This window comes from Vitis vinifera, chromosome 14 (genome assembly GCF_030704535.1).
Source record: "Vitis vinifera cultivar Pinot Noir 40024 chromosome 14, ASM3070453v1".
Classification (NCBI taxonomy): domain Eukaryota; kingdom Viridiplantae; phylum Streptophyta; class Magnoliopsida; order Vitales; family Vitaceae; genus Vitis; species Vitis vinifera.
The window spans coordinates 24,366,230-24,498,340 of NC_081818.1; the positions used below are offsets into that span (position 1 = coordinate 24,366,230).

The 132,111-nt window shown below is 36.0% G+C and overlaps 14 protein-coding genes across 30 annotated transcripts; 5 read left to right on the forward strand and 9 right to left on the reverse strand.

Moving 5' to 3' along the window:
• Positions 1-310: 310 nt before the first annotated feature.
• Positions 311-6,289, reverse strand: LOC104881637 (uncharacterized). The gene is made up of 2 exons (XM_010662336.3): positions 5,452-6,289; positions 311-1,740 (listed from the first exon to the last, which is right to left on the reverse strand). The coding sequence occupies exon 2, from the start codon at positions 1,716-1,718 to the stop codon at positions 528-530; it is 1,191 nt and encodes a 396-aa protein (XP_010660638.1). The 5' UTR covers positions 1,719-1,740; positions 5,452-6,289; the 3' UTR covers positions 311-527.
• A 6,148-nt stretch (positions 6,290-12,437) lies between these two features.
• On the forward strand, positions 12,438-17,044 carry WDR2 (WD repeat 2). 6 transcript variants are annotated; one of them, XR_787590.3, is made up of 3 exons: positions 12,438-13,651; positions 16,647-16,757; positions 16,867-17,044. XR_787590.3 is itself a non-coding variant. In XM_010662288.3 (2 exons), exon 1 carries the CDS (start codon positions 12,595-12,597, stop codon positions 13,627-13,629), a length of 1,035 nt encoding a protein of 344 aa, XP_010660590.1. In that variant the 5' UTR covers positions 12,438-12,594; the 3' UTR covers positions 13,630-13,651; positions 16,647-17,044.
• Positions 17,045-17,489: 445 nt separating this feature from the next.
• Positions 17,490-18,728, reverse strand: LOC100259969 (heavy metal-associated isoprenylated plant protein 32). Its single transcript, XM_010662338.3, has 3 exons — positions 18,634-18,728; positions 18,431-18,509; positions 17,490-18,335 (listed from the first exon to the last, which is right to left on the reverse strand). Exons 1-3 carry the CDS (start codon positions 18,655-18,657, stop codon positions 17,671-17,673), a joined length of 768 nt encoding a protein of 255 aa, XP_010660640.1. The 5' UTR covers positions 18,658-18,728; the 3' UTR covers positions 17,490-17,670.
• Positions 18,729-21,077: 2,349 nt separating this feature from the next.
• LOC100246378 (glyceraldehyde-3-phosphate dehydrogenase A, chloroplastic) lies at positions 21,078-23,680 on the forward strand. The gene is made up of 5 exons (XM_002278316.5): positions 21,078-21,498; positions 21,597-21,713; positions 22,282-22,589; positions 22,685-22,929; positions 23,017-23,680. Exons 1-5 carry the CDS (start codon positions 21,457-21,459, stop codon positions 23,517-23,519), a joined length of 1,215 nt encoding a protein of 404 aa, XP_002278352.1. The 5' UTR covers positions 21,078-21,456; the 3' UTR covers positions 23,520-23,680.
• Positions 23,681-23,972: 292 nt separating this feature from the next.
• LOC100251519 (OVARIAN TUMOR DOMAIN-containing deubiquitinating enzyme 12) lies at positions 23,973-30,787 on the reverse strand. 3 transcript variants are annotated; one of them, XM_002278285.4, is made up of 10 exons: positions 30,726-30,787; positions 29,981-30,155; positions 28,808-28,881; positions 27,824-27,878; positions 27,675-27,749; positions 26,084-26,157; positions 25,886-25,934; positions 24,899-24,983; positions 24,313-24,369; positions 23,973-24,213 (listed from the first exon to the last, which is right to left on the reverse strand). In XM_002278285.4, the coding sequence occupies exons 2-10, from the start codon at positions 30,143-30,145 to the stop codon at positions 24,167-24,169; spliced, it is 681 nt and encodes a 226-aa protein (XP_002278321.1). In that variant the 5' UTR covers positions 30,146-30,155; positions 30,726-30,787; the 3' UTR covers positions 23,973-24,166. The 3 variants fall into 3 exon arrangements, with proteins under 3 accessions (XP_002278321.1, XP_019080548.1, XP_010660641.1); XM_019225003.2 differs by having other exon boundaries at positions 30,652-30,738; XM_010662339.3 differs by lacking the exon at positions 30,726-30,787 and adding an exon at positions 30,319-30,704.
• Positions 30,788-31,313: 526 nt separating this feature from the next.
• LOC100265170 (uncharacterized) lies at positions 31,314-36,999 on the reverse strand. 4 transcript variants are annotated; one of them, XM_002276459.4, is made up of 7 exons: positions 36,789-36,999; positions 36,258-36,706; positions 35,789-35,974; positions 35,288-35,395; positions 34,515-34,718; positions 32,521-34,430; positions 31,314-32,039 (listed from the first exon to the last, which is right to left on the reverse strand). In XM_002276459.4, the coding sequence occupies exons 1-7, from the start codon at positions 36,862-36,864 to the stop codon at positions 31,472-31,474; spliced, it is 3,501 nt and encodes a 1,166-aa protein (XP_002276495.1). In that variant the 5' UTR covers positions 36,865-36,999; the 3' UTR covers positions 31,314-31,471. The 4 variants fall into 4 exon arrangements, with proteins under 4 accessions (XP_002276495.1, XP_010660643.1, XP_019080745.1 ...); XM_010662341.3 differs by lacking the exon at positions 36,789-36,999 and having other exon boundaries at positions 36,258-36,312; positions 36,432-36,591; XM_019225200.2 differs by lacking the exon at positions 36,789-36,999 and having other exon boundaries at positions 36,258-36,316; positions 36,432-36,538.
• Positions 37,000-37,681: 682 nt separating this feature from the next.
• LOC100242882 (DEAD-box ATP-dependent RNA helicase 41) lies at positions 37,682-45,320 on the reverse strand. Of its 6 annotated transcripts, none has more exons than XM_010662342.3 (3): positions 45,197-45,320; positions 40,083-40,185; positions 37,682-39,480 (listed from the first exon to the last, which is right to left on the reverse strand). In XM_010662342.3, exons 2-3 carry the CDS (start codon positions 40,150-40,152, stop codon positions 37,931-37,933), a joined length of 1,620 nt encoding a protein of 539 aa, XP_010660644.1. In that variant the 5' UTR covers positions 40,153-40,185; positions 45,197-45,320; the 3' UTR covers positions 37,682-37,930. The 6 variants fall into 6 exon arrangements, with proteins under 6 accessions (XP_010660644.1, XP_002276467.1, XP_059598420.1 ...); XM_002276431.5 differs by having other exon boundaries at positions 37,682-39,483; XM_059742437.1 differs by having other exon boundaries at positions 40,083-40,436; positions 45,197-45,288.
• Positions 45,321-50,023: 4,703 nt separating this feature from the next.
• Positions 50,024-65,432, forward strand: LOC100256648 (ribonuclease TUDOR 1). Its single transcript, XM_002278181.4, has 17 exons — positions 50,024-50,157; positions 50,712-50,881; positions 58,052-58,126; positions 58,229-58,342; positions 58,475-58,579; positions 59,150-59,356; positions 59,480-59,695; positions 59,794-59,901; positions 61,342-61,512; positions 61,608-61,805; positions 61,907-62,269; positions 62,364-62,594; positions 62,704-62,892; positions 62,982-63,062; positions 63,145-63,339; positions 63,975-64,352; positions 64,983-65,432. Exons 2-17 carry the CDS (start codon positions 50,726-50,728, stop codon positions 65,169-65,171), a joined length of 2,976 nt encoding a protein of 991 aa, XP_002278217.1. The 5' UTR covers positions 50,024-50,157; positions 50,712-50,725; the 3' UTR covers positions 65,172-65,432.
• A 520-nt stretch (positions 65,433-65,952) lies between these two features.
• LOC100253147 (uncharacterized) lies at positions 65,953-67,124 on the reverse strand. Its single transcript, XM_002276390.5, has one exon. It carries the CDS (start codon positions 66,909-66,911, stop codon positions 66,348-66,350), a length of 564 nt encoding a protein of 187 aa, XP_002276426.1. The 5' UTR covers positions 66,912-67,124; the 3' UTR covers positions 65,953-66,347.
• Positions 67,125-73,010: 5,886 nt separating this feature from the next.
• LOC100261750 (uncharacterized) lies at positions 73,011-74,179 on the forward strand. Its single transcript, XM_002278138.5, has one exon. It carries the CDS (start codon positions 73,265-73,267, stop codon positions 73,889-73,891), a length of 627 nt encoding a protein of 208 aa, XP_002278174.1. The 5' UTR covers positions 73,011-73,264; the 3' UTR covers positions 73,892-74,179.
• Positions 74,180-75,803: 1,624 nt separating this feature from the next.
• On the reverse strand, positions 75,804-96,155 carry LOC100244618 (uncharacterized). The gene is made up of 16 exons (XM_059742728.1): positions 95,872-96,155; positions 95,297-95,522; positions 94,666-94,753; positions 94,505-94,566; positions 94,207-94,292; positions 94,028-94,101; positions 92,302-92,404; positions 91,774-91,902; positions 91,582-91,681; positions 88,947-89,066; positions 87,549-87,639; positions 87,412-87,481; positions 86,775-86,871; positions 86,495-86,703; positions 78,083-79,344; positions 75,804-76,871 (listed from the first exon to the last, which is right to left on the reverse strand). The coding sequence occupies exons 2-16, from the start codon at positions 95,387-95,389 to the stop codon at positions 76,030-76,032; spliced, it is 3,426 nt and encodes a 1,141-aa protein (XP_059598711.1). The 5' UTR covers positions 95,390-95,522; positions 95,872-96,155; the 3' UTR covers positions 75,804-76,029.
• Positions 80,130-86,003, forward strand: LOC104881638 (protein FAR-RED ELONGATED HYPOCOTYL 3). Of its 2 annotated transcripts, XM_010662346.3 has the most exons (5): positions 80,130-80,366; positions 80,743-80,905; positions 83,872-84,979; positions 85,077-85,229; positions 85,432-86,003. In XM_010662346.3, exons 3-5 carry the CDS (start codon positions 84,011-84,013, stop codon positions 85,468-85,470), a joined length of 1,161 nt encoding a protein of 386 aa, XP_010660648.1. In that variant the 5' UTR covers positions 80,130-80,366; positions 80,743-80,905; positions 83,872-84,010; the 3' UTR covers positions 85,471-86,003. The 2 variants fall into 2 exon arrangements, with proteins under 2 accessions (XP_010660648.1, XP_010660647.1); XM_010662345.3 differs by lacking the exon at positions 80,743-80,905.
• Positions 96,156-110,543: 14,388 nt separating the features above from the next.
• Positions 110,544-111,879, reverse strand: LOC100249764 (uncharacterized). The gene has a single exon (XM_002277960.4). The coding sequence runs from the start codon at positions 111,593-111,595 to the stop codon at positions 110,675-110,677; it is 921 nt and encodes a 306-aa protein (XP_002277996.1). The 5' UTR covers positions 111,596-111,879; the 3' UTR covers positions 110,544-110,674.
• Positions 111,880-115,318: 3,439 nt separating this feature from the next.
• Positions 115,319-131,466, reverse strand: LOC100254896 (syntaxin-22). The gene is made up of 7 exons (XM_002277838.5): positions 131,006-131,466; positions 130,811-130,904; positions 125,224-125,360; positions 125,049-125,120; positions 121,453-121,610; positions 121,248-121,348; positions 115,319-115,719 (listed from the first exon to the last, which is right to left on the reverse strand). The coding sequence occupies exons 1-7, from the start codon at positions 131,182-131,184 to the stop codon at positions 115,654-115,656; spliced, it is 807 nt and encodes a 268-aa protein (XP_002277874.1). The 5' UTR covers positions 131,185-131,466; the 3' UTR covers positions 115,319-115,653.
• Between the last annotated feature and the right edge of the window lie 645 nt (positions 131,467-132,111).

Below are 132,111 nucleotides of genomic sequence, written 5' to 3' on the forward strand. Positions count from 1 at the left end.
TAAGGAGTCTCTAGAGGGTGAACCTTAGTTTTTAGAAAAAAAAGTCTACTCTTTTCTCATGCATAGAGCCTTGTGAGGAAAGACAAGGTGGAAGACTAGTAGGTAGATGAAATCCTCAACAACTTCAGACTTATTCTTCACCGTATAGATTTGATCTAGGAACATCTAGATCTAGGTATGAAATGTTTTTCTCTATATTATTATTCTATTTGGTTTTCATTACCATTGTTTATGCTATAATAGTTTATAGACAAACCTAGGATAGATTACATTCTCCTTCTTCGATTCAGGATAAGAGAATGGAGAAATCCGAAGTTTTCAACATCTTTCTCTTTTGCAATTTTATGACAAAATAATGATTACATAAACCTTTCAATACTCTCAAACCGAATTTGTAAATCACTCAAAGTCATTCCTCTAAACCACACATCCCATGAACTAATTTTTAATACTACAACTTATTTTAAAAATTCTTGAAGTTTTGTGAAAAGTAGTGTGTGGACTTAAAACTCTGCCCAATTCAAACATCAGGAATCACTGCTGCTACAACCCTTTGCTTTTGAGTTTTGGCACAATAATAGAACATCTGCTACTGGCAAATTAATCACAGCTCCTCTTTCTCCGTCTGATCTTATGTTTCCCATTTCTGCATTTCCTTTTTGGCAATAAACAACAGGGAAGAAGGAGCAGCAATAGAAGTTAGTATTTGGAAATGAGTAATTGCACACCTCTTTCAATGTGCCGGTCCTCAGATTGTAGGCAGCAAAAATCCCAGGCAGTCTCAAGTACATGATCTGTGAATCTTCCAAGGAGGCGTAAGGTGATATGTAGTATGGCTTCCACTCTGAAAAATCATGGTGGGTCTGACCCAGGCGGAGGAAAATGTCTGGGTTCTGTGACAGTAAGATCTGGTGCGGGACGGTGTGAGCCAGTTTCCACTTGAATTTCTGGCGGTCGTGATTGTAGTTGTTGGAGTAGTAGTCATGATCCTGCCGATTCATGAGAACCCACGTTTGTATTCCTTGGTAATCAGTGTAGCAGTAGTGAACACGCCCATCTGATTCCCACAGGCACTGTCCGAAAGTCATCGACCGCCATGACCAGTTCTGTGAATGGTTTGGGAGTTGAAGGAGCTCAGAGTGAGCGCTTTGGATGTTGTAGACCAGCAAGTAACCCCCCAGTTCCCAGTGAATGGACCCGTTTGAGAAGAGAGGAGGAGTGCTGAGCTTAGGGAGATACGGTGGGAGAGGAATCATGGTTGTGTGGTGTCTCCATTTGCCGGTTTCCGATGAGAAGATCTCCATCTCTATAACCCCACCACCGCCATGTCCACCAGCACTACCGCTACTAGTACTTGCTTCTTCTCCTTGAGGGCTGCTGAAAACCAGTACAACCTGGTAGTGGAGGCCATCAAAAGCCAGGCCATGGGTGATGATCCGTGGGGTGATGTAAGGCAGCTGGGGAAGCGACACATACTGATGGGCACTGATATTGAAGACATGGAAGGAGAGCAGGTTGTCTCCACTGCAGTTATAGGAGAACAGAAGCATGCCATTGCAGGAAGCGCAGACGTGGGCGCTTTTTTCAACGGAGAAGCTGAGGGGTCTGTTCAGAGACACAGAACCATCATTTCCCACATCAAGGAAGACATACTGGGCAGACCCATTGCCAAACAAATAGTGGCAGAGAAAACCAACATTCTGCATCTCATTGATCATACCAATCTTCCAATCACAAACTCTGCAAATTTAATTTCAATCAGAGGCGGATAAAATGAAGAAGGAAGGAGAAGCAGTGGAGAAGAAAATCTGAACATGAGGCTAAACCGGCCTGATACCGGTCTCTTTCTAGACATTGAGGTTGTTTCCAGGACAAGATATTAAAATCTAGAATTTTGATTTACTTGTTCAGCAATTATTCGAAAATTAGTAAACTAATCCAAGAGGAAGACAACCATTTTGATAATCCCAAACATGGCCTTGTTGGCATCTCCACCATATACAATGCTTTGTGGCTAGTTGTTGGTTGTTCCTACTCTATATTTGTCTTTCCATCTTTGTTATGATCGCATTTTATTTGTAATAAAATTGTCCAAAGATTTTTATATTTTAAAGATTTCGAATAAGCTCAAAGATTTCAAGTTCATTTAAAAAGTATTTTTTGAAAATTAATATTTGAAACCACAAAAGTTTGTTTAGGAATTTGAAATATTTTTAATATGTTTTTTATATTCTTTAAAATAATTTTTATTTATAGTGTTTTTTCAATCATTTTTAATATTTGTATAATTATTTTTTTAAACATTCTATAAAAAAATAAAAGTAATTAAAATATGTCCTAAAAAACACTCCATTTTCTAAATATCATATATGGTTTCTTGTTTTTTTTCTTAAAAACAAAAAAAAAAAAAAATTTTTTAAAACAGCTTCTTCACACACCTTTAAACATTGAACTTAAAGATTTGAAATTTCAAGAATAAGCCTTTAAGCTCTTCAAAATCAAGTTTGAGATGTCTTTACTACAAGATCAAACATTTATGTGGTGGATCAATATTAATCAAATTGAGCTAAGGCTTAAATAAAATCAAGGTTGAAAGCAAACCAAAACTCGATCATATCACAACCATGTATGTGGCATTTGTAAATAGAGTTGGAGGTTTGCAAATGAAAGAGGGGCCTTTTGGAATCAAGTGATAAGGGGGAAACTATGGGAAGAAGTAAGGGGGTTGGTGTCCAAGGAAGTGAGGGATGGGTATGATATGGGGTTGTGGAAAGTACTTAGGAGGAAGTGGCATGTTATAAGTAGTAGACTCTCCTTTGTGGTAGGCAATAGTTAGAGGGTGAAATTTTGGAATGATAGATGGTGTGGGGTTATACCTTTTTTGTGTTGCTTTTCCTACTTTACTTGTTTTAGCTGCTTCCAAGGACGTCTGGGTAAAAAATGTTTGAAGTTTCACTAAGGGAGGGAGGAGTTGAAGCCCACATTTCTCTAGACCCTAATAATTGGGAGAGGGATGAGGTGCACAGGTTTTTATTAGACCTCAATGGGAAGAGTGTTCAATGGGATGTGGAAGATAGGGTGCTTTGGATAAAGACTAAATGTGGGAAGTTTTCTATTAAGTCTCTCTACAAAACCCTAGAAACGGACCCTTTAGCCTCTTCCTCATCTAATGTCATTTGGAAATCCTATGTGTAGCCCAAAGTGAGTATTTTTTGGGTGGGAAGCAACTTCCGATAAGGCTCTTACTTTGGACCAACTTAAAAAAATAGGATGGCATTTAGCGAATAGATGCTAATTTTCCAAATGCATGAGGAATCGATATATTACATCCTCCTCTATTGTGTCAAGACAAGGACTCTTCGGGCATTGTTTTTCACTCTCATTAGGGTGCAGTGGGTGTTGTCAGCCTCAGTTAAGGTGACACTCTTGGGTTCAGATGGGTCATTTGTGGGGGAAAAAAAAAAGAAAAAAAACAAAGGAAGTTTGGGGAGCAAACCCCTTATGTATTTTTTTGGAAAATTATGTGTTGTCCATCGCTAAAGACTTAAGAGGTGTTTTGTTTATTTTCTTTGGTCGGAAACAAAACTGTTCATAAAAGATGGCCATCAACTTTAATTGGTTTCATTGATTGGGTGGGATCTTGATGAGGGTGGTTTTTTTGTTGGAAAATTTTGTATATAGGCTAACATTAATTGAATAATTTGTATTTGCAAAAAACGGGTTAATGGATAGTCTATTATATAATGAACCCAATTAACTAGTGATCATATTTGGATTGAGTTTTGCATCTTTTGAGTAGAAGCTCAGTTGAGTGGCAAGTGTAGGCTATGGGTCTCATTGAAGCCCATTATGGGAGGGCCCAATGAAAACCCAATATTGAGTTATGTTAAGTCCCCTCTCTAATCTAGATAAAGGGTCTTTCTGTTTTCCCATAGAACCACCATAACTGTTAGCAAGATCATAGAGAGGAAGACTTGGTTGCAACAATCAATCAATTTTTTCTTTTTTTGTGATGACTCAAACAGGTATGTTTTTTATAGTGATTTTCTATTATTAGTATCTTTTAATCATGTATGATTAATTTATGTGATTATGTAGATACTCTACATTTTTTGCTTTTTTGCTTTTGACGGCTGTTTTTTGTCCCAACAAAGGAGGGAGGGCATATTTTGTATATTTTAAGTCGTTATTTTAGCGTCTTTTTTCAATACAGTTTCTTCTTTTTTACTCATCAAAAAAAAAAAAAAAAAAAAACATATATGTTCCTTTTCCTTTACAACAATGAACTTTTTTTTTTTTTTTTAGTTTGGCTAAATACATCTAGGATTTAAAATTTTATCATATACTTTCTTTATTTTGAATAAGAAAGGAGATGAGTGAAAATTAGAAATTAAAATGATAAGAGTAGGACGACTATGTTTGAAATTTCATCATATACCTTCCTTATTTCAAGTAAAATGTAAGATAAAGTGTAAATTAGAAATAAGAATGATAAAAGAAATGACGAAAATATTGGGATAAATCGGTAAAATATCACCGATAAATCTAGTATCTCTACTAGTGAAAGGTATTACATACCCATAACTTGAGAATGCATGAATCTCTAATAGTGATTTGAAACAATTTTAATATTAATATATATATATATAGAGAGAGAAAGAGAGAGAGGAAATAAATGAATGGGATTCCAATTGAAATAAATTATTATTATTATTATTATTATTATAAAGAGAGAGAGAGAGATGAGTAAGGACTACCATGTTTGTAATTTCATCATATATCTTCCTTATTTCGAGTAAAATGTAAGATAAAGTGAAAATTAGAAATAAAAATGATAAAAGTAAGGACGAAAATATTGGGATAAATGGGCAAAATATCATCGATAAATCTAGTATCTCTACTAGTGACAGGGTATTACATACCCATAACTTGAGAATGCATGAATCTCTAATAGTGATTTGAGACAATTTAAATATTAACATATAGAGAGATAGAGATAGAGATAGAGAGAGACGAAATAAATGAATGAGAATTTTAATAATAATAATAATATTATTATTATTATAAAAAAAGGAGAGAGAGATGCATGAATCTCTAATAGTGATTTGAGACAATTTTAATATTAACATAGAGAGAGAGAGAGAGAATGAATGAGAATTTTAATAATAATAATAATATTATTATTATTATAAAGAGAGAGAGATGCATGAATCTCTAATAGGAGACAATTTTATTAATATATATATAGAGAGATAGAGAGAGACGAAATGAATAAATGGGAATTTTAAAAGAGAGAGATTTACATTATTATTATTAGTATTATTATCGTCATGATCATTATTATTATTATTATTATTTTTTACGGTTCAAATAATGGAATGAATCAAGAATTGTACAGGGAAAAGTATGTAATTAAGAAACTAAAATAAGGAGGTGAAAAGAGAGCTGTACCAAGGGTTTTGCAGCAGTGACTGATGCACTAAGGCAGCTGGCGGCTGCTCCTTCCTTTTTTCAGTCAAGCATTTTTGCAGAAGAACTTCTCCGTGTAGCCTTTCTACTTTACCACTTTCTTTCAGCCTTCAAACACCAAGAGCTGCTTTTCCTTTTCTAATACAGCTCCTCACCTTCCCACCAATCTCACAAACCCAACCCAACCCCTCCCTCTCCCTCTCCCTCTCTGTGCACCACCCCCACCCAAAAAAGAAAAAGAGAAAAGAAAAGAAAGCTCTCAATCCTTTAGTTTTTTCTTGCTTTTCCCCCAAACACTTTACAGCTGCTTTTCTTCCTCCTTTCTTCTCCCTCAGGGTCCTCCGAATTTTCTGCTGGAAAAGCCTTACCGACTTCAGCTCCCTTTCTATAGGACCTAGCTTCAACTATAAGCAGAACCCTCCTTGCCCCACGTGTCCATGCCGGCATGCCGCCCTTTCATCCATTGATCACCAGAAGCTCCCATTACATGACCTTCCCTCACTATCAAGAATCTTGATCTGCTCCTCAAGTCATTGCATCCATGTCCTCAGTAGTGAAGCTCTGATCCAATTCAAACTGTCGTCCTTGCAAACATCTTTAATCATTCAGAAGAATCAGAACACAGGGCCCTCGGGTATCAGTAGTGCTTGAGCCATCAGTTCATAAAGATGAAAAGCCTCCTTTTATCTCTTACCTTTTCTGCTGAGTTAATCTATGGCGTCCTCTGTGTTTATCAGCACAAACTTCTTTAGTTGAAGTCAACCATTAGAACCTTGTTCGCCTCCTCATTCCCACCTATCTTTACTTTTGAACTAATTAATTTCCGGGCCTAATATATTTAAACAAGGATGGGTACTTCTATATAGACATTATCTTATGAATAACTTGGAAAGAAAATTTGGCCCACAAGATATGGACGTTTCCATTAATTTTTTTATAAACATGCGCATCTACAAGAGTTGTATCTTGAAACGGTCATTGATAATTGTTATTTACAACAGGGTGATAATAAATTTAAAATATAATTAATTAATTAATTAAAAGAAATAAAATAATTAACTCATTCCAAGTTTTTTGTTGGAAGAGTAACTCATTTTCTACATAAATATCTTTGACTATTTCAAGTATTTACATCTATATATATTTTTTAAATTGTTATTTAAAAAAATAAGGACATTTTTGTTAAAATGAGACAAAAAATGGTGAAGAGTCAGATTTCCAAAATTGGATTTTCAATGACCATTTTAATCAAATAACCTTTTGAAAAAACATCTCTCTCTCTATTTATTTTGTTTATTTTAGTCTTAATTTATCTTTCTAATCATTGGAATTAAAATTAAAATTTTCTATATTTTCTATCAAAATAGAAAAAAAAATTATAACAATTTAAAACAACTATACTTTCTCATTAGGGATATTAATTTATTGATACGTTTATAGGTAGTATTGATTCTATCTAAATATGATAAAAGTTAAGATTGGAGAAACTTTTGCAAAATTGGAAAAAAATATCTTATGTATACCATGGAGATTCTAGCCATATTGAAAGAAGTTACCTTAATTACCATAAGATAGTTTTGACAACTATTTTTTTAAACAACAAATAAGAAATAATACCTAGATTCTTTTTTGTCTTATTATATTAAATAAAAATAAAACCTTATTCTTTTACCTATAAATTAAGGAAAACATAATAATAAAAGACATGTTTGTTAACTTGGAAAATATTTTTTAAATGGATAATTTTGAGAAAATATATTTGGTACTAAAAACAGTAAATATAATCTTATTTGCAATTATATGAAATGCAATCGAGATTCTCGTTTTAAGGTACGTTATTCCTACAAAATTTGTACGTGAATTGAAATAAAAAGATAAGACATGCATATCCATAATGCCTACATGTTTATAGAAATTGGAGTATACTAGATACCTTGTAACAATTTCAATGTGTGAGGTCATACTAATGTTGTTCTTGAATGTTTAGAAAATTAAAGTACTATAATAATGTTGGAAAAGTGGAAAATATCCTTATATATTGATAAATTGGCATAATTATATACAAACAAATAAAATAATCATTATGTTTGTGAGTGATTGCCTTAGAACTAACAAGTAAACAAGATTCATATTCATCAAATGGAATGAGTTAAGCTCATAAGGGAGTTACCTTTGGAGATAACCCAAGATTAGGGATCCTATGAAGAAGGTTGAGTGAGTAGAAATAATATGTCCGACATAATTTGTAAGTAATACTGGTTTTGAGGAAAAAGTCTCTTTTTCATTTATATGATGACAGCACTATCAATACGATGTTATGACTGATTTTATTTTGAATAAGCTCAAGGTAGAAAATGTTGTGAGGTATAGGTCATATGTACCCATGGAAGATTCACTTAATTATGTGAGAGTTATCATGAGGTCACAACTAAGAGATTAGTTTATTCCCTTGTAACTTTGATCATGAGAATCAAAATACTAATGCATGGTTATTAATAATACTAACCCACTTAAAACTAAGTTTCATTACAATATTATATGTTTGACATGTTGAAGTTTAGTTCTAGTACCTAATTTAAGACATGGTTCACTATAGATCCTTAAATAGTAGTAACAATGAGCGTATATTTAAGTTCAAAAGACACATATATTTGTTACATAGTTTAAAGTTACTTTTTTTTTTATTTTCTCATTATTATTTATGAAGTTTTAAACTTTATGGGAGATTGTTGGAATTCAAATGTATTATTGAGAATGTTAAAAAGTTTGAAACTTGGATATTTGGAAAAAAAAAAAAAAAAAGGTCATTATGTATATAAATAAAGATAAATATATTTATTTATCTTTACTTAGTATTTTTACTAACATTTGCATAACTCTTCACATGCTTTCCAATGCCTTTAGACTTTGATTCAAATAGGTCATTTTAGTGGTTAAAATGGGCATTCTAGTCCTTTTCTTAAAGTGTGTTTGACTTGAAAAAGGGAAAATCATAATATAATACATCAAAAAAAAAAAAAAAAAAACTAATTGCCCTCAAAAGGACAAGTACACTTATCACATTAAAAGTTGTTGTCAAGTACACTTACCATTTTTTTTCCTCACATCGAGTCCCTCACACATCTCATGTCACGTTCCTATTTTTTTTTTCTTCACTTTTACCACCATATCCTATTTTTTCATCTTTCCTTTGACATTTTTTTTAATATAATAATATACTATCTTATAAAATTTCTTTAATTTAAATTTTTTTTCACTTTCTAATCTTCTCATATTTATTGATTTTAATTATTTTTTGAACATATTAACTTTAAAATAATAATATATAATAAATGGTTAATATAACAAATTAAATAAAAACATAAATATATAATGGACAAAAATGAAAATATTATTTCACAAATAATATACTTCATGATTTTAAATATTAATTAAAATATTACATTTGATAAATCAAGGTTTAAATTTAAAAATTATATTTTATTATTTAGAGGTTTATGATATAAGATATTTTATATTAATGCCAATTAAAATATTTATTTATTTTTTAAATCCTATCCCATGTAAAAGTAAAAATATATTTGTAATACTTTTTTATTATTTTTATTATTTATTATTTTAAATTTATCATATCAAAATCACAATAAGTGATGATGTTTTTATCTCTTTTTCTTATGATTTTAACTTGATCGGGGATCTAATTTTTTGTTTGGTTAAAATTTTAAATTTTTTTAATTAAAATAAAAAATATATTTTTTCATAAAAAAAAATTGTGATTAACCTTTTATAGTAATTTCATAAAATAAAAAAAATAGGTACATCTTTAAGAAAAATAAGTGCATCCATTCCTATGAGAATATGGTCCTTATCTCTTATAGCATAGTTTATATATTCCTTTGAGGACCCTTGATAAGTGATTGGAAATCGTTCCCCATCCCAAAACAAAAATTGAAACCCTAAGTACATCCTTAACAAAAATAGGTACATTCATTCTTATGGGAATCATGACCTTTATCTTTCTTCTTATGGTCCATATATTCCTTTTGGAAACCTTTGGAAAGGGATTGGAGGTCATTCTCCATCCCAAAACGGACTTTAGTGTAATGACTCGCACCTAACTATGTAAATATTGTCCGCCCTAAACCCAAAAGGGTTCTCACAGTTTATAAACACGTTTACATGGTTAAGAGGAGTTCATATTTATATAACGTCAAGAATTTTCCCCTTTATCTGATATGGGATGTTACAAACACTCCCTCATGCAAACACAATGTATGTTCTTTTTGTGTCCCATGGAATTGCGAGGCCAAACAAACAAACACCTCCTATGGGGCCAAACAAACTCACACACTGGAGTTAGAGATTGACTCTAATACCATTTTTGTAATGACTCGCACCTAACTATGTAGATATTATTCGCTTTTGACCTAAAAAGGTCCTCACAACTTTAAAACACATTTACAGGGTTAAAATGAGTCTTTACATATATAGTGTTAGGAACTTTCTCCTCTATCTTATGTGGGACATCACAAATGGTATCAAAGCTGATCCCCGACCTTGGTGTGAGGGTTTGTTTGGCCCCACAATGGGTATATGTCTATTTGGCCTCGCAATTCCATGTGATATAATGAGGACGTTGTGTCTACATAGAGAGTGGGAGATGAGGGGAGGGAATGTGTTTGTAATGTCCCACATGGAATAAGGGAGGAAGTTCCTACCGCTATATATGTAGAGGCTCCTTTTAACCCTATAAAAGCGTTTTAAAGTCGTGAGGACCTCTTTAGGTCCAAACAATATCTACATGATTGGATGCGGGTCATTACATTTGAAATCCTAGATATATCTTTAAGAAAATTCAGTACATCACCCCGGGATGCTAAGATCCCTATATCCTTTGTGGAACTTTAAGTATATCCTTAAATAAATTTGTTACATCTTTAAGAATAAAAATATCAATTTAATAACTTAAAATAAATTTTAAATTAATCTTACCAAACAACCTTAATACTTAGAGTAAAAAGATAAGTAATAAGTTTTCAATTAATAATTTAACTTAAAATCACATAAATCATTAAGTAATAAGTATTAAGTTTCACTAAACACCCACTTTTCATCTTTCCATTCTTGTTTGACTGATAATAGAAATATTCTTAAAAGATTGTTCTTATTCAAGGAATAACTCATTTAGTGAAGTAGATATTATTTATTTAAAAAAATTTAAACTAATATGACATTTTCAACCAGACAAGCAAAAGAAATTTCTTGACTTGCGTTACCTTGCCCAACTCCACCCTAATAGGGCTCTCAGGCAAGGATGAGAATGTATCTAAATAATTGAGGTGGGAATGACATACTTGAGGTTATTTTTTTCTTTCAAATTATGTTATTTTTTACCATTTATAATTAAGAAATAAAACTTAATATAAAAATAAATATAATTGAAAATGAAGATGATATATTACTAATTTAAGAAGATGTCAAGTTTTTATTTTTATTTATCTTGAATTTATCTTGAAATTTAATTTATATTAATTACTTTTAAAAATAAAAAATTATTTTATTTTTATTTTTTTACTGAGAAATGATTTTGAAATTATATAATTTTAAACAAGATTGCTAGGTTAAACAACGAAAAGAGTGATTAAGGTCTCCTCATTTTTTTTTTTTTTTAAAAAAAATAGTTATTAAAAATTGTTTTTTAATATTTTGTAAAATAAATGTCTGTGAATCTAAAAAATTTTAACATGTTTTTTATACTTTTAAATATATTTAAAAAATAAATTTTATATATAGTATTTTATTTTTAATCATTATTTAAATTTGTATAATTATTTTTTTAAAACATCGTCAATTCTAAAAGTATCATATTTTCATTTTCTTAAGAACAAAAAATAAGGATATGTTTAGTAACTTTTTTCAAAAACAATTTTTATTTTTCTATAACAAAAAAATATATTTGACAATTAGAAAATAGAAAATTGTTTTTTGTTCTCAAAAAATAGAAAATAAGATGTTTTCAATAATATATTTTAGTTTTTTTTACTTATTTTCTAAGGTTATTTTTAAAAATAATCATACAAACATGAATAATTATTTAAAATAAAGCACTATATGTAAAAATTATTTTAACACATTTTAAAATATAAAAATAAATGTTAAAAACATTTCAAATTCTCAAACAAACACTTATTCTATAAAACATTATAGGACAATTTTCAAAAACTATTTTTGAAAACAATTAACAAACATGACCTAATTTTTTATTTTTAAGAACACAAAATGATTTTTTATTTTCTAGTTATTAAACATGTTTCCATGTTTTACTAATCTAAAGAATAGAAAAACTATTTTAAAAAACAATTATTAAATAGACTCTATAAAACTTTTTTTAAGAATGATTTTTAAAAAAAATAGTTTTCTAAAAAATTATTTTTCAAACTCAAAAATATTTTGTATAATTTTTTAACAAAAGGCATTTAAAAAAAACTTATTTATATTATGAATATTTTTAATAAAATATTTAAATTATTTTATTATTATTTTCATTTGTTCTACTAAAAATAAATCATAAAATATATTAGTTATTTTAAAAACATTTAATATATATATATATATATATAAAATAAGTAATAACATTTCAAGTTTTTGAAAGAAAAAAAATTATAGAAAACATCTTAGAATTATTTTAAAAAATTGTGGTCAAAACTATTTTTCAAATCATTACCAAAAAAAATGCCCTAAATTATTTGGGGTTAAAGTACCATGAAAACATAATTCATAAAGTAATGAATAATGTGAGAATCCTGAAAAATACTAAGAAAAAAATGATTTTCTTGGATCTCTACATGAAAAATAAGAAAAATTATCTAAAAAATAAAAAATGAGTAAAATTACATATAAAATAATTTATTAATTTTAAATATATTTTTAAATTTTCTTTTTACTTTTCCTCTTTATTGTTTTTTCACATGGCGAAAGGATTCCTAAGTTGGAAATTTGGAAGCAAAATAGAAAAGAGGGTTTATCCGCATGGTTGGTCAGAAACCCACAAAATCCCCGTATGAATGCAAAGAAGTACGAACCCCGTATCATATTAGTGTTTCTGAATTGTGACCTGTGAGAGAGATGGGAGCGAGCAGCGATCCGACTCAGGATGCCTCCGATGAGCAGCAGAAGCGATCGGAAATCTACACCTACGAGGCTCCCTGGCACATCTACGCCATGAATTGGAGCGTTCGCCGCGACAAGAAGTACCGTCTCGCCATTGCTAGCCTTCTCGAGCAGTACCCTAATCGTGTCGAGATCGTCCAACTTGACGACTCCACCGGAGAGATCCGCTCCGATCCTAATCTTTCCTTTGAGCACCACTATCCTCCCACTAAGACCATCTTCATTCCCGACAAGGACTGCCAGAAGCCCGACCTGCTCGCCACCTCTAGCGATTTTCTCAGGGTTTGGAACATCTCCGATGATCGCGTTGAGCTCAAATGTCTACTTAATGGGAATCGGAATAGTGAGTTTTGTGGACCGCTCACCTCCTTCGACTGGAACGAGGCGGAGCCCAAGCGGATCGGGACTTCCAGTATTGATACCACTTGTACCATCTGGGATATTGAGAGGGAGACGGTGGATACCCAGCTTATCGCTCATGATAAGGAGGTTTTTGATATTGCTTGGGGTGGCGTCGGAGTTTTCGCCTCTGTTTCTGCTGATGGCTCGGTTAGGGTTTTTGATTTGCGCGATAAGGAGCACTCGACGATTATCTATGAGAGCTCCGAGCCCGACACTCCTCTTGTTCGGCTCGGTTGGAACAAACAGGATCCTAGGTACATGGCTACTATCATCATGGACAGCGCCAAGGTTGTGGTGCTCGACATCCGCTTCCCTACTCTCCCAGTGGTGGAATTGCAGAGGCATCAGGCCAGTGTCAATGCTATTGCGTGGGCGCCCCATAGTTCTTGCCATATTTGCACTGCTGGCGATGATTCACAGGCCCTAATCTGGGATTTGTCATCCATGGGGCAGCCTGTGGAAGGGGGATTGGATCCGATTCTGGCATACACTGCGGGGGCAGAAATCGAGCAGCTGCAGTGGTCCTCCTCCCAGCCCGATTGGGTCGCAATTGCCTTCTCGACTAAGCTTCAGATACTGAGGGTTTGAGCTCCTGGAAATGCAATTGATGGTGGGTTTCCGTTTCACATGTCTTTCTATGCTTTGTTTCTAGTGCTAAATGTACGGTTGTTTATGTTCAAGTTTGGTAAGTGGTGATGATAAAATTGCCTACCCTGTTCTACAAGATTTTTTCCTTTCCTTTATTTTTGATAAGCTTCCTTTCCTTTATGAATTGGTGAACTTTTTCTAGAGTTTAAAATTTCGAGCCTAGATTTAAAATGATCTTAGATTTCATTTCTGTGGTATATTGGAAAATGTTGATACCCAAGCGTAGATGGACGGGGCTCCCATGTGGTGTGCTATTTGTTGAAGTATTAGGTGTGACTGATGATATTGAGTAGTATTTATGCTAAAAAGATTTGTAATACAGTCAATTTAGTATAACTGATGGATAGCAGAAATTTTAAGTTGAGGATAAAAATGAAGAACTAGATAAGATTGATACCCAAAGTGATTAGACAATGAGACAAGACTTCAACTGGATTTTTTGGAAGATTGAGGGGGATTAGAAATACTGATTCTTTATCTCTGATGTACTTTGTAATTGTATTGGAGGTTTTTAGCATGATGATGACTAGATCAGTGGCTGGCCAACCGAGACAAGCAATGCTTGTCAAAGAAGGGTGGTGCCACTTTCATCCAAAGGTCTTGAGCAAGCTCCTTGTCTGCATTTTTTTATCCTGGGATTGGTAAAAACAAGACTTGAATATTTCAAAGGGACCTTTTCTGTGATGCACTTGGAAAGGAGAAGAAGATTGATTGACAAACCAGAAGGTGGTTTTTTGTTCAAAAGCAGGGGCAGGGTGAGCTAGGTATTATGAATCTGGAGGAAGTGCATAGGTGACTGGTTGTGGAGATGTGAGATTGAAAGGGATAGTAACTGGCAAAAAGTTTTAGCTTGAGAATATGGGAAGGAGCTGGGAGTTGGTGTTGTGAGGATGCAAGTGATTCTTATGAGTAAGGATGGGTTAAGGAGTGGAACTAGTGGTAGATGGAGGAAAATTCTATGATCATGCGACTTTAATGTGGGAAATGGATAGTATACATCTTACCGACATGATTTATGGTCTGGTGAGAGCCTGGAATTTGATATTAACTAATTTTTATAGGATTGTAGTCAACTAGGTGGCTATGGTGGTTGATTATTGGATTTTGGAGATGGTAGAGGGGCATGGGACCTAGGTTTTTTTTAAGACTTCAAAATTGGCAGATCAAGGAAGTCTTCCTTTATGGATCATATCCATGAGGCAAAGATAAGTGCTTCAAGAGAGGATGCTTTGAAATGGATTTTGACTCGAGAAATTCCGTGCTAAGAAGGGGATTATTTTTATAGCCAAAGCAATTCTGGTTTCAAATACTCCTATCAAGGTGGCATTTTTTGCTGTGTAACGGTTTTGAAGAAAATCTAACCATTGACTAGTTGGGAGAGAATCATTCCAAGCTGGGACCGCATATGTAAAATGGATAGGGAGAATGTGAGTCATTGTTTTTTCAATGATTTGTGATCAATGTTTTTCAGTTTCTTTGGAGTTTCTTGGGTACCCCTGAAACAATGAAGTGGAAGGTGTCTAGTTGGCAGGGATATTTTGCTAGGAGGACAAAAGGAGAGAGTGGAGAGTAGTTTGCTTGGGTCTTGCATGGGAGTTGTGGAAATAGCATCATAGAATGTTTGAAGGCATGGAATGATCAGGATTGAAGCTCAAGGAAGTTTTTCTGTTCTCCCTATATGTCTGTTCTTTTTTTTTTTCCCTACCTTATGTGTATATCTTCTATACTTCCCATACACTCAGGTTGGCACACTTCTAACACAAACAAAGAGTACTCTGAAACAACTCATTGGAACTGAGAAAGTGAACATGGTGCCAGTTGATTTTTTTTGGGGGGAATGGATTATGTCAAGAGTTGATTTATCATATTGGAAGGGCAAGTTTCAGTTCATTATAGGACTAGCTATATTTGTGATAAAAATCGCCACACATATTGAGTTTATCTGAAATGAGATGGACGGGTGGCAAAATAGGAAAGAATAAGGTCAGAATAAAAAAGTCTTCCTGATTGACTAGCTATATTTGTGATAAAAATTGTTACACATATTGAGTTTATCTGAAATGAGATGAACTAGTTGCAAAAGAGGAAAGAATAAAGTCAGGATAAAAAAATCTTCCTGATTGCCTAGAGCTAACATTAATGAGTGAGAAAGTTAGAGTCAACTGGAATAGAATTCTTCTGTTGTAATCACAAATAGTCACACATAGTGAGTTTATCTGAAAGGATATGGGTGAGTGGCAAAAGAGGACAGAATATAGTCAGGATAAAAAAGTCTTCCTGATTGCCTAGAGCTAACATTAATGAGTGAGAAAGTAAGAGTCAGTTGGAATAGAATTCTTTTGTTATCTATTATTATCTCTTTGTTTTGCCATCTAATTGTTTTTACCATAGAATGAAAAACCTAGCAAGATAAAAAAGGAGGTAGGCAATTTTCCATGAGGTATTCTATTAGCCAAATGGAATATGTAGGATAAAAATACATTGCTCGGTCTCAGTACTTTGTTATTAAAATCGCCTATTAAAAAAGGAAAAAAAAAACATTGTTATAAAAACCTGATCTTGATAAAACTGCCATGGTGAAAGGCAGTTACTGGCTTACAGCTTATTTATACTGATCTTCTCAATCTGACTTTAGCCCCATACAGCCCCCTGTGCCCTTCTTTGATTTAGAAGAAAAACAATTTCATTTCTACAAAATGACTGAAAAAGTAGAATCAATTATTCATTAAAGGTTCAATCTCTTTGTCAAAATTTTTGCTATGATATTAGAACTAATGTTGCAGAAGCTAACAGGCTGAGAATGACTGGATGATTGTTGGTTGCCAGGATCTTCACCCCTTTGGCAGTGGACAAGTGCAGAGGGGCAGAAAACTAGATTAATGTCCTATTTATGATTAAATCAATTTGCTTCTCTACCCTCTAGATAGAGGTGCTCTAACAAATTTTGAAATATTCAGAAGATTCCATCAAGTGAAGAAGCTCAGGAGGTAAAGATTGTTGTCCGTGCACCACCACCACCACCGCCAATAACTGCTGCTTGCTGGCAACTGCTGATCTAATCTCACAAGGTGTTTCCCAGAACATGTTAATCAAAACTCTTCTTTTTATAGGCATATGTGCCATGGGGATCAAAACATTTAGCTGTTATAATCTTGACTAACTTTTCTTTTATCTTAGGGTGGAAGACCGTCAAACCTCTTTACATGTACCATGCTCACCCATTAACTTTATGTTAATCCTGTGTTAGATATGCTTTTGTAAAGTGCCCATTATGTTAAGATGGAATATGATTGCAGGCATAACTCTTTCTTTCCCTCTTCTTTAATATGAATTAGATGCATTAGTCTTTGTATAACATTTGAGATGCCAATCGCTGTCCATGATAATAATCATTGTTTTTGGTGGAAGAAGATGCCCACCACCATTGACCATCCTCTTAAAGATCAGTCATGGCAACTCCTGGGCCACTACATCAAAAGACGAAAATTGTGCTGAAAGTGACAGCAAGTACTCGTCAAACCTAAACAAGCAGATAGTAAACTAGTCTTGTCATTGTAAGCCTGCCTTGTTACTATGGCAAAAGCCATCTCAAAAGTTGAACACAGAAGCTTGTGAGGATCGTGTATCTACCAACAAAATGTATTCCATGTAGGGATGGCTGAAATCTTGCTAGTGATGATCATGTATCTACCAACAAAATGTATGCCACGTAGAGATGGCTGAAATCTTGCTTCCTCTCTCTCTCTCTCTCTCTCTCTCCAAGGTTGTCTCTATTGCCATTGAAAAGTGCAAGTCTAGTAGGTTCCACAACCATATCATTCTGAAGAAATAATGGAAAAACAAGCCAATGACCATTGAGAAAGAGGAAGTCATTTATAGACTACAAAAATTACCCTAAAACTGACTCTGGAATCATACTAGAAAAACCCATTAGGTGGAACAGCTCCTTCCCAAGTGACACTGGGTGGCCATTTGGGGCTCTCACATCACACAACACCCCACAGTATTCTCAACACTGAAGTAATCCCCGACGTGTGCTACTGGAGTCTGGAGTGGCGGCTGAGATACCGACCTTTCCAAGTTGTACAGTCCCTGGCTGCAACAGGTTGGAACAAGAGTAGGAGCTGGAGCTGTGTATGAGTGTATTGCATAATAGGGCAAGGTGATAGCGCATGGCTCCACCATACAACAGTGCTGTGTGCAAGACCTGATATTACCTGTCTCATGCAACATACTTGGATGCATGGTGAAATTTACTTGGGGAGGCAGAGGAGAGTTCTCACTCTTAGTCAGTTTGAGACTAGTACTATTAGTATTGTCACAGCTGTTGGACTCCTTCTGTTCCTTCTTTGAATCCTTGTTCTCACCTCCATCCCCACCCTTTGAGCTTTCTTTACTTTTTTCATTGGCAGTGGCGGATGAGTCGGAGCATTTTGCCTCCTCACACCCGGATTTTGATTTTTCTTTCTCTTTTGCCAAGGCCGTGTCCGTTTCCTTGTTTTGTTTTCCGGCGTTTTGATTACCACTGCTCCATATTTCTGCTTGCTTTCCACACCTTTGTAGCTTCTTTATTAGAATTTTAGGATCCACATTCCCCACAACTGTAACTTTAGGCTGCAAAGGGTCGATTTCGGTCTTCAGAACACCTGATGCGTAGAGTCATCAGAATCAGCAGCAGAAAAAAGAGCTCTAGTTACATGAAATGAAGAGTTGACAAGGCAGTGGGCGCTTCTTTCATTACCTTCAATACTCTGTAACACCTTCTTAACCTTCCTCTTGCAACCATCACAACAGTTGACAGTAACCTTCAATTCGACCTTCTGGAATAAAGGCAATGCAACTTGGGTTTAGACCAACCATAGGTGAAAACACAAGCAGAAGAAAAACAAAGGAAAAGCAGTGAGACATTTGAGAAACGAAGGCATGTCAGTGGCTTCAGCACACCTTTAAATCAACTTCCTTTGCCATGTCCCCTCACTCCTCAGTTTTGTCTGATGGAGGTGAGAAGGTGGGAAGTAGGAAAAAAGCCTAAGAGGAAAGCTCTGACTGCAACTACCAGTGGGGTGCCTGGCCTTCATTTATATACACCCCAAGAAAAGTGTACGAGGTGGGGACATTAATAGTATAGTGAAGCTTGCTTAATGGCCTTTCCTTTTCGACATTATACTATATTATATATTGGTTTTGATATTGTTCCAACTCAAAAGCACTAGCTCCAGCTTTCTCCTCAAGCAAAAATATGCAGCTTCATCCTTGTATGAATGTTCTCAAATGTGATCCCCTCCCCTTTTTCTGCAACACCCCATGTAACAATTTCTCAAGTGGCATGGTTATACCTTAAGCTGCATCCAACATTACCATGCTCCTTGTCTGCTTCTTTTCCGGCAAATCAAGATAGCCGAAAAGGATTCTCTCCCAGCTACCATCAAGTGGAGGGTAAGCTACCGATTAACTTAAAAACTTGAGTTGTTAGAGATAACGGGTGAATTCCCAAGTACCATCAAGTGGATGTCAAGCTACCAATTAACTTAAAAACTTAAGTCGTTAGATAACGGGTGAACAGTATATATTAAATAATTTCATCATTATCAAGGAAACTTGGCTCATGGGAAATAAAAGACATTTGTTGGGAGATGGTAGCTTGCTTACATTGTACCGTACAAGTATTGCAATAAATTTGAATGAATAGTTGTTAACTTTATTTGAAAAATAAAAAATATAAAAGAAAAACAATCAACTCATTCTGTGTAGTGGTCCTTTCTTTAGCTCCCTTTTGCTTATTTTGTTTGATGGAGGACTGTGCAAAGACAACAGGGATCCCAATATTCGGTCTATTTACAACTATACTTGTGACTATAATTAAAGGACTTAAGACTTGAGTGGTTTCTTTTGATTATAAAAAGTGGTTTTACCATCAAACAAACACCTCTTGTTTGGGAGGTAAGAAAAAAACTTGCACTGCCCATATTAGTAACCAGGAAGAGAGAATGAGAGCCATCCACGTGGGGTTGATTGGCATATCCTTTCTAGTACAAAGACAAAAGCAGAGACGCAGTCTTAAGTTCATTCTTCCAAATGGTGAATAAATTAATATGATTTGAGCCCTCAATTGATTCCATATTGTTAAGCACCGGACGTGGTATGCCCTCTAAAACTTGAGTGGTGGCTTTGAATCATATCAATGTATGAAATTGTATGTATGGCCCTGTAGGAGTAACAAAGTGTCTTGGGAAACATAGATTGCTGATTAGCCTCCAGTGAACTGATATTGTTCGATTTGTCCTTCTGGGTTGCACGTATCTGTCCTACACACCTCTTCTTTTAAAGATACTTAGCTTCCTAACTCACTTTTCTTATTGTTTATCTGGGACTACCTAGGTTTCAACTAACTTAACCCTCCGAATATTCCCCTTTGTCCCGGACGCCAATTTACCAACTGGGTGTGTGTGTTTTGGCTTAGGGGTGATATCCGTCAATCATACTCAAGTAACCAATCTCTTCTTCTTCTTCTTCTTCTTCTTTCTTTCTTTCTTTTTCCATTTTTTTCTTTTCTTTTTGTGAGTGGACCAGCTAATGAAGAGAGGCCCCGAGAGAACGATGGTTGAAAAATTGAAACCTTAGGATGAGTGAACCTTGAAATAAGTGCGTTCTCCGATATGGGTCAAATTTCATTGTGTGCCTTCGGATGATCAAGTCCCGAAATGAATACAAATAAATATGACGTCATATGACATAAAGAGGATAATCAATTGTTTTTCAGATGAGATGACTAAGTCCATCCTAACAAAGTATGACTAATAAGTGATACGGATGTATTGCATGGAGACATTATTCTTGTGATCTAAGAAAGGTGTGGGCTTGCTTCTGGCCTTTCCTTAACCTTATTGATAGTATGGGGATTGGGAGCTTGTTAGTCACTTAGTACTGTAGTCATCTCTCTTTCCTATCCCTTTCTGTTGTTGATGAGTTTTGGTATATTTGTGGGTACATGGATTGCCACCCTTTTTCTCTTGCTTATTACCCAAATTTACCTATCAAAAAATTCTAGTCAAGTGAAATGGTCTTTAAGCTCAGTGAAGACCATATGGTAGACAGTCTAAGATAGTGGAGGGGGCGGAAAAGTAGATGGGCTGGCAGGCTATGACTGTCGAAAGAAGATTAGTTACAAACTCCAATTTTTTTCCTACTGTAAGCGAATCCCTTTTCCCAAAATTCGAATAAGGGAGATAAAGGATCCAACAAAGATGTTGAAAATCGTCGCCGCCGATAATATGGCCTTGTGAATGTGGGGGGTGGGGGCAAGTGACCCAAAAGCCCCATGTGAGGTCAAATAAAGGCAGACCACAATTGATTCCATCAGTTCCATCAGATTCATCCACACCCCTTTTAAATCTCATCTCTTGAGAGCATAACCATACATTCTCATTTTTATTTCATGTAAATTTGTAGGGAAGTTGTTGGCATTCACACATTGAAGAAGGCCCACTTGGAAAATCAGGCTGAGGCCCAAGGGCCATAAACTGGCCGTTGGGTGGTAAGAGGAGAGGCAGACAATGGAACTTGGAAGGGTGGGGGGGTGACACAACCACAGCCATTCATTGGATGTGAGGCTATCCATAATCTCATCATCTCTTTCTTTTAGCCATCCCAATTAACCACCACCACTACCACTACCACCTCCTCTACTATTTCAAATTTAGAAGCTTTGTGAAGGGGATTTCCCAACTGCTTTGCCACTCCTTTTGCTACTATACTGCTTCTTTCCAAATGGCCTCGGCTACTCTCTCTGTAGCCAAACCATCTCTTCAGGTTCCTGCATGCTTACTACTCTTCTTACTACTCTTTTTTTATCTTTTTGTTCTCTTTGTAGTAGTACTTGTGACATAATGATACTCTACTTTGTTCAGGCGAATGGGAAGGGATTTGCAGAATTCTCAGGACTCCGCAACTCCTCAGCTTGCCTTTCCTTCAACAGGAAAACCTCTGATGATTTTCTTTCAGTCGTCGCCTTCCAGACTTCTGCTGTGAGTTCTTTCCTTTGCTTTCTTTGGCTCTGATGCTTCTTAGGAGAAGAGAGATGCATGCTATCTGTGTTGTTATTGTTATTGTTATATGAACTTATGTTGGATGATTGAAAAGCAATTCCCTCTATTTATTGAGACTATTTAAAGACAAAAATGATAGAGCCCAAAATGAACCCGATTTCTCAAATTGGAATATAAAGGACTTTGGCCATGAATGTAGCAATCACTGAACCAGACTTAATGGAAGATGGGGCCTTCACTGAATTGTAATTGTCCTGCTCATGTTCTTTTTCAGAAACTTATCCATACATTTAGTGTTTAGTGGTGTCCATTTTATCAGGGTGTGAATGATAATGTGTGTACCTGCATTGAGTAATACTACTGAACAGACACACATGGTATTGATGATTCTAATTTTGTGAAATCAAAGATGGAACCCATGAAGCATTTCTCATATGATTTCAGTGAACATTGGTATACTATGTTATGTTGGGCACTTGGAAATATGTATAATGTTGCTTCTTGTGTTGGGGGTGGCACTTGTGAGTTATGAATTATGATTGTGAAGGTGGGAAGCAACAGCGGGGGATACAGAAAAGGAGTAACAGAAGCAAAGCTAAAGGTTGCCATAAATGGATTTGGGAGGATTGGGAGGAACTTCTTGAGGTGCTGGCATGGCAGGAAGGACTCCCCCTTGGATGTCATTGTCGTCAATGACACAGGAGGTGTCAAGCAGGCTTCCCATCTCCTCAAGTATGACTCCATCCTTGGCACCTTTGAGGCGGATGTCAAGGCAGTCGGCGATGATGCCATCTCTGTGGATGGCAAGGTCATCAAGATCGTCTCCAGCCGCAACCCTCTTGACCTCCCATGGGGGTAACTAATACTAATCACCCATCAAGTTTTTTGGATCGAATGGACTAATTAGCATTCACATTCATAATGGTGATGGCTTTTGTTACATGGTCCAGGGACTTGGACATTGATCTAGTGATAGAAGGGACAGGGGTGTTTGTGGACAGAGATGGTGCAGGCAAGCACATCCAGGCAGGGGCCAAGAAGGTGCTCATCACTGCCCCAGGAAAGGGTGACATCCCAACCTATGTCGTCGGCGTCAATGCAGACGAATACAATCATGATGAGTCCATCATCAGCAATGCTTCCTGCACAACCAACTGCCTTGCCCCCTTCGTCAAGGTCCTCGACCAGAAGTTCGGTAATTTTACATACCCCTTTCGTCTGTTTGTCACCATGGTCTTCCCTCCATCGCTTTGAATGATGGGAGCTTAAAAATTCATGGCAGGAATCATCAAGGGCACCATGACAACAACTCATTCCTACACTGGGGACCAGAGGCTCCTTGACGCCAGCCACCGTGACCTTAGACGTGCGAGAGCTGCAGCTCTCAACATTGTGCCAACATCCACGGGAGCAGCAAAGGCAGTGGCCCTTGTCCTCCCAACTCTCAAAGGCAAGCTCAATGGCATTGCCCTGCGTGTGCCCACCCCAAATGTGTCGGTTGTGGACCTTGTTGTTCAGGTGTCCAAGAAGACCTTTGCAGAGGAGGTGAATGCTGGTTTCAGGGACAGTGCTGAGAAGGAGCTCCAAGGGATTCTCTCTGTGTGTGATGAGCCCCTGGTTTCAGTTGACTTCAGGTGCTCTGATGTGTCCTCGACCGTGGACTCATCACTGACCATGGTTATGGGAGATGACATGGTTAAGGTGATAGCTTGGTATGACAATGAATGGGGTTACTCTCAAAGGGTTGTGGATTTGGCTGATATTGTGGCTAACAAATGGAAATGATGAGCGGATTTGGGAGTAGTGGCTTCATCAGCATTGGGGTTTTTCCTTTTTTCTCATTCCTGTTCTAATTTTCGCGTTTCTATTTTTGCCAAGAAGTTCTGATGAGAATGTGAAACATCTTCTCTTGTATGTTATTATGCAATAAGAATTCAGTTCTATCATTGAGAGGTGCGTGTGCCTCTACACTTTCCTCCTTTCAATTCAGTAGTGTTGAATTTGTGGAAAAAATTCGGATTGCCATCCCAAATCAAATTCAATTAGGGTTAGCTTTCTTTTTTTCTTTTTCTCAAAATCAACCCAAATTGCAAAGAGGGTTGCCAAGCCCACCCAAGATATGAGTTTGGTTTGGGTTGAATGTGCCCAAGTTATACCCTAGTTTATACCAACTATTTTCCTTCAGATGGCTGGGGGACAGATCAAGTTAGCTTCACTTAATCAAAGACATCAATCATGTTAAAGAATAAAATGTAATATTTAATAGATTTCAACATCAGTACTTTTCATTTTGTTCTGTCATCCAATCTGAATATCTATAATACATGAACTTTATCAGGAAAATAACAAAATGAAACCATCTAAGGAAAATATGCACATTATAAAAATTTTCAAAGGCTCCTTAATGCTGTCCAAAAATCATTAATCTGCCTCTAGAACAACCAGTGTTTCTTCCTTGGCTTCTGCCGAATTGGAGCATCTGCACAAAGAAAACATAGACACGTTTTAAAATCATTGACACCACATAGACCTTTTGAGGCTCGCACCCACATTAATTAGAGTTCAGTATGATACGAACCTTTGATTTCATATAGTGAATTGTAATGTACCTCAGACCAGAAACTCAACCACAGCTCTATATCAAGAAAACAGGAAGGTGTAAGAATACAAGTTCATAGGGACTACAGAAGTATGCTTCTCAGATAAGTTAAACTATCTTGAAGATGGAGACTAGTCCCACAACCCCCAGCGCTTATAGATTATAAGATTGTGCCTGATCTGAGTGACTAAAATCCAAGTACATAAAAATCCTAACTAGAGGTGCATGTTGATAAGACAGACGGGCTTAGGAACATGATGGGGTGCAAATTTGGCAGGTTTTTTCTTCCATGTAAGTTAAATGGATGCCAAGAGTTGAATACATCTTGCACAAGGAGCTTACTGGGAAGAAAGAGGATTACTACGATATAAAAATTCAACATTATCTTGTGACTGACCCAACTTCAGAGAGAAAAAATGCAGGAAGGAGAAAACAAGCTAGATTTATTTGGCAAAATTGGGGCCTATTTTGTGTGTGTGTGTGAGAGAGAGAGAGAGAGAGAGAGAGATTCTATTTTGTAAACTTTAACATGGGGGGAGGGGAAAATAATTTTTTACTGTCTTACCTCGTTTGGGTGCCTGGTATTGAGGGATTATTTCAATAAAACAGGTGTCTCTGAATGAAGTCAAGAGACATATCTTTGCTGCAAACTGCATATAAATGGATCCAAATTATTAGCCCACGAAGTATCAGAAATGACATAATAAACTAGAATGATGATAGATAAATGAAGCTAAAGAGGTACCAGCAAAATAATTTAAGAAAAAAATAAAGAAATTCAACAAAATGTATATTTCCTCCATGCAAAAAAGCACATATCTAACACTAGCTGCATTGACATCAGCATCATCTTCCACTTGCAAGAGGAAACTATTTTTAAATCATGTATAGCTTTTTTCATCTCTTTCTTCATAGGAAAAAATGGAATATCTAGGTTGGTTGACAAAAATGTTTTAAAATTTTATTTCATGGTACCATAGATTGTAAAAAATCTGGCAAAACCCATATGGTGCTGTGATGCAAATGTAATAATATAACATTTCACGCATTCCACAGATAGCATTCTATCACTGAAGCAATTGAATTATATACTTCCTAGCAATATGCTGCTCAAAAGAACTTTGCAGCAAGGAAAATCCTAATTATCTTAAAACCAATACAAATTTCAAAGTCAAGCATGGAGTTAAGAAAATCCAGAAGCAATATAGATATTGAATCAACTAGAACATGAAGTCCTCTATAAAATGAAAATCAGTTTAAAGTTCATTCAACAAGGCCTACAACTATCTCAGTTGTTCATGCCGGAGCAAGCATGAAGTTAGGAAATCAACTATAATAAGAAGCCATGTATAAAAAGAAAAGCATTTTAAAGTTCATTCAAGAATACCTACAGCTACCTAGGTTGACCAAAATGAATTCATGCCAGAGTAATTTTGCTAAAGCAATGAACACAACATTCTCCCAAATATCACAGTGATCAATAAACAGAGAGAGAGAGAGAGAGAGAGAGAGAGAGAGAAAGAGGGAGGGAGGGAGGTAGGGAGTACCATACCCTATCAGCTGCAGCTTGTAAGGTAATATGGTCACCCCATTCACCAGACCTGCATCAGGCAGAAAGTTAGAGGCACAAACAGAAATCTCCTGTACCAGCACATAGATGAAACACTTCTAAACCTTGATGTAAATGCATCAACTGTTGTATGGTGCATTAAAATGATGAAAGCAAAAACCCCAAGAAACGTTATCCTACTTTGCCATCTTCTTGTAATAGCGCTTGTACTTCATTGGGACATAGCCTTCATACAGAGATCGGTAGTCCTTTAGCTGCCACAGGAAAATTTAATACAACATAAACAGTTGAGTTAGCATTTTTCACCTGTATTTAATAAATAACAAACAAAAGAAAATTTTTGTAGGACTGGTTATAACAATAGTGACTATCATCTTAAGGACTAATGAAGTAGGTCAATTCAACTCATCAGTCTTTCAACTATTAGCAGTCATGTCCATGAATCTTCATTGATCATTCTAACCCAACGGACATGCATCAGATTCCCGTTGCAATAAGATTACACTTGGTTCGGGGATGAAGGCATTTCAATTTCAATTTCATTTTAGGACACCAACATCAATATATTCCTTTTAAGAATGCATGTGCCCATGCATCCATCCACATATATACATTAAGTGAAGTAAAAATTTTAAGGTATTTGAATAAAAGTTAAAAATTTTAGATACTATGTATAACTTCATGATCTGAGTTCTCGACTACTCAGCGGATGTTCCATAGCAATTTATAACTTCAATCATGTACTTCCTGACTCAAACATAATCTCAGTCCTTTGACTTACAAACACATGTTTATCCACACTATTTTTTTCTAAGCCAAAATATATATTTTGGTATGGCTTTAGTATTTCTTCACCAAATACCAAAATAAAGTCACCATTTCATTTAAACTAGGACAAAAAAGGGAGGCAGAATAATGAACTGTTTAATTTAGTCAAACTAACTACCCTTTCGCCCTCTTTCTCCAAACACTACACTAAATGATGAACTGTTGAAACAGGAAGGTGATGACAGAAGTTGTGATAGTGAAAAAGTTTGTTCAAGATGGCTTGATTGTAGCAATAGCAATGATGTTGGATTCATGAATGTGGTGATGCTAGTTTTTATGGCTTTTTAAGGACAGTTATGGGTCATCCTAGGTGTTGGTGGTGATGGTGAAGGCCACAAGATGGAGGCAACACCAGGTTGTTAATATATATATGGGATGAAAAATCAACAGAAGGAAGGATAAGCTATCCTTAAAGAAAGATACATGAAGAATATTGTTGGGCTTTATCTGGACAGAATTTTTTGATAGGCAAACAAAATTGTATTAACAGTGCCAAATCACAAAAAAAGGCAAAAGTACATGGGACAGACTTCATTTGGACAATAAAATCCTTGCTAATATATAGAGGGGATGAAATGATTCATTAATAAATTAATCAAGAAAAAAGAAGGATGCACTATTCTTCAAAAAAGGATAAAAAGAAGAGACATGAAGAACACTGGTGGGCTTATTTCGACAGCTTGTTAACATTGTTCTCTCCTGTCCTTACTAATATATATACAAGGATTTGAAGTCAACATCTGCAACCTTGAGAGTTATAAATTTCTTTCTCCTAGCTAAAATCCAGTGCTTGAATTTAGAGTGAAATTTCATCAGGACTCTCCACCCATGACAGAAGATTTAGAACTAGGGGCCCCAAATCTAATCTCCAACCCCAACATTAAGAACCAAATGTACCTCAGTCTCCAAGACAAATTTCTGATCATTTCAAAGGCGCTCTTACCTGTTTCACAATTTCTTTGCGAACATGCTTGTGATATTCAGGTGACTTGTACATCTGGTCTGAGAGTGCACGAAACTGCAGATAAAGGGGAAAAAATCAATATACCTCTTGAAGGTAGTATTTCCAAATTGCTTCAGAACCACACAAACCTGACAATTTCCATCTCCAGAGACCTTCACTTCATATAACCTGTAAACATTTAGCCTGGGAGAAAACGATGAGATAAATTTATTCAGCCCAGTTGGAGCAACAAACACACATATCCATATTAAAAAATTTTGGCATGGTTTTAATGAAACAACCCAATTGAGTAACACTGTTTTAAAGGAAAAAACATGAGGCAAAGTTTGAAGACCTTGAAAAGTTTGAGGCAGATGCCTTCATATTAGGTTCAGGCTGACTCAAAGAGATAGATTAATTCCTTAACTTATCCAAAATTGAATAGCAAATAGAAAACATAAGCAGAACATTTCCAAGGTCTCTATATGAACAAATTGTAGCAAGGGAATGATGAACTTCAAATTTGTATGGAAAAAGCTTAAGTCAAAGTTTCAGCATCTCCAGTTTGAAAAGTAAATTGAGAGGTTACATAGAAGCTGACTATCTATTCGCTTTTGAAATGAGATCCTCCATGTTTAGAGCCATTCCTGATATGATAACTCTCTCCTTAAGGCAGTTCAAACATGGGCATGGTGATCAACAAAAACACCAATAAAGAGAAGCGGCTTGATTGAAGTCAAAGGTGCTTCAAAGCAAGAGATGAGAACCAAAAGAGCTTGGGCAGAGGAAGTGAAGAAATGCATTTTCATTGTTGTGATTACAATTATAATTGATATTATTTTTCTAGCCATTCCAAAAAAGTAAATAAATAAATACAAACACACTGAGCAGTCATATCAGTATATTTTGGAAGAAAAGCTAAATTTTCAGATTGCCTCAATACTTCAAATATTGTTTCAAAACTTAATAATTAGTCTTCTACATTTCTTATTTTTCAATTTTCCTAATTTCAATCTTTTACTCACGTTTCCCAGAAAAGAAAATTGTAAAAAAAAAATTATTTGATACTTCTTAGGAAATTCACCCACGAAGAAATTTCTAGGGAGCACTACGACTATCAAATATAGACATACCTTTGCTGCAATCGTTGGTGATCCAAACTTGCATCACTCAAGTTAGGGATATAGAAATTTATCCGCGGGACATGCTGAAATTTCAAGAAGTCAATTCTAGAAGAAATCACAAGAGTTTCTTTCAGTGACAAACAGGAAATTCAGATAAATAAAACCATATAAAAATCAACAAACTAAAATATTTAGTATGCAATGATCATAAAAGTCAATCACAAGATAATGGATGACATAATATCATTAAAACTCTCTTGAAATAAGCATACACTTATTGTCCCAACATTGAAGTAATGCAGAAGAATAAGAAGACAAATGTGCAAACAAGGCCAAGAAGTCTTATGCACCAAGGATACAAGCTTTCTTCATTTAAAAGAGAATAATAATAAAAAAATTTAGACATTGCACAAATTTTGAGATTACTTGGACAAGTCTTAAAAGACATTATATCATCCTCTTCATTCACAAACATATGTTATATGTGTGAAAGCAGAAACCCACCACCTAAGGGCCCCCAAACAACAACCCCACCCCACACACGCACACACACCTTTTGAGCAGAAACTTTTTTTCAGTATATAACACAAAAGGTGACATTGTCACTCCCCTGAACCTACTCCAACAATGGGATCCTTAACCAGAGAGGTGCAGCTGCCATAACAATTCAACCGATGATAGTATATATATATATACAAGTGTGCAATATAATAAAAACAATCAAATCGTTGTTGAATGCCATGCAAAAGTGGAAATCGGCACCGATGCAAGAGTCAAATATTGACATGAGTTCCACATGCAAAGTTCATACATGAAGATAGAGTGGGATGAATACTTGCAAGACATGTTTGTATATCATGGTTATCGTATTAACGTAGCATTGCATAAGGATATGGTCATCTTGTATTCTCCTATAATTCAATAAATGAACCAGTGCCTGTATATTCTGGGGGCATCCACCAACTTCAGAAAAAAATTTCCTAAACAGATGGCGAATTGGTGGAACCCATCCATCCATCCATCCATCAAAACATGACAGTTCAACCAAATGTCTAGCAGTGGAGACATGTTCAAGTTTAGTGCTCAAACAAATCATACTTAAATATCCCCAGAGGCATTGAATAAAAAAGGTTGATCTAACTCCATGAATTAAAGAAGATCAAGAATGACCAAGAATCTTACACGAACAGGTTCCAGACTGGCAAGGCGTCTACCAACTGCACCATCTAACTTAGCAAACTCTTCCGACAGTACAACAGCAATCATTCGGTCATCTTCCAAATCCTGCTGACTGCTTAAGGAAGTTGAGCTTGAACATTCACCCACGCTCTGCATTCCGTTGGTCATGACTCGTAACCTGAGTAACAACAGACAACATGTTCACACAATAACCACAAAAGGTCAACAACAACCACCATCTTTGGATGACACCGACATTAAAAAACTCTACCATCCCACAAACAAGAACCCATAAATAATCAACAGGATAGCCTCTTTCCTAGTTCATATGATCAAAATACCATATTTCAGCCCAATCAACCATAAGCAACGAAGCCAATGATGTATTCCAGAACCACATCAACCCCTCAATCCCCCAATCAAATGGGGGCCTATATCTTGATACCAAAAGCTCAGAAACATAGAGGAAGCCGAGATCTTCTCAAGGATCTCACACATCCATCTGAGATTTAAGACACAACCAAAGCACAACTCCACAAAGAGGTGGCTCAGCTTGGCGTATCATACGAAATCGAATAAATTCAATTAATTGGTAGAAATAGAAAGTAGAAATCCTCCTATACACAATGGCCTAACAATCCAGAAAACGAAACCGATCCCACATCTGTATTTACCACTGAATGAATTCAAATCAGACGAATCAAACAAAAATGTACATCAAAAAAATGAGATGAGAGAGTCCGGTTACCTCCGATCACCGATCTCTACAAAGGGTGTAGAAGGAGAGAAAAGAAAAGGTGTTTTTTTTCTTTAATTATTTTTCTGCGTTGCGTATGGACTAATGGGTGATGGGTGGTTGAGACAATGGGCCCGTTTCTGCGAAGGAGAGAGACACAGAGTCCTGTGCTAAATATCCGGTTGGTTGTGCTGCTCTTCCCGCACCTCAAGACGCGTGTGTGTGCGCTTTTTCCCAAAAAATTCTTATTCAATCTTTCCAAATATTATCACTTTTAATTAAATTAATGAATACTCGAATGGTCATTACTTTTGTTTTTGTTTTCGTCATCAAAACCGCACCAAACCCTCTCTTATATGACTAAAAACGTGTTTAACGGTGATTTTAAAAAATATTTTTTAATTTTTTAATATTCAAAGAATAAAAATTTTATAATATTAAAAAAATTAAAAATGCTTTTTATATTATCTACCAAACGGACTCTTAGTCCTAATGATATTTGGCTAAATGACCCATGAATTAGCGTGGGTCTGACTTATTCGAAATTGTTGTAATTTTGGGACTTTTTCTTTTTCCTTTTTGGACAAAAATAAAAGACCATGTCAGAAATAGCTTCTATTTAAATGGACCACATAATCAGCAAGGTCACAACTTTTATTCCCACCCACATGGGCCACCAGCTGATCTGCAAAGATTTTGTACAACATGCTAATAATAGTAGTTGTTATGATAAATGTCCTTTCCTATTTTACATGGGCTTATTTTGTGGTGACAGGAGCATGCAGTGGATCAAGTAGGGTAAAGACAGGAGGAGCATTCAAGGGGAGAAGACTCCAGTAAGAACCCTGATCATCCACACAGCAGCTGTGCCATTTGATTTTGTAGGACCCCACTGGAAACCCAGATACATCAAGCAAGCAAGTTGAGAACCCTTGTCCTCTCTCGTTTGGTTCAAAACACACAAATGCTTTCACTACACCACCATCGCCATTGTCGACACTTCTAAGCTTTGCATTGGTAGTCTTTCCGTCCTCTGTCACATGCTGGAATAGACTTTCGTTCAAATCAATCATGTCGTCGATTTCCCAGGAATGGTATCCCGACTGCATCCGTTGTTTGTTTTCTTCGATTGGTTTGGGTGTGCCGAAGGATGCTTTACAATATAGAATGCAGTACAACTTGGTCAGTTGAATTGGGCGATCTGGTGGCACATTCTTCAGTTGAAGGCAAAGATTTAGTGATAGGTGGAAGCCTGGTAAGATAGATATTCCATCTGGACTCCTGGTGTCTGTACTGGAAGCAAAGAGCTCTGAACCAACACACTGCCTGAAATTTGATGAAGTCGAACATTAGACATAGTACTTAAAATGAAAAACAGAATTACAGCAGTGGAAAGGGAAGAAATCTAAAATAACAACCAAGACCTTGAATCTATGGTCCAGATTCTTTGATGTTGAAGAATTTTCAAGGGAAAAGATTACATTATTCCCTAAGTAGTGAAAAAGGTGGCTGATTGTACAAATTGAATAAAAGTAGATCATATTAGAGAGTTAGTTACAGCCATATTGATAGTGGAATTGGGCAACCTGCCCAGTCAACTTAAGCCAAAAGATTTAAAATGTGACAAACAGTTTTATCAATCACTGCCCAAGAGAGATGGATGCAGATAGTGGGCAATATGTTATAAGACAAGATAGCATTTAGCATTAGTTTCTTATCTAGTCCTACATAAGAATCGCAAACTAAAAACTACCTTGGTAATATGTAGGGAAACAAGGAGCCAATATTGGAGCATTCTTTAGCATACCTTATTTGAAAGAAGTATTTGGGAGTTTGGAAAGGGATGTGCATCCATTTTGTAACTACATCCAACAGACATTGCCAACCATCATTAGTAAGTTGGGATAGATCCTCCTCGTTATGCCCTTTATTTGCCTCATTTTGCAAGTGAACAACCCTGGTGACAGCATATCTACAAACTGTAAGAACATCTTTCACTCCACAACCAGAGCTCCATATTTGATTTCCAGACTGCAAGTGGCAACAGCTCTTGGGCTGTCCACTCGCCTTCAAAAGCAGGCACAGATTTGCAATCATCTCATGGTCCATATGCCACAGTCGCCCAATTAAATCTTGTATGAGCACCGAATGTGAAAATCTTCCCAAGCCTTCCAAACTGCAAGTTGTAACATTTTTATTTACGGGTATTTCTGGAAAATAAAGAGTGAATCCAGTAATAAAGGCCAGTATTGAACAACTTAGGGCGAGTGCTGAGATGATTTTTGAACTTTTGCTGTCCATCCCAATGAAGGATGTGGCCATTAAATCAAATTCTTGTGCTAACCTCTTCAACTGAAAAGAAACTTGACTGATTTGTTGGGAAAGTTGTGGATATTCAACCAGAATACTTCTCTTAACCTGTTCATTGGTAATTTTATCCTGGTTAAATGGAACAGTACCTAAAAGTTTAACTATATCCACCACTGCTGCTAAAACCTTCACTCTTAAAGCTAAGAACCATCTCTGAAAGCAAAAGGCTTGACCTGGTTTGACAATGGATTCTAGAGCTTCCAATGAAGAGCAAAGACTAGAATAAGCCTCAACAAGTTTCTCATAGCAGTTAGGTAAGTTGATGTTCCCAGCAGCATCTAGGGCAATTTCAACTGGATTGTCCTTGAAATGTATGGTAGAAACTTTCTTTGTCTGTAACCAATTGACTAAACTGGAGCCTTGTTTTGGTAAAAGTATCAGTTGTATTTTCTTTTCAGAATGAGAAAATTGAGCCAAGGATTTCAACCAGCAATGACAGGAATCAGACTGAACCTTCGTCATTAGCCGCTCAAATATAAAACTAGCAGTGAACCATGCTCCTTGGTGTGCTGCATATTTTCCAGCCTTGTAAGCATCCCAATAATCCATCCCTGCGAAGATCTTCTCTGCACACTCCAAGGCAAGGGTTTCATGCTCAATCAAGTGATCATCAAGAGTTACAAGCAAGTTTTCATTGTGATTATTAGTTTCCTTATTTTCATTCACCACAAAATCCCCAGCAATACAAGAATACAACAGAAGAGAGTAGATCATGTGTATATAGCAATCAAATAAGCTGCATCGATGCACGTGTTCAACCAGAAGCTTCACTTTATGAACTACTTCAGTAGTGATGGACCCAGTTTCCTTGAGATGCTCGAGGCAAGACACCACAAATCTGTAAACATAAATTGCAAGCTTAGACATGATGAACATGCTTGTTTTTCCTTTGGAGTCCACAATCTCATTAACTGACAAACTTGCTTTACTTGCAGACATGACTCCATCATGCATATTCACCAGATACTCTATAAATAAATGAATTTTATCTAGAGCTAGAACACCTAGGTCAGGATGCTCTTCAACCAGAAGAAGGAGAAGGCTGAACAAGCATTGACATTCTTTTTCCACTTCAGAATTAGTGCAACAAAGATCCAACATAGGCTTCACCAAGGAGGTAACCTGATCTATGACAAATGCAATGATCTGTGAGAGAAGAGGGGTTGAATCAGCTCCATCAGATCCAATTCTAATTCTTTCCCTAAGCTTGCCTGATATATCTACCAAAACACGGATGACTAATAATTGCTTCAATGTGATTGGAGACTTGGATGCATTATCAACGATTGTTAACAGCTTATCAAGTTCAAGTATGTCCCTGCCATTAGCTAAGGAATACAATGCAATCTGCAATTGACCAACATTAGTCAATAACTTCATCAGCATAACAAAACAATATTATAAATTTAACAATATGAGCTCAGGAAGGACCTTATGGAAAATACGTAGAGCTTGGCATTGCAAGTCTGATGGAAGTTCAGGATCATCTAACATGCTGAACAATATTTTGACTATATATGCACTAACAGGAAAATGACACATACTTCTTATGAAGATAAAATGCAAACATCTTATCGCCATAGCTTTCACATGCAAGGTTTTTTCTTGGGTAAGAAATGAGCAAAGTAAGTCTACCTGCATACAGAAGACAAAATAATAATATATTAATTAAAAGTAAAAATAAAAAAATAAACACTGATCCAGGACAAACAGGTATAATGGCTAATAAACTTTTTCTGAACTTATCCATACTGAAACCTTGAAATTCTTGAGAAGTACTGAAACAAAGATGTAATAGAAGTCTCTTTTTTTTTCTTTTCTTTTTTAGGCATTATGTTCAACCTGTCTGCAACCTGCACAGAGGCTTTGTTGATAGCTTTTTTGATCTGTGAAGGGCTGTGACACACAATCTAGACTATCAAGTCAACCAAGGCCCCTTTAATAATCCAGTTATGAACCATCATAATATCATAATATCATAATATTTTGTGACATAATAAACATTATACAAATGGCAGCCACTAACCTTTTTCTTTATTTATTTCAAATGAAAAACAGCAAGAATATTGGATACATTTTTACTACTTCAACAAGACTATTAGATGGAAACTTTCCACATTAAAAGGTGGCAGGTAGACAGTTCCCTCAGTCCATCAACTGAACTAGAGTATGCACACAAGTTCAACATAAAAGATTGGGAATACCTGTTCAGAAATCAGAAAGCTAAATATAGAAGCAAGTTTTGAGAGTGAAATCAGCATTGCAACCAAGAAATGCTCTTCTGAAGAGTCCATGAGCAGTTTTAAACCCACCTGCAATAAACTAATGGTGAGTATCACAATAGAACCCTATATATAAACAACAAATCTGTTATGTTTTAGAAATGCTATTGTGTATAAATATGCTTGAGAGACAGTGCATTTCTCTATGCTTAATGTATATTTCAGCAAACCAAAAGTTAGGATAGAGCTATTTTGAGCAATTCTTAAGAGCATGTCTCAAGAGTATCAACGCATTCATTAGAAAGTGATTTAATACAAAATAATATGCACGATCTTGTCCAAGCCCAAACTCTATCATGCTGTGTATGTAATACCATCATATCACATGACACTTGGATTAAAGCCCACAAATGTACTCCAGTTGCTAGAACAGTACCCTTCTCATGCAGAATTGAGTATGTATGTTCAGATGAGATGCAAAACCTTGTAAGCTCTATGTGCAAGTGAAGATGAACACCCCATTTTAGCAAAAACCCGCACTCCTGCTAACCTTACAGCTGACATCATTTGAGATGAAGACAACATGTTAACCAATATCTCCAAGATGACAGAAGCAAAGTCATCAGACAGCTCACAGAAACATGCTGCAGCATAAAAGGAGGCTCTCACCTACAGAAAACAAATCAAAATATCACAGGGTATTTCCACTTAATCAGAGTTCCACCCAGTTCTATCCACACAATGGTCTCAGTACATGGAGGAAAGCAACAAAACATTGGTTTACAAAAATGGAGAGGCGCAAAGATCACATGAAGATAAATTCATGAGGAGATTCTTATACATAATTAGAGTCTTGAGTACATCACTCATGGATGTAATGAAAAAGATAACCAAAGATAAGTTATGGGACGCAGGATGTTCACAAAATTTACCCATATTACACTGCCCTTACCTCCACAACATGACTGGAGACTAAACTCGAGAGAATGATGTATCGAATTTCAGCACTGTCTTTAGCGAAATCAGCCCAACAACCAAAAAGAACTAAAGTCAGTGCTCTGGATTGAACATCCCCGCTATCAAAAACAATCTTTACTCTACTCAGCAGTTGTGATTGGTTGTGTACCCTGTGTTTTGACAAAATCCCATAATTTTTTCCACCATTGTACTTGTTCTTGTTACGGCTCCTCAATGATAAGAAAACCCTGACAACAGAGTGCCTGACACTGTGGTCACCCACACGAAAAGCCTCAGCTAGTCGAAGAAGTATTGCGTTAGCAAACAGCCTATCCTCCCCTGGAACCAAGCCAAACATCTTATACACAGGCAAGGTTGGTTCCGGTTCTCTATTCCACTGCTCAAGTCTCTGTCCAATCTGTAATATGGCTTCAACAGGCCCACCTGAAACCCTTATTATTGTTAGTAGTCAAGAATACACATACAGAACAGAGCAGACTAGTGAAAGAAATTTAAGAAATCTAACCAGCAACTTTGGAGCGAAGTCCCTTTTCAAGATCAATGCTCCATTCCATGGCGCAGGCTGCTGAAATCCTCTCCATACTGCTGCTTCTTCTGCCTCCTACTCCCAATGGAATAAACCCTAGCTATCAAAATGCCATATTTTAGCTTTTCGGCTGCTGAATTTCACTGAATTCGCTTTCCTCCCTAGCATGAGGGAAACTTGAGTTCAATTCTTACACTATATACATATGAATGGTCTAAAAAAAATTATTATGAAAAACCCTAACAATAAAAATTAATATAGCTAATTAAAATATTTTAAAATCTTGGGCAAATCAAAATTATTGAATTTTTAATTTCTTTAAAATGCTGTATTCGATTTTTACTAATTTCTAAAATTAATAAATAATTTTTTTTTATTAAAGTTCTTAAATCATTTTAAACAAAATTTCTATTCAAAAGTTTCCGAATGACATCACACTCTTTGACTTCAAATGAATTGTAAGGAATGTTGTTAAAAAAAATTGTAATGACTACACGTTATATAGTGCTAAGAACTTTTCCCCATATTCGATATGGAAGCTTCCAATCGAGAGAACTCCCAATTGTATAGATATTATCCATTTTGGACCCAATGGACCCTCACGGCTTTAAAACGAGTCTATCTAGTTAAGAGAAATTCATACTTAACGTCATAATCTTTCCCCCTATCCGATATGAGATGTCACAATATATACCGGATGCTCCAACCATTTGTATAAGTCATAAAATATTTTTTAATCATGGTATTTAAAAAAATATTTTTTCAAATTTATGATTTAAAAAAAAACAAATTAAGGATTTTGGAATTAATTTGAAAAGACAACTTTTATATATTCAACCGATATTATAAAAACTTCCGTAAATTTAGAATGGTTTCAAAATTGGTATATTTTAATAATTTTTTTGAAAAATTCTCATTGTTCTCATGGTAATCACAATGTGTACCTTAATCCATGGGTGAGTATCACAAGACAAAAGGATTTGCCATTTTACAACTTGGGATTGGGAGACAAAGAGAATGGGAGAAGATTGGAGATTGTTTTAGGACTCCCTGAGACCAATTTTGGGCTTGAACTCTCAAAGTGATGGTTCAAATGTTGCAGGTGCTGAGTCCATGAAACTTTAGTGACCATGCTTCCTTTTCTTCTGCCGAATCTGCCCCCTTCCAACATTTACTGAACCCAACCTGTACCGTGAATTGGCAAGCTCCCGGGGAATGGCAGCTCCAGAAGATTTCAAAATTTCAACCAACTCAGGAAACAGATTCCTGTTCTCCTCATTCAGAAACAGAATTGCAGTACCCTCCTCCCCCAGCCTGGATGCCCTCCCGATTTGATGGACATACTCCTTGATGGAATTTGGCATGTCAAATACTATCACCTGTCTCACGCTGAGAAGATCAACTCCCCGGCTCAAAACACCAGTGGCCACCATCACAGGGACTTCTCCCACCAAAAATGAGCTCATGATTTCTCTCCTCTCCTTCATGGACTTCTCCCCATGGATTGATAGAGCTTTCAACCCAGTTGTGATTGTTATTGCTTCAGTTAGGAGATCTGCCCCAAGTCTTGAACCCACAAATACAACCACCGGTGGCGTAAAATGCTGCTTGCTTGTTAGTATGTCGAAAAGCTTTTGCTTCTTCTGCTTTGACTCCACCCAGATGGCCAGCTGCTTCACAGCTATATTTGGCCTGTTTGACTTCCCCACAGAGATAACAATTATATCCTTTGCCATCGAGCTTGCCACCTTCTCAACCTCTTGTGAGATTGTTGCAGAATACATCAAAACCTGTGGCTGTGATAGAGCCCTGTAAATCTGCATTACCTGATCACGGAAGCCCCTCTCTAGCATGCAGTCCACCTCATCCAGAACAAGCATAAAAACATCATCTAGCTCTATTTCATGCTTGGATAAAAGATCAATAAGCCTGCCTGGAGTTCCTACAATTAGTTCGACTCCTTGCTGAATGCGGTGGAGTTGCCTAGGCATGGCATCACCACCAACCACAAGTGCAGTTTTAAAGGGTAAACCCTTCCCAAGTAACTTAGCTTGCTCCTCCACCTGCATGCAGAGCTCTCTAGTTGGTGTTAGAACCATTGCTAATGGATTTTTCTGATTTGGTGAGTGGTCAGGGCGAATACTTGTGCAACGAGAAACAATAGGAACCAAAAAGGAAGCGGTTTTCCCTGAACCTGTGTCAGCTGAAACAAGGAGGTTTTTACCAACCAAAGCAGCTGGGATTGCTTGCATTTGGACAGGTGTTGGGATTTCATATCCTGCAGCTTCTATATTCTGGAGGAGCTTCTGAGGAAGATTACAAGAAGAGAATGATAAGATGGGTGACAAATCAAAATCTCCCCTCACACAAATTTCAAGTCTCCTTCTAAGCATTTCAGTCTGACTGCCAGTTAAAGATTGAGATCCTGATTTATCACCAGAATCTCTAACATAAAAGCACTCATCAGTTGTAGGTAATCTTTTAGGAGGTGGGAGCACAACCGGCAATCTGGATTTAGCAACCCTGCATAGGAGAGTTTGTTTACATTCCAAGCTGCAAATGTCGTCATCTGTCTCATCACATATATACTCACCATAGCGGCCACATATAACACATTTAGGCTCCCCAGGCAGCGCTTCCCTCTGATCCCAACACCTCTCCTTCACACCGTCTGCTGCATCAAAGAAAGAAAATCCCTTAGTGAAATTGATTAGGAATTTCTAGTTCAGCTGTTTTTAACACAGGAGATAATTATCTAAACTGATATAAAGAAATATTTTCATTTAAAAACTCGTGTAATTAGCACCTGCAAAGAGGGAAAAAAAAAAAAGGAAGAAGAAACAAGAAACAAATTTTGCTGAGCTATTTCTTCACAAGGTGGAACGAAAGTAAACTCTAAAAAATTTTTATAAAAAAAAATTGCAATTCTAGATGCAAATAAGCTACAGGAGGTTAAAAAAAACACAAGGATTCTCCAAAGAGAAGTTTCATTCAAAATCATATGTAAAATGACAAAACAACGAAAAATAAGTTAGAAATGAATATTCAACTCTATAGTTAACAAGAGACCAAAAATATAAGGTAAATTTATAAACTGCTGCTTGATATCATATTAGGAACAAGCAGAAAAAACAGTCAGCAGTTTGAGCAAATTAAAGTCATCAACTGCTGATGCTTTTGACATAGTGGACTCAAAATTAAGAGGAGTTTCATGTAGTGTGTGCATGCCCCGAAAATATGAAATGGAAGGCCACAAAAGTTTTGTGCTATTACCTGTGCCTTCATTATCATCTGTTAATTCAACTGAATTTTTGCCTTGATTACCCTTTTTCCCATCCTCCATGATTTGAAGTTCCACTAGAAAATTAGTAAAACTCTAAAAAGGCAAACACAGAAAAAAGATCAGTACTGCAAAAACTCCACAAAGAATCACATAAAGTAAAATTCTTATTTTGATTTTGACTTTTTCAAGCATGTGGATTTCCAATCCGTTAATTTTAGATATGTTTAAGGTCATAAACTTGTGTGGCTGGGGCACAGGCACAATCTCATCCCTCCTTCCCTCTTTATCAGGACTTGCTTGCTATGGATCAAGACCAGCAATCTCTAGGGCAGCCAGTAATACTCCTACCATTATACATATTCGCAAAATAACATCATCACAGTATATATATATATATATATCCTTCAAAGCATAACTACCGATGAAACTTAAAAAGGCCCGAAGGAAACTGAAAATAAATTGGATATAGCAAAACATGAAACAAGAAAAATTGCACAAACCAAAGAAAAACTCAGGTAGGCATGAAGTTCAATAAAACATTCTCTAAGTCAATTGCACCACAAAGAATCTGTCTAATGATTGACCGAATGAGAAACCCACTGAAAAGAATACCCCAACTCCAAAGAGAGATTTAAAATTCTACCCATAAAATCGTTTGCTTATCTTAAAAAAAAAATCCAATTTCTAAAGGTCACTTTTTCTTCAAAATGTTAGGAAGTGTCCCAAATTCCTAGTTAGTATAGATTCTTTTTTGTGTAAAGAATATTATATAGAATATTTATAGATTGATATATTATTGTAATATTAGACTTCCTTATAGAATAAGGAAGGTTGTTGGAAATATCTCTATAAATATTCTAGGTCATGAGGGGAAAAAGTTATGAGATGAAGATGGGCCTATAGAGACTGTACGAGGTGGATAGAGATGTGAGGAAGAACGGGAGGTACCTGGTGGAGCGAGAGGGCTCGTAGTAAGGTATGGATACAAGGAGTGGGGAAACATGGGATGTTTCGGGAACCCAATAGTTGTATCTGGTTCTATCCTCTGTAATATTCTCTATTGTATAGTGGAATTATTCTCTCTCATCCGTGGACGTAGGCATGGTTAGCCGAACCACGTTAAAACCTCATGTACCGTATGTGTGATTGTTTTATCTTTGTGTTGAACTAACATTGTTGGCATCAAAGCTTTCGCTGGCACTACAATTGGTATCAGAGCTTGGGTTGAAGATTTCTGGAAGAGCAAAAGATCACAAAGCATACAAGATGAAAACAAAAGGAATTTTCACTGAAGGTGGAGTCGATTACTCTCTTTTGGTGATATGATACAAAAAGGTTTGTGTCATGAAGAGATTGAAGATTAACTTCATAGAATTTGGTCCAAGGTGGAGATTGTTAGGAAGTGTCCCAAATTCCTAATTAGTATAGATTCTTTTTTGTGTAAAGAATATTATATAGAATATTTATAGATTGATATATTATTGTAATATTAGACTTCCTTATAGAATAAGGAAGGTTGTTGGAAATATCTCTATAAATATTCTAGGTCATGAGGGGAAAAAGTTATGAGATGAAGATGGGCCTATAGAGTCTGTACGAGGTGGATAGAGATGTGAGGAAGAACGGGAGGTACCTGGTGGAGCGAGAGGGCTCATAGTAAGGTATGGATACAAGGAGTGGGGAAACATGGGATGTTTCGGGAACCCAATAGTTGTATCTGGTTCTATCCTCTGTAATATTCTCTATTGTATAGTGGAATTATTCTCTCTCATCCGTGGACGTAGGCATGGTTAGCCGAACCACGTTAAAACCTCATGTACCGTATGTGTGATTGTTTTATCTTTGTGTTGAACTAACATTGTTGGCATCAAAGCTTTCGCTGGCACTACAATTGGTATCAGAGCTTGGGTTGAAGATTTCTGGAAGAGCAAAAGATCACAAAGCATACAAGATGAAAACAAAAGGAATTTTCACTGAAGGTGGAGTCGATTACTCTCTTTTGGTGATATGATACAAAAAGGTTTGTGTCATGAAGAGATTGAAGATTAACTTCATAGAATTTGGTCCAAGGTGGAGATTGTTAGGAAGTGTCCCAAATTCCTAATTAGTATAGATTCTTTTTTGTGTAAAGAATATTATATAGAATATTTATAGATTGATATATTATTGTAATATTAGACTTCCTTATAGAATAAGGAAGGTTGTTGGAAATATCTCTATAAATATTCTAGGTCATGAGGGGAAAAAGTTATGAGATGAAGATGGGCCTATAGAGACTGTACGAGGTGGATAGAGATGTGAGGAAGAACGGGAGGTACCTGGTGGAGCGAGAGGGCTCGTAGTAAGGTATGGATACAAGGAGTGGGGAAATATGGGATGTTTCGGGAACCCAATAGTTGTATCTGGTTCTATCCTCTGTAATATTCTCTATTGTATAGTGGAATTATTCTCTCTCATCCGTGGACGTAGGCATGGTTAGCCGAACCACGTTAAAACCTCATGTACCGTATGTGTGATTGTTTTATCTTTGTGTTGAACTAACATTGTTGGCATCAAAGCTTTCGCTGGCACTACAATTGGTATCAGAGCTTGGGTTGAAGATTTCTGGAAGAGCAAAAGATCACAAAGCATACAAGATGAAAACAAAAGGAATTTTCACTGAAGGTGGAGTCGATTACTCTCTTTTGGTGATATGATACAAAAAGGTTTGTGTCATGAAGAGATTGAAGATTAACTTCATAGAATTTGGTCCAAGGTGGAGATTGTTAGGAAGTGTCCCAAATTCCTAATTAGTATAGATTCTTTTTTGTGTAAAGAATATTATATAGAATATTTATAGATTGATATATTATTGTAATATTAGACTTCCTTATAGAATAAGGAAGGTTGTTGGAAATATCTCTATAAATATTCTAGGTCATGAGGGGAAAAAGTTATGAGATGAAGATGGGCCTATAGAGACTGTACGAGGTGGATAGAGATGTGAGGAAGAACGGGAGGTACCTGGTGGAGCGAGAGGGCTCATAGTAAGGTATGGATACAAGGAGTGGGGAAACATGGGATGTTTCGGGAACCCAATAGTTGTATCTGGTTCTATCCTCTGTAATATTCTCTATTGTATAGTGGAATTATTCTCTCTCATCCGTGGACGTAGGCATGGTTAGCCGAACCACGTTAAAACCTCATGTACCGTATGTGTGATTGTTTTATCTTTGTGTTGAACTAACATTGTTGGCATCAAAGCTTTCGCTGGCACTACAATTGGTATCAGAGCTTGGGTTGAAGATTTCTGGAAGAGCAAAAGATCACAAAGCATACAAGATGAAAACAAAAGGAATTTTCACTGAAGGTGGAGTCGATTACTCTCTTTTGGTGATATGATACAAAAAGGTTTGTGTCATGAAGAGATTGAAGATTAACTTCATAGAATTTGGTCCAAGGTGGAGATTGTTAGGAAGTGTCCCAAATTCCTAATTAGTATAGATTCTTTTTTGTGTAAAGAATATTATATAGAATATTTATAGATTGATATATTATTGTAATATTAGACTTCCTTATAGAATAAGGAAGGTTGTTGGAAATATCTCTATAAATATTCTAGGTCATGAGGGGAAAAAGTTATGAGATGAAGATGGGCCTATAGAGACTGTACGAGGTGGATAGAGATGTGAGGAAGAACGGGAGGTACCTGGTGGAGCGAGAGGGCTCGTAGTAAGGTATGGATACAAGGAGTGGGGAAATATGGGATGTTTCGGGAACCCAATAGTTGTATCTGGTTCTATCCTCTGTAATATTCTCTATTGTATAGTGGAATTATTCTCTCTCATCCGTGGACGTAGGCATGGTTAGCCGAACCACGTTAAAACCTCATGTACCGTATGTGTGATTGTTTTATCTTTGTGTTGAACTAACATTGTTGGCATCAAAGCTTTCGCTGGCACTACACAAAACACCTAGGATATGACTGTCAGTAGGTTACCCTCCACCAAGAAATTACTGAATCCTAAACAATTTGCTTGATTCAAGCCTCTACACAAGGCTTGCAAGTTGGCCTCTAGCATCAAGTGCTGTCTAACTGGCATAGAAAAACTACCCCTCCATGAGCTACCATCAAAGTTAAACTTGAACTTGACCCAGGTAAACAATGTTGTAAGCAGAACCAAAAATGTAAACAATTAGATGATATTTACATGCCCTCTCCTTTTCCATTTCAACCCAAGAAGGGGTAGTTTCTCTATGAAATCAAATAGACATCAATCAAGCATCCAACCCAAATATATGCAGTAGAACCAAATATGATATTTATATATAGTGAGGCGAAGATCAAGCTGATTGATCCTGAGAGTTGCATGAAGTTATATACATGCACAAAATTAAGCAAAGGTGCTCCCTTTGTTGAATTGAAATGGCCAGGGAGAGGACAACAGGAACTAGTGAGTGTGTGGGCTTTGGAGAATTTGATTCATCTGAACATAATTTGTATTATTGAGATAATGTCCCAGCTTTAATTCAGCAGGACTGCGTGTGGATTTAGCTAGGCATAGCCCTAACTGAACCCATATTCAAATTCAGTGCCCATAAGCCTATTCAAGCCAGACTGAGAGGCTCAACCCAGCTCATTTGTGGTCCAGTTCAAGATTTTTTTAATAAACAATATCAGTTCCTTCAATTACTTCTGTGATTCACATTCCACCCTTTAGATATACCAACAATTGGAGAGTTTCCACTCCAATGTTTGTCAATTACAAGGAAATAAAAAGGCAAAGAAGCAGTTTCCAAACCAATATTCCTCTCTCAGTTTCTAGGAATCCAAACAGAAAACCCCAGTTTCTCATCATTCGGAACAGCATAAAACGTGAACTTAGACAAATAAAACAAGATACATATAACCTTCCTTTCCCCTTTCCTCCACTTTCCGGCTAACAAACAAAACATCCCCACTGCTCAACATCCCTAACAGCACAAAATCTAAATTAAGGAGAAAAAATCTCTTCCTTTCCGCCACTCCCCACAGCCCAAGAGAAAATCGGCAACATAACATGTATTTCAAATTATTTTCCTTTCCTCTACTTTCTGGGCAATCAAACAGAATTTACCCACTGACCTGAGATGATACGTAGGGTCATCGTCCTAAAGGCCATAAGAGCGAAGGGCAAAGTGACGACGACGAGCTGCTCCAGAACAGATCATAAGAAGTTGCAGGATTATATAGATATATGTTAGAATTTAAGGCCGTGTTTGGTTTATGGGACTGAGTACTTGTAATTTAAAAATAATTAAAATAATAATAATAATAATAATTAGGACTGGTTTGACTGATTCTAAAAAACAATTTTAATATTTTTAACACTTAAAATTTTTTATCATTTAAGCGTTAAAAATGCTAAAATTATTTTTTAAAATCACTCCCAAACGCACTATAAATATCATTGTTTGGTTATTCTCTTTGATAAATAATTTTTAAAAACAAAGTAATAAGTTTAATAATTTTTAAAAATAGTATTAATAATTATTATTTTTAAATTATTATTATTATTATTTAAATAAATCATTTATACTTTTATATGATGTTAATATTCATATTTCTATAATTTTATAAAAAAAATATGATTTATGATTTTATTATAATATTATTTATTTATATTTTATTAATAACTATTTTTAAATTTATTTTTAATTACAAAGTTATTTTTATTTTTTATAAGACTTAAATCAAATTTATTTTATATTATATAAATTGAATTTACAATTTGCTTTTCACAAAATTAATTTTAAAGACAATTTGTTCAAAAAGGATTTTAGTTTTTTCATTTTTGAAAAATATTTTTTAAAATAACTTATGCTAAGGAATCAAAATACCTCCTTTTATGGATAAATTGAAATCTCACAAGTTGAATCTTATTTCATTTGAATCGTTATTGATTTCATTCCCATTGTCACCTAAGTTATTCAAACATAGGAATGGATGAAAAAGAAAAATAAGATGTTTGTTCTCACTTCTCTTTCCGACATACCAAACATGATATAAAAGAATTGGGTTTCAATGGACAACTATAATTGCATAAAATTTGTAAGCATTTATGTTTGAGCCTCCATTTGACTTTTTTTTATAGAAAATTTGTAGATGTAGTTGTAGAAGATGCGGCTTAATTGGTTTTTTTAAGAAAAAGTTAGTAGAATCAAAACATTCGATTTATGCTTGAATCAAAATTGAATTAACCTTGCATAGATGGAAAAACCAAACTTATTTAATGTTTATATAATTTAATTTAAATGATCGATTAAATGCAATTTAATTTAGGCTTTGAGTTCAACTTGTTTTTACAAGTAATTAAAACTAAATTTGATTTGAAGTTCAAAATATGTTTTAAAATTATAAGATAACATAAAATGCATGCATTTATATATTAAGCTCATCATAATATAATAACAATTAATTACTTTAGTATAGTTTAAAAAATATATACACTAGTAAATATTTAAAAACTCTAATTTAATAATTATAAATTACAAGAGATAAAAGTCTTAAAATATTAATTAGTTTGACATTTATTGGTTATGAGATAAAAAAAAATGTAACCAATAGAGTAAGGTAGTATACAACTTGTTGGCGTCATGCCAACTAGATGCATGTTCATCTAGCTTCACTGGAGTTAAATAGACTTTTTCCCTACACAAAAAAAAAAATGTTCAGACAAGTGGTCCGGGCACGCCCTTTTGAAGCTTAAGTCAAAAATCAATAAGGATGAGTCCAACTATTTTGAATGGTTATATACACGTGTACATTTTTCATACTTCTCGAGGGATTTTTATAAAGCACATGGCACCATCGTCATAGCGTTGATTGTGCATCCATGTCTTTCTTGTGATGATGATTGCCTGAAAGTGGAAATTAAGCCTTAACAAGATAGTCAACGTCATCATCTCTGCACGGATTGGGCAATCATACCAAGTAAGAACTGCCGGTTGTCATCCAAGAGTCTCGGACTATGTAGTTGATTGTACATTTATATTTATCAATGTCGCTGATTGTGTGTAACGATTGGTTGACATTGATTTTTAGGCGTAAATGTCGTCTAGATTGTCGCTCAGGCATTGGATGTGATTTACTGTTTGTTTAATGCCTAGAGTTTCTGGCTAGATTGGTTTGTTCGTCTAGAAGTCTCAATCGGTTTGGTCCATCAATTTTGTCTAGCATTGGGAAATAAGGAAATCTCTCTCCTTTTGCACCAAATGAACCTTATTTTGGTCCAAACGGATCATTTGCTTACCTTGAACAGATCAAGGGGTCTTGAGTTTGGGGGAGGGGGACATGTGGAGGGAAGCCCCCCATATTTGCTTGCCTCAATTGTTTTGAGGGTTTAGAACTCTCCACCCTGTCATTATTAGTCAGATGATTGGTAATCAAAACTTGTTGAGTAGCTGCATAAACATTGTCTTTAAGCATAAAATACTTATCCGTTTGTCTAAACAGGTCATCCATAGTCACAAATGGCTTCTTTGCAAGGAACTCAAAAAATATTGTGCCCTGACTGATGCTTCACTTGAAGATCTGCAAGATGACGTCTATACTACAAGATTCAATTTGGAGCACCACTTGCCCGAACCACTTCATGAAGTCCCTTAGTGACTTATTCTCCTACAAGCAAGTGGAACACATGTAGTGACCAATAGTAATCATTATTATAATAATTATAGTAGAAGAAAAGGAAAGAGAAAAAAACAAATTAAAAACATTATGCGGATATGGTAGAAAAAGATAACAACAACTATTTTTGGTATTTTTTAATCATAAAATAGTAAAATATCCTTATTAATAATATTGGTAGAATTCATGAGTTTGAAATGTTGCCTTTTGAGACCATTATGACAAATAAAACAAATAATGGGTCTAATTTCCACGAAAAGCATAAAATTTAGTTAACAAACATTTATAATTGAATTAAAAAAGTATGATTTTTTCATAATAACAAAAATACCAAAAGGACATGAAAATTATATAAATTAAATTTATACTATATCATTTATAATGCACCTTGATTTTTTTTTTCTTTAGACTTTTAATTTTCTAGTGATTTATTTTTTAAAATAATAAAAATAAATAAATTAGACCCTCCTGAAAGTAAAATCTTGATTTGAAAAGTATATTTTAATATATAACCTTTTAATTATTTTTCATATATGTAAAAAAATATTTACAAAAAACCATTATTAATCTCTTTCAAATATATGAAAATTAAATTTTAAAAAATGATATTATTAATATTAAATTTTAACAAAATTTTTATTGATTACTTTCAATAGCATTACTAAAATATTAATTTATTAATAATAAAATAAAATAGGAAAATAAAAATGAAACTAAAAATAAATTTAAATTTTAGAAAATATTTGTTTTTACTTAAAATTTATCTTATTCAATTATAAAATATAAAAATTAAATTAAATTAGAAAAATTAAAAATTAAAAATATATAACTAAAAGTCTATTAATATGCCTATTTTACTTTTATTTTTCAAATTCTTTTAATAAAAAGAGAAATAGAAAAATATAAAAATATTTTTAGACAAGAAATTAAAAAGGTGAAATAAATGTGATACTTGGAGTTCAAAAGGGATAAAGAAAAATGAAAAGAATATATAAAAGTCAAAATTGCATTTAATATTAAGTTAAAAAAAACAAAAACTACCTGAGTGCTCCAATTTTTCAAATCTAATCAACTTTTATAATCAATGAAAACTAAAACAAGTCTATTCAGTTTGATTTTATTGAAAAGAAAAAGAAAAATAAAAGGATTAATTGATTAATATGGAAGAAAATATATTAAACTTGTACAACTAACCTATTTCATTTTTTAACTTAAAAACTAACCTATTTTTGACATAAATATCTTTTAACATTTCTATTATCTATTGGTGTGATTTAACATAAAATGTTATTTTTGCAATAAAAAAAGGAGGACATTTTTGTTGAAAATAGAAATTTTTTTGGTTGAAAAAAAATGAAAGGTTCAATTTGCAATTTCATATTGATTTTGTGTCTTTTAATCAACGCAAAGTAAAAACGATATTTATAGTATATGCATTTTCTATAAAAAAAAATTCAGACTTTTCTTTTTGAGAAAAACATGATGAAAAATCTTTTAACATTTTCATTATAATTACAAGAAAATAGAGAAGAATAGGAAGAAAAACTATGAGACTATTTGGTAACTGTTTTTTAGAACGATTTTTTATTTTTTATAAATAAAAATTAAAAAAAAGACTTTTATTCTACAAAAATAAAGACAAATTTTAAAAAATTGTTTTAAAAAACTATTTCTCAAAATTGTTTTGAAAATAGTTACCAGATGTCTTATATTTACAATAATTGCTCTTTCCTTAAACTTTTTTTTTTCCTTCTTTGGAAAAAAAATATAGAAAAAAATCTTTTAATATTTTATTTGATTTAAATTTTTTTTTTTTTAACTAGAAAGGAGGATTAGGGCAGTGGATAAGACAACCAAATATAGCACAAAGATATATTTTAAAACTAGGTAGATGTGTTAGTTGAACAAGAATAGAGATGGATCCAAATATGAACCAAATATAATAATAAATAATTTTTCTTTTTATTTCTATTTTCATTTTTTATTTTCAAAATTTAAAAATTTAAACTAAAGGGTAAAGACGTAATTTTATATTTAATTTTTAATTTGTATGAAAATGAAAATTGAATGGGGTCTTTTTCATATTTCCCATATTTTCTTTCCTTTAAAGTACCATTTTGGTGGCAAATCACATAGATATTTTTTCTTTTTAAAGTCAATAAAGGTTAAAAAAGGAAAAAAAAATTAAAGATTTTACCATTGAAACTACCAAAAATGGAGGCAAGAAGAGGATCCAATTGGCCAAGAGTAAAGAAGCCATTTAAGGAAAGCAGTAAAACGCAGCTACTTCCTCACCCAAATCAGAAAAAGGTCGCCGCATTCGTCAAAGCCGCTTCTAGCTCTATATTTCACCTCTCAGAATTCTCCACGGCCTCGATACCCTCCTCTCAGATCCACCGTCACAGAATCGTATCCAGGTATTCTCCTACCTCCTTTTCTCAAATTCTTTTTTTTTTTTTCTATTTTTTTTAAATACTTCAGGAAAAAACCTGCTTGGGGAGTTTTTGTTTTTTTTTTTGTTTTTTTTTTCTCCAACTTTTGATTGACTGAGGATTGTTGTTTATAATGGATCTGTGAATTTCGGAATGTGCTATTGGTTTTGGCTTTGCATTTTCGTTTTTTTTTGCTTTTTTCAGAAAGATTTTGTTTTTTGTTGGTGTGTTTTTCCTTGGAATGATATTAATGTCACTGATAGCTATGGTATAGGGGGTTCTGTATCGATTATGTCTGTGTTTTCTTGTTTGCCATTTTTGGGAATTAGATTTGATGTAAAGGGAAAATATGGAACTTCTAGGTTTGAAGTTTGATTTGTCCTCCGAAGCTTTGCTATTGAGATAGTCTATTTGAAGGGGAAAGAAAATAGCGAGAAATATGAAGATTAATTAATCTGAAAATGCCTAAATTAATCATTTTCCTTGACAGTTTTTTCTGAACCAAATATAGAGATAGTGTTAACTTTTACATTCTGCAGATCTGTGAATCGAAATGACTGCTGCAGCAGCACCCTCAGGATGGTACAAGGGAAGAGTGAAAGCTGTGCCTTCCGGGGATTCTATGGTGATAATGGCAGCTCAGAAGGCAGATCTCAGTCCACCACCGGAGAAGACTATCACATTATCATACATCATTGCTCCTAGATTGGTTTGTCATTAACCCCTCATAACTTGGTTTTGGTCAACTTTCTCTATCATTATCCATTTTTAGTTTACCCAATTGCCTAATACCTTTTTATGTCCCCCCATATCATTGTAGACTTTGTAGTTGTTCTGTAACTTTTTCTTTCCCCTCAGTTTTAACAAAAATAGTCCACTTATAAAAAAAAAATCGACAAAATAGATTATCCTATAATATAATTCTCAAACTAGTGTTTCTAAGCCATGTAGGCATTCATGTGACATAAAATATTTCCCTTTTTTTTTACGTGACAAAACCGTAGTTGGTAATTCGAAATTGTAGTGACCAACTATAGTTTTGAACTTAAACTTTGAAAAATAATTAATTAATACAATAATTTTATAATGCTAAATTTTTAACAAAATTAAACTAAAATATTTCTATATAAATTTAAAATACCAAAACTTTTAAAAAATAAAAAGTGAAATCGTGCACAAAGATTAAAAGGTCAAAAAATTACACTTAGAAAACATTATATGATGTATACAAAACAAATTCTTTCATTTCATGTATATTAAATTTTAAAAATAATCTCATAAATTTAAGTAACCACTTACAAATTAATAAATAGAAAATAAATAATTAATATCATAAAATTTTAAAACTAAATTTATTTTAACAAAAATAAACTAAAATATTTTCAAATGAAATAGCAAAACTTAAAAAAAAAAGGGAGAAACTTTAAGTCAAAACTGTAGTTGGTGATGATGGTTTTAAGCTTAAGTTCAAAGCCATGGTCACCAACTATGGTTTTAAGCTTAAATTTAAAACTGTAGTTAGTGACTATGGTTTTGTTCATTTTAAAAAATATTCAAAATCATGTAAAAAAAGAGAGAAAAAAATCTTTGACTGTGTGGATGCCTACGTGGTTGAGAAACACTAGCTTGGGAATTATTTTCTTGGGGAATCTAGTTTGTGGATTTTTTTAAGGGATTATTTTGTTTTAAAACTCTCAATTCTAAGAGCATGTTAGCTATTTAATTTTTGCATTTTTATTGTACAGTCATGTAGTGATCCTTTCATGTTATTTCAGAGGAGGATTTTATGAATCCTGAGTTTCCATCATACTATATTTTCCTTTTATATAAATTTTTTTTTTTTTGATAGGAAACAACACGTATATATTGATAGAAAAAAAAGTACAATAGAAGGATGATGAATCCTCCCACTAGAGATGAAACTAAACAACACAAAAAGATAACAAGACACTACACTAAGAAAACTACGAACAATTTCCCTTGACTAGACCGTCCCGTTGGAACTACACACTGCTAGCCAATCTAGTTGTAACACGTTAAGGGGTATGCCCTTAAAAACCACGGAACAAAAAACCCAAAGAGAAGTAAGGAAATGAATAGAATCCCAAAGATTCTCTGAATTCCTAACTTTGTCCTCAAATATCTTGACATTTCTTTCCCGCCACACAACCCAAATTAAAGCTATGCACGAATTCTACCACAAAACCATCCCTCTCTTGGATTTGCCAAAATCTTTGAAATGCTTCTCAGAGGAACCCAATCCAACTTGGCTAGCTGAAATAATCTGTGCCACAACCCCAACAACACAGAACAATGTAGGAAAAGATGATATGCTGATTCTCCTTGCTTCATGCACAACTTACAAATGTCAGGATTAAGAGCTTTGTGGGGTCTCCTCAATTGTAGCAAGTCATTAGTATTTGCCTTCTTGTGTGCCACAAGCCAGGTAAAGGCCTTAACTTTGAAGGGGACTTGAGAATTCCATACAAACTTAGTAGGGAAAAGTGGAGATAAATTAGACATTTGGGACAAGGCTATAAAGAAAGACTTGATTGTGAACAATCCTGAAGAAGATAAGGACCATGATCTCGCATCTGAAGCCGAAGTGGATATATGCATACAATCAAGAGATTGGATGAGACGTTCTAGATTTTCTATCTCAGAATCGGAAAGATTACGACGTAAATTAAAGTTCTATGAGAAAGGGCGATCAAAATCGAGAATTGAAGATATAGTAATATTTTTTTCCGTGATTACTCTAAACAGTCTTGGATATTGGACTTTGAAGATCTGATCCCCCACCACAAATCTTTCCAAAAACGAATTATTTCCTCATCTCCTACGACAAACCGAGTATACTCGGAAAAATCTTGAAAAACTTGTGCAATAGCCTTCCAAGGACAACAATGTGACCATCTGACTAAAATGTTGGCATCCCAACCATTTGAGTGTGTCCCGTAAATGCTTAGAATGTCTTGATGCCACAGAGCTGTACTCTCCCTAGGAAACCTCCACAACCACTTCCCTAAAAGAGCACAATTCCTTAGAGGAATCTTCCCAAACCCCAAACCCACTTTTACCTCGGCTTTCACACCGTATCCCAACTAACAAGATGATCTCTTTTACCTTCCCCAACCCCTGACCAAAGAAAATCCCTTTGCAATCTCTCAATTTTTGCAGCCACTGAAGCGGGAATCTTAAACAGAGAAAGAAAGTAGCTAGGAATGTGGGAAAAACACGAGTGGATAAGAGTTATCTTACCACCGAAAGATAAGTAAGCCTTTTGCCACCCGTCTAATCTCCTAGAGATTCTCTCAATCACTGGATCCCAGAATCCATAAGCAATTGGATTCCCTCCTAAAGGAAGACCCAGGTATAGTATAGGCCAATCAAAAGTCTTGCATTCAAGCAACAAGGCTAACCTAGAGAGATGATTCTGATCAAGGTTGATGCCAAAAAGATTACTCTTGTCAAGATTGACCTTAAGCCTAGAAATTTGCCCAAACACTAATAATTAACTCTTAAGAGTTTGCAATTCTTCCGCGCAAGAGTTAGCAAAGAAGATGGTATCATCTGCGAATTGATGGGACACTCTAATTCTATTTCTACCTACCTTGAAACCCTCCAACACACTTCTTTCCTTAGCTTTCAACATCATTCTAGTCAATACATCTGCAACAATAGTGAATAGGAAAGGGGATAAAGGGCCACCTTGCCTTAAACCTCTAGATGCCTTGACCCGCCCTTTAGCATTACCATTCACTAGAATAGCATAAGAGATCGAAGACAGACAACCTCTCATCTAAATCCTCCATTTAGAACTAAACTCTTTCTTCTCCAACACGTGATCCAAAAAATCCCATTTCACATGGTCCTAAGCCTTTTCAAAGTCTATTTTGAATACAACTCCTTCCTCCCCTGATCGCCTTTTCTTGTCCACTATCTCATTGGCTATAAGAACTGCATCCAAAATTTGTCTCCCTTGAACAAAAGCACCTTGAGTAGAGTGGATAGTCTCGTGTAGTACTCCTCTTAATCGCCTTGTCAGGACTTTTGCTATTATCTTATAGAGACATGTGATCAGGCTAATAGGTCTAAAATCCGAAATCTTCTTTGACTGACTCTTTTTGGGCAAAAGAACTATGAATGAGGCATTGGTATTTTGATTAATAATCCCGCTACTGTGAAACTCTGTGAACACCTTTACTAAGTCATCCTTGATCACATCCCAACAATCCTAAAACACTGCAATGGTAAAACCATCAGGCCCCGGCGCCTTATCCCTGTCTAACTTAAAAAATGGCATTAAAGATCTCTTCTTCGGAGAAAGGGGAGTCCAACCTAGAAGCACTCTCTTCTGATATAGGGGACCAATCAATGCCTTCTACTCTCCAAGACTCTCTAGGAGGACTCGAGTAGAGCCTTTTGAAATATAGTAATATCTCCTTTGTGATGCTCTTGGAATTATCCAACACCAAACCTCTTTCATTCTCCAAGAACTTGATGAAGTTCTTGTTTCGTCTCCCGTTAGCCACTTTGTGAAACAACTTTGAATTGCAATCCCCGTCTTTAACCCATTTCACCTTAACTTTTTGTCTCTAATGAATTTCTTCTCTCAAAATTAATTCCTCTAGCTCCCTTTTTCTTTCAACTCTTTGAGCAGAAAGATCAGAAGAGAGAACCCCTTCTTGTTCAATGACATCAATGTTAGCTATTTCATCCAAGATGGTTTTTTTCCTTTCCTTTAGCATTCCAAAAGTATTCTTATTCCAATCTTTCAATTTTGCCTTAACAAATTGTAACTTCCTCATGAACTTGTGACCTTCCCAACCATTTCCATCAAATTCTCTCCACTAACTACTAAAGCACTTTTTGAAATTTGGATGTTGTAGCCACATATTCTAAAACCTAAAAGGTGTTGGGCCCCACTTGAAAGAATTGGTATCCAAAACAATTGGCCAGTGATCCCATGTCCATCTAGGAAGAACTTTTTGAAGGCTTTAAGGGAAGGAAAGCTCTCACTCATTTGAATAGAGAAACCGATCCAATCTCTTGCACACTGGTGACTCTTGCATATTTGACCAAGTAAAAGGGGCATTCTGTAATGGGGGATCAAGTAGTTCACAATCTCTTATAAAACCATCAAAATCCCTCATGCTAGAAGTAAAGCTAGAGCCACCCAATTTTTCTGAACTACTCCTTATAACATTGAAGTCACCTCCCACACACCATAAAGGAAAAGTAAGGCCAAAAAGGTCTAACAGCTCCACCCAAAAATCCTTCCTAATTAAGGGGCTATTTGGGCCATAAACTGCGGACAACCACAATGGTCCGCATCCTTCCAACAAAAACTTGATTGAGATAGAAAAAGATCCAATTACCACTTCCTCGCTGCTCATTTTCTTTGAGTCCCAAATGATCAAAATCCCTCCTGAAGCCCCGCACGCCGGAAGAGCAGCCCACTCCTTATTCCTAATTGACCAGACACTACCTACAAACCTTCTGTCGCACACCTCTCTTTTTGTTTCCTGAAACATCACTACATCCGGATTCTAGAGCCGCAAAAAATCCTTAACCACCCTTCGCTTTTTCCTAGATCCCAAACCCCTAGTATTCCAGCTTATGATCTTCATAAAAACACCACACTATCCCTAGACCTCCAAACCAATGCCTACATATCTCAAATATCTGTGGCAAATCTGTTCTTCCGTCTTGAATACACCTTAATATCCAAGGAACTTAAGACCTCACATACTTTAGCCATTTTGCTGGGGGAGAGACCTTCTATTTGGAACCCACCCATCGGGGGTAACTCTGCATCCCCCTGGCTAACTGTACCCAGGTTAGGCGTGCTGGGCTTGGTCTTAACAGATTTAAAATTCTCGGACAAAAGATTTAAACTATCTAATTGGGACATTGCAACATCATGATTAGGATTGCCAACAGACCCAAGACAAAAAGCTCCAACGTCATTTTTTTTTGAAATTTTTTTAGATATTACTCGATTTTTCGTAGAAAACTGAGACTGAAAGGCTGAAGTGGGAAGATTGGGAACAGAAGGACTCGGGTATGGAAGAGCCAAGCCAGAGAAAGGAGAAAGAAAAGGCAGAGATGGCTAAGAAAATTGATGAGAAGATACCTCGAAATTTTCCACTACCGTCATTCCACAGTACCCCACAGAGTTGAGCCCTTTTTCACTGGTTGCAGGAAAATACGGAAAAATCGTGACTCATCCACGATGAGGACAACCCACAAAACCCTTAATACCTGCTCCGTCTTCACCTTTAGAGGAATTGCGCATTTTCTCCTTCCCCTTTGAAAGAAAAGGAGCCCTAAGAAGAGTCCTTTCATATAAATTTTTCCATGCTATGTTTTTTCCCTATCTTTGTGCCTGATCCATTAAATGGGATATTATGTATTCCCCAATCAGAATCAAACTTCCAAATGGCAATGTTTTATATAGAGAAATATTTCAAGCATGCCTAGAAATATTTTATACACCATAGGTGCAGCTAAAACACTTGAATGTAACCAAGTTGATTATGAATCAATTGATTTTGGGTGCTCATTGGTGTCATTTGCATTAGAGTTATTCAAACTAACGAAAGACGGGAAAAAAAGAAATCCTCAAAGAAATGTAGATAGTGTTCTCACAGCACATCAATAAGCTCAATGCTTACCTAATATGGTAATGCATTAGGTAGGGAAGGAAGGGTTACAAAATTTAATCATAGTTATAGGCTTTATTAAACCTACAACTCATACAAACTTATTCAACCTTATATACTGATATATTAAGACTCAAAATCTGTTTCTGAAAATACTCAAACTTCTAACAATAAAAAAAATATGGCAATGACTCTCATGTTAAACATTTCTTCCATGGTTGTGGCTGGTCCACTTGATTGATTCCTCATGCTATTATGGTTCATCACAGTTTCAGGTTCAGTTCCTGGTTGGATTGGTGTAATAGTTTACTACTCTTTCCCAACTTGAATAATAAGCTTAAGGGATGTCAAAAAGTTGAAATTATTAATAAAGATATGCTAATCTCTAACTTGAACCTGCCACTTGCTCAAGATTAGTCATTTGGTTCTAAATGTGTGATTTTTGAGAGAAATGAATCTAACCTGATGATAAATGAGCCAAGTCCTGGGGAATTCTCGTTAACTATCAAAGTCCAACTCAAGTAGTTTTGAGAAATTATTAATCATTTAAAAAATGTTTTAAGTATTAAATATATTATTTAGCTTAAATATTTTTTTCTTAAGTATAAATCAATTAACATCAGTTTTGGGTTAGGATAAATTTGTTGATATATTTTGGGTGATACCAAAATCCACCCCATTGTTGACTCTTATTTATCTCATTCTTGTACTTTTGAAAAATATCAAAAGAAAATCTACTCTAGAAAATCTGATGGGTTGGGGAGTCTCACTTGACTGGAAATTATTCATGATCAAGTCTGATAAAAGAAATATCCATAATCGAGTTGACCAAACTCACTAACCTTTTAAGTTGTGCCTAAAGGTCCTAAACTAACATTGATATCTAAAAAGGAATTCTAAATTTAGAACTAGAGATTTAACAATTATAGTACTTGGAATGAAAATGATTCTGAATGCCCCTAAATAAGTCAAATATCTTATTATTTTGAATTTACAATGAGACCGTATAAACTCAACAATTTCTTTCTTGTACGTTGGTATTCAATTTTGATCATAAGCTTTTCATAATTCAATGTTTAAGTGTTTATAGACAATTACGTATATCACTATCTTTGGCATTACTAATACCACACTTTTTAAATGAATTCTCTATATTCCATACTCTTATTCTGTACCCTGACCTGATTTTTTTGAATATCTATTGACTATAGGCCCGTAGAGGTGGTATTGATGAACCATTTGCATGGGATAGTAGAGAGTATTTGAGGAAACTCTGCATAGGAAAGGTGCCTCTCATACAACTTTTCTTCCTTTTATGGTGATCCTAATATTCTCTTTTGAACCATGAATCCTGTCTTACTCAGATGTTGTTGTATTGATTACAATAGGAGGTTAGCTTCAGAGCGGATTACACTGTGTCATCCATAGGGAGGGAATTTTGCTCTGTCTTCCTACAAGATAAGAATGTTACATCAATGGTTGTTGCTGAAGGCTGGGCAAAGGTCCTAGTTTTTCATTTTCATTTAAAATTCAATTTTTGCACATATTGTAGTTTGCAGCTATTAATTTCTTTCTTAGGGACAATGGATATTTGTTATGTGGATTTTCTGGATAAATGAACCTGGTTTGTGCAGGTTAGAGAACAAGGGCAACAGAAGGGAGAAGCAAGCCCTTTCTTAGCAGAATTTCTACGTCTTGAGGAGCAAGCTAAGCAGCAAGGTTTAGGCCGATGGAGCAAGGCTAGTCCACAATTTCATTGTTTCAATTTGTCAAACTGAATTTTTATCCTTTCATTGATTTCTATAAAATATGTTCTGAAGATTATCTTTTCACTGGGTGTGAGATTGGGGTATTCCAAAAGAAAATACACAAGACATTCATGAATATTAATTATTTCACTTGAACCCAAACAAAATGACATGGCACTGAAGCTTGGTTGTGGCAACCATGTCAGCACCTAGGATGAGGCTTCAACCTGAACCCACATTCTTGACTTGTAGTCCTTGTGGGCTTGCTTAAAATTGGCATACATGGAGAAGTGCCACTGGGGGATGGGCAAAATATTTTCCTAACACAAGCTGACATTGCATGAAGTTCAAAAATGAAAAATAAAAGTTTCTTGAATTGGTCTACCTTATTCTTGTTTCTTTGCATACCAAACTTCTTATAAACATTCCTGGCTCCCCTTCCCCATTTTCTGGGCATTTACTGATGAGCTCTGTATTCAACTCTATCTATTCAAAGGAGGGTAATCTAATCATGCAAATAGAGTATGAACTTATACATGGCTGTTTTACTTACCTGTGCAGCTACCTGGTGCTTCTGAGGCATCAATCAGGAAATTACCTCCCTCTGCTGTAGGTGATCCCAGTAACTTGGATGCCATGGGTCTCTTATCTGCAAACAAGGGCAGGCCTATGCAGGGCATTGTTGAGCAAGTTCGTGATGGAAGTACAGTCCGAGTTTATTTGCTTCCAGAGTTTCAGTTTGTTCAGGTTTTTGTTGCCGGAATCCAGGTAAGACATCTGCATGTTATTATTATTATTATTTTGGGTCTATTTGTGAAGGGTATTGCAATGGGGTTTGCCTATTGTTTTGGCACATATCTCAATTTCCATAATTCTCTTGTGGTAAATTAGTCCTCATCCATGGGAAGAAGGGGAGTTGCAGATTCTGTTCTTGAGCCTGAAACAAGTTCCGATGAACCAAACGGAGAAGTTTCTGCTAAAATTCGTGTCCCTTTAACATCAGCACAGAGAGTTGCAGCTTCTTCTGCATCATCAACTGAAATTGCACCAGATCCTTTTGGCAAGGAAGCTAAGCACTTCACAGAGACACGTGTTTTGAACAGAGATGTCAGTAAATTTCTTCTTTGAGAATGAATTCCTTGTGTTTCTTTGTTTCGTTTTATTTTTATTTTTACACGTTCTCAGCTTCATGCTGGATTCTATAGGTACGCATTGTTCTGGAGGGAGTTGACAAATATAGCAACCTAATTGGTTCAGTGTATTATCCTGATGGTGATTCAGCAAAGGATCTGGCACTGGAGCTTGTCCAAAATGTATGTCCTATTGTATTAAATGCTAAAATGCACAGATTCATTTAGAGCATAGATAATATTCAATTGTGGTTCTATGAAGATCATCTTGTTTCAGTTCTAGTTGGAAGGAACTAATTTTCATATCTGCAGTTGGTCATGCATTTTATGTCCTTGTAAAGGTTGATGTCTGCTCTTCACAATCACCGTTATTGCCTTCACAACATGAGGATATTTTTGTACTGGGGAAAATTGATTACAAAATTCGACAATAATCTTGATCGTCACCTTATATATAATCAGGAATACTATAAAAAACTAGAAAATTTATGAGTCCACAAACTGTAATTCATAGGATGGAAACCTTATTGCTATTATTTTGCATCTCTACAACAAGAATTCCTGTTACAGTTTTCTGCATAATTTGGTTCTTTGAACTATTCAATTTGGGAATTAGAAGTTTCTATTCATAGAGGAAGTTCCATTTTAGTGTAGCATTTGGAAATTGTTTAAAATAAGAAGCTCCCAATCATTCATTCTTGAATTGATGAATGTGCAAACTGATGTTGTTCATTACCATAGATGTTCATTTTTCTGGTTCTATCATCATAGTGTCAAGTGTCAACGGCATTTATCTTTTGTCCTCGTAATTCGATTTCAATCATGCCTTCTTTAAGATTCCTTTTTCTTGGGGTGCAAATCTGTTAATTCTACACAAATTCAAACCATATCCTCTTTTGCACAAATAAAATCTCTTGTATATGATTGTCTGGGCATTCACCAGCCAGTATGATTTTGTATAAGTTTGTTGAATTTTGAATTTCATTATCAAGTTAGAATTTGGCTGTCCATAAGCTTGGAGTTTTTGATCCATTTGGTTTCCTTATGAACCAGAGATCACAAGCTGGGGCCCCAGCTTTCGTTGGTTGACTGCATTTCTTGAAAATGTTGTTACCATTAACCCTTCTTTGAAAATGACACAATTGCATATGCTAAATAATGACACTGTTGGGTATGTGCTGCTTGTCTTATTTTGTACATCTATTTCTGTTTAACTCTGATTTGTGATGTTGGTTAAAGTTTAGGCTTATTTGTTTTAGTTTGATGAGAAATCTCTTTTTTCTTTGCTCCAGGTGTTTTATTTTCATTTTTTTCCTTTTATTTCATTTTACCTTATGAAATTAAATACTTGTTAATTGTTTTAGTATGTAAACCTTCCCTATTGCTGCATTTGGAGCCATGACTTTAACTTCAAATATGTATGTTTTACATCTAATGCAATCTTTTCTCATGAATTGGTCTTACATATATTCTTCTCTTTCATCTTTTTCTTTTTCTTTTCTTCTTTATCTTGTGGAGTTATCTTGTTTCCCCTATCATTACTTGTTCATTTCTTTAAGGATTATCCTGCCATGGTCACGATCACTAACTTTTAATATTAACCTTTATCCTATATGTAAGTAGGGTCTGGCTAAATTTGTTGATTGGAGCGCCAACATGATGGAGGAAGATGCGAAAAGACGTTTGAAATCAGCTGAACTTCAAGCAAAGAAAGAGAGGCTAAGGATTTGGACAAACTATGTGCCCCCAGCTACAAATTCAAAGGCAATCCATGACCAGAATTTTACAGGAAAAGTAAGTGCTTTTTCTGTGAAATTATTTGACAAGGTCATCTCTGTTAACTAAATACTTAAATAGTCTTCTATCTTTACACATCTTCCTGTCTCCAGGTTGTGGAGGTTGTGAGTGGAGACTGCATCATTGTTGCTGATGATGCTGTCCCATATGGCAGTCCATTGGCAGAACGACGAGTCAATCTCTCAAGTATCAGGTGTCCTAGGATGGGTAATCCTCGTAGAGATGAAAAACCTGCTCCATATGCCCGTGAGGTTAAGGAGTTTCTTCGGACACGCCTTATTGGTCGTCAGGTTTTGATATTATTTAATAGACTTCTGGTCACTACATTTATCAATTAACCTTTCCTCATCCGAAGGTAATCTGTTTAAATTGACGAGTTATATTTGTCTAGGTAAATGTTTCAATGGAATATTCAAGAAAGGTCGGCATGGCTGATGGAGTTGTTGCCACTGCTGGTGCAGCAGATTCAAGGATAATGGATTTTGGATCAGTATTCTTGGTATCTCCATCCAATGTTGAGGGCGATGTGGTCTCATCTACTCTGCCCACTGCTGGCAGCCAGCAGGCTGGGGTAAATATTGCTGAGCTGCTGGTTGGACGTGGCTTTGGCACTGTCGTAAAGCACAGGGACTTTGAGGAAAGATCCAATTATTATGATGCCCTCCTGGCAGCTGAATCACGTGCCATTGCTGGGAAGAAAGGAATCCATTCTGCAAAGGATTCTCCAGTGATGCATATTACAGACCTTGTAACGGTTAGAAATAGAAACTTGTATATTTATTTGAGTTCCTTCTTTCGTGAAAGGGTTAATTTGTTTTTCAGTGCTTCTAATGACTTGCATATCTCAGGCCTCAGCAAAGAAAGCAAAAGATTTCTTGCCATTTTTGCAACGAAGTAGAAGGCTTCCTGCTATTGTGGAATATGTCCTTAGTGGTCATCGGTTCAAACTGCTAATTTCCAAGGAAACTTGCAGCATTGCATTTTCGTTCTCTGGTGTTAGATGTCCTGGTCGTGATGAACCATATTCAGATGAAGCAATTGCATTGATGAGAAGGAAGATACTGCAGAGGGATGTTGAGGTCCTGCCCTTCTCTATTAACCTTTTGGTTGCTCTACTTAGCAAAAAAAAAAAAAAAAGGTTGCTCACTTTAAGCTACAAGTTGTTTAAGTCTATTCTTTCTTATACAGATTGAAGTTGAAACAGTAGATAGAACAGGGACATTCTTGGGATCTTTATGGGAATCAAAGACAAATATGGCTGTGGTACTTCTGGAAGCTGGACTGGCGAAACTTCAAACTACTTTTGGTGCTGACAGGATGGCAGATGCTCATCTTCTTGCGAAGGCTGAGCAATCAGCAAAACAACAGAAATTGAAAGTAACAGCTTATATTTTCTACATGTTTAGGGAATGTAATTTTTGTTGGTTCTCTGTCCAACCACAGTGCTTACTCCCTTTTTGTTTCAGATATGGGAGAATTATGTTGAGGGTCAAGAAATTGCTAATGCTTCAGGCACTGAGAACAGCAGACAGAAAGAAGTACTCCAGGTGCTTGATCACATGCATTATGATTCCCTTTCAGTCCACATGTCACTTTTAAGTTAATAACTAGAATGGTCTTCGTGGTCAGGTTGCCGTTACAGAAATTTTGGATGGTGGTAGATTCTATATCCAACCAGTTGGAGAACAGAAAGTTGCCTCTATCGAGCAGCAACTCGCGTCATTGAATCTTCAAGAAACTCCTTTAATTGGCGCCTTTAATCCTCGGAAGGGTGATATTGTTCTTGCTCAATTTACTGCTGATAATTCTTGGAACCGAGCTATGGTAAGAGTTAATGGACCTGGGATTGCCCCTCATAAGTTTCACATAATTTGTTCAAATGTATTTGCTTCTTTGTTTGTGGTCATTATAGACATTTGCTTGAACGTCATGGCCAAATTAACTGAATTATTGACTTTACTGTTACATCTATAATATTCTAAATATATTTATATGTATAAATAAGCATCCTAGCCCCCCACCAGCCAATCTTTGAGACAACAATCTGGAAGTTGAAACAGTGACTGGACAATTTCAGTTCAAACCAGTGAAACTACTAGTCTAACCTTTTTCAACTTGTGACTTAAGCCAAATTGTAAGGAGCAAACAAGGCACAAGTCACAATTTTTTCTGTCAAAATTTTTTTGAAGGAGAGAGTTTGAGTATCTGGAACTTGTAGATGTTTAGCCAGGTTAGGTAAGATGGGCAAATTTTCAGCTAGCTTTTGGATGTTTCAGGAGGGATAAAAAATGAGTCTTTGTTGATGTTCATTACACAGAATTTTAATCGACGTGATTAATTTTCAGAATAAACACCAGTATCTCCCACTGTTCAAAAGAGATGTAGTAGTTTCAGTCCAAAACATTTTTTTTTTTTTTTGGTCCTTGTGCTAATTTTGACTGTTTGTTTGATGTATCAAGATTGTCAATGCACAACGAGGAGCTGTCCAATCCCCAAAAGATGAATTTGAAGTTTTCTACATTGACTATGGGAATCAAGAAGTAGTTCCTTATGATCGGTTACGTCCTCTTGATCCTTCAGTATCCTCCATGCCTGGCCTGGCTCAGTTATGCAGCCTAGCATACATAAAGGTTCCAAGCTTAGAGGAGGATTTTGGGCAGGAAGCAGCTGAGTATCTAAGTGAGCACACTCTTAATAGTTCAAGAGAATTGAGGGTAATGATAGAGGAAAGGGATACTTCAGGAGGAAAGGCGAAAGGACAGGGAACCGGCACTGTCCTTATCGTAACTTTGGTTGATGTTGAGGCTGGTACAAGCATCAATGCAGCCATGTTGAAGGTTTGTAAACCTGTTCTTCCTTTTGGGTTTTTCTCTTCATTTCCACTAGATCTTAATATGTCATGTGTAATGTCAGCTGATGCTTTGTTACCATGAAATGATAGGGGAAATGTTTGGATGGATTAAATACCAGCTTGCATAACTCTGTTGCTCAAATAATCTAGTATTTATTTTCAAGCACAAACTACAAATAATCCTCTGTTTTTCTTATATGTACTGACTTTTGACTTCTTAAATGATCCTGCTTTATTTTATTTGCTGAACTGAAAGATAAAATGTAGTTGTGGCATTTAATTCTGGGAACCTGCTAGTTGACTCTTTTCCCCTTCTGAAAAGTCCTAGTGCACATTGATCTGAAAAGAAAACAATCTCAGCAATTGTACTATTTTCTTCCTTTTGCAGGCATATTTTCTGTTTCGAAGAATTTACTTGAGGTTTACCGACTGTTTTATGTACTATTGATTGATATGAAGAACTTTGGTTGTGAAATTTTTTGATACCCTCTTTCTGATTTGATCATATTGAATTATGGATAACCTGAAGCTGCGCCATGTCTATTTCTGTGATTGAAATTCAAATTATCTTTTATCTTTTTCCTTGAAGAAAATCTGAAGTTTGTTAAAATTTCAGGAAGGGCTTGCAAGGTTGGAAAGAAAGAAGAGGCGGGACTCCAGAGAGAGACAGTCTGCCCTTGATAACTTGGAAGAGTTCCAGGAAGCAGCAAAGAGCAAGCGACTGAACATGTGGCAGTATGGAGACATCCAGTCTGATGATGAGGAATCAACTATGCCAGTTAAGAATGCTGGTGGTCGGCGTTAGATACCTAGTGTTGTGATCTGAGATTAGTTGTAATTGCAGTCTCATGTTCTCAGGGGATTAGAACAGAAACCATGCAGGTTAAATTAAACTTTTGGATGAGTTGCTTTTTCTCTTTTTGTTGGAAAAATCCCCGGTTTTTATTCATTTTTTTTCTTCTATTTGAAGTTGAGGAACAATTTTTTAGACGTGTATTAATAAAACACACCAGCTCTATCCAATCTTCTGCTTGCCTCCTTGTGGAGGCAGCAGAGATTTTTCTTAGATTAGCTGTGTTAAAACAATCGTGTACTTGTTTCCTACTTTGCATTTGTTCGTTTCGTTATGATTAATTTTTGTCAAATACTTAATATGGGATTGTAAGTTTGTTTATCGATTTCAACGGGTTTTCTCATGGGACAAACTTCAACCCAAGCAATCAGCAGTGGCTATGGGTATTAAGGTTACGTGACTGTCTGCCAGTTGGCCAAAAAACCCAGGTATTAGCCATGGCTTCATTGACATAAGCAGTAGGTTAGACAGTGTTGAGATAAAGTTGGGCTTCTGGAATCATGCTCATAAATTTGTTTATTTCATTACTCTTAACATACATGATAACCTTGGTTATAATCAAATCCCTAATTTGCCATTGGAAACAGGCTGAGCTTGAATATGGGGTGAAGTTCAAGCTTGTTTCAAGTTGAACAAAAGGCAATCTTGAATAGCCTAAAAGTTGGGCTTGGAACCTCTTCTTTCAAGCATCTTTACATAAGGACCCAGTGGGGGGTGGGGCAAGATTGTTGGGTTGGAGAAACACATTCCACTAAGGCTCTGTTATGAGATTCTTCACTTACACTTGGTACAGTCATACATGAACTAGTGTACAATAGGGCTGGGTAAAAGCAGGAGAAAAAAACTAAAAAAGCAAAAGCAAGGGGAATCTACAGTTCCAGCCTTCTGTTTCTATGTCCCGTTAACTATTATTTTATTGCTACATATTAGTAGTAACAAGTAAGCAGATAGAAATATTTTGATCTCCATTTAAAACAAGGGAGGGAAGCAGCAGTAAATTAATGAAGGCATGCATTAAGTATGTATACGAGTATCTCCCCCTCCTCCTCCTTCTCCTCCTCCTCCTCCATTCTAGCTTCATAATAGAGAAGAGGGAGAGAGGGAGCAGGAGGAGGCAAGAGTTTAGGCCTAGACGCTCCTCTCAAGCATCTCCTGATACCTCTTGAAGGACTGTTGCTTCTGGATCCTCATCTGTTTATGGAATCTCTTTATGAACAAGTCTGCCACCTGATCAATCTCGTCTTCTAATACGAAATTCTCTCCTTGTTCCTTTGAATTCTTCACCATCTCTATCACTGATCCTCCCACCTCCTGCTCTTCCCCCGAGTCAAAGAGCGAGTGTGTCAGATCTGGGTACTTTTCATCACCCTCTTCTTCGTCGTAGCCATAGTAGTCCTCCATCTGTACCAATTCAGTGCAAACAGGACTGGAGAGGGACTCATTGGCCATGGCATTGTATACAACAATGGCCTTACTCTGGTCATCTTCTGTCTTCTCCTGCTGCCCCACCAAAGCATGCAGCTTGTGGGATATGGAGGCCATCAATACCTTCTTGTTCCTCAGCAGCGAGAAGACGAGGAGGCGAGTCTTTAGGGCACTTGTCTTGCTCTTAAGAGCCAGGGACTTGGCCTTGGCCACTGTGGTTATCACAGATATTATCTGCTTTAGGAAACTTGATGCTTTGTTCTTCATGGTCCTGATTCTTAATTAAAACAGGCAAAAGAAGAAATAAAAACCAGCTAAAGATTAACAAGAAATGAAGGAAGAGGGTGCTAATCCAAAGAACAGAGCCAAAATGTATATAAATATATGTAGAGAGCAGAGAAAGAAGAGAGAGAGAGAGAGGCAAGGCCTGTATAATTGAAGTGGAAAAGCAATGTTATTGGCACGAAAGAGTAGAAGAAGTGAGGAGGTGATTATATAGAGGAAGTGGGAGGAGAAAGAAACACCAATACCCACACACAAAGGAGAGGATGAGTGGGGGTTAAGGAATTGGAAAAGCTTTCCAAGTGAAAGTAAAAGCAATAAAGAAAAGGACATCTGGTTGTGGGGTGGGGTGGGGTGGGGTGGAGTGAAGGCATATGTGTTTTGTTTTGTGTTAAAATATAAGTAGTAGTATTAAACTTATAGTTGGTGGGGACCAAAGGCCAAACTCCCTTCTCTTTTTCATTACTTCTCTCTCCATTTCATTCATTCATAAATCATAATCGAGTCTGGGACTACCGACTACTACATTTCTTTTTGTAATAAGGAAAAGCCCATCAACTAGTGCCATCATCATCCTACAGAAACTTTGTACTGCATCTTCCATTCTAATTCAAACTACATTGTCCTTTTCTTCCTATTGATTTTCCCCTTTTTTTTTTCCTTTTTTCCTTAAGTGTGTGTACTGTGTAGTGACAATGGCAGAAAAATAACAACACATGAACTTGACCAGGTGATTACCATTGCAGATATTTTGTTTGTGGGCGGCTAAAGTGGTGAAGCATCTTCCCGGCTGCATGGCTCGCTCACTTCATATATCATGCACCCCCTTTTATTATATGCACACATGTGTGAAAATGTCATCATTGTTGAACCCTCTTGTTTCTTTCTCCTTTGAAACTTAGCATGCACGTTTAGTATTAAGTCATATTTTTTTCCTTCGTCGGTTTTTAGAGCATGTCACATATAAGCAATTTATTAATAGAGATATGAGTCCCAAGGTGGATGATTATTTTGTTCATTGTTGAACCATTCAGCTAATAATGCCAGAGTTCTAGTTCAATTCAGAATAGGAAAAGATTTATGGAAGTCACTATGAAGAAAGAAACAGAGAGATTAATTGTTTTATTTATAGGATGGTTTTGGTTTTTATCCTTATACAACAACTTCAATCATAAAATTTCCCAGAATTCATACATGTAAATTTAGATCACACGTCGTTAGTGTAATCTAAGCGTTTTATCTGAATATGGACAGTTTTATGTGGCATTGGGACATTATCTTTGGGGAGAGGGGATGCCTTTTTTTCTTAACTGCTAAGAAAATAAAGACTATTTCCACTTTTCCATAGGATGCCCAGGCACACCTCCCATAGTTTTGATCAAGAATCTAGAGAAAGACCAGAACCAAATTCAAACTCCACTTCATTAGGACTTGATTAAAAAAGGAGCATGTTTGCTCTGATCCCTATGATAATTTCTAATCATGGTTAAAAAAATTCATAAAGATGGCATACAATCATAGAAGCAGCCTATTACCTTAAGCAGGCACCCCTAGTTTTGTAAAGAAAGTGGCTCAGAAGCTTTAACTTAGCCCGGATAATAGGGTCTGTATGCACCATGGATTCAATTTAAACTACAAAAACAACTGCTTTAGTGCAATTTGACTGTTTCTAGGAGGTGGAGAAGAAGGAATAGTTTAAGCATCATCTTTTTTTTAACAAAGGGGGTTTGTTAGCTTTCTAGTTGTCACTCTTCAGAAAGTAGGAAAAGTTGAAACTCAAAATAAAATAAGTAAATAAAATAAAAACATGAAACAAGTTGGTAGAGGAAGGGCATTATTTGTAATACAGGAGGTTGCACATAATGCACTCAGGGCTGTAAAGTTCCATACCAATAAAAGTTTATTATGTGATGGTGTTTGAGCCTGTTCTTCCAATCCACCCCATCTTTATCACATTGAGAATTCGACAAATCTACCTGAAGATTGCCACAGATCTACATTTAGCAATTGATTAGGCCATGAAAATCTTGATATATTACCTTTTCCTTTGATTTGCTTTAGCTCAGCTTCATCTGATATGCATACCTTTCAGCAAGGATAAAAGAATAAGCAATATGTGCCAGATAGACAAGCTAATACATGTGAAAGTACCGACCATCCAGCTAGAAGGTAATCTGCCATAGTTAGGTAATGATAAACGTGCTGGACTTTGGTGTGGCAAGTATAAACTATGAGTAACATGAGACGATAAATAATAACGATAGCAATAGCTTGTGATCATTATCATAGGGTATTTCACAATTTTCTATTTTTTCTGCCACTCGTTCTGTTTATGCATTGTGTTTCTTGTGTTATTTTCTCCTGTCCCAAACAAGTTCTGTTGTGCACCATGTTGGGTACAGGGAAAATGAGAATCTGGTGATCCAGGCAAGAAAATGCATGACTGACTGACTAACAAGTGATCTGAAATTCCTACATATAAATCCCTATTTTGTCTTGGAAAGCTCAGAGAGTGGAGAAAAGCACAATTTTTAGGCTGCAACCATATGTGGCCTCACCCTACTCCATGGACACACCATTTTACAAGTTTTTGTTTCCCAATTGAATCAGTTGTATATATCCCCAAACATATAACCTGCCACCACTGATCCTAAAGCCTCCTGCAACTTCTGCAAAACTGTAGTACATTCTATTGATAAAATATGTTCAGAACTGCTCAAGGGATTTTCTAGATGTTTTTGTTCCAGAATTGAACGCGTCTATCATCAAGAACAAAAAGTTGCGTTGTTGTTTGGAGTAGGTGCTATTTAGGCAACCATTTTTTCAAGAAACCAAATGAATGATTTACTTTTCTCAATTGAGGGAAAATGGTGACAGAAAGCTTTGCTTTGTGTTATTAAACTCTGATATTCACTATCTCTTGTCACCAGATTGATAATTTGGTCATTTTTCTCACAAACATAACAGCATAGCAATTCTCACCAAGCTGAATATATCCCTCCTATACTTAATGAAACCTATTAAATGGAGGACCATGATTTTAGTGCTGGAATGATATAATTGGATGGGCAGAGGTGACAGCTACTTCAATCCACGAGGAGCCAAACCTTGTTCAGCATCCACTGATACAAATGGGGGACCCAGAATTTTTTTTCCTTCTCAAAACACTCCAATATTTGATGATCTAGAACCACACTAAGTAAAGGGATAGTAGACTGCAGAAATTTGTAGTTTTGTGAATGAACAACAGGTCAAGAGTAGGCCCTTTCTTTCCTTCCTTTTTTTTTTTTTTTTTTCCTTTTGTTTGGTGCTGTCTGTCCGTTTTCCTTTTTGAAATTTATCATTATTGACTTCCTTCTTGTTTTTGTTGTAATGACCAGAATCTTTCATCTTATAGACGGATAATTGCCACTGATATTTTGGTTTATCATACTGCATTATAGATATTTAGAATGATTAGTAAAACACAGACTCAATCTTGGAGCTTTGGATTGCTAGATATGGAGTACTTGAAAGCATCCGCAAACAAACCCGGCCTTTATCTTCAAGGAAATGTAGTATATTTGAAAGCATGGGGTGGAACCCAACCCAAGCTTACAGCCTTTCATTAGGGATGTCAACAAAAGTGATTCACCAAACCCAGCATATTGGGAAAGTGCTCAGAATATTTATATTGAAAGTATAGAATATGTAAAAATAAAAGTTAACTAAAGTATGTTTTAGTAACCCTCTCTCCTTTAATCTCTTTGTAAGGGTTCCTCATCCTTTTGAAGCTTTGTATTCTCATCCACAGGCACAATCAATGTTTTCCATAGAATGAAGCAAACCACATTGTGATCAATCATATCCTTTGTTCTGATTAATCGATAATATGTGGAACTTCATAACTTAATCAACACTTACCCATGATCATTATCTCAAATTTACTCTTGATCTAGAAACCCTTTTCATTTCTTTTGTTCTCTTTTGAGAATCTACAATTATGTTCATGAGCCAAGCTAAGGGGACCCTAGTAGGCAACTAGGGCCAAAAGAACTCTTGGCTTTAGCCTCTTTTATAAGACATAGTTAAATACAATACCTTAAGCTATGTGGGGCTAGCAAGTCCATAGGGAATAGTAAGCCAGGCCCTTAGTTTAGTCTATTATGCCCTAAAGCTCAAGCCAGTTTTATCCTACTATAATATACAGCTAGCCCAGGCCTTCTATACAGTTGGCTGGGGAGGTAACCTTGACCATTCTTCGCAATTATGCTTGATATGATGAATGTATGCAAGTCTTATGATTGCCCTTAAACTACTTGAGAAAAATTGAATAGCATATCTGGTTTGCTGACATACTTTGATGCCATAAATACAGGTAGGAATCAGAGTCTTAACTTTGAAGGTGGTATTCTGATGTGAGGTGGCTTGGAGCTGTGCCTGATTTCATGCTATCTACTTCTTTGGTGTTTTAGAATTAAGGCTTCTCTGCCTCATATGAGACGGTAGTCCACAAAGTTCCCAACACTTAGCAAATACGCCTGGACTTGCCCAACACGTTTTCCACTTTTCAGCCACAAGGAATGGCTTGATTGGCAAACCTCACCCTTCCTTCTTGCCTTTGTATAACAACCCTTTGTGTCACAAAATCAAACTCTCTCCTTCATTTTCTATGCTTGGAAAGTGACCCCATTCAATCACAAGAATGATGCTACACAAATTGTTTTTACTTTTGAGTTCAAAGTAAAATGTGCAGATATTTGTAGTATCTCACTGAAAATTCATACCCCATGTACATACTTTTGTAAAAGAACTTCCCTTTTCTTTTATTGTCCTTTTTCCTTCCCATTGGCCCAAAATGCGGAAAGGAGGAGGGAGGAAGAAGAAGAGGAACTGTCTGTTTCTAATAAGATGTGGTGGCACCTTCACAGAGGTGGATGATCAAAATATTCAAAAACCAAACAAAGTTAACTTTCCCACACTTCATTTTCAGAAAAATTTTGGAGTATTTAGCACTCTTAGATCAGGCTTCCCAGATTTTTCGCGTGCCAGTTCTTTGTATTATACTCACAGAAAAGCAAAAGTGCTAGTGTTATGTCACAATCCATGTTCACAACCCTTGAGTACTTTTGAATAATATAGGTCCAAACCTCATGCATTTATCTTCTTCTCCTAATGAAATTTCCTCTTTCTTTTTTGTTCCCACTTCTACTTTTTTTTTTTTTGGGGGTGGGGGGGTGTGGGAAGTAGGAAAGAAAATTATACAATGCAGATAGATAGCCAATTAGAATCAGAAGTGGAGCCAAGATTCTGCTCCTTCACATTAGAATTAGGATGATATCTTACTACTAGGATTATGCCCCATGTGGTTGCTTTTCCCCTAAGATAATTGGAAGAATTTTGATCTTCGGGCACATGGAATCGATCTATTATAAGCTGTGGGATTAGTTGTTTGTGTCATGCCTGCAACCCCTATGGTGGCCTTTGAAGAACATTCATCTTATATGTCCTACTTTCCACACCTCAACCTTAATGTGAACCAGGACTAATTTGCCAAGTAAAAAACATCAAAAAACCGAACTTCTCTGATGAAGCTCCATCAACCTAGCTTGATTAAAGGACTTAATTTTGCCCCTTGAAACAGGGTGAATTAAGATGGTGTAAACAAACAGAGATGAAATGGAAAAGGAAAGGAAAAGGCCACAAATGGTGGGTATAAATCAATTTATGCTAAGATCAATAACCATGGATCTTTTGGATTAGTGCAGAGACACAAAGACAAGGAGACCAAGACGCTCCAATTGTTTACTTAGGCTCATACCATATGACCGTTGACAAACCAATAATTTCTTGTTCCCACCAACAGGCTCTCCTACACAACCCTTTATTCAAAGTTCAAACACAGGCACTACTTTAGCTGTATTGAACTATAATTTATTGTTGTTGAACAATAAATTTTCCTTTGATTAATTTCCTTTTCCTTTCTTTTCTTCTAGATACAATATAATAAAAGGATAACGCGGTGGGAGCGGTTGTTGAGTCCATTTGAAATACAATTGCCCCCCTTTCCTTTTCCCTTCTTTTTCAAGCTTACCCACTGTTGTTTCTCTTCACTTTCACTCATTTTTTTTTTTATCATTTTAATATCTCCATTTCTTATTCTAATACAATCCCAAGCCCTTAAACTTCCTTCTATAAATTCCCAACCTTGTGCACCTCCTTTCTCTTCACAGGGTTTTCTTTTCTCTGCGAGGTTTGCTAGACCTCGCAGAAACAAGAAAACCCGCTTTCGATCCATCCTTTGTGATCATAATTCATTTGATACTAGTTGTTGTTTTTGTTGTTGTTGGGTGTGGTTCATGATGGAGGTACATTCTCCTGTGAACTCAGTTTTAGGCAAGAGGCTATGGAATTTCTTGAGGATCACTTTCTTTATGATGAGGAAGGGACTGATCTCCAAGAGGAAGCTGATCATGGACATGAATTTGATGATGAAGAGGGGGAAGCTCCTCAGGAAAACATGGGGTAATCTCATGTCCATTCATCACCATTCTAGAAGTATGGCTCGTGGTAGCTTGGGCATACAGGAATACGAGTTCTCGTGCAGCAACAGCCCCAATCCTGTTTTTTTCCACTTGCCAAAACGCAAACACCATTACTTCCCCTGCATCAACCCCCCTGAAGATATTGAAGAACCCCAAGACGATAAAGCAGTTGTTTTATTGCCTAAGACTCCTGAGTACACAGTTAACTTTCCATTTGACACCTCTGATTTGGCTCCAGCTGACAAGCCAAGCCCACTCCCCTCACCCTTCTCTGTTAGGGTCTCCAATTATTCATCAGAAGAGGAAATGGATGTTGGTGGAAACAGGCAAGTTGATGATGAAGCTGAGGAATTCATCAGAAGGTTTTATGAGCAACTGAGGGCTCAGAGCCGCATTCAACTGCTGCAGTCACAGGAGATGATTGCTGGTGGAACTCCCTAGTCTATTTGACGATCCCCACCACCACTATCCTCTTCAAATAAACTATCCTTGTTGCCAGCATTATTGGATTATGCACACCCACCTTGAAAATCTTCCATTATTTTACATAGGAAGATTGATTCTGGTTATTGGTTATTGCTTCATCATGCCTCTGCTCTATCCATATTGTATGATTCTTTCAGCCCTTTTTCCTTACTGGTTTTATGCCTCAATATCTATGTTTATGTTATTGGTGTAAAGAATTTCTTAACGGATATGTGATGAATGTAATGGATTAAAGTTTTGTAACGTTGGGCTGTCTTTTCTCCCTTTTTTTTTTCAGTGGTGAGCCATCATATTAGTGGGGTTTGGTCTGAAATCTGAATGGGTATGCCAGTGGTAGCCTGGAATTTGGTTGCTTCTACCTTTTCCCCTTTTCAAGAAAGGGGTTTAGCCTTTTTCAGTTCAATCTCTCACCCAATCCCCCACATGTTCACCTACCATCAACATATGCCTTCTCTGCAAAACTTGCATACCCCGTCTGCATTCCTAGTTAATTCATCCTTCATAGGAAGGTTGAGAAATTGAAAGCTTGGGAGTTTGGAGAACCCCATTGAGGTTTTATCTGTCATGATGAGCATTAAGACACAAACTAATGATTATTGATTTGGTAAAGATGGGGCAAGACACATTTAGTTATATATATATATATAAATAGAGAGAGAGAGAGAGAGAGAGAGAGAGAGTTGGTGTGCCTGGGAATGGTGTAACAGAGTTTGGTGGAGAACAATTTAGATAATAAGTGTTGGGTGTGGTGAGATGAAGAAGGTGGAACCCAGATCATCTGCTCAAACATCACTTTTGCAACCACCGGGCTCGAAGCTAAATGCTTCATATCTTTTTGTTTCTCTCTTTGTCCCTTCACTATGCCTTAAACATAATGCTTAGAGTTTTAAAGATTTTAAAGAATGTTGTCTTCAGACTGCAAACATGCCACAAATATAAAGTTCATAATTGTATATTTGCAAAACAGCTTCTACACCATCTCTAATTTGTTAATTGGTCTGTATCATAAGGTACATGATAAGAAATATTTTCAAGAACAATGTTCACACCCACAACACATAAACATGTCCACCAACAGGCCTGCTGTGATTTGCTGGAAACAGCTACTTCTGGGCCCATCTCTTTCAGGAAACTGAGAAGAAGTATGCTATTGGACATGTTGCCGGTCATCTGTGCATCAGTATCAACATGAACATTTGAAAGAGGGTAGGACTAATCCCCATTGGTAAGGGGCAATGACTAATGAGCTTGAGGATCATTACTCTCCAGTTTTGTCCAAATAATAAAGAATTTAGGAGGACGACTGCCACAAACAATAACGTACAGTGTAGCAAGTCCCAGATGCCCTCCTCTTTGAAGAGGTGATTTGCAAGACAAAATTGAAGTGGATAAAAAGGAAAAAAGCCAACACAATGCCACACATCTTTTATATGCAGATTCTAAAAGCTTCCTCTTGTGAAAATCCATCCATGGTCATCTGAGGTGCGGTGACTTAAACATATCTGATAATAAAACCCCCAAAAGCATCGCAGCATTCTGAACCATGAGCATCCAAAGGCTGAATAAATACAGTTCTAATTACAGTCTAACCCGCATTCCTCCAGCACAGGGCCATCTGACTTGGTCAAGAAAGGATCAACCCTGACCCACAAAAGGGAGAAAATTGAAGCAAGAGGAATGGACCACATTCTTTTACTCCAATTTTTTTATGGCTATCACAATACTTCACAATCTATTTGACCATTAATTAAGAGTCAAGTATTTTGGGGAGGTTTGAAATCACTTTCTAATGCTTGGAAAATGATTTCTTTTAGATGTTTTGAAAAAATCTTCAAATTCCTTTAAAAAAATTTAGGTAAAAACTATAAAGCTCAAACAATCAAATATATTGCAAATATCAGATACTATTTGTATAAAAGCAAGAGTATCTTGATGAGAAGGCAACCACCAACCATTCAAAGTGGAAGGGGCAAATATGTGAAGGACTTGGGCCTTTTCTAACCATCCATCCAACAGCTACATTACAATAATTGAAGCCCTCCTCACCAACCATTCCTTACCTGCCATCTTGCCCTGCTCCATACCCACCTCCCTCAGCTATCAAACCTACCCCAGTATGGGTTGGGCCCCCATGAATGTACCCCATGTGGAGGATGCTGGTAGTACGGCAGCGGTGGCGGTGGCGGAAATAACGGTGGTGGTGGATGTAACGGTGGAGGTGGTGGATAGTAACCAGGTGGTGGTGGTGGTGGTGGTGGATAATAAGGCTGATGGGGCGGGTGTTGCATTGATCCTGTTCCTGGGGATGTATACTGAATTTGTTGAGGAGTTGAGGGGCTTGGAATTTCCAATTCTAAGGTGGGATATAGAGTTGGTGGAGGAGTAGTGGGTTGATGCCGTATCGGAAACCCTGTGATCTCATTCGCCGGAGACGGAGATGAACAACCCATCTCTTCCTTCTTCCCCATTTCATTCATCACTGCTTTGTACGAGAAATTCAAAACCCCATTTGGTTTTCCGTCGCCGGAACGCACCTGATAACTCACAAACCTCATGATTCCGTTGGAGTCCGGTTGGATGAGATCATCCAAGGGGACGCGAACTTCTCCGAGGGCTTTGTCTCCGATTCCGAACACGAGGCCTTCGCAGCGCAGATCGAAATGGATAAAGAGGTGGTGGAGGCCAAAGCCCTCGATTAAATTGAATTCCATGAGGTGATTCCACTCCGGGTTCCCATCTCCCTCCTTGTCTGCAGGCGTCCTCTGCTGCTGCTGGTGGTGCGGCTCCAGTTTTTGATCGGGATCATCGCTCACCAGAGACACAATTGCATAGACCGAGAGTTTCTGGAAGAAGTTGAATGCTCTGAGATCTTTGCAGGACATCACTTTGACTTGAATGCTATTTCTACTGGTATTGGATTCCATGGATAATAATTCTAGTCACAGATCTTCAAAACTCAAACACACTCAAAACAAAAAGCAAAGGACGGCAGCCATAGCCAGAGACACCTTATGTCAGGATAGGGGAGTGAGTGGTTTCTTTCCCTTGAAGGCATTGAAATACATCACCACCACCCTCACGTGCGATACGTGCGTGACAGTGTGTCCTTTGGTGCTTGCTTTATGATAGCAGTAGTAATGGTCGGCCATTGGAACAGCCACCTCAAGCTCTGCTATCGCATTGGACAATCAATTTTCCTAAAAGCTTTCACTCATAGGATTTGAGATTAACATGCAGGATTAAAGCAGCTTAACTCGTTGGATTTGAACCCACAATGTATATCATGCATAACATTCTACGCATTAGCATTTAACCTATTCTTTTATCTTAATTGATGGCATTGCCTTGAATATGTGGGCAAATTTTTTTACCAATAATCCCCACAAGAGCATGATCCAGCCTTAAAATGGTGGAATCTGTGGGCATCTCTCATTATAATTTCCCTTTTCGTAACCTCTGAGATGAACTTTGTGGCATTGTGACAATCCCCACAAACTCTAAGATTCTTTCTAATTCGTATCTCGCTTTCTGGTGCTGAATTCAACAGCCCAAAAACAATTGCCAGCTTCTCGCTATGGGCATACAGCATCTTCTCCTTTGTTTCTTCCTCTGTGTCATGTAATACAAAGCTCAAATCTGGCACATATCCTGCTTCTTGAATTCTATCCATTAGCTTCCTCAGCTCGGAATAGATCAAATCTGTTTGTGGGTTTGATGTGTCCCCAGCCACAAATGTATACACCTTGTTCTTAATCTCTATAATTGTGTGGCCAACAGTTTTTCTCACCCCTCTACTTTTCATTAGTGCTCTAATATCATCTGCTTCTTTTCTCTTGCCTGATGAAGCATAGATGTTGGACAAGAGGATGTACCGACCTGGGTTCTCTGCGTCCAAATTGAACAAATGTCTTGCAGCTGTCTCAGCTGTTTCTAAATTTGAATGAATTCTACATGCTCCAAGTAGTGCTCCCCAAACTCCAGCATCCGGAGTTATTGGCATTCTTTCAATGAATGCCTGAGCTTCGCTTAATCGCCCAGCTCGGCCTAAGAGATCAACCATACATGCATAATGTTCAGTTCTAGGTGTGACCCCAAAATCTCTATTCATGGCTTTGAAGCATTCCCATCCTTCAGCAATCAGTCCACCATGACTGCAGGCAGACAACACCATTACAAATGCAATGTGGTCTGGCTTTATTGAAGCCTTCATCTGATCAAACAGGCAGAGAGCTTCTCTCCCATGGCCATGCATCCCATATCCTGAAATCATGGTGCTCCAAGAAATTAAATTTCTTGCCGACATCCTATCAAAACATTTTCTAGCATATTCTAAGTTTCCACATTTCACATAGAGATCAATCACTGCAGTGTCTAGAGCAATGTGATTTTTGAAGAAGCTCCGGGTTATTACCCCATGAACAAAGCGAGCTAGCTGAAAAGATGCTAAATTTGAAACAGCATGGATCAAACTGAGAAGGGTCACAGAATCAGGGACGATTCCTAGCAATTTCATCTGTTTAAAAAGCTCCAAAGCATTGATGGGCAAATCAGCTTGAACATAAGCTTCAATCATGGAAGTCCAAGCCACCAAATCCTTGTCAAGAATCCCATAAAAAAATCGCCGAGCCACATCTATTCTTCCGCATCGAGCATACATCCCCATTGCAGCATTTTGCACAGACTGGTCCGAATCGAGACCATTATCAATCACAACCCTACAAAAATCATCAGCTTCATGCTCCCTGTGAATGCATGCCATCGCGTTCACTATGGAACCCCTATTGGGCGCAATACCCTCGTTCAGCATCCTCCAAAACAACAGCAACCCTTCTTCATAACGACCATTGTGGGCGTATGCTCCCACCATTGAACTCCACGAAACAACATTTCTTTCAGGCATTCTTTCAAACACTTGTCGTGAAAAGTCAAAACAGCCAAACCTACCATACATGGCCATCAGAGAATTAGCAACAAAAACATCCGACTCATACCCGAAAACCACCACATGGGCATGAGCCCGAGCGCCCAACTCAAAATCTGCAAGACACCCACATGCCTTGAGAAGAAAAGGGAAGGTAAAATTGGTGGCTTGGATGCCCAGTTGTAGCATCCGAGAGTAGAGACGCAGGGAATTGCGGGAATGAGGAGTGTTTGAGAAGGCTCGGATGATGTGGTTCCAGAGGAAGACATTTGAGGAATGGGAGGTAGAAAAGAGGGCGTAGGCGTGAGAAATGGAGCCAAGAGAGGCGTACTGAGCAATGAGGCTGGTACAGAGGTGGGGGTGGAGGTGGGATTTGAGGATGGAGGCGTGAAGCGATTTGAGAGCTTCGAGGGTGACACATTGCTTTATCAAGGCGATGCAGTTGGCCTTCATGCCCATATGCACTTCCCCCTGATGCTTGGTTGGTCACAATTGCCAGGCATTACGGAATGGGCCAAGTTTCTACATGGGAATGCTAATGGAAATAACATAAGAAGGGATTTTGGAAAGAAAAGTATATATATATATATATATATATACAAATATTGTAAAAAAATATTTTTTTCTAATTGAAATTTTAAAAAATATTTTCTAAAAATAATCTAAACATATTCATGAATGAAAAATAGAATGGATTTCCTTTTTTCTTAATTCTATTTTCTATTCTAAAATTTTAGAACATATGTTAAAAGTGATTTCAAAATTATTATTAATATTATAAATCTAAGAATTAATTTATTAAAAGGATGAAATAAATACTATTTTATTTTTAATTATTTTTTTATATTTATATAATTATTTTTAAAAACAACTTTTAAACATAATTCAAAACATTTAAAAATAATTTTCAAAAACATTTTAGTTTTTGTTTTAAGAAAAAAATAATCAATTTTCTATTTTCGATTCTCCAACATATTTATTATTATTTTTAAAACAACATAAAATTGTTTTTGAAAACAATTATCACATATGATTTATATTTTTTTTTGTCACGAGAAAAAAAGTATTTCATTTTTATATGTGGGGATGATTTTTTATTTTTTATTTTTTATTTTTGGAAATTTAAAGGAGGAAATTTTCAAGATGTGATTATTTCTTATCCTCTATGCATTTGATTATTTAAATTTCATAAGAGTTGAAATTATTTTGTATGTAATTGTCAATAGAATGATATGTCAAATTATAACTTATTCCCTCCTTTTGTGACAAGAGTCACAGGCTCACAGGTCAAGAAAAATTCAGAAGACTATATTTAAAACAAAATAAGAAAAAAATAAAATAAATTGGAAAACAAATGCATGAATGAATTACTCACTCTTTCAGCCGATTGAGAAAAAAAGGGAAAAAAAGGGTGTAGTTGCCTTAAATACGGTACAGGGAGAGGAGGGGGGAAGGGGGCCTCCGACACATTCAGCTGTGATTTGGGTTGATTTCTTGGAAGAAATTCAGGTATTCTTTTTGGGTTTTTGTTTGGTGTTATTGGGTTTGCTTGATTTACCTGATTTGAGTTGTTCTGTATCTGGGTTTTTGTTGGTGTTTGGTTTACTCTTGTTTGTGGAGGAGGGGGGCATGGCCACCGATCGCCGGACTTTCGAGTTTTTAGAACGGAAATTAAAACATAACCGATTCATAGAACCCCTTTCAAGTTCAAGTCATTTCTCACTTGCTATTTCATTGTAGGATGTTCTTCCAATTATTTCTGCATTTTTCTCGTTCATACATCAGCCCTGAGTTTCCAATTTTCAAATTTGCTACTATGTCTGCACCATTTCCCAATTGTGTAATCTATATAATTTAAATTCAATGTGGCTTTGAATGTGGGCAGCCTCAGTTTCGAACTCTTCCCAATTGAGAGAATTGGGATGGATCCCCTACTGCAACACAGCGGATGGATAGAGTAACTGCCTTCAGTTTCAATAAACCAAATAGCTTCCCCTTGGATAGATGGGAAAATTTCTTCTTTATCTCCTCTTTCTCAAATCTCAAGTGTGAGTGTGTCTTTACAAGTGAAGGATGTTAACTTTTGAACAATTAGTACTTTTTTTTCCTAATTTCCTTTGTATATTTCTTAGGGTTCTTTTTATTAGGAATAGGGTGGAACCAGAATGAATATATTCATCCAAAAAATGGCTTACAATCCATGGAATCAATAGATGGTTCTTAACATTTCATTTGAATGAATGCACAGTCAATTTTATTTGAATGTAAATGGTTCTTAGGGTTTTGTTTTGTTTTGTTTTGTTTTTTGGTAGCAAAACTTTCATTCTATGTGAAACATGTAATACGTCTTTTATCATTTCTCGCACAAAATTAATAGATCAAGGGTTGTATTAGGTAACAAAAAAGAATATAGAAGTAATTCCATTCCTAGAACATACTCTTATCTACAATCAAGTGAGAGAAAGATGTGCAAGATCCCTTAGTGTTCACCCGGTTCTTTGATTCCTTGATAATATTAATTTTTATATAGGTTCACATTTGTAGGGACTGGACTGAAACCTTTTGTTTGTAATTTTGTTCAACTTTGATTTGAAGAACAACTCATCCTTTTGGTATCATTTATTTCTTTGATACATCAACATATATATATATATATATATATATATATAGAGAGAGAGAGAGAGAGAGAGAGAGAGCATTTACAAACAAGACTAAACATCAAGTAATGCTTGTAAATGGAGAATTTATTTGATTCAGAAAACGCTTATAATGGAGAAAATTATCCAATCCTTCATCTCTCCTTCTCTGTGTCAAATATATGATTAGGGCTTTTTTGTTTGATAGGAACTTTTCACACGGAGAATTTTCTCTTTATGTGAAAATTTTGGTTTGTATAAGGTGAGTCTAGTTGGTACTTTGAAATGGGGAAAAGGTAACTTAGAGTCGTAGAATTTAATTTCAAGAAGGAAACCTTTGTTTTTGGGAGATTTTTGTATTATTAATGTATTATTTTTATCTGCTTTTATTTTGTCCATTACAATATTTTTTAGCTAATCTGTATGATATTGTATAGCATCTTAAGATAATATATATACCCTCATTTCGCTATTTCTAATTTTTTTTAAGAAAAAAGAAAATTGCATTTTCTTTTATGCTTAATTTGGATGAAGAAAAGCATTGGGGAAAGGAAATAAGAGCAGGGAATTCCAAATTCCCACCTTATTAACCATGGAAAAGATGAAAGAAAATTAAATACAATGAAAATTATTAAAAATTTATACATGTTCAAATTCTTAATTGTTTATATGGAAGGAAAAGAAGAAAAATCAATCTGAAATAACATGTAAAATAACATTTGTTGAGTTGAAACCTATTTTTATTTTCCTTCACTTTTTCCTTTTATATTTTCCCCACTTTTTCTTCCTTGTACATCCCCTGGAACTTTCTAGGATCCAAACACAGTTGTAAGAAAGATTGTTATGCTATTGTGTAAAGGTACTTTAAAGTTAAAATAAAACTAAAAAAAAAGTCTCTTTTTTCTTTTACCTTCACTCTATAGAGTTTTTCTCCTTGTGGTGCTTAGAATTTAATATGGGGTTTTACATTCTCGTTCATTTCTATTTTACCTAAAGGATGGGTTTTCTTCTTTAGTCTTTTTTTCATCGTTTGAGGTAGGCTGGGCATGGGAGGGGGGGAGGGATAATGAATTTAGAATGTTAAGACTTCAAATATACCACCGAGAAATATATAGGTTTACTACACTTTTTGCTTTGCAACTTTTGGAATATTACTATTTATTAATGGGATTATTTTGTTGATTCTATGATCAATTTGTCCATGAACATTTTGTACTTGGTTAAGCATATTATCAAAAATGTAGTATTCGTCTTTTACATATGTACTGAAAAAGTGGTGGCACTAGTAAATGCATATGCTCATATAACATGGTATAATCTCCTAAAATGAGTTGGATAGATTTAGAAATATAGTTGGTTGAGAAATTGAGAGATCTAATGAATCGAGAGGATTGTGATGTTCCTTCTGTTGGGTTTATTCGTTTTGCTAATCTGGTGGTGAATCTATTAGCAAAGCAGGGAGCCAAACATTTGATTTCTTTTGCAGGGGATTCTATTTGTCTGATAAAAAAATGTTTGTTTGTGATAAAAAGAATGAATGGAGAGAGGTGGCAAAATATTAAGATATTGCTTTCTCTTGGTTGATAGTAACTTTTAAAACATCAAGCTTAGCAGTATTTTATTTTTATTTTCAGTAATTTGCATTAAATTGGAAGATTATATGAAACATGGGAGAGAGAATGTCTAAATTGATCATACATTTTCCTCTTTTATCCTTACTATCTTCCATGAAGGCTATCTTTGGTTCCTCGAAAATTTGAGGAAAAGAAAGTAAAAAGGAAAAACAGAAGAAAAGAAAAGTGAGGGAAAATAAAAAAATAAATTTAAAGTTAATAAATTATTTTTATATACTACTTCAAACTAATTTCACTTATTTTAACTCTTCTATATAAAGATTAAATAATTTGAAAATGCATAAATTTCTAACTAATTTTAATTATATTTTGATTTTCTTTCTTATTTTTTATAGTAAAACTAAACATGAGAAAATCATTTTCCTTCACATTTTTTTTTTCTTTCATTAGTATTTTCTTGGAACCAAACACAGTGGAAATGATTTGGATGCTTTGAGAGATGTGAACTTACAGTACATGGTAAAAAGAAATACAAAATGATGTGTGACATGGTTATGAGTTGATAACTACAGTTTTATCAATTGTTCTTCAGAAACATGTTTCCACATAAGACCGTTTCCAGATGATTCTGTATGCACATCCTGATTTTAAATCACACCGTGGAAGGTGTTAATTGATTTTTGCATTGATCGATCTAAAACTTTGAACACCTCAGATTGAGTCCCTAAAACTAATAAACACAACAGAAAAATGAAGCATGATATGGATCACTAATCTGCACTTATTTGATTTTGATTCATGCAGACAACAGGATAACTACTGTGAAGCTACTCTTCATTAACCTTAATGCTGTGAATGGAGCCTTCCTTTTTTTGGTAAAAAGGAACCCTTATTGCTATAGATTGGTGCTCAGGGTAAAATAAAGACCTCCAGTGAAAGGTCAATGGATCCTATGAGCGATAAAAAATTATTTAGTCCATATGAAGAGGAGCTGGACGCCAAACATCTCGAGGTCAACTGTAACTTAGAGCAAGAGTGTGATAGTCCCAAAGGTGCCCAGTTTGACTTAATGCAATCCAGACTTTCGTTAGAAAATGAAGACGACATAGATGAGGTGCCAAAAGTTGGAATGGAGTTTGAATCAGAAGATGATGCTTATGTCTTTTACAATAGGTATGCTAAGGTGGTTGGTTTTAGTGTTAGGAAAGATTTTCTAAATAAGAGTAAGGTAAATGGTACAGTGGTATCAAGAAGGTTTACTTGTTTCAAAGAAGGTTATCGGCGGAAAGATAAACGAGATATTAATGTGAAGAAACCCCGAAAGCAAACAAGAACTGGTTGCTTGGCACAGATGACCATTTCTCGTCAACCTAATGGGAAATATCGTGTCATCCATTTTGAAGCAAAACACAATCATGAGGGTGTTGGTCCACATCTAGTTCATATGCTACCTTCACAGAGGAGGTTAGCTTTTTCACAAGCTGCTGAAGCTGACCTAAAGGTGCAAGAACACCTTAAATTGGCCTCAACAAGCCGTTACAAAGATATCTGCCTCAGAGCAGTTAAGATATCATCGAGGGCTGCCGAATCCAGAAAAACATTTCTATTTGCTGTAGAAAAATTTGATGAAGTGATGCAAGAAGTGGAAAAAATATTGAAGATGAAACCCTGTGAGGAGAATCAAGTTTCTGCATTAAGCAAACAAGCTGCGAATGGAGAAGCAAGTGATGATATAGGGAATGTTGAAAAGGAGGATGTTGTCTGTGATGTAATTCAACAGAACAGCATGTCAGGATCCCTGAAAAGAAATGAGGATATGCAAACCTCCGCACCAAACACTGATTCTTCCATCCCATGTCCTCCGCCACCTTACTGTCTACTTCAGGTCCCCACTCCAAGTCCAGCTACAGAGGTGGTGCTTTGATAATCAAATAAAGTGATCATAGATCATATTTTTCTTTTGAATACCATGAAGTTGTATAATTGTTTTTCCTACATTTGCCTTGCAGGGACTGTCGAGTCTCGAGGCCAACCCATTGATGGGTTACATGTACCAACCACCCAATCTAGTCATGTGCCAACAATCCAACCTTAGTACGTTTCAATCATCAAACTTCTACAGTAGTCAACATGACTTCCCAAGCCATATTCAGTTGCCACAGGTAATTATTTGTCCATTATAATATTTACATAATGTTTTCATCATAGTCTATATGATTTTTGCTTAGGTTTGTATTGGAACATTGTAGCTTATATCAATAAACATTAAGCCAGATAATGGTTACTCCAGCTTGAATAACATTTAAAAAATTCGTTTTCAGATGAGATCTGCTCTTGATATTCCTCCTTTTTGTTCCTTTGTAGACAATGGATTGCGAAGATCAACATCCAATGTCAACCTGATTCATGTGTTCTTGGGGGCCAAAGCATATGCTTGCACTTGCACCCTGGGGCGGTGGATCAATACCTCATCATGTTTGTTTGTAAAGAAAATTATATTTTGAAAAAAAAGTCTTATAAGTTATATGGCTGGAGGGAGTGGCACAGATCTGGGCGTATAGACTTGAGAAGATTGAGAGGAAGAAGTGGAAGTTCTGGAAAGGAGGTCCCGCATTAATTTGGATGGTGGTTTGACAATGAGCAGCGTTTGAGCAGAACAGCAGAGCTTTAGAAGTACAGGTAGGGGGTCTAAAGGATGAGAACCCAGAAGCTTGGTTGTCTCCGCTCAAGCTCATCAATAATGATACATCCATGGTGGTCCCCATCCAAAGGTTCATCAAGGGTACTTCTCATACTTTCTTTCAGGCATTCAATAACACACCATTTCAGGAGACTAGGTAGGAATGCTAATCCTATCCACTGTAGCTATGGATTTGCCAACTTCTGTATATTATTATTAAAATAAAAATATTCTGATCACAGATTTTGGTAATCAATCCCCTTTTTTTCTTGGTTCCATAACATACCGTTATAATTTAGAAAAAGGCGAGATTTATTGTTCATGAAATAGCATGCCTGTCATGAACGATATTTGTTCAATCGTTCACAAAATATTTGGCGAACCAATTGGCAACCAGTTCAGACCAATAAGATCTATGTGGTGTCAGCTGGCCTGAAAGTTGAACCTAGCAGGTGGCATTATTTTCCCTTTTTCAATAACATTTAGACCATTCTCCTTTTTGTTACATTGCACAACAATACATAGCTTTTTTTCTTCTTTTTTTTTCCATTACAAAAAGGTGAACAAGTATATACATATACTTATTATGACACTTTTTTTGTGGAATGAGTGTGCGACATTGCTCAACCAATAGAAGAAAAGAACAATAAAACCTAAAGAATTGTTACAATAAACAGGGACCTTAAAATGAAAGCCATCCCCATCAGACCCTAATTCGTATCACTACTCTATTCAATGCTCTAAGACAGCATAGAAGAACTCGTGTCTAGCATTTTTGCACCATCCTCGTCCATTGAGATTTTAGTCCAACCAGGGTTTTTTAGAGAGAAAAGTCTACCTCCATCAGGACTACTTCCTCTGAACCCAGTTATCTTTGATGACACCATGGGCATCACAAGACCAGCTGATGCATTGATTGAATCCTCTCCAAAACCAAGTGATAATGAACAAGCAGCCTGCACAAAAAGATTAGTTATTAAAAATATTGCATCCATAGAGAGGAGTCAACTAAGCAAGTTAGCAGTACCTTTGCCTTGACTATCGCTTCTGTAGCCTTCATTAGCATTGCTTGCATACGCGATCTCGGGTCTTGAGTTTGTGCATCTTCTGATGGCGTGATAAGCCTGCAACAAATACCAATGTGACAAAACTTGAAAATCACAAGTGAGAAACATTTAATTTTGCATAAAAATGAATATACATCATATGAAAAATACAATAATAATTATCTATTACAATCTTATAAAGAAAGAAAAATACAAGAAGAATTATCTGTTGCAATCATATAAGGAAACTATCCCTACATACACTCCATGACTATGTGAAGTAACTAGCAGTAATATCTTAGAAGTTCAAAAGGCAGTAATAATTTGCTATTTATTAAGAAACATAATGTAAAGAAAATAATTCTCAAAAAAAATTTGCAGACAAGAATAAACCTTGTTAGATTTAAGTATTGAATTATATTCCTCTTATTTTTTTGCTAATTCCTAATTCCTCATTCAAAAAACTATAAGAATGCATACTTTTAAAATTTCACTCTACACAAATCTTTTTGATTGATAAGCATGCAAGTAGATTAAAAGAATTGAAAGTTCAAGATCTCCATGACTTCTTTTCCAAATAATCGAATTTTAAAGCATATCAGCAATTTTATTATTTACCTGTCCGTATCAGTGGGAGTGCTTGAAGATGTGATGGATGCTAAAGTTGAATTATCTTTGGTTTCACCACCTGAAAAATTTTGCAGTTAGTTTCCATCTTTATCCTCTCTATAAATTGAAAGTCTTTGTTAAAATACCTTTTGGCTCATCAGGTGCCAGCAATGAAATGCCTATGAACACAGACATCATTCCTAGTATAAACATTGTTGTCCTTAATGTATCAAATACCTGCTTGAGAAACAGTGAAGCAGCTTATTATATGGGTCTAAACTCAAGAGAAGGGAGAGAGAGAATAGAATTGAACATTGCTATAAGCATCAAGAAGCCTTGAGCACAGGTCTACACAGATCCAAACATAAAAATAAAGGGTCCTGAAATCTGAGTACAGCATCAACAGAGCATCAATAATGCAAGAGAGGTGTGGTGTAGTGTGGAAGGCAGATGTTTATGAATAACTCTCAGCAATGCATAGTAGGACAACTCCCATCAAAAGACATGTTATACAAATTTTCTTTTCGTACAAAATAAAAGCAATATAAATAGGTTTCCTCCTGTATTTGTGACAGAGACATGTGGGACTAAAAGTTGCTTCCAGGAGGAAAATTTAGGATGAAGGTGGTTGATTTTTAGGTTTCATAAAGACACTGGATTACCCCTTCCAATTAAATACAATCTTATTTTACCCCAGTGGACATGATCTCCCAATTACAACCTTAGGTCAGTCAAAAGTCCTCTGGATAACATAAAGCCACAACCCCACTTTACAGCAGTGGGCTTGAACTCCCAAATTCCAACTGAGGTCACTTGGAAGCCCTCTGAGCAACTCAAGCCTTGGCTCATTATTAACTAATTTACTGGTTACGTCCTGCGAATCCTACTATATCAGCTGCCTGATTCTGCAGAAATGTGGAACTGTATTAATTGTAAACCCATTATGTCAAGGGATGCAATTTGGTTGGGGCTGGTTCAGTTCAGCTTCACCTAAAGTCAAAGTGACTAGTGTTGCTTTTCATTTTCGAACCCAGAGCTGAGCTATGAGTGTATATGGAACTGAAACTAATGGATGATGAGGTTGGGCCTCTTCCTGTTATGTTTTGTACTCAAACTAAATCAATAGTTCAACCTACACTAACAGGTAGGGCATTTCCCATTTTTACAGGAACAACTGTGACACAGAAATGATAATTCCAGTTATATCACCTCCTGCATCATGGAAATATACACTGACATGTTCCAGTGCACCTTGGGCAACATGCACCATAGCATGTTGAAAGCAAGGGGAGCTCAGCTTCAACTCTAAGCAGAAGAAGGATGGAGTCAAAGAAGGGTTTATTTTTCAATCAGATAGAATTGTAATGATCCATTGCCATTTCTATTCTATGTATCTATAGGGGTAGGTTCCAGGGCTGGAGCCTGCAATATAAGCCTAAAAGTATCCCAGTGAGCAGCACAAGTAAAATGGAGCCAAATTGACCTAAGTTAAATTTTCAGTCACTAGGTTCTATAAGAGAGAGAGAGAGAGAGAGAGAGAGCACCTGATATTCCTGAAAGTATACAAATCCTGTACAAATAGAGAAGAAAGTCCAAGCAATTTGAAACATGGGAACAATAAGAATTGCATCAAACAATGACAACCCTTCGTTCAACCTTGCCATCTGCAGAAGGAGATAATATATATCAGTTGTTTGCAAAATTTAACATGTCCAACCAATTGCAGCATTGATTTTTTTTTGTTTCTTTTTTCTTTTTCTCTCTTTTGGATGAGATACAATCCTATATTTCATAAATCAACTATCAAAATTGTATATATCTTCAATGCAAGGAAGGATTTTTGGAGCAAATTGTTCAAGCAACAACACTAGAAAAGTACACATGAGAATGGTCAAATAAACGTAAAACCAACAACTTAAGAGGAGGCAAAAACGAAGTCTTCAAATTCCCCATCCCACTGTTAGCCAAAAATGAGACCTCCTTATTGGAGGATTGAGTGGCCATCCAAGCACCTGGAAAGATTCAAAGCTCTCCAATGAGGTGAGGATTGCACTATTACCTAACCTTGAAACAACCAAAAAATCAGGGTGGAAGCATCATCCTCAACAATCAAATTACATAACCCTCTCATTAAAGTTTTGCCCAGATGTTCCAGCAAGACCTGGATTTCTGCTCCCACACCCCTAATTATTTGCAGTCAGTTCCAAAATAAACCCCACAAGCATTGCTCCATGATGTCCAAGTTTGCTCTTAGTTCAACCCCAGAATTGCTTAGAGAACAATCCTATTATTTTAGATGGGTCTCATGAATTAAAGGAAATTTTAGAAATTACCAGGGATGACAAAATGTTCAAAGATCTGAAAATCATCTCATTAATTTTTGGGTGGGTTATTATTGTAAATGCTAAAGTACTAGGGAAGATTTCAAGTTTTGAAGGCCCAGTGACAAACATCCCTTTCCACCATGCACTATTCATAATTTTGTACAAACAGATTGTTATGGGCCTTGTTCTCTTAGGAACGTTTACAGCCATTTACTAATCAGGCTTTCTTTATAAGGTTCAAAATACCAAGTCTAAACCTCCATTGCCTTTAGGCTCTTTAGACAATTTCCCAACCAATCAAATGGTTTTCATTAGTCACCCAAAACTTGGCCACAAAAAGTCCTTTTCAATCTCCCCCATCCATTGACAAGTTGGACCAAGATTCCAAGCATGAAGGAGAATAAATAAAATAAAATAAAATAAAATAAAAAGGAAAAAGAAAAAGATAAATGCAAGAAAAGACTAAAAGAGAGTAAGGCCTCATTTGGGATAGCTTCTTGTGTTTGGCTTTAGATAGAAGCTGAAGCTGAAACCAAAGTCACAATTTTTAAATGACAATATTGGTATCATAAAAGTTCTACTAAACATAAAATAACTTTTTGTACAAGCTGAAATAGAGCTTATACAAGAAGCAACATTTTCCTCATTCCATATTAAGCTCTTTTCTAAGCTATAAGCTTTTAGAACAAAATTAGCCAAATAGGCATAAAAGCTCTTATTGAGCTTAAAAGAGAGTTGTGGCTTTTCAAAAGTTAATCCAAACAAGGTCTAATTCGACCTCTTAGGTCATCCCAAATCCCATGCCATCTAGGTTTACCTCTTTATGTTTGATTCACCTACATCTAAACTAGAAGTAGGAAATGGAAATCATATTTTTGGAAATAAATACCCACAATGTAATGGACTTTGAGATCCTCACTTTAATGTTTGGTTGAAGTTGAAAATTTGAGATTCTCATCAAGTTTTATTTCCATTTGAGCATTTGGTTATCTTAGAAATTACTTGGGAAGTAGTGTACATTTACATAATAACTTTTCAAATAATATATTCTAAAATCTACTCATAAATAAAAGTTTAAAAAATAGTTCACTTTCCTTTTATTTTCATTCCCTTTTGAGCTATAATTCCTAGACTCTTAACTTCACCCAACATACCTATACAACATAGTATGAGTATGTGTATGGGATCCTTGTTAGATACTCCTACTTTGCTTCATATATGGGATCCTTATTGAATACTCCTACTTTATTTATTTTCAACTTCCTTAGCAAGTAATTACATTGAAAAGAGAGAGTTTGCTGAAAAGTGAATTTTTATAAGAATATTTAGAAATAAAAAAGAAAAGAGAAGATGAGGAGTTCTTATGAAAGATATTACTTTTGATTGATTTCTAATTGATTTTTTTTTCCTCACAAAAGAAAATAAATAAATAAATAAAAGAGAAGATAGGATCTATACCCAACACTTGTACCAGAACCCATGCAAAATAGTTAATGAGAATAAATAGTTACCAACTTTATGACAGTAAGAGATCTTCCCAATTTTGAGGAGATCCCAACCTACATATTACCAAAATTTCCAAACCTATGCACACCACAAATATGGTAATATGATACTTTGAAATAACATTCAGTCCTCAGTTAAGATACCCATGAACCAATAACATCCTAAGGGAAGGCCATGATACTCCAAAGGCCATTGACTAAACCAACAGCCAAGGATTAAAACTAACCTAGAAACAGCCAAAGGCTCCATTTCAATTCCTATCAAGGAGCTTCTCAGCATATTAATTTTAACAACCAAAAGTTAATTTTAACATGCAAAGAGAAGGTTATAAGTTACAAGAGATCTTTACCCAAAATCCAGCTGTACTAAGAAAGCAAAGAAGCATGGAGTATGTGAACCAGCTATGCAACTGATAGCCACTAGACATTGCCAATCTCAGCAGGTTGGAGCTGAGCAAGACAAGAAACTGCATATTAGGAATAAAAGTAGCTTTCACAATTTTACCTGCACCATTTCATAAAAACCAATGTAGTTTGCTTACAGAGATTTTGCGAACAACACTGAGCATGATCCTACGGCACCTGAAACTGTAGCATAGGAAAATGGAAGCAGCATGTGCCAGTAAGGCTCAAGGTCCTGTCCAGAAATAGCAAACTGCATCTCTCCTCTCCTGCATATTCCACAAATTATATTGTAACAAGGATCTAGATGGATGTTTATAATTTACTTTACCAAATAGGCAAAAACATAGTTGTTAACTCATAAAATGTATCATGTATCATTTTTTCTATTTTTCCATGTCAAGCATCATATCAACATATTTGGTGTCATAATTTTTTTTATAAAGAAAAAAATAAAGTATCATATATGTATTGTAAGATATCTTTAAGATAAGATATAGAATGTTACATGCAATAAACTCCATACAAAATGTATCATATCGCATATTGTAAGTCTTTAACAACTACAGGCAAAAATATTATTGAAGACAAAAACAAATAGTTTAGCTCCAAAAGAAGTAGATGCAACTAGATCTTACCCCAAAATGTACTGATATAGTAGCTCTCACCTGTAAATGTAGTGATTCAATGCGACAACCAGGATCAAAATCAGACAATAAACCAGGAATGTAGCGTTGCTGAACTTCTCCGCCAACTGCTCTGGTGTGAAAACTGAAAAAGGACAACCAGTGAGCTTTAGTGACCATTGCATGGTGTGCTTGGTGCATATGCAAATGAGTTGCACCAGGCACTTCCTGAAAGCATGTGCATGTATTCCTTGTTTCCTGGGGGGGATGGCATGAATGTATTAATGCATTTTTTAGCATGGTTCAAAGTCTTGATATCAGTTGACAACTTGTAGGTCCTAAGGCAAATGGATCTCGAAATCTTGGAATGGTATCGAGTGAAATAAACAATATACTAGTTAAAAAGCTCAAAAAATCTAAAAAAATAAATAAAAATAAAAATTTTAAAAATAATTATCATTAGATGCACTAAAAAAATTAACTAAGAAAAGTCTTTCTCACAATTGACATTATCTAATTAGTTAAAAAGCATGTTCTTGAATTCGCTTATGGCAATGATAAGAATTCAAAACTCTAGAAAACATTACCATGCCCATTTTACACTCATTACCAATTTTTAATTGTTGATACCTGGAAAATGGAAAATAAAAATAATAACAAGAAATATGAGGGAAATGTCTAAGAAATGTGGAGATTATCCTTTTTCTTTTTTTCTTTTTTTAGTGTTATGTCTTCAAGTCATCCCACAACTTTGCCAAGTCAAGTGATTTATATCCAAGTCTCAGAACTAGGTTATTGTTGAATTGCAAAATACCAAATTGTTTTTCAGACTTGTCATGGCCATGGCAGAGGCAGATACGACTCATCCAAAATGTACTAGTCTTGGACGATACTTTGAACTAAAGTTAACAGATATATTTCACAGCTCATGACTTTGATAGTAGTCTAAATGGGTATTTTCTGTGATGTTTTGGATCATTTAGGTGAAAAAATGCTTCTGTTTAAAATTTTCAGTGTCCTGAATTTCAAAATATTCCTCAATATTTTCATGAGACTCCCCTTATAGACTGGGCACAACTTCACGAGCTGATTGTGCATACCCATTCCATGCATATTTTTTTCATTTCCTTTTGAATCAATTACATATATATATATATATATATATATATATATATATATATATATATATATATATATTGATAACCATGGATGTCCGGGCCAGCTTACGCGCACCTCGACTAATCCCATGGGGCCTCGAAGTTAATGACCGGGTAAACCTCCAGTGGCCCTGAGGGGACTCGAACTGGTGACCATTGGGGAGCAAACCCAAGGCCTGACCAACTGAGCTACCCCTCAGGGTTATCAATTACATATATATAGAAGTTCTATTTACCATATTTTGGAGTTCAAGAAGATCCATTTGTGCCAATAGCCAAATTTCCCAACTTACTAAAACAAAGCAATATAAGCTGCAAATATCCCAATTTTATTGGTCCCTAAACCCTGGCTCAGATAACAAGTTATCAGTGTGGAAATGGTCCAGTTATGTTTCCACAATATAAAAAGAATCAGTCTGATATATATATATATATATATATATATATCAAAACAAAAAATATCCTGATTTTTTGGGTGCATTACAGTTTGAACATAACATTAAAGTCCTTAACCAGAAAATTTTGGTTTAGAAAGTATTACTTAGCCCTAACAGCATATTAATGAAATTGAAAAAAACAAAAAAAAATAGTTCACAAAAGTAAGTAGTTACCAGGTGACTGGTGGTTGCCAAAAGCAACAAGAAAAATGTTCCCAAGAACAATAAAGGCTGTGGCAACCAGTACCCTGAAAAGAAGCAATATTTCAAATTTACTTAGCAGTATACATGGAAATCAAAATATTAACAGTGTCAAAGTTCGGAAATCAAGCTCACTTCAGATTTGAACATACTTGACAGACACCATTTTGTTCAAAACGAAGTAGGCAAATGCAATGTTGGAAACGAATTGAATTGATCCCAGGGCTGCAAGAAGTGACTGCACAGCATAAAAGAAAAGAAGGGGAAAGGAAGCCAAAGGCAAGAGAAAGGAAAAAATAAATTAGAAAGAAAAGAAAAATCAATGTCATCCAACCATCATTATATTGTCTAACAAAGAAAAACCATGTATTGATGGTCACCCAAAGAATGAACATCAAAAAACTTCATCTATTCAGATCATGGCACAAGGAATATTTATTTCAAACTGACCTGAGCAGCATATCCGAAAGAAATGAAATTAAGACAATTTCCCAGAGAGAAAAATAGTAAACCTGCATATCAAGAAATGCATGCTTAAAGCTAAGTAGAGATACTGAGATACAGAAGCAGAAGACATCTAAAAAAGCAAGCAGCATAAGATTGGACTTTACCAACTCTCCAAGTCTGAAAGTATATGATAGGCTTTGGTACAAGCTTTCCATTTGCTCCGTTATTGTCTAGCAACAAACTCCTCCCTCTCTGAAAATAATTAAGCTGATAATGTCAAAGCTTACAACAAGTTGTGAAGGGCAAATCATAATGCAGTGGCAGTATACAATTTTTCTCTCAATGATCTGAGCTTCAAACATACAACAATAATAACCCACTGCAGAAAAGGGAGCAGAAACTAACAAAACAATCAAACCGAGCAATGTGGATTACTGAAGGTCAGAACTGAAATTTAAACAATTCAAGCATCATGAACCTGGAACGCAGAAGACCGAATTCTAGTTTCAAAGTGGTCTACAGTACAACAAACTCTTTTCCATAGGGTACAAGGGAACAGAAGTCTTTTCTGAGGACGCAGATCCAAGGTGGAAATATGGCCAAAGTGATTACTATTAGCAGTTAAAGTTTTTGACATGAAAAAACCATCATTTACCAACTGAAAATTTCCTTTCAAGTATCCATGATTTGCAATGAATGAGCCATACATCATCAAACCAAATGTTGCAAAGCTGAGCTAATAAATAATAGCGGAAGCAAACAAATTTCTTGGACAGCTCAAAGAAAATGACATACCTCATTATGACCTAATTTTAGAAGATTAGTCCCAAAGTTTATGGCAATGCTGCCAAATACGTTGATGATAGCTCCAACCACCCACTCCCCCATGGATCAAAGATGTCCTGGAGCACCTAACCGAGCCAAAATCCGGTTCCGTCCCCCGTGAAGCTACTGATTCTCATACCAGTAGGGTCAAAAAACAACTATTCAAAGCCAAAAAGTCTCGATTGCGGTGTTTCACCTGCATGATTTTATAGATCATGAAAAAATTCAACCAGGAAAAATCATGGAGACAAAGGCGGTAGCTGTAGAATTCAAGAAAATGGCCCATACTCATCCGAATCAACCGGTGGATGAAAATCTTGAGGCAACACCCTCACAAAATTAATTCAACCAAAAAAAAAAAAAAAAAAAACAACAACAACAACAACAAAAGTAGAAGAAAACGAATGAAGACTGAAATGCAGAATCGGTATGATAGTCGAGAAACAGATCCAAGAAACACAAGCTTGAGAAAAAGCAAATTCCAACCAAAGAACATAATAAGACGAGGCGGAAATCATGGAGGAAAAAAAAAGGGGGGAATTTACCTGCGGGGATTGAGGGAGGAGGATCCAATGGAAGCAATTATTACGATTTGTTTCTGGTTGTTGCTAATTTGCTTAAGAAAATGTCCGAAAAAAAAATAGAAATAAAAACAAAAATTCGCTTCCAAGAGAATTGGGTGTGAAAAGGGAAAGAAACAGGAAAGGAGAAAGACAGAAGAGTAGATGAAAGAGGAGGAGGGCGTAGAATATTAGAATTAGGCATGAGAGAAATTAGACGTTTGGTCAATAGCACAAACGTGATACTTTACCCACCGCTTCTGCCGCCGTACGCAAACTTTTACCTTTCCACGGTGAATCCCCTGCGGCAGGGACCATGTAAAGTCACGCTCCTCCTTCCCTCTCACGCCACGTCCCCCTCTCACCCTCCCTCCCGTTTTCGTCTTTCCAGTTCTGGAATGGGATTCCCATCGCATTCCTTACCGCTTCGTGGCTTTGGATTACTGATCAACAATTCATTTCCATAAGAATTCAAATTCGTTTTTGTACAAAATTATTTCCTTGTCTTCGTTTTTATTTCTCCTTCAACCTCATTTCTATTTCTATTTCTACTTCTATTTTTACCAAATACAACCTAAAATTAAATATTAAGTTAATAATTTAATTTAAGCTATTAAATAAATTAAATATGTTTGATAAAATAACTTAATGATAGGACTTAATATTTATTAATAACTTAAATTGATTTTAAGTTAAATTATATTTAAGTTGTTGAGTTAAAATTTATTACTTAATTTTTACTTTAAGTATTAAGATTGTTTAATAAAGTTATTTTAAAATTTATTCTAAATAATCAAATTGACATATTTATCCTTATAAAAATTATCAAGTCAAATTGTCAGAAGAAATACTTTAATCAATTTCTATCGATTCTTTTTTTTTTTTCCCAAGAAAAAAGGTATTATCCATCCATCCTCTTACATTAATGACCCACAACAAATATATACATAATCCTACTATTCCAAAATAATGTATCTTAAGGGGAAGTTATTCTGACAACAACAAATTTGATAAATAGAATGCCTTTTAGAGTTTTGGATGATTGATCCTCAATGGATATCCTATCATAATTTTTTTCTCGACTTCAATGGCTCTAATCAACTCCCTCATAAAGTGTTTGGGTATATCTCGTATATTCATATCCGTGACCAAAATCGCAATAAGTTAGATCCTAAATGTCATAACTTGCTCAAATGACCCTCCCTATGGACTTATATAGAGGGCAAAAAGCTTATGGAGACTTCTAGAATCACCTACACTTAGCCATTGGTGGGGAGAGTGTGAAAGGTTCTAGAAAAGGCTAGAGACACCTACAATTCTCTACATCAAGGGTGGAAAACAATGGAAGCCTATGAAATGTTTTAGAAACTTCCAAACATTTCTTGTAATACTTGTATATAGCTTTTATATAGAGTCTTCTAGATAATTATAGGATAATAGGGAACCTTTGTGGGTTCCAGAGAGTTCCACTGGTACCTATAAATAAATGAGGGTCTCATTTGGTTAAGACATCACCCAAATCACTTCATAACCAAACAAGTGAGTTCCAAATCACTTGTAAAGCATCATTTGAGAGAAATAAAACTTCATATTCTTCAAGTGTTGCCTACGTGTGCCTACTAACATCGGAAGTAAAGCTGACTTAGCAAGGTCAATGGTCTTGATTTGTCTAAGTGTCGCACGAGTTTAGGAAAAGATTAAGTTCGTGACATAAAACCCTTAAATTCATCTAGTATATTTGAGAAATCATTGGAAGAAAAAAAAAACTGACAATACTACCACTGTACCATTACAAGTCTATTTGAGAAGGAATTCGTCTCACCTTGAGCATCATTAGGTCCAATCAATGGATCCCCTAATAGGCACTAAACTCTTTTCTTCTCCTAATTCACTTTCTTCACCACTCATTAGATGTGGATGAACCTGTTTCTAATGATCCAAAATTTGCCTATTTTCATTTGAAAAAACACCTAAACATGCACCTAACACCTTAGCTCCTTCCTACTTTGTCTCATTTGACAAATTGTTACCCTCACACAAAGCCTTCCTTAGTCACCTAAGTCCCTTAGAAATCCCTAACACAGTTCAAGAGGCATTTAAGGATAAGAATAAGAGAATTCCATGAGTAAAGAAATAACAGCACTTGAGAAAAATCAAACATAAGAAGTTGTTAAACTTTCTAAATGGAAAAGACTAGTTGGATGTAAGTGGGTATTCACTATGAAGAACAAAACTAATGAGACTCTAAAAAAAATACAAAATTAGATTAGTAGTTAAAGGATATACTAAGACTTATGAAGTGGATTATCAAAAAGCCTTTGCACTGGTGGTAAAGATGAATGTTGTTAGAGTTTTATTATCTTCGACTAGTAACCTTGGTTGGTTTTGCAACAATTTGATGTTAAAAATGTCTTTTTACATGGTGATTTGGAAAAGGAAGTTTACATGGAGGATCCACTGGGAATTGATGACAATTCCATCAATTATTATGTGTGTAGATTAAAAAAAGTGTTATATAGGCTTAAGCAATCTCCTAGGATTGGTTTGAAAGATTTGCTAAAGTCATGATGAGGATGAAGTACCAACAAAGTTAAAAAGATCATACTTTCTTTATCAAGCACTCAACATTTGGAAATGTCGCAACTCTAATCGTCTATGTGGATGATATAATTGTGATTGAGGATGATTTAAAAGAGATTGAATGACTTAAAAAACATCTTGCTGTAAAATTTGATATTAAAGATCTAAGGAGATTGAGGTACTTCTTGGGTATTGACGTTGCTCATTTAAATAAGTGCATCTTTATTTCACAACAAATATATGTCCTTTATCTTGTAAAGGAAACCGAGATGTTGGGGTGTAAGCCAACCAACACTCTCATTGAGCAAAATCATAGGCTTGTGTATGATAAGAATGAGGCAAAAGTGGATCTGAGGTATTTCCTAAAGATAAGTAAGAAAATTGATTTACTTGTTAAACACCAAGCATAATATAGCCTATGTTGTGAGTGAAGTTAGTTAGTTCATGCATTCACTAAAGACTAGCTATCCAAAGGCATATTGGATTCTTAGATATTTGAAACTCACTTCTGGAAAAGACATTCGTTTAAGAAGAATACATACCTAAATTTGGATGCATATGCTGATGCAAACTGGGTAAGGTTAGTTATAGACCAAAGATCTACCTCATGCTGCTACACATTCCTAAAAGGAAACCTAACTACTCGGAGAATCAAAAAGTAAGGTGTTGTGGCCATGTCCAGTGTAGAGCCAAAGTTCAGGATTATGACATAAGGAATATTAAACTTCTTTTGTTAAAAACCATGTTGATGATCTCAAGATTAAATGAGAAAGAACACTTAAGTTGTACATATGAGATGCACATAACATTGAAATTATGATACATTGGATATGGTCCATGTTGTAACTACGATAGAATGGAATAAAATTAGTTGAAAACGTCAATTTACCATGTTAAATAGAACATTAGATATTGGATTGAGAGGTTACCTTTCTCCCACATGAATAATACTTTTTGATATCCAATTTTATTTAAAAGCCTATGAAAAATGAATATGACCTATGAATAATGTGATCAAAGACAGATAGAATATAACTTTGAAATAATATAACTAAGATATGAAAACACAACAAGAGTAAGAATTAATTAAAACATAATGTGTTATGTCGAATGATAAAAACATGGGGTTATTTGATCAAAAATATTTTTAAAAACCTAATTTTTGAAATTTGATCTTATATAATTTTTTTGGTCTCATTTGAGCAAAAATACCCTCATTATTTTCATGTAAATATAATTATCTCTTTTAAAATCTACCTATAAATTGATAAATGACATTTATATATAAAAAAAAAAAGGGGTTTTTTTTCAAGAAAATTCACAATTTTGAGATTGTTTCGTAACTTTCGACTAACCAAATATCTGTACAAACATTGGTAGGCACGATAATTTGGGATTTTGGTTGATTAAGAATATGATATTCATCATTGCAGGGGTCTGTTGACCAAGTAACATGTGCCATTTCCCAAAAGGCACGGGTCAAAAAGAGGGTGGTCATTTCAAGAGGACACCCACTGACATTACTGCCCCTCTTGGGATGAGGCCTATGCTAACAGTCGTGACGACTCAGCAACAAGCCCATTCCACCAACCTTTTTTGATATACAACGACCAAAGCATTAATATGAGATGACTGACATTAAAATAATGAATTCACAACATCCCCCCATGATTGCTATTCCAAAGACCCATTATCAGGTAAATCAAACATTTATGCTCGTCCATATGGCAATCGGCCACGATCGTCGCCCCATGCCCATGCCCATGGCACAATAATCATAAATAGGAATTGACAATGAATCCTTTATAAAATAATGTAGACCCCTCAATGACATGTGAAATTAGACTCGCCAAACTGACCCAATAAAAAAAAAGTCACTAGAGATAGGTCAAGGCAAGAAATTTCACCATTTCTAATTTCCATTTTTTTTATCCGACTGTCTTGGTCGTCGGAGAGGGATTTTTTACCCAACCTGCCTCCCCCACTCTTAAAGTCGGTTGTTGTGTTGCAGGCCGTACATAAGAGTTGGTGCTTTAGGCCCCTCAGCTCTGGGCCTAAAGCACAATTCTCCCTTTAAAATATGTGTGGACTAGACATGCATGATCAGTATAAGAAAGACACCCACCCTCCAAATCCCTCCGGAGTTGAAAATCCATACCCATTCCCATTCCCATTCCATTACAACAAATGGATCTCCAACCATTCTGCTCAGAATGAAGAAGTCTGTTACAAGATAATTCCTATGGTTGATGTTGGGAAAGCCGCTAATCGAGATAAGATGCAGTCCATTTTCCAAGAATGGCTGAAAGGCTAATGTCTTTACAAGGGTTTGATAATTGAAGCTCTCAGTTCAGGAGACTCCTACTAGATGTGGGCAAAAAATCCAACTCTATTTGTTGGCCTCAAGTACACGATCAAATGCAAATCAAGCAATTCATCCGATTCTTAAACTGAACAATTTTTATGTGGGATTTCTTGGACAAAGAAATCATTAGCCAAATGGGTGCAGAAGGCCTAGAAACTGCTGGATGGATTCAGAGAAGTTTCTAAGCCAAATTGACTTTTGGAGAAGGCTCCTCACAGAAATTCCAAAAGAAGTAAGGTGGGCACTCCAGTGGTTTATTTCCATTCCTTTTTAAGGATGTTGTTGCAGTTTCAGACTTAGTTTTTAGTTTTCTAGAAGCTAAAATGACAAAACTTGAGATCCAATTTTTTAAGCCTCTTGCTATTCAGAGACCGCACAGAGGATTATTGTTCTCTATCTGTCTTCTTACATATGTCTTTATGTGTTACCATAAAGGAGTGGTAGTGGTGGTGAGGCTTCGGATATTCCTTCATCCATCTGTCTTAGCTGCAGCTGTGATATCCAAATAAACAAGCTCTAAATAACTTTACACAATCATTTGGAATACACAGCAAGAGTTGGAAGAAGAAATGATCTATCTTCTGATGTTGTTGATGCCCCTACTTGTTTGATTTTCCGGGGCAACCTGAACCGAGGAGAATAACGAAGGAGGCTGCTGCTGCTGCTGCCCCCACCACCGGTGCCAGAATTATGGTTGTGGAAGGTTTGAGAAAGCCGTGACCTACAGAGATAATTCAAAAAGAGTTAGAAATTCTTCATAACTCCACATTATCAAAAAGGTGAGATTCAGCAATCTCCAATGAATGGGTGGAATAGAGCCAGGAGTACAGAGAAACCAACATTATCTGAACTCCACCCTCTTGGCTTCCCCAGCTTCTCCTTTCTTAAGACATTCGGATAAAGCTTAGAAAGGCCATGAGGGAGAGAGTTCAGATAAAGTCAATTTCTCTTGAACAGCACATTGACCCTCCATTTATGCTATCATCAAGGAACAGTCTCTTCTTGAAGCGAGAAGAGGAAGAAAGAAGTACATGATCAACCCCATTTATAGAGGGTGGGAAGGTATTCAAAGCCAAAAGCCTGCGATCTCTCTGTACAATTTCCAATATCCTATTGGTAGGGATTCTACTTCTTTGTTTTTCACGCCCAAATCTTTGGTGCATGAAGTTGCCAAGCAATTGTATCGAAGTTGCAAGGCAATAGTATAGTACACGTTAAAAATAAGTACCGAGGCTTAATCACATGTAGTACAATTGCTTCTTTATGCCCACTATGCGCAGTACAATGACTGCAAAGGGGAAGAAGAGACTGATCCAGTCCGAGTAGCCAATGAATGTAGAGGTAGTGGAACTGTTGATTCCAAGGAGATCAACCCACCAAAACAACATCAATGAGGGGGGGTTGTCCTTTTATTAAGACAAACTTATCTGGGAAGCCCACAATGCTTGTCCTTTTCTGCTTGGAGTTTTGACATCCCCTTGGCCAGGATGAGCTCCTCTGTGTTCTTGTTTTCACAGCCGTTCCCATATCCATAGGTTCAGAATGGAAGTTCCAAGTATTTAACTGCCGGCTCCACTAGGTTGAGCCTGAAAGGCATTGGAGAATATGAAAGAGTAGGAGGTGGCCCTCATTGGCACGAATGGGAGACAACATCAAGGACCCTCAACCTGGGTTAACGGAGAGGCCCCCCAGCATCACCGTGGAACCAAGGTTATTACCCCCTTTGTTGAGGGGAACCTCAAGCCAGAATCTCTCCCTATGTGAAATGCACTCAGACAAGGGAGACTCCTCAACTTTGGCAGCAAGGTGGGGGGATCAATCATTCAAGTGTCCTCAGATAACACTTGTCCCAAGATTCCATGGGCATTTTTGAATATCAATATTGATGGCATGGCAAATGAGACAGAAAGAACATCGCCTTACAATTTAATGGAGCCCCATTTACTACTTCAGTTTCATGAATGCAAGCTGAGTACATATATAAAACCTCTGATGAAAATGGTGTGAAGATTCAGGTTGAAAGAATGACACACAAGGCAAAGAGAGAACCGATGATACCAAATTAAGAGTGTGTGAAAAGCGGATGATTTGATTTAGATATGATCTGATTTAATATATTTTTTCTGGGTCATCCCTCAACTCTCCAACAGGAAACATGATATGGACATTATAGCTCTAATTCAATCATCACCATGTTGTTGCAGTTATGTGGGTTATCCTGATGCCTCTGGTAAAATGCCCACCCATAACCCAACAAATAAAGTACATTACAGTCTATTTTAATAAAGCACGTTACGGTCTGTTTCAGGGATTGGCTACTTTCTCAGTAATTTTGGCCGTGTACATTCCCAAAACGGGTATGATCAGATCAAGTTGATTCAATAATAGACACCTGTTTGCATTCCAAACTTCTTTATCCTTTTAGGGCCTATACAAAAGAGAATCTAGTACTTCATGGTCATGAATATCTGAACAGGACGAATCACCCCGTTCCTTTGGAATAAAACAATTAGAATTACGCTCGGTCACCTACAATGCCACAAAAGGTTTCCATTTCAGCAGCCTCTATATTCTCCAACAAGCCCCAAAACTTTCAATTCAAGGATTATAGAATATGGTTCGCCAAGACAAACATGCTTATAAATTAAACCTCACCCACATATCCTAAAGCACAAATGACTAGGCATTTTTAAGTCAACACACTACATGATGCAGGAACATCTATCACTCATTTAAGCAATCTCATAATAAAATAAAACAGAAGACAACCTGGTTAGTTTGCAACTTATTAGATAAAGGGCAGTCCCAAAGGCAAGCAAAAATTCTATTCTATTCTACTTTCCGAACTTCCAGTGCTTTTGGCATAATCATCAGTTTATCAAGCCTTGTAACTACAACAACCTGTAGTTGGGTTCTCGTGCACTATCCACGGCTCATCTAGGGTGGTTGAAAAAAATTTGAGGCCAGAGATAATATGTTCCCTATCTTCTTTTTCCTTTAAAAACCTAATCATATTTTGCTAGACAAACAGTGGATTTGTTATCATAATCTTCCATCTGAGACAACCATTATTATCAAGAAGCACACATTGACATGCAGATTTGGATGATCTTTCACACTTACAATCCTTGGAAACAAACATGGATCAAGCCTAATGCATATAATATTTAAAGCACTCTAGAATGATTGGGCCGATTTTCTCACAATAGTAATTAATATATAGCAGGGCAAATAACTTATTTTCGTCAATCAAGCCTCCAACTGAAGGAAAGAAACATGTACAATATGACTAAGCCACTACAGCATCGAGGGACAATACAAGAGCCAATAACAACAATAACAACTGTGCTGAGAAAATCATGTGAACTAACCAAAAATGAAGGTATCCTGCACAAGTAGGCAGAATACTTAATTGACAAGAAATCTTAAACATAATAAATTCCAATTTATTTAAACTTCATATTTACTTGAAAGGGTTAGTCTTGTATGGTCCACAGATTGCCTTGTCCTGGGATGCTGGTTAGGTAATGGGATCTGTATTGAGGTCATTATTCTCACTGATGGTTTGATTGTCTGCAGCAAGTGGAGCTGAGGAGACTGAAGGTTACACCTGCTGCTGGAAATACGGTTGTGAGGCCTTTGAATTGGGTAGGATCTGTAGGTTTGAGAAGTCAGGAAACTGTCTAACAGTGACAATCACAAAATAGATAGAAATTCTTAATATTCTATATATCACATGGTCATGTTACTGAAGTTGTCAAGTAGTGATTTGTTGTTTATTCCCAAGGGAAAAAAGAATGGAAGTAGTCCAAATCCCACAAAGGTGACACAAAGACACCATAGAATATTTAATATTACATCTATGTCCAGCTTCTGTTTACAGGATTGCCGACATCTTAAATATTGAAAAAGCCCTACAATTTCTTCAAATAAATGTTCACAAATGCCTAATAACTAGTTCTTTAAAAATTAAGAAACAAAAAACAAAAATAAAATAAACTATGAATTAAAAAAATAAAAAACACAGATGAACGCTAGCCATAGCGGCCACCATGTCTTTCTTTTGGATTGAAGAGGTATTGGCAGGATGAAGGAAGTCACCATAACCTGTACCTAAAAATACAAAGATGGTGAATGCCATCAATCATAGAGATGGAATTGTTACAGATGGGCAGACCAAGATTGGTGCCATTAAAATAAACCAACTGCCAGAGCACCCAGTAGAATAGAGAGAGAAAATCCAACATTTTCTGAAATCTTCCCTCACGGCTTCCTCAGCTTCTCCCTTTTCTCTAGATGTTCAGACAAGCTTAGAAAGCCAATGAGGGAGAGAGTTCAGAAAATGCCAGTCTCCCTTAAACAGCACATTTTCATTTATGTTCAGTATTGGGGCTAAAACTTTTCTTCTTGTAGGGAGAATTGGAGAAAAAGGGACTTGAACCCATTCATATAGGGTGTGAAGGAATAATAATCCAAGAGCCTTCGTAACAAAAGATGAGATTTCTCGGTACAATTTCCAACATACCATGGCAAATATTCTGACTTCTTTGGTTTTTTCACCAAATCACTTTGGTTGATGAAGCTGCAAGGAAACTGTATGCATAAAAACAAAGTTTCGAGGCAAGTGTAACACAAGCTAGTAAGCAAGTGGAAGGAGGGACTGACGCAATCCAACTACCTAATGAATGTAAAGCCACTAGGACTGAAGATACCGAGGAGATCCACTCGCCTGAACAACACCAATGAAGAAATAATAGTAAACAAATCCAGTGGACGTAGATTGGCACAGTAGTCAGAAATATCAAGACAATTATCAAGTGTCGTTTTCCCCTTGGAGTTTGACATTTTTTTGGCCAAGATGACCCCTCTGCCTTCTTGTTTTCACAGCCCTTTCTACATCCATACGCAGAAATAAAAGTATCTCACAGCTGGCTCCACAAGCATTCTGCCTGATATGGCATTGGAATATATGGAAGAGTACAAGGTGACCCTCACAAGGCTATAGGAGATAACATCAAGGAACCAACCCTAGAGTATAAAGGAGAGGTCCTCATTATCATTATGGAACCAAGGTAAGTACCTCTCCCTTGGGGGAAAACCCCAAGGCAGAGATGGGGAAAGATTCCCCTCTTGAGATCAATGCACTCGAAAGAGGAAGAAGGTCCTTCCCTCCTTAAACCCTTTAGAGTCTGAGGTAGAGAGGAGGGAACCTTCCCAAAATTAGAACCAAGGTGGACCAAGGATAGACAGAGTGAGAGAGTCCTCCATCTCAGCCTAGTTGCTTCCATTGAAGACTGGAATCAAAGTTGGATTGTGCAGCCTGCTGTCAAACAGGAGAGTACTCTACAGCAACTCACATGTGAATGGACAATTTTCTTTCACCTATACTTAATATCAAAAAAGAGGCTACCTTGCTTCCACTTGATCCTCTTCACCTATCCAGATTGGTCATATCTAGATAATAGGTTCGTTAGCCTATTAGAATGGATTCAACTGCATGGGTGTAGAAAAAAAAAAATACAAATGCAAGGTTCAGAATACAAGCATCAAACTACTCCATGACTGCTTCTTTTCCTAACAAAAGATATAGAAAACTCTGAAGATGCGTGTGTGCACAAATTGTTGCTGCAAATCAGGACCATTAATACTCCTATTAAACATGCTATGAGTAAGATGTCGAAGTTGGCTAGTCCATCAAGTTTTTTCATAATCCAGTCTTAAACAAGTACAATTTGGTCTTATATATTTGCCAAAGGATGATACTTATGCTTGATCAATTCCCAGCCTCCAAAGTTCGATACAAAACATGCAGTTACAACAATGAAGCCACAACAACAGGAATCTACTAAGCATGAATCTGAATAGATCAATCACTCATACAGTTTGAGATAATGCCTATCCCAAAATTTTGGAGATATGGTTGGAATTAGTCATGAATATCAATATCCATGACATGACAAATGGCAAATAGAACAAGATTAATACATACAAATCTCTCCTGGAAACATATTAAGATTCGGGCTGAAAGAATAGCACACAAGGGAAACAAGTAACAGATGCTATGAAACGAGAAAAGTAAAAGAACGTGATGTGATTCAGATATTGATTTGATTTATTATATTTTTTTATGGGTTATATATTCAATAGACACATGATATGGACATAACACTAATTTGATTATCATCATCTTGATGCAGTCATCAATGATATCTTCATGCAATGCCACAAAAGCTTTTTATTTCACCAGACTCTAAACTTTTTTTTTTTTTTTGATAGGTAAGAAAAAACGTGTATTAAAAAGAAAAACACCAAAAGAGCACCTCAAAGTACACAGGAAGTATACAAAGAGCACCAACAACACCAACAAAAAGATAAGAGGGACTAACAAAAAACAACACCCCTCAACTAGCCCCTAACCAATCCACACAAAATTTTTAACTGAAGGATCACAAAATGTAGTCCACCAAAACATGCATATGGTAAGCCTCTTCCACCTATCCTAAAGCACGAATGACTATAATCATTTTTGAGCCAACAGTATATGTCTCTCCTCTACTTTTATCCACAGTTTTCAGTCTGTGAATCTATAGCTGAATTTTTCTTTTTTTCTTTTTAATTTTTTTAATAGGCAAAAAAGAAGACATTAAAAGCGCCTGAAAAAGGACATATTAAGTACAGACAATGTATAAAATAAACGCCAATACTCAATAGTCAAGCAAAAAGGGAGAGAGAAAATAAAAAACAACTGCCTCTCCCTATTTGGGACTCTACCAAACTATAGAGCTTTTCATGGTCAAGGAATAATAACCTATGTATACTCTAGCCCAATCCAAAAAGCTACACCAAAAGAAAGATTTGATTGCTTGATCCGGTTATTCTGTATTTTTTAATGGTCTCCTATTCCTTTCCTTCCATAACATCCAAAGTAGGCACAAAGGAGTGGTCCTCCATGTTTGCTTCCACTTCTTCCCAACAAAAGAACATATCAACACAAGCTTTCCTCTTACTGAAAAGTGCTTCACCTGGGCCACAGAATTCTCACTTTGGAGCAGTGAAGGAGCATGAAATAAGCCGACTCTTCTTCCCCTATATACATGTAACATTTATCCAGAAAAATCCAGTTCCTCCTTCCGAGTTGATCAACATTAAAATTCTTCCCCAAATAGCTTCCCAAGGAAAAAACTCACTTTCGTTGAAACACATGGGTTCCAAACTACGCTTGCAGGGAAGAACTCATTTTTCCTTTGAATTAAGGAATTGTGGAAAGATTTGACACAAAATTTGCTGCAATTAGTTTCTTTCCAATCCAATCTATCCTCCTCATCCCTACTAATTGAGCTCGTTTGCAGTCTCCAAAAAAGAAAAAAAACTTCCACTTCTACCAATTCCCAATCATGAAACTGTCTGTGAAAACAGGTGTGTTCCACTGCATCCTTCCCTGACCTGCTCCTACATTTTTGCAACCCAAAAGTCTTTATCAACGGCTATAGAGAATAGCACCAGAAATGACCCTCCCAAAGAACTTTGTCCATGCCAACTATCTTTACAAAACGTTACTCTCCATCCATTACCCACTATGAAGTGAGATCTACATCTAAAAATCTCTCACCCAATTCTAATAGTCTTCCACAACCCCACCCTATAGCTATCCCTCACAACCCTCAAACACCAACCCCCTTCACCTGCCCCAAAATTTCCTACTATGCCTTGTATCCAATTTACCATATGTAGCTTTTCTCAAGCCCCCCTTCCCCAAAGGAAATCCTTTAAATCTGCTCCATACTTAAGTTCACCTTTCTTGAAATGATGAAAATAGGGACATAAAATAAATTGGAACACTTGACAATGTACTCTTGATCAAAATGAGTTTCCCTCCTTTTGAAAGGCATTGTGTCTTTCACAAAGCAAGCCCCATGTGAGCAAACAGAACAAAACGTATGAACAAAGTGCCTAATAAGAAAAAGGGAGAAGCAAATGTACATGGGAAGCTCAAAAAATCAGCTAATACTACTAAATTAACCAATTGTATTATCCACAAAATTCAATAAGGGCAAAAAAGAAGAGCCTACCTCCCTAGCACTCACCTCTACCTCCACCCCAAACACAAAAATAAAATTTTGAGAAGCACATCTTTTAACTCCAAGCAAGACTACTCTAGACCTTCCAACATGATTCCATCATGCTCTTTCCAAGTAATCCCAAAAAAATGCACAACAAAATCAACCCCTCCAATGAAGGTACCATGCCATATGCAAAGGACATTTTCTAACTGAATGGTGAAGCACCCAAGATATGCTAAACAAAGAACACCATACACCTTAGTCCAAAGTCCATTTGCAATGAATAAGTGTGCGGGATGATGATGTGAGATCTTCATAGCAAAGACAATACCTATTGACCAAATTCCAACCCCTTTTCATAAGGTTTTCTAAAGTCAAAATTCACTTCCATGCTGCTTCCCATGAAAAAAAGATTAAAAAAAGGTCATCATACCTTAGCACTACAATAATTTAATTATGTTCTTGTCTGCTCAACACAGCTCAACTAGGATGTTTTGACATTAGCTTGATGCACAACTTAAATGTTCTTTTTTTAGTAAATAAAAAATACAATCTCTTTCCATAAGAATAGTCATCATGATAAGTTGAATAATAAAATGAAAAATGCATTCATGAGAACAAAGAAGAGGCACCACTAGGTCCATGAAGATAGGAAGACAACAGAGATAGTATACTCATCTGCAACCAAAACCAATGACTGAAAAACTCGAATAATAATGTAAGTTAAGGCCTTTGTTAGAATCTTTCCATCCCTCATTTATCATCCAAAAACAATTTAGTTATAAAAAGATATAGAAACTCTCACAGCCCTAATAAGGCAACTATTTACTCTTTCTAAATATCCAATCTTCAAAATAGTCATTTTGTCTTAAGTGAGAGCCAATCCATGACAACTCCATCCAAGCCCTGTCCATGGAAATCCTAACACATTCATCACTACTTAGGCAAGATCTATGAAACACCACACTTCAACATGCATCATTATGTAAAGAAACTCAACTAACATAAAGTTACATACAAGAAGGTCTTATAAATCAGAATTTTACATCCCCTTTATCTAACTTTAAATCTGTAATGAAACCCTGACGTTCCCAATCTCCCATATGAAACAACCATTATTACTAAGCAGAAATTGAAAATAAAATTGAAAAGTAAATTCTGATTATCCAAATGACGAATGGGCTTCCACAGTAAACATGTTCAATCCTTGGAACCATACATGTGTAACCCAAATGCATACCAAATCTAGTGCGGTCTACAATGACTGTTCATATGTGCCAGAGTAGTGAGACAGATAGATAAGAGAGCCGTTACATCAAAAGATGCTGGATAGACTGGACAAAGCTACAAAAACCTTGCCTTCATCAATAGAGCTTTGTACTGAACAAAATAGATGGCACTTGAAATATGCCGTGCAACAATAAATCTATGGGAATAATAGAAATATGAGAGGAAGCAAAGAAAAAAAAGGTCAACATGTTGCACTGCACAAGTAGCCAGATTACCTAATTGACAAGGAATTCTTAGTCAAATTCATGATCTAAAGGGAGAATCACGAAAGCAGTGCAGAAACAAAAATTACCCAGCATAACATGTATAAAAAAGAGAATTGTAAAGTAAAGAGGATGGAGAAGAGAGAATATAATGGGGAGTTGAAACAAAAAATGAGACCTTGTATACACTAAACGTCTTCAGTTTCTTGGGATTACACTGTTTCAAATGAAAAGGTAAAGCAACACATTCTGCAGATTCGATATAAGGAAAAAAAAAAACATAAAAAGAATCAAGCCTGTGTGCCAGCCAAGGTCTTCATCTGAATATGGTTCGAATCCGCAGAGGATAGAGTTGGCAACGCCTCGTAGGAGCCCGTCCTCCTGATGCCAACAGTCTTAGCAAGAACAGCATAAGTGGCCATCAAAATGAACACCACAAACATGACATAAACCACAAAGACCAGATCCAGAATGGCCACGGCTCTCAACCTGGATTCCTCTAAGTCACACTTGGTGGATCCCTCCACCCCACTCACCACATCCAGCAGCTTATGGCAACCCTCCGGAATAAAGGCCTCCACGTAGAGCGCGAGTCCGGTCTGCAATGTCCAGAGGCCCTGCAAAATCACGGAGGCCCCCAGGGCCAGGTCAGCCACAAACAGCCTGGGGAGACAAGCGAGGATGATGCAGAGGAGGGACGAAAGAGCAGAAACGCGAGCCGAGACGGAGTCGCATTTGGCCTGGAGATCGGAAGTCTGAACGGAGGCGGCCGAGGAGGAGACGGTGAACTGCAAGTAGAATAGAGCGGAGGCGAGAGCGAAGAAGAGATCGGAGGGGAGGGGGAGGAGAGAGGTGGTTTCGGAGAGGAGAATCGCAAGGGCGAGGATAAGAAAGAGGAAGAGGACGGCGGCGGATTGGAGAGAGGAGAAGCGGTGGACGGGGGTACGGCCCTTGAGGAGAGGGTCAGCGTCGGAAGAGACTAGGGTTTGGTGGACAAAGGCAATGAGAAGGAAGAGAATGATGACGTAAAGCTGAAGGTGGCGGAGACGGTGAGACGAAGAAGGAGAAGAAGAAAAAGGGTGGTAGAGCTTGGCGGAGTAATCCCGAGCGGGGTGGTGGAGATGGGTCTTGATCGCGCATACCAGGTGGTATAGTCCAAGTGTAATGAGTGACGCAGATGAGAATATCTCATAGATTAGAGCTGATCCCATTTCATCAGTTCCGATCACCGATTTCCGATTTCCGATCGTTGATTCCTGATACTCCCTCTCCCTCTGCTGCTGGCTTTTCACATTTCACATCCCTCTTTCCTCGTATACGTTGACGAACTCAATTCCTCCTCAATCCTGTCCGGACCATAATACCCCTCCCCACCCTCTTTTGTTCCATTTTCAACCATCTCCTTCCTCTCTCACAAATTTGGGACCAAACACCTCGAGCTGCTCAACGCCCCGCAGCAACCAGTCCCATATTTGTAAATATTGATTCATTTTATATCTTAAATTATAAATATCAATAATACTTTTACCAATTTACTTGTAATTATCCTATATTAAGAAATTAAATAATTAATTTTTTTTATATATTTATAAAATTATGAAAGATATTTATTATTTTTTATAATTAAAAATTAAATTAAATTCTAAAATAGGTATAAATTTTTAAAATTTTTAATAAAGAAATATAGAAAGGAAAAAAAGTAATAAAGTTTTGCTCTTACTTAATTTAATTGTTTATAAAAACATTTTAACATCAGTGCAATTTTCCCCCTTACATTTTATTTTATAATATTTAAATATTAAAAAAAATATCTTTTAATAATTTTCTTTTCTTTCCTCAACATATTAAAACATTCACCATCTTTTCTTAGGTTAACTTCGACAACGATTCTAGATAATATTTTTAACATTTTTAACATTTAAAAAAATTTAATTTTTCAAATATTAGAAAAATTATAAAAACTTCATAAAATCTCTATCAAATGCATTTTTAATAACAACCTATAAAATTTGATATTAAAAGTTTTAAAATCTTAGGTTATGTTTGGTTCTTAAAAAATATTAAGAAAAAAAAAATTGTTAAGAAAAATGGTTTTCTCATGTTTAGTTTCATAATAAAAAATATAACATCAAATCAAATATAATAAAAATTAATTTAAAATTTATATATTTTAAAATTATTTAATTTGTTATAACATAAAGAAATAAGTTAAATGAGTTTAAAGAATCATATAAAAATAATTTATTAAATTTAAACTTTTTTTTCTTACTTTTTCTTTCCTGCAAATTTTCCCATTATATCTCCTATTTGCTTATGCCTAGGTTTGGGCCCAAGGCCCAACTACACCCAAATGATTAACGTGGCTTCGTTGGGCGTGTTATCCCATTTGAATAAAATAATTTATAATTGATTGAATGAATCATTTTAATTTTTTATAAATAAAATAAATGTGAATAAGTCCACAAAATTGTCACTTGGACACACACTTGTTCAATATCAACCTCATGATTCCTCTAATTTATACATTACATATAACATTATTTTCGTATGATGTTACTATCATTTTGAGGATAATCCACATGATTCTATGATATGTTAGACGGTAGATTTTAACTAGATGCATTCACAAATCACTTTATGGATTATAAGTATTTCTTAATGATTTAAAGAACTAACAATCATTGTTTGTTTTACAAATCTTCATGTTACAACAATATTGTCGCAAGTAATTACATATCTTATTTTACATTGAGCTTTATGAGGGTATAAAAGATAACATACATTTACGATTTTGAATTTTCTAAATAAAATAAATTTATATTAGTTGTTCCACAAGAATAGTACAGAACATATTTGATATTATTCTAATATTTTCTAGTAACAAAAAAATTATACCTTACTAATAAATTGATTGCAAAAACAATTGAACCAATTACGCTAAGGTATATGGTATTTTAGGACCAAGTAAATCTTGGTCATCTTCACGGAGAAAATGGGTCTTCACCTCAAGTGAAGGAAAGACTATTAATGAGTTTAATGGATGGATAAATATTTTACTTGAAACATGCTCAAGCTATAAGCTAAAACAAAATTTTGTTCAAAATCTTTCATTTTGAATTCATTTTTCAAATAAGTTGTTCTTTTGAATTTTTTGGGAGTTTTAATAAAATTTAAGTCATCAACATGTAATACAATAATTGCAAATTTGATTTTTGACTTCTTGATTAAAATAAATTGGCAAATTGAATTATTTGCATGTGTCAACATTCATCCATATTTCATGGTATGACATCCTTATCAATACTAATTATGTCCATGATCACTTGAAAAGAAAAAACATTATGAATAATAGTGTTATTTTGATCCAATTTTTTCTTGGTGAGCCATTGAAATCTCTTCTTTTCAAGCATAATGTTCCTTTAGAGGCAAACCTTTTAATTTGTTTCTTGTAGGCCTACTTGATTTTTTGTCTCTTTATGGTGACCATCTCAACTTGAAAGCAAGTGATAATTTCTATGACCTTTTTCGAATTCTAAACTTTTCAAGAGTTTCAACATTTTCATATATTCTTCTTAGTATTTTCCTTTATCAAGGAATTGTATCATTTGAGTCATCTATTTGTTAATTCTCAAGTAGGAACAACAACCCGTGTTGGAGGATTTTTAGCTAAGATATATAACTTTATCCATTTCTTTGTGTTAATAAATGCATCAAATAATTTATTTGCAAGACATTGCAAGTGAATGATCCTCTAAGCTTCTAATTCACTTTGATTTGATTAAGGATCGAGATAAGATGAAATTGATGCATTCAGAAATCAACTTTTCTTCCCTCGATGATTGGCAAACAGTTTTATTAAAATTACAATTCACAAAACGTGTTGTAAAAAAGGATCACTTGTTAGGAGTTTAAGATGATAGATGAAGAATCAAGACCCTACATAATAAATCTCAAATCTTGAAAGGAACCCATTTTAGTGTTTTGTGTAGGTGCAATTGATGCATATATTACACAATTGAAGATTTGTACATAGGAGATATTTGATTGTTTTCCGATTACAAGTTGTAAAGAGTAGTATTTATAGTCAAGTGCAAGTCAAATTTGGATTAAGACCCTACATAATAGCATATCCTAGGCATAAAGTAGAAAATTTGGATTTCATAAGGCGTTGAACAATCAATTAGAGATATGTAATGAGGAATTAATCCAAATTCACATATAATGGTTAACAAATATTTTGGATGTAAATTCACCAACATTATGTACACATTGTGCTAATTAGATAATCCGTAAATTGAGACATAATCAAATTTCTATGCAAGGAGTCTATAAAATACAACATTGCTAGTAGAAAGTAAGCAAAGTGCAACATTATGAGTAGAAAGTAGACAAAGGAGTGACCACCTAGTTGAGGTATCTATTAAAACCTTGAAATATCAATGACCCTAAAGATGGGTGGATAAGCTCGCATACGTCCCCTTAAAATTGTTTTAAAAAGGCTATTGACTTGTAGACATTGTAATAACAAATGATTTAATGATCAATTTACCTCAAAACTAATAACACAATACAAATCATTGGCTAAAAGAACCTTCTAATTCTTTAAAGGATGCCTATGAGAATTGATTATGATAGGATGTATCATAAAGAGGAGCCTAGGAAGTCTATAAAACAAAGCATCAACCAATGTCACAATTTGTAAATAATTTACATATGATTTTACTAAACCAATTTATGGAACGTGTTAAACGATTATGTCATATTACCCATATGATTATCATGATCATCTTAAGTCATCATAAACTAATTATTAAACATGTTCGAGTTTAGTAAATTTTCAACATTTGATGCATTGAAACCCAACAATGAGATTTTGGTGTCATGACTCCCAACATACATAGAGCAACATCACTAAGATTCTCCTTCAATGGAGATGAAACCAAATACAGTCATTTTTATTTATTCATCATACCAAATTGTAGAGCATCTAGTTTATTTTAGTTCAACCTTTCTTTCTTTCCACACTTTGCAAGATAAAGAACATAAATCTCCAATATAGAAGACAAAAAAATTCAGAATTAAGGAAGGCAGAGACCACCACCATCCACACAAACCCAACATAAATGTACAAGTAGTAGTATTGTCCCTGTAAACAGAGAGGAACAGCAAAGAAAACCAGTATTCCACTTTAATAATATAAAGATTTATCAGACTAATAAAAAAAGGGAAAAGGGAACACACCGGACACAAAAATTCCCCAAACCACACACTATATGATAAGCACAATAAGAAGAATGACCACCACCAACACGACAATTGCCAGCACCCACCAACACTGTTGAGAAACAGGTATAGATAATGTAGTCAGGGCGAAATCAAAGATTTTAACAAAATCATGAAAAAAAAAAAACTGGAACAGAACATTCAGATTCTGAAAGAAACTAGTAGAACACTCGCAAACATTTTTGCATCTTTTCCACCTAGAACTTATGATATACTTAAAGGCTTATACTATCATGACACCTTTCTGATGTAACCTTATGAAAATGCCTTTGGATACCCAAATTTGAATTTGGGAGTTTAGTCCCTATTTGACAACTCTTTTTAAAAACTATTTTCTCTTCTTTAGAACAAAAAAACAGGAAAACACTTTTGACAATAAAAAACTATTTTCTATTTTTTGTTCTCGAAAATAGAAAACATGGTGTTTTCAAATAACATCATTTAGTTGTTTTCAATTGTTTTTACTTGTTTTCTAAAGACTATTTTAAAAAATAATTGTACAAACATGAAGAATGATTAAAAATAAAACACTTGATATAAAAATTATTCTTAAAATATATTTAAAAACATTAAAAATAGGTTAAAAACAAATTAGGTCCAAGGAGACTTACTTTACAAAACATTATATAACTATTCTCACAAACTGTTTTTGAGAACTGTTTTTGAAAACGGTTACCAAACAAGCCCTTAGTTTTTTATTCCAAGTGAAAAATGAATATTCTTACAAGCAATAGTTTCTTAGGGCTGGATATGGGCCCCCAACAAATCTACCATTGTAGGAAGAAACAATTTAATCTCTTAGCATTTTTTCATGGAATTGATTTTTTTTTTTGATAAGTAAAGAGAAATATATTAAACAGAAAGAGGAGACACCAAACTAGCGCCCTCTAGGTATACACGGAGTATACAAAAGCAGCCCACAGACTCTAAACCAAGGAAGGGGAAAGAACAACCCCTACCCTTACTTAAAGCCTAGCCACTCAAAAAAGCTAATAAGAGAACAAGAGCTCAAAACTATAAACACCCTAACCCAAGACCACAAATTACATACAAAAGAATGTTTCAGCCTTCGGAGTGAAAACACCTCATCCCCAAAAGCCAACAAATTTCTTTCATTCCATACTGACCAAAATATACATAAGGGGGTCATTTGCCACTCCTTTTTATGGGTTTTCCCCACAAATGCTCCATGCCATCCAAGGAGAGTTTCCTTAACTGAACCAGAGAGAACCTAAGCCACACCAAAGAGAGAAAAAAGAAGATTCCACAATGCCTGCGTCTTAACACAATGAAGTAAAAGGTGATCCACCGTTTCTGCTTCAGAAAGGCAAAGAAAACACCTATTTGCTAAAGAGTACCCCCTCCTCTGGAGTTGCTCCAAAGTTAAGATTTTGCCCCAGGAGGCTTCCCAAGGGAAGAAAGCTACCTTAGGAGGCACATACGCTCTCCAAATACTATCATAAGGGAACAAAGCAGATTCTCCAGAATAGAATAAAGCGACTTGAATGAGAAATCTCCACTTCTAGATGTTGTCCAAACCACCTTATCCTCGTCCCCCCTTTGCACCCTAAAGGCTTGGATTTTTAGCATAAACCACTCCACCATCTCAATTTCCCAATCATTAAGCGCCCTTGAGAAAAACGGGGTCCAACCATCCCCTACACCATCTGGGTTCCACACATCCAATACCCAGGCATCTTTAGCCAGGGAAATGGCAAATAAAGAAGGGAAGGACTCGCAAAGAGGCTCATCTCCACACCACTTATCCTTCCAGAATCTCACTCTCCTACCATTACCCACGCGGTAGGCTAAACTACTATTCATACCTAACCACTCCTTTCTAATAGCTTTCCAAAGCCCTACTCCATGCCTCCCACTTACGGCCCGCGTACACCATCCCCCCTCCTCTACACCATATTTGTGATTGATCGCTTGCTTCCACAAAGCCTCACTTTCAATGGCAAAGCGCCAATTCCACTTACCCAAGAGAGCTTTATTCATCAAAGCTAAATTTCTCACCCCCAAAGCACCTTTCTTTCTTTCCAGACAAACCAAGTTCCACCTAACAAGATGTGGCCTCTGTTCAAGTGCACCTCCCCCCCACAGGAAGTCCCTCTGAATCTTCTCCAACCTCAGCCTTACTTTTCTGGGCAAAAAGAAAAGAGACATGAAGTAAATCAGCAAACTAGATAGAGTGCTCCGAATTAGGGTGAGTCTTCCCCCTTTTGATATATATTGTCTCTTCCACATAGCCAGCCTTTTCTGAAACCTCTCTTCAACACTATCCCATACCACCTTTGATTTGAAGGGTGCCCCCAAAGGCAGACCCAAATAACAGGAAGGCAAACCACCCACTTTACAGCCCAACTCCAAAGTCAAATCCTTTATATCATTCACCCTCCCCATCGGAATAAGCTCACTCTTCTCCAAGTTAACTCTCAACCCTGAGCAAGCCTCAAACCACATGAGAAGCCAGCTTAGATTCATTAACTGATCCTGAGACTCCTCACAAAACACCAAGGTGTCATCCGCAAAAAGCAAGTGAGATATTAGAATCCCTTCTCCACCCCTACCTCTTACTCTCCACCCTGATAAAAAGCCCCCACTAATGGCTCTTCTCATTAAGCAACTAAACACCTCCATAACTATCACGAACAGATAAGGGGATAGGGGGTCTCCTTGTCTCAAACCCCTTGAACTTTGGAAAAATCCGGAGGGAACCATTTATAAGAATAGAGTATCATACAGTAGAGATACACCACTCTATCCACTTAATCCATCTCTCCCCAAAGCCCATTTTTTTTAGCACCGCCAACAAGAACTTCCAACAGACGTGATCATAGGCTTTCTCTATATCCAACTTGCACATCACACCCCCTTGATTGCTTTTCAACCTGGAATCCACAACCTCATTTGCAATCAAAACTGCATCAAGAATTTGTCTACCCTCCACAAAGGCATTTTGGGGTTCCGAAATCACTTTTCCCATTACCTTCTTGATTCTATTTGTCAACACCTTGACCAATAACTTGTAAAGGCTTCCCACAAGGCTAATCGGTCTGAAATCTTTCAAATCTTCTGCACTTCCCTTCTTAGGGACTAAAACCAAGAAGGTGGCATTTAGAGATCTTACAAATCTGCCCCTTTCATGAAATTCTCTAAAAAAGCCCATAATCTCACCTTTACCACATCCCACCCAAAAAGCCAAAACGCCATGGTAAAACCATCTGGCCCCGGGGCTTCAAATGGGGCTTCATATCCAAATACATTTGAAATATATTTGAAGAATCTTCAAGGCCTTCAAATCTTTAAAGCCTCTTTGAATTATCAAAATCTTCAAAGGTTCAAAATATGAAAATACTAGGGAAAAAAAAAAAAAAAAAAACTCTTCTATCCAAGCAAAGGCTGCAAAAATTTAAATACATCCAAGATCAAATTGATTAAGTCCTCAAGCAAATGAAGGTTGCAAAGGCCCAAAAAGCTTCTCTTACCTGAGATCAAGCTGCTCAAGCTCCTGACCAGCATTGTTCAAGTCAAGTTTCAGGAGCTTAAGGAACCTTTTCTACAGTTGGACCTTAATAAAGCCCATCAAGGTTTGGAGCAGTTTGTCTTGCAGTAAAGAAGCTTTTGCAACCTTAACTAGGAAAATGCTAACAAGGGCTTCGACATAAATGATCTCAGATAGAAGAAGCTTGGTACCAATTTGAATCTTAAAGAACTTGACAACCAAGGTGTGGAGCAGTTTGTTTTGCATTCAAGAAGTTTTTGCAACCTCAACGAGGACAATAGCAATAATGGCTTCAATAGCTTGATCTTAGAAAAAAGAAGCTTCACGGATATTTGAATTTTGAAGATCGTGACAACTCAAAAAAACTTTCAAGCCTTGAAAATCAAGAAGACTTTGAAGATCTTTGAAGCATTTTTTGAATCTTGAACATGTTGACAACTAACAAAAGCTTTCAAACCTTGAAGATTTTCTAGACTTTGAAGAAGATCTTCAAGGCATTCAATATTTTCAAAGACTTTGAAGAAGATCTTTGAAGCATTCTTTGAATCTTGAAGATCTTGACAACTAAAAAAAGCTTTCAAGCTTTCAAGCCTTGATGATCTTGAAGATTTTGAAGAAGATCTTCAAGCCATTCAATATCTTTTAAGACCCAAAGATGCTCTAAGAACCCGAAGCCTTTCACCTAAAGAAGCTTGGAGACCTTTCTCTTGAAGAAATTTTGAAAACTTTCAAAGAAGCTTTTCTCTCTCTCCAACTTTGCATCTTTTGAATTGTGCTTTGAAGAATTAGAGTTTTCCCCTACTTATAAAGGTTAGAATTTGGGGTAGGAAGACAATAGCCCTTAATTTTTTTGAGGGGATAATTTAATATTATTTAAATAATTAATAATTTAATTTAATTATCTAAGTGTCTAAATTTATTTTTTATTTAATCAAAAAATAACTTATGTTCCTATCGTGTGGGCCCTTTGTATACATGTCATTTTTTGTTCATAGAAATTCATACCATGTGACAACTTCTAATTGGTTAGAATTTGATTAACTATACACTTTATTTTTATTTTTTTTGTTGGTGCATATTAACTTGATTTGTTCCTTTTTTTATTATTATTATTATTTTATTTTATTTTTATAGGCAAACAAGAGAATATATTAAAAGTGCCAAGAGAGCTAGCACACGAGAGTCCACAAGACGTATACAACGGGCACCAAGAGGTAAAGCAAAAAAGAGAGAAGACAAAAAACTACTCCCTCCCTCAATAGAAAACTGGCCAATCTATAAAATTCAATAAAGACAGAGAGCCTTTTTTTTTTGATAGGTAAATAGAAGAATAGATCCAATAAAGACAACGAGCCTTTATCTATCTACACCTTGAGCCACAAATAGAGATTCTTAAGGAAAGTGCTTTTGAGACTTTGATCAGGCATCTCCTCAATATTAACTTGATTTGTACATATGGAATATCATAAAAGTTAAATTTCAAACACTACATGAAGGAATTGTCTGATCACAAAAATTTCTTAGCGTTGTGTACAAATTTTCTAGTTAGCAAGCAAAAGATGAAATTGAAGTTCTGTGCCTATATCAAGTATTCTAGTTGTAACCTCTCCCTTTCAACTTTATTTAGTTTTTGGTTTTTCATCTTCAAACTTACAAAAGATACCTATATATCTTACCAGAATGAAAGATGCAATTATCTATATTAATACTTTATGGCCTATTTGATGGTGGAATGAGAACTATTATTTGCTTTCAGAAAGACAAACAAAAAATAACACAAAGAAACTTATTTCCTACCGTGGTTTCAAAAACTGTTTTGGAAAACATTTAAAAAAAATGAACATTTTCACTATCATCAATTTTGAAAATGAAAATGTTCTTTTTCATTTCTGCGACCAAACAAACAATAATATTTGTGAGAGCATCAAAATTTAGACAGCCTAAAAAGGTCCCTTTTCCCAATTTCATCTACTGATCTATTTATGGTGTATCTATAAATAGAGCAAGTGAAGCAAGCCAAAAACTGTGTTAATATTTTATATTAATTGGATGCAAAGGTGTTCACTACTTACCCATGAAGATCTAGATTTCACACTTTTAGAAGCCTTAGAAAGCTGTGCTGTAGCTTGTGTTGTTGCGGCAGAGGAGGCCTCGATATTTGAGTGAATGTCATCTGTTATAATAAAACAAATTACCTTTAAGATAAAGCAAAAGCAGAAAGCTCCATAGTTGGAAAGAAAGAAAAATAATCCTTTTAGTGAGTATTATGAAACTTACCAATGACCACACCCTGCTCATGAACTAGAACAGCTAGGTCCCTAAATATCTCATTTGCCTGTCCAATTTGATCTTGTATCTCCTTAATTCCCTGTTCTCTCTCCTCAATTATGGCCTCATTGAATGCAATTTCATTTCCCAGAAATAGTACCTCTTGCCTGCAAGTATTTTGTTTAAAAAAGCTGATTGTGATAGGAGGTTTTTCCAAGTTGCCCAAAACAAATAATAATGAAGTGCCATAAAGTAGATTGGATCAATATATCGTAAGGTATATATGCCGGCTTTAAAATGCTAGAACTACATTTTAAAATAAGATGCAGCAATGCTAAGTTCATATTGAGAAACTATGAACCTGTTTAGAAGCCATCCATACTCACTAACTTTAATGAACAGATATAGACATAAATTGAAACTTTAGAATCTTATAGCAATCTATTCAGAAAGGTCAAATTCATAGTGTTCTTGCTATAAGTGTCCAGTGTCAACTAGATCAACAAGCTATACTTCAAGAACATACCATTGAAGTTCACCATGAATCTTTGGGTACCTATGATGATGTTTGTTGATACTATCATTTCCCTCAGCTTTGATAATTACCAAGTTGCCTTCTGCCAAACAGTTTCAAGCCTTTTGGTCAAACAGTTTAAACCAGATTTAATTATCATCCTACAGTGCTTCCCTCTTCTTTTTTCTTTTAATAAACACCTCCATGAGTTCTTCATCTTGGACACCTTGCTATTTAAGAAGGTGATACGGAGCCCAGCTATAAAAAGGTGTTTGGTCGTATGCTTTTTTTTTTTGATAGATAAACCCACAGAAAATATATTAGAAAAAGGGTGCTTAAGAGGCAACCCGAAGCATACATGGAGTATACATGAGTCACCAAAAGGCAAGAATAAAAAAGGCAAACATTCACCAGCCCTCAACAAGAACCCAACCAATCAACAAAGTTAATTAAAGAAAAGGGTCCTACATCTAAACAAGACTTACCCCAAGACCAAAGATTACAAACAAACGAATTTTTCATTCTTTGAATCGACAAATCTTCATTATAAAAAACTATCCTGTTTCTTTCCTTCCAAATCATCCAAAATAAACAGAGAGGAGCTGCTAGCCAAGCCTTTCTATACTTCTTGTCCACAAAGGAAGCAAGCCAACCTAAAAGAGTGTCTCTAAAGGCCTAGCCGTAAGCGGAAGGACCCAATTAACACCAAACAAAGTAAACACGAGATCCCACAAAACCCTCGCCTTGGAGCAGACCACATCTGAAAAAACTTCTCTATGATCTCCATACAAAGTTGACCTTGGTCAGGAGTATGGTTCTTATGAAGAATGGACTCCTACAATTTTGGGACCGCTACAATGTTAGAGACTTAGGATCATCTCTCCTCAGACCAAAGATTAACCAATATAATGGACTTAACCCATGAACAATGTGGTTGATTAACCAAACTACAGGCATGGATATAAACCAACTAACGGTTTTTAATAAACATTGACGAGTAGTTGGCTTCATGCTTCCCATCATCCTTTTCATTCTCAATGAAGCAACTAGGAATTGGAAGCAGAAGACAGAGGGAAAAGGTACCCAGTTGACCACGCTTCAAATGGCATAACAGAAGCTGAAGGACCTTTTTTTTTTTTTTTTGATCAGTAAGTGATATATGTATTGATAAAGAGACGCTAAAGAAGCGACTCAAATAGATACAGTATAGAAAAAACGACTCACCCCCTTACAAAAGAACCCACCCCTCTATGAAAGCACAAAAAACCCTCTTCCTTAATACATGCACACCCAATCTATAAAATCTAATAAGGTCGAAGGACCATCTTTTATCCACACTTTGGTTTCTGACCATAGCAAATACACAAAGGAAATTTTCAGCTTTTGTATAGATAGCACCCCGTCCTCAAAAGCAATTGAATTTCTAGCCTTCCAAATGACCCAAAACAAGCATAACGGTCCCAAAAGCCACGTCACCTTCCTCTTCTTGCCCATAATGGAACCTCTCCAACCTATTAGAGTTTCCTTAACCGAACGCGGAAAAACCCAAGAGACTCCAAAAAAAGAGAGGAGCAAGGTCCACACCTCCCTTGTTCTTTCACAATGAAGGAGGAAGTGGTCAATTGACTCCCCGCACTTTTGGCAAAGAAAGCACCTATTTGCCAAAGCCCAACCCCTCTTTTGCAGACGGTCCAAAGTTAGGACTCTATCCCACGACGCCTCCCACACAAAGAAGCTTATCTTGGGTTGAGCATAAGACATCCAAATAATCTTTGAAGGAAACCAAGCTGACGACACCGGCTGCATTACCCTATACAAGGACTTTACCGAAAAAACCCCATCCTTTGATTCCACCCATCTCACCCTGTCCTCCTCATCCATCCTCACCATCTTTCCTTCCAAACACCTAAGTAACCTTCCCACTTCTTCCAATTCCCAATCATTAAACGGCCTATTGAAAGTAGGAGTCCAACTTCCCCTCCTATCCCCCTCGGCTGTCCACACTTCATTTACCCATGCCTCTTTTGACGTTGCTATGGAAAATAAAGAAGGGAAAGTCTCGCTTAAAGGGCTGGTACCACACCACTTATCTTTCCAAAACCTCACATTCTTACCATCCCCCACCTCATAGCCAAAAAAAGGGGTTACAAATTGTCCGACCTTATTTATAGCTTTCCACAAACCAACCCCATAAGCCTCCCTAATCTCACAAGATCTCCATCCTCCTTTCTCCTCCCCATACTTCCTTCTAATCACCTGATTCCATAAGGCCGTTTTCTCGTTAGCAAAACGCCATGCCCACTTTCCCAGGAGAGCCTTATTGAACAAACCAAGACTCTTTACCCCCAACCCTCCTTTACCTTTATCATCACACACAATCGACCACCTTACTAAGTGAGGTTTCTGCTCAAGAGCGCCTCCTCCCCACAGAAAATCTCTTTGTATCTTTTCCAGTCTTATCCTAACCGCCCTTGGAATTTGGAAGATGGACATGAAATAGATTGGCAAGTTGGACAAAGTACTCCGAATTAAGGTAATCCTTCCTCCTTTTGAAATGTACTGTCGCTTCCACATAGCCAATCTCCTTACAGCTATACAGTTCCCCAAGTTTGAATGCTTATTTATAAAGAAAATGCATACTTTCTATCCACTTAAATCTTCAGATTTGTCAGCATTGCAAATAATGAGCATGTTTATGGTTATTTTTACTAAATAATTCGAAGTGAATTGAACTTCTGCCGAATCCACCAAGTTCCTTTATTTGTGCATTTATTTATTTGGATTTGATAAGTTCCTGATAAGTTGGGCAATCCTATTAAATGGAAAGAGAAATACTAAATGAACACTCAAAATTTTTTATGACAATACCAAGCTCTGAAAACTCCACTCAAAGAATACAATGCAAATCATATTTTATATGAATTACAATCTTTAAAATTGATATCTTTTGAGACACCAGTAATTTATGATAAGCAAATTCCAATTACATCTTTAAGTTTAGATGAGATGCCACAGAGAGATGAAAAAGATACTGAAATCTCTATTAATAATAACAATTAAATCTGATTTGCCGGGGTAATCAAATACTTGCCTCTTCTGTCCTACTAGAAAAGGCTGGTTCTCCTGATCCATATTAAGTGCCAAGTACTCATCAGAGCTGGAGCTGTGTTTGGAAAGCCAAAACATATTAACTATAAAACCAACTGATGACATCAAGAAAGTAACTAATTACTGAAATACAAAAAGGAACATGTATCTATTTTTACGCTGGAGGTATGGATGATGGAGCAGAAGGCGAATAAGTGGACTCGCGCTCAGCAGCAAGCTGTTGAACTTTCTGGAATTCTTGCAAGGTAGTTTGAAAATCTCTTGCAAGCTTTGCATCCTCAACTTTCTTACTTGGCTGAAGAATCGATCAAAAATAATGTTGGACATTTCAATCAGGAGTTAGAACACACAAAGCCTTTTCATAAATAAAAAAAAGCCAATCAAGGCATATTGATGCCATTTAGAAACATGTGTAGAGAATCCGTGAAGAATCTTTTTTCCTTAATTAGAGTTTTTGGTTATAATTGTATATTAGCTGGCTGATTTGATTTATTAGTCAGGATATTATAGGAAATTAGGTGTATTAGCTGTAGAGATACCTTAGTCCTCATAGTCTAGCTGGTAGTCTCAATTTCCCTTTTTTATTCTTAACAATACTGTGTATATATTCAGCCCTTATATAAAAATTTGGATTTCTTTTCCTAAGAAAACCACATGGTATCAGAGCCGAATATTTGGCCAGAGAGTGAGTGATATCGTCACCTTCCTGAAAGAGAGATGGCAGAGAAAGGATCTGAGGTAGGAGAGAAGCTGGCGGCCATTTCAAATCCCTCTTCGACTGAAAACCCAGCGATTTAGATAACAGCCCTTAAACTGAACTGAGAAAATTTTCTCCGATGGGCACCATCAGTAAGATTCTTCATAAGTGGTAGAGGCAAGATGGGGTATTTGGATGACACACACAAGCCTGTTTTGCCCAAAGAAGCTGGGTATCAAACCTGGTTTGTTGAAAACTCAATAGTGATGACTTGGTTGATCAATTCTATGGAGCCAGAAATCAGCCAAGGGTATATACTTTACAACACAGCAAAGGAGATTTGGGATGCAGCTAATCTAATGTACTCAAATCTGGGAAACGACTCTAAACTCTGAGTTGAGTGAGAAGGCAAGGGCAATTCAGCAAGGAGACTTGCTGGTAATGACCTATTTCACTTCTTTAAATATTCTGTATCAAGAAATTGATTTGTACCAGGATATTGTGTGGAAAAACCCGGAGGATCATGCCACATATCGAAAGTTGATTGAAAAGGAAAGAGTCTTTAAATTTCTTTCTGGTTTGCGATATGAATTTGATCAAGAAAGGGGCAGGATTTTGAGTAACTCGCCCATTCCATCTCTTCGGGAGGTCTTCAACTCGATAAAGAGAGAAGAGAGTCGCATAGGCTTTATGATGAGTGGACTGAAATCAACAACAACTGAAACATCTGCATTATCAACAGCAAATCAGCCAACTGCAGGAAACAAAAATATTGGAGCAAATTCGGTCTATGTTGCAGGGAAAAATGAAGGGAAGAAGGATGACAAGGATAGTATATGGTGCGACCATTGCCAAAAACCACGACACACAAGAGATAGCTGCTGGAAAATTCATGGGAGACCAGTGAATTTACCCCAGAACTTTGGCAAAGGTCATGGCTAGAATAATGGTGGTGGAGGACGAGGCTGGAACCCAGCATTAGGTGGGGGCCGAGGCTTTCAAGCAGTAGCAGATTTTTCAAAACAGACCAAGCACAAGGAGATACTGGAGTTCCAAACCCTACCAAAGAGCAACTTGAGCAATTCTATAAGTTTATATTCTAAAATTCCCAAAATGCTACTTCTGCAAATTTGGCCCAAGTAATTTTAGTACAACCCTTTCTACTAAGTACTTGAAATCTGACTCCTGGATCTTATAGATTCAGGAGCAACCGATCATATGACTGGGAATTCAAGTATGTTTTGTTCTTATACTCCTTGTAATGGGACTCAAATGGTAAAAATTGTCGATGGTTCCTTAACTAAAGTAAAAGGAATAGGCATTGTTCAAATTTCTGAGAGCCTGAGTCTCAAATCTGTATTACATATGCCTAACTTGTCTTGCAATCTTGTTTCCATTAGCAAACTTACCAAAGACTTGAACTACATTGCTAATTTTCACCCAAACCATTGTGTTTTTCAGGATCTGTGTAAGGGGAAGAAGATTGACAATGCTAGGGAGGTTGATGGACTATGGATGTATCTTTCTTTGAAAATCAGCCTTACAACACCCAAAATTCTCTTCAGGGGGAGATTAGAGGAGAAGAGAATTTTTGGGAAGTATCCCAAGGAAAGGAGATGGGGGAAGAGATAGGAGAAATTGGAGGAGTTCTTGAGATAGGAGAAATTAGAGGAATTCTTGAAAATATTTCAGTTGGAGAAGAAAAAAAGGGAAAGAGCCAGAAGAAAAAATTGAGAAAGAGAAGGAGTGCATTACATATTCTAGGAGAAGAGGAAGAAATCCATATCCTCCTATAGAGGGTCAATCTTCAACTCTGGCAACAGAGCCGAACACTCGGGTAAATCCAACTCCTCAACCCTTATTTGATGATCTAGATTTACCTATTGCTCTCAAAAAATCTAGTCGATCCTGCACACAACATCCTATTGCTCAATTTGTTTCGTATGGTGCTTAAGGGGCTCATTTAGAGCATTTACCACTAATTTGTCTCGTGTTAGTATTCCTCGTGATATTCATGAAGCACTGCAGGTTCCAGAATGGCAGGAAGTAGTTAATGAAGAGATGAAAGCTCTCTTTAAAAATCATACTTGGGTAGTTACTAATCTTCCAATAAGAAAGAAACCAGTGGGGTGCAAGTGGGCGTTCATAGTCAAGTTCAAAGCAGATGGAAGCATAGAAAGACATAAAGCAAGACTGGTGGCTAAAGGTTACACCCAAAACATTTGGTATTGACTACCGGGAGACCTTTGCCCCAGTAGCAAAGATAAATACAGTGAGAGTTCTACTGTCTATTGCAGAAAAGATGGATTGGGCTCTACAACAACTTGATGTAAAAAATGCCTTCTTACATGGTGACTTGGAAGAAGAGGTGTTCATGGAGTTGCCACCAGGTTTTGAAAATCGATTGGGCAAAGGAAAAGTGTGTAGGCTGAAGAAATCTTTGTATGGCTTGAAGCAATTGCCAAGGGCTTGGTTCGAAAATTTCACTCAATCGGTGAAAAACATGGGATATACTCAGGGGCAGACCAACCACACGATGTTTTACAAACATTCTTGTAATGGTAAAATAACTATTTTGATAGTTTATGTTGATGACATTATCCTCACAAGAAGTGATGAAGGAGAGATGCTAAGATTGAAGAAAGCTTTGGCACAGTCATTTGAAATCAAAGACTTAGGAAACTTGCGATATTTCTTAGGTATTGAGGTAGCTTGATCAAGAAAGGGAATTGCCCTGTCTCAAAGGAAGTATGTTCTAGATCTTCTTAAAGAGACAGGCATGTTAGGATGCAAACCTATTGACACCCCAATAGATGTGAACATCAAGATGAGTACTCATATAGGAGGTAAGGAGGTTGATAGAGAAGGATATCAAAGACTAGTGGGAAAGTTAATTTACCTCTCACACACTCGTCCAAACATTGCCTTTGCTATTAGTTTAGTAAGCCAATTTATGCACAATCCCAAAGAAGATCATCCACAAGCAGTATTTAGAATCTTGAGATATCTCAAAGGGTCTCCTGGAAGAGGACTCTTATTCTCTAAACAAGACAAGAGTTTAGATGTGGAAACTTTTACTGATGGTAATTAGGCAAGTTCTATAGATGATAAAAGGTCTACCTCAGGTTGTTGTACATTCCTAGAAGGAAATCTAATAACGTGGAGAAGTAAGAAGCAAGCAGTTGTTGCGAGGTCTAGTGCGGAAGCTAAATTTAGAGCATTGGCTCTTGGAATCTATGAGCTTATTTGGATAGTCATTGATGAGTGAAATGAGAATGCCCCTAATGATACCAATGAAGCTCTATTGTGATAATAAAGCTGCCATTAGTATTGCACATAACCTAGTTCAGCATGATAGAACCAAGCATGTGGAGATTGATCGACATTTCATCAAAGAGAAGATAGAAGTTGGGCTTATAAACTTGTCTCATGTTTCTTCAAGTAATCAGGTAGCAGATATATTAACAAAAGGGCTTGTTGGACATCAATTCAAGGAGTTCATAAGCAAGCTAGGAATGAAAGATATCTACCATCCAGGTTGAGGGGGAGTGTAGAGAATCGGTCAAGAATCTTTTTTCCTTAATTAGAGTTCTTGGTTATAATTGTATACTAGCTGATTTGATTTATTAGTCAAAATATTATAGGAAATTAGGTGTATTAGCTGTAGAGATACGTTAGTCATCACAGTCTAGCTGGTAGTCTCAATTTCCCTTTTTTATTCTTAACAATACTGTGCATATATTCAGCCCTGTATACCAATTTTTATATATGAAAATTTGGAAATCTTTTCCTAAGAAAACCACAGTATGTTCTAACATACCCAAAAAGGAAAAAAGAAAAAGGAAAAAAAAAAAAGTTTAAGCACCAGCAAACTAACTCAACCAAGCTGGGTTTCAAGTTGACCCGCAATAAGCAAGCAACCAGATGAACCTAAATTCCTTATAATCAGTACCAACTAAAAATAAGTCAACAAAAGTATGAACTCATTTTCTTTTTCCTGCAAAATACAGTGAGTTTATCTAAAAAAACATACACATCTTAAACTTAAGTATCCGTTTGGATACACTTCCTGTTTTTTGTTTTTAAAATTAGAAAATAGAGCCTTATATTGAAAAAGTAATGTTTTCAAAACTATTTAAAAAAATTGAGGTATCAAAAAAATTTTATTAACACAAAATTTAAATTCTCTTAAAGTGATTTTTAAAGATACAAGGTAAATCTATATTTTTTGTACAAAATGTTCTACTTTTATATAGAAATTTCTGATTTTAAAAACAAAAAATGAAGTGTAACCAAACAGATACTCAATAAATCTTTTTCTAATGCTTCCCCAAATTTATTTCTCTTCTCTCCCCTATATAAAGAATGAAGCATTTGAAAATACATAAATTTTTCAAACAACTATCATCATATTTGATTCTCTTTGCATTTTCCCAAGTAAACCAAACAAGAGATTTTGAGTTCTTTCCATAGAACTCTCCATGATCCAGACAGCCATAAAGAATGAAGAATTTGAACATGCACGTATTTTTAACAGTTTTCATTGTATTTTATTTCGCTTAGTACTCTCCATGGTAAATCAAACAATAAATAGAGTTTGAGATTTTGCACTATTTTTTGTTCCCCCTTTTCTTAGTTTTCCGAATATTTTACGAGAGAAATTTAATTAATTCATCCTTTTAGTTGCAACCCAATTTTTTAGTAAGCTATCTAAGGATTTCCATTTTAACCTTGTATGGTATCCAAGTGCAGGCAATCTATAAACAGTAATGATCCTACTGTTTAGGGTTGGCAAGAAAACCTGCTCCACCACCCCACATTACAAAACACCATAAGATCAAAACAAATCAGTCCAGCTAGGGATTCAGGACCATCGTAAAACCAATAAGAGGGCATCAATCCTCAAAGTTGAGGATGAGAGCAGCAGCAACAGCCACCAGAAGCTGGAGTATTTTTCTTTCTTTTTTTAATCATTAAAAGAAAAAAAAAAGAGGGAAGGACTAAGGTGTAAAGTAAAAAGGAGAAAGGGAAAAAGAAGAGGGAGATACATTGACATTGGCAGCATGATCGGATTCGCTGAGGGATTTGAGCTTAGCGGAGGTCTCCTTTACCAATTGCAGTATCCTTTGCCTCGAACTATGCCTGCGAAAGAAACAACCGATTAGGCTGCTAATCTAAAAAAGGAATAATAATAAAATTAAAAAAAAAAAAAAAGGAAGAAAGATGAAGAAGGGAGAGCAGACAGCTTCTGACGGTGATCAGGAGTGTCCTTGGAGGTTCCGATGGCATCGACGAGTCGACGAAATCCGGCGACGGCAGTGTTGATCTGAAAAATGCCGGCGGCGACGGCCTGGGAGGGGGAAGTTCGAGAGAGGGAGGAAGATGAAGGCTTTGCTCCATTTTGAAGATCTTGGAAGCTCATTTTGCCGGCGGTCTTCCCAATCCCACTGCACCGACGGATCAATGATCCATCCAATGACTATAAAAAACAGCAGATTCGGGAAGAGAAGTAGGAGTGGGTAGCAGTGGAGGTGTTAGTCCAATCAATTCTCAATTAATGTGAAAAAGTATGCGTCTCTCCCCCGCTAAAACTCTAAGCATTACGAATTAATCAACGGTATTTGATATTTGATGTTGCTTGCTGGGAGTGGGGACCACCTTGTTATCTTTCCCCTTCTCTTTGTCTCCGTTTTGCCTTTTCCACGGGACATCATCTACCTGTCCCTATATATATATATTTTTAAGATTATTTTATTAAAAGCATGAAATAATCCTAATTTTATAAATATAACCTTTCACATATTTTAGGGTTATTTGATTAAAAACATCCTGAAAACCCAATTTTAAAAATTTAATCCTTTTATCATTAGTATTATAATTATTTTTTTTGTAAAAATAATCATTTTAAAAAATATATATATAATATAAATATTTGAAATAATTAAGGGTATTTAAGTAAAAAAAATGGATTATTCTTGAAACAAAAATATGAGAGGATAAATTCACAAATATAAAGGTATTTCATTTCTTTGAACCAATTATTTTTATATTTTAACCGATCCATTTTTGATAAAAACATTTTTCATTTTTTTCTTATAAAAATAATCTTTCTTTTCTAAAAAAAAAGGTCTTAAATAAAAATAATATAAATATTAAAGGACCGTTTGGTATTTTCCAAATTTAAATATGAGAAATGTTACTTTCATAACATTAAGATTATTTCATTCAAATATGATTATTTTTATTACTGCAAAAAGCTTTCACACCTTTCAAATTATTTAAGATAATTATGTAAACATGTACTATTTACAAAATATAGATAAAAAGATAATTTAAGAAAATCATTTTC

Bases quoted from the DNA above. Each gene is read 5' to 3' on its own strand.
- WDR2 (XM_010662288.3), top strand. From the start codon at position 12,595: ATGGGAGCGAGCAGCGATCCGACTCAGGATGCCTCCGATGAGCAGCAG.
- LOC100242882 (XM_002276431.5), bottom strand. From the start codon at position 40,152: ATGGAGGATGGGAAAAAGGGTAATCAAGGCAAAAATTCAGTTGAATTA. The intron at 39,484-40,082 runs GTAATAGCACAA...TCTTTGATGCAG, and splicing joins AGATGATAATGAAGGCACAG to CAGACGGTGTGAAGGAGAGG.
- LOC100256648 (XM_002278181.4), top strand. From the start codon at position 50,726: ATGACTGCTGCAGCAGCACCCTCAGGATGGTACAAGGGAAGAGTGAAA. The intron at 58,580-59,149 runs GCTAGTCCACAA...TTACCTGTGCAG, and splicing joins GTTTAGGCCGATGGAGCAAG to CTACCTGGTGCTTCTGAGGC. The intron at 63,340-63,974 runs GTAAGAGTTAAT...TGATGTATCAAG, and splicing joins ATTCTTGGAACCGAGCTATG to ATTGTCAATGCACAACGAGG.
- LOC100253147 (XM_002276390.5), bottom strand. From the start codon at position 66,911: ATGAAGAACAAAGCATCAAGTTTCCTAAAGCAGATAATATCTGTGATA.
- LOC100265170 (XM_002276459.4), bottom strand. From the start codon at position 36,864: ATGGAGAGGATTTCAGCAGCCTGCGCCATGGAATGGAGCATTGATCTT. The intron at 35,396-35,788 runs GTTTTGCATCTC...AGTTTATTGCAG, and splicing joins TTGCACATAGAGCTTACAAG to GTGGGTTTAAAACTGCTCAT. The intron at 32,040-32,520 runs GTATGCTAAAGA...ATCAAATTTCAG, and splicing joins AAATACTTCTTTCAAATAAG to GCAGTGTGTTGGTTCAGAGC.
- LOC100261750 (XM_002278138.5), top strand. From the start codon at position 73,265: ATGATGGAGGTACATTCTCCTGTGAACTCAGTTTTAGGCAAGAGGCTA.
- LOC100244618 (XM_059742728.1), bottom strand. From the start codon at position 95,389: ATGGGGGAGTGGGTGGTTGGAGCTATCATCAACGTATTTGGCAGCATT. The intron at 94,293-94,504 runs GTCAGTTTGAAA...TATGCTGTGCAG, and splicing joins CTTTCGGATATGCTGCTCAG to TCACTTCTTGCAGCCCTGGG. The intron at 87,640-88,946 runs GTGCTCTCTCTC...TTTCTCAAGCAG, and splicing joins TATACTTTCAGGAATATCAG to GTATTTGATACATTAAGGAC.
- LOC100246378 (XM_002278316.5), top strand. From the start codon at position 21,457: ATGGCCTCGGCTACTCTCTCTGTAGCCAAACCATCTCTTCAG. The intron at 21,499-21,596 runs GTTCCTGCATGC...TACTTTGTTCAG, and splicing joins TAGCCAAACCATCTCTTCAG to GCGAATGGGAAGGGATTTGC. The intron at 22,930-23,016 runs GTAATTTTACAT...AATTCATGGCAG, and splicing joins GGTCCTCGACCAGAAGTTCG to GAATCATCAAGGGCACCATG.
- LOC100254896 (XM_002277838.5), bottom strand. From the start codon at position 131,184: ATGAGCTTCCAAGATCTTCAAAATGGAGCAAAGCCTTCATCTTCCTCC. The intron at 125,361-130,810 runs GTATCTCCCTCT...TCGATTCTTCAG, and splicing joins ATCATGCTGCCAATGTCAAT to CCAAGTAAGAAAGTTGAGGA. The intron at 115,720-121,247 runs GTAAGTAGTGAA...GTTTCTCAACAG, and splicing joins TGAAATCTAGATCTTCATGG to TGTTGGTGGGTGCTGGCAAT.
- LOC100259969 (XM_010662338.3), bottom strand. From the start codon at position 18,657: ATGGCAAAGGAAGTTGATTTAAAG. The intron at 18,510-18,633 runs GTGTGCTGAAGC...CCTTTATTCCAG, and splicing joins CAAAGGAAGTTGATTTAAAG to AAGGTCGAATTGAAGGTTAC. The intron at 18,336-18,430 runs GTAATGAAAGAA...TCTACGCATCAG, and splicing joins GGTGTTACAGAGTATTGAAG to GTGTTCTGAAGACCGAAATC.
- LOC104881637 (XM_010662336.3), bottom strand. From the start codon at position 1,718: ATGATCAATGAGATGCAGAATGTTGGTTTTCTCTGCCACTATTTGTTT.
- LOC104881638 (XM_010662346.3), top strand. From the start codon at position 84,011: ATGGATCCTATGAGCGATAAAAAATTATTTAGTCCATATGAAGAGGAG. The intron at 84,980-85,076 runs GTGGTGCTTTGA...TTTGCCTTGCAG, and splicing joins CTCCAAGTCCAGCTACAGAG to GGACTGTCGAGTCTCGAGGC. The intron at 85,230-85,431 runs GTAATTATTTGT...GTTCCTTTGTAG, and splicing joins GCCATATTCAGTTGCCACAG to ACAATGGATTGCGAAGATCA.
- LOC100251519 (XM_010662339.3), bottom strand. From the start codon at position 30,377: ATGTGGTTCTGGAATACATCATTGGCTTCGTTGCTTATGGTTGATTGG. The intron at 28,882-29,980 runs GTAAGATTCTTG...TTGAAATTTCAG, and splicing joins CCAGTCTGGAACCTGTTCGT to CATGTCCCGCGGATAAATTT. The intron at 25,935-26,083 runs GTAGGATAACGT...TGCCTGATGCAG, and splicing joins TATTACAAGAAGATGGCAAA to GTCTGGTGAATGGGGTGACC.
- LOC100249764 (XM_002277960.4), bottom strand. From the start codon at position 111,595: ATGGGATCAGCTCTAATCTATGAGATATTCTCATCTGCGTCACTCATT.